Source organism: Chanodichthys erythropterus, chromosome 3 (assembly GCF_024489055.1).
Source record: "Chanodichthys erythropterus isolate Z2021 chromosome 3, ASM2448905v1, whole genome shotgun sequence".
Taxonomy (NCBI): domain Eukaryota; kingdom Metazoa; phylum Chordata; class Actinopteri; order Cypriniformes; family Xenocyprididae; genus Chanodichthys; species Chanodichthys erythropterus.
The window spans coordinates 22,963,453-23,078,937 of NC_090223.1; the positions used below are offsets into that span (position 1 = coordinate 22,963,453).

A 115,485-nucleotide genomic window follows, 5' to 3' on the forward strand; every position below is an offset into this window, starting at 1 on the left:
GGCAGTCAGAAGAGAGAAAGATGTAATTTTTACTGTCACTTTCATTGCTACTGTATTAGAAACACCCTCACAGCAGCATTAACTATTTTTTTGTAATTTGATGCAATGGTAATATAATACTAAGTATAGTGTTATAAATGTACATACATTTTTTTAAAAATGAAAATATAAAAAACTTTGCAGGATTTACAATACCGATGACCATTAAAATGCATCACCACAGTCTGTGAAAAGAGTCTAGTCGGTCCATTTTATCACGAAATTCCATCAAAAAATGCTGTTTTGAGTTTTGACTCTTTTTAATGTGGTGTGACTGATCACTGTATGGCACCTTGATCATCTTGATGAACGCGATCATCTCTTCTAGTTATCTCATCTAGTTACAGAATATGAATGAACATCTGAAGGTATGTTGAGGGATACAGTACAACTCACCGAAACATATAATATCTCGTGTAATCACTCAGTGTTTCTACGGCATAAAGACATAAAACATCTTGTAAACAATATGTCACGTAGCATTTACCTCTGGCATTCAGTCTCAGTCCACAGCTTGTTAGTTCGCCAGAGAAACTTCAAAACAGAGGTATGTATGTACCGAACCCCCAGTTTTGTGTATCGTTACACCTCTACTAAATATATATAATAATATTTGAGTAAATATATCAGTTGTGGCCTAATGGTTAGGGAATCGGACTTGTAACCTGAAGGCTGTGGGTTTGAGGCAAGAATATGTGTTCAATACTTACTGCTGTGTGCAGAGCACAAATTCTGAGTATGGGACACCACACGTCACATCACTTTTCACTTCAATTTAAAAATAGAATCAATGTGTAACTATGCTATGGTCACTGAATGGCTTTCCTGAGGTAAATGTAATGTTACGTTAGACATATTGTTTACAAGCTTTCCACGGTGGAAACATTGATGCACATGATATATTTCAGTAAGTTGTACTGTGTTTTTCAACATACTTTCTAATGTTTATTCATGTTTATTTTGTGCTATAACTACACTCTTAGAAGAGGTCGAACCTTTGGAGTTCAATAAAGAACTTTATAGTGCAAATATGAACTTCTAACTATCAAAAAGGTTCAAAGTTGAACTTACAGGTAAACTGGTTATTTGGAAGTTCTTTTTAGAACCTTTGTTGTGGTAACAGGGTTCATATTAGAACCTGTGTGTAGTTAAGGTTCATTTATGTACCTTTTCTAATATGATTGGATTCTATGGAGTGTACAGTCGATACAGTGTTTCATCTGTACCCCCCGACCTCCCCGCACATTTCTATAAATTGCATCTTAACATTGAAAGACACCATGTTTTTTTTACCATTTTTAAAGCATAAACTAAGAAGACCAAGAATAAAAATTCAGTTTTACATTCATAAATGGACAAGAAGCTGTTCAATGTCAAATGGAGAGGTGACGTGAAATTCTTAGCCCTAAAAATAGACTGTGTTCAATATCTTCCGCTTAGACAAACGTATAAATATTCCCCAATTGAAAAGGACACTATGCAGTTTTGGAGCAAAAATCACGAGTAAGGTGTGATGCACAGGCAATTTATTTTGTGTTTTATCTCTCCTTCTGTTCCAACTTTATCTACTTTGTTATTAGCTCATGTTTTAGAAAACATTTCATAATTGTATTGTGTAAGGTTTCATCAGGAAGATTATTTTATCTTTATTTAGTTTATTATTATTATCATTAGGCTACTAGCCTACTACTACTACTACTACTACTACTATTGCTTTTACTACAACTGTTGTTAATCATTTATGTGCTGAGATTGCTTGTGCCTAAACGTTTTTACAAAATAAGAATACTGACAAATAACTAGCAATTCAAAAGTACATTATTTTCACTAAAAGTAAACGAGATTATTAATATTGTTTCGTTTTTAAGCATGAATGAGCAAATCCTTCAAAATGCTTTAAATGTTTTCATCTGGGCTTTAGTACGCAAAGCAATGCACTGAATCTCCACAAGTCTCTCTCGCGCAATGATGTCAGTGGTCACGTGGAAAAAACCGTTACAAATTTTGAAGCGGCAGCAGCAGGAGTGGGAATGAGCGGAACGACACAAAAATCTGAGGTAAGACAACATAACGTCTCAAATAAACTATTAACTTTTTGAAAAAGCTATGAAACACCTATTTAATGTCATAATAACTTTAAGGTGTGTGATAATGAATAAATGACGATGGGCCTAAGCAGACACGTCGTGTGTTAATGCGGCCACAATATTGTCAATTTAACGGCCTGGAGAAATAATTCCGGGTGTAACTTACCACTTACTACACCTTTTCCACATGTACTATTTCAAGATATTTTCCCGTTTTTATCCTTACTGTGTGTGCGCGTGTTTGCTCCTTGCGCGCCCGAAGAGAGAGAGAGAGAGAATTTAGTAAAAATGAAAAGTTTGTTTTTATTCATATTTTATAACGCATTGTTTTCTAAATTGCAACATTTCTCTGCATATAGAGGCAAGAATGAGCTCAGAGCTGATTCACTGGAAAATCCATGTGGCTGACTGGTTGATGGCAACAGTTTCCAGGTGATCATCCCTACATTTCAAGGTTTATCTCACAAAAATGCACACTCTGTTTAACTTCCCCATTGCAGCAAAACAGACATTTTCACAATTAAGCAGATATGACATTCTCCTAATGAATCCTGTTGTTTTAACAGACAATGGAATTGATGCGGACACTTGAATGAACCTAACTGAAAACTATGATACCTAAAATATTCCTTAAATTGAAGGATCAAGTAAAATTCATAAGATTAGAAGAAAACCTAAAGACTGAGATGCCTACCAAGACCACACACACCATTCATGTGTAAGTTTATTACATATACTCTTAAAGTTTAAAAAACGTTTGTGGACACCTCTATTAATTATTATTAACATTTTTTAATTACTTAATAGGTTGTACTGAAGAATTCAGTGACTAGCATTTTCTCACATGTATGTATTTAGTTGACACTGTTATCCAAAACAACTTGCATTGCTTTAAACTTATATTGCATTCCCGTTTTGGAATGGGATGCCCATCAACTTGTATAGGTGTGATGGTTAGGTTTCCACATACTTTTAGCTAAACTATATTGCTATCGTTACAAATTACTGAGCTGTTAGTAGTACCATTATAACATGCACCTCTCTGCAGTTTTTTTGTTTCTGTAGGACTTGAGTTGGTATTTCACATGGATCAATCTCAACACAATGTACTGCTCAAACAGGGTGACCAGAAATTTATCAGCTACCCCACTAGCAATACAAAAAAACTTGAGGAGAGTGGAGATTTTTTTTCTTTATAAAATGTATTTATTACTCTCTTTTTTTTATCACAAAGCAAATGGAGTTAAAAAATAATCTGTTTGATCAGATGTGCACATATATATGTTAATTCCCACAGTGAAGTACAGGTAAGTGCATAATTTTAAAGAAAGATGGAGGGTAAAATTGCCTTTCTTTAATTTCAGGTAAAGCAAGCAAACAATACAACAAGGTTAGTTTAGCCCTGGTTACCAAAAACCAGTCTTAAGTGACAAGACTGGAAGAGTGTATGTAAGAACGTGTCAAAGAGCCCTGCAGTTTCATAAAGCCTTTGACAGTATTTTAAATAATATTATTTTTAAAGGAGTCATGGTGTCATGGACAGAAGGAGACAACAGAGGTAATACAGTTCACAAAGGTTTATTATTGCAGGTGGCAGAGATGGGGAGAATAAACAGGTTAGTAGATTGAATAATGACAGGTTGAATGAACTTAGCTGGATGATAACAGTCTCTTTGTATTTGTAGATGATGGTGAGCAGATTGGTCTGGACTGAAGACAAAGGACGATGAAGGTGAGGGATCTCAATTATGAGACGAACAGGTAAGGAGCCAGGTAAGTGACACATGGCATGAGATGCTTAAAAACTAATTCAAGAAAGATCACATTTGACTGGTATTGAAAAACTAAATGAAATTCGTAGCAGGTTTAGCAAAGTAAGGAAATGGGTTATTTTACCAAGGGTCCAAGGACTTGTGACACTAAAAATATGGCAAGTATTGTAGATGTAAGTTTGTCAAATGAAATAACACCTTTTCACTTACATAGCTAATACTGAAGGGCTTTTTGACATGTTCTTACATACACTCTTCCAGTCTTGTCTCTTAAGAACTGTGCCCGGTTGCATAAAGCACCTTAAAGGGTTAGTTCAGCCAAAAATGAAAATGTCATTTATTACTTACCCTCATGCCGTTCTACACCTGTAAGACCTTCATTAATCTTCGAAATGCAAATTAAGATATTTTTGTTGAAATCCGATGGCTCAGTGAGGCCTTCATAGCCAGCAATGACATTTCCTCTCTCAAGATCCATTAATGTACTAAAAACATATTTAAATCAGTTCATGTGAGTACAGTGGTTCAATATTAATATTATAAAGCAACAAGAATATTTTTGGTGTGCCAAAAAAAACGAAATAACAACTTATTTAGTGATGGCCGAATTCAAAACACTTACTACAAGCCTGTGTAGTATTTTTGGCACAGAAATACAGTACTCCGTTGTAGGGAAAACACCCTAGGAAGTAAAATTAGCTCAAATGAAATATTTATAGGGAATTATAAAGAGTTGTTTAGATTACGACCGAGCAACTGATTCGTCCAGCGTTCATTTGCTCGAGCCGTAATAAGCTCTTGTAACGGATATAAATATCCAACAATCGTGAAAACACTGATTAGAGCACGGTAACTTGATCACAGTTTAAGACATTAAATCATAAAGCACATAATACAAGACACTTTCCTTTTAAAATCTACAAGAGATTTTATTTATTCTAACACAAACTAATCTAACACAAAGGCACGCACATACACACACACACATTCATACGCGTTGCAGTAAGAAGGAAATGAGAGAGAAAGAGTTTTGAAAGAGAGAGAGAGAGAGAGTGATCTGATTAACCGAATTCCTATCAATGCATTTCAAGGAACAGAACGAACCATGAATCATTCATTTATGCACCAGCTCAGTTTTGGTCTGGAGGTACTTGCTTGCGTTGACTTAAAGGTGAATTTCCCTCGTCGTGCAGAGAGGGGTTTCCCAAGTCGATGATTGGTCCAGATCAGGTCCGTGTGGAACAATGAAGGAAGTCTCTTTGTCGCTGGAGTTGAAGCGGCAAAAGTCGTTGGTTGAACTTTGCGGCGAAACGTAAGACACAAGACTTTCAGCGGTAAAGGAAAATTAAGTAAAGAAAAGAAAAGTGAGTGAAGGTTGGATGGCTTTAATGAGCGGCTGGTCTGTTCTTCTTGTTACTCCATTGTTCTTGGTACTCTGGTCATGGTTTCTCTTACCAGAACTAACCAACTCCAGTTCGTTTACTAACCAACTTCTCCCCTTCACTATCTTGCAATATGATCATTTAAACTGAGTTGTTTGTCACACCTCTGAGGAGTCTTGGCCAATCAGACATTGACCCGTTTCAAGAGGGCCTTCCTCTGCCCCCAATAAAACATAAGTGTCACATCCCGGTCTGTCTCTGCTTTAGCAGAGTGCCAATTTAACATAATTGCTATTAAATGGAATACAATACATTTTAAACAGATTTCATTCAAGTCAGAATATAGGAAAGGGAGAAAGAATCAAATTAAGTCCAAATAAGGCATACTTCCAGTCATTCAGTCAAGAGTTAATGCATTTACACGAATTGTGAGTGTTCTTAAAGCCTAACTGTTTACAGGTAGTACTTGTGGACACATAATGCAAAATGTATGTAGTTAAAAGATGTTTGATAAGTCCGTTAAAATTGTTGGAACAATTTTGAAGCAGATTTATTTGTTCAACAGTCTCTTTGGCTCTCCTGTGAAGTAAGGAAACAAAAGGGTCTGGATTGTCTCTCTGTCTTCTCGGGTGACCCTTTGGTATGTCGCTTCTGCTATCAGGAAGCATGTGTCGTAAAAGTAATCAGCCTGGCTTTATCTGCAGACGGTCCGGGCCGGAACCTCAATTCTGAATTAGAATTATGCTTTGAAAGAATCATCTAAATGATTCATTTGTCTGGTTCGTCCACAGTTCTTACAGCGTCATTCGTCCAACTCGTGTTTTGAAACTTTGGCCACGTTTTAGCATGAGAATCAATTCTTTAACAGTGTGAATAAGTCAGAATATAGCATTATACCCGTGTCGAATCATGATTCGGATTGCGTGTCAAACCACTAAACTGCTGAAATCATGTGACTTTGGCGCTCGAACCGCTGATTCGACACACTCATCATCACTATTTACAGGGTATCCGATGGTCCTTAAAAAGTCTTAAATACATTTTTCCTAATAAAAGGCCTTAAAAAGTCTTAAAATGTCTTAAATTCAGATTCGATAGGTCTTAAATATTTTTCGTTGCATTACCGCAAAAATGTTTTGTTTTCTAATACGGTCCAGCGCCGCGCGGCGCCATCTGCAGGACAAAGGTCAGCAAAGATGTAGGAATATCTGATCAGAGCTGTACACGGATACACATTTTTAAATCTGCTGTGGCAAAGCTACTGCAAGTGATTTTCGGTGCTGGAAATCCATATATCCTTTGCGGAAACAAACTCGTCATGGAAAGCGCAGCTCATGGTTGCTTAGTAACGGCAGACGCCACCGCAGCGTCCGAGCGCTTTGGAAAGGAGAAAGCGGCGCCGACGCGTTTTCCATGCATTTTTAGATGCGACATATGAACGGTCCCTAAAAGAGTTCAAATGGTTCAACGCCCCAAATGCGAGTAGAATCAGCGCTGAAACGTGTTCGGTAACTTTTTATGAATGGTGGTGAGAATTTAATATATAATTTGCAACGGCTGTGATGTAGCCTAGTTATATAAATAATAGTCTGACGCGCTGCATGCTTGCTGTAGCAGTAGTGTTTTCATTTTCGATTAACTGTAAATGCTACTTTGTGACGTTTAAATTTGGATTTGGGAACGCAATATTAGTCATTAGAATCGTTTATAATTTTGTTGTTTACAAAGAGAAGTTTCAGTGTCACATGATTATTCAGAAATGCTGATTTTTATATTATATAATACTATACTATATTATATTATTTATATTATCAATGTTAAAACGCAGTTTTTGCTGCTTAATTTTTGTGGAAATCCAATTTAAACATTTGTGGTAAGATTTAAAAAATAGAAAAATTAATACTTTAATTCATCATACTTTAAAGTGATAAAGTGAGTTTTCCAAACCTTATGTTATACTTAGGGAAATGACAGTTAAGGGGCTTTATGCAACACATCGTTTTTAAAAGGATTACTTAAGGGAAATTCTTAGGGTTTATGATGTTTCACCTAAAGAAACCCTTAAGTAACACTTAAGGGTGTTGCAGAAAATAACCGTTAAGTTTAAGGGAAACATAAGGGCGATCTTATGGGAAAATTACACTTAAGGTGCTTTATGCAACCGGGCACTGGTATTTTGTAACAATGGCTGAATACACCTTGTTGAATTGTTCGCTTGTTAGAGACCTGGTAATATAGAGAACTGTTTTTACTCTCCAGCATTCTCTAAAATTATACGCACTTGCTTAATAATATATTTCTTTTGTTTTTGTAGATGGACAATCTGTCTTACCAAGATGTGTATCAAAAGAGGTCAAGGGCAGTTGGGGTAAGTGTCCCAGACAGAATCAACTTAAGTTTTTTAAGAATAGCAGACATGTTTTTGTGGGTAGATTTATTCAGGAGAAGATCATTAACGCATTGGGATCCACTTGGATAAAATGAAAACCAAATGCTTGGAGATCACCAAATCCTTTTAGAGGACTAAATGACACGGACAAAGAGTGAGAGGACAGACTATATGAAACATCACTCCACAAAGGAAATATTATCATGATATCCAGCCCTTAATGTCCCCTCAGTTGTGAGTAAAATTGTATTTCAAATTATGACTTAAAAGCAAATAATAATGGAAATTATGTATCATTTAATACGTTTATATTGAATACATACATATTATATTGAATATAACATTATTCTCTTCTTGTTTAGGAACCACGTACACCCAACCCTGTGCTGCATATACTGTAAATGGATGTGCCTTGGATGCAGTCTGTTTTAGAAATAATGATGCAAGGGGAGAAGGTCTGTGAAGTAGACGATATGACCAGGTCACCACAATGTACTTCATCTTCAACCTTGAATATGCTTCAAAGCCGAGAAACACTCTAACATTCTTTGAAAAATAAAAATGTCCTGTGTAATGTCCTGTTTAAACATTATCTTAAAAAGTATATATAAATTAAATGATTAAAAATAATATAAAAATTATAGATATTCAGCTACATTCTGTTAAAGGTTGATGGAAATTTATAGATAAATGAATGAAATGATTTATTTGATTATTTATTTATTTCAATGATAAAAAACAATATTCCTTTTTTCTGTCCATTGGTGCCTGTGCTCATTATATTTATGTATTAAACATTTTATAGACAATCATTGTGTTCTGTATTCAATGTTTTGAAATGGGATTAAGATATAGTTATATAAGTTATATATAAGACATATAGTTAATGTATAATTTATATTATATTTTAATAATTATTATGAATATATGTTATTGCTATCTAAAAGGAAAAGGTTCAAAATGGAACCTTAATGAGGCTTTAATGCACCTTTAAGTCAAGGTTCCAATTAGAACCTTTTTAAAAAGGTTCAAAAATGAACCTTTAAGGTTCCCCCACAGTTGCAATCGCCAGGAACCTTAAAAGGTTCATTTTTGAACCTTTTCTTCTTAGAGTGTAGTAGTAAAGAGGAAGAGATTACCAGGTCACGTGCCTGCTGAGGTACAGAGGCTCTGTTTACACCTGGTGTTAAAGGGATAGTTCACCCAAAAATTAAAATTTGATGTTTATCTGCTTACCCCCAGCGCATCCAAGATGTAGGTGATTTTGTTTCTTCAGTAGAACACAAATGATGATTTTTAACTCCGTTACAACGTAACAACCATTGCCGTCTGTCAGTCAAATAATGCTAGTGGATGGGAACTTCTATTATAAGTAAATAAAACTTGCACAGACAAGACCAAATTAAACCCTGAGGCTCGTGACGACACATTGATGTCCTAAGACATGAAACAATCGGTTTGTGCAAGAAACTGAACAGTATTTATATAATTTTTTACCTCTAATATACCACTATGTCCAACTGCATTCAGCATTCGCTTAGTGAGGTCTGATCGTGCTCTGACAACAGCAGTGATGTCTAGCACTCGTTGAAGTATACCCGCGAGAGCGTGATCAGACCTCACAGACCTCACAAAAATTTTCATTTTTGGGTGAACTATCCATTTAAGAAGCGTTTGGGTCGGATCACAAGTAGACAAGGGAGACACATACCCGCTTACACTTTCAACTCTTTTTACCTCTGAAAGTAGTCAAAAGTAGACAAGCTAGCCAGATGGGATTTTAATGTGGTAGGCTGACAATCTCATTTTGGTTTGAAGATTAAAAATGTACCAAGCACAATGTTCTCTCCCCACTAATGATTTCTAGCACATTCACAGCATTCGGCCGGTCTTGCGGTAGTCATAACAGAAACAAAAGCTGCTGATCTCAGTGGGCTTTTTTGTCGTCTCCTTTCGCATTCATATGTAAATTGCACAACCTTATTTCGTCCATTAGCTTGAAAGATCTGAAAAACTCCATACATTTGCCTTACCATAGACCCTCTCCTCAACAAAATCAGGACAGAAGAAGTTGAAAGTGGACAAAAGAGACTGATTAAAGAACCAGGTGTAAACAGGAATGTGTCTCCCTCATCTACTTGTGATCGACCAAAACACATCTTAATACTGGGTGTAAACAGCCTTGGGTTGGGCTAGTGTGCATCTCTACAGCTGGGGATATTAATACATCTGCCTTGCAAGCAGTGTCATGCAATGAATCTATTTGAGTTTGTCCATGGCCATACCAGTGATTTGACTTGGCTTCAATAAATAACAAACTACTTCTGTGGTCCCTAGAGGTTTTCACATTAGGTTTGGGCAAGTCACTGCTGCACAGAACTCATTTGTGTCTGTCAGCTGTAAGCAGATCAGACAAACATACTTAGAGCCAAAGTGTCTTGAGTTATACTGTGTATTTACAAGGGCATTTAGTTTCCATCACCTGTTCTCAGGTCTTGAGAAATGTACAGGATTGTACAAAACAGTGTTATTTTAGTATCATTGAGATACTATTATAGTTTTTTAAAATATTTTGAATGTTTTTCCCTTATACTTTTGTTGTGTTTTTGTCAGTTTGTTGATATAGTTTTATTCATTTTTATTTCTATTTTAGTTTTATGTTTTTTAGTAAATCGAGTTAAACTAAATAAAAAAGATGGATGTAGCTGAAGTTTTTTAAATAAATAGTATTTTTTTAAACTATTTTATTTCAGTTATCATTTAATTTTATTTCTTATTCTCATAATGCTGTTTTTATGCTGTCACAGAATTTAAATTCAAATCATGAAAGTGTTTAGTCCAATGAGAATAAGGTTTTACATGACAAAAATGTACTAAAAACGCTGTATTATTCATGCCAGGCCAGTAGTTGGCGATATCAATTTGTAAAGAAACACTACGCGCCTATAGACTCAAAACATGATACGCATGCGCTTGACATCACAAATTTGCATTTTTGTTGTTTACATGTAGACGATAACGGTATTGTTTTCAAAACGCTGTTGTCGTGTAAATGAACGACCAAATCATATAAAAAAATTTTTAGTTAAAAATGCTGCTTTGTAAACGGCACCTTAGTATATATAGTACACCATATCTTGGTAAAGTATCTTGGAGGTATTATGATCATTATAGGTTTTTTTTAGGTTTATTTCAGAACTGATAGGGTATATGTTGAAAAATAAGTTTAAGCATGCGTTTACCTGTTTAAGTCAGCAAAAAAAAAAAATCTTAAATCTGAAATGGAGGAAAAAATGTGTTGGAGAAAATGTAAGGTTTATTACAGTATAGCCTTCTGTTGATATCGAGCCTAATAGTATATGTAATATATATATATTTATATATATATATATATATATATATATTTATATATATATATATATGATTTTGAGTTGTATTCATTGTAACGTGAAATTAAAAAAATGAAAATTCAAAGAAAAGTATTTTTTTAGGAAATATATTATTTAAGAAAGCTCTGAAATCAGTTTGCAATGCACTGCATACGTGCTCAGATGAAATGAAATGATGTCTCAGATAAGTTTAGCCAGTGTGCAGACAGCCTATATTTGTTTGCCTACTTTAACTGCTGCTTAAATGATCATGGTGTGTGCTGACCGCGCACACAGGGAATCAAACAAGTGCTCAGATTACATTAGACCACAACATTTAGCTTTGCAGCTATACTGTGTACTTGTCTAGGCATAATATTAGAAGAATTGTATACCACTCTTGGTCTGTTTCCACATTTCAAAGCTGATTTAGAACATAAGAAATATACATTTTCAAAACAACATGTTATCATGACACCTTATTTCAATGTTTAGTCTAACGCAGCATCTGTCATGTGAGCTCTACAGTGTAGATCATACCACGGTATGAAATCATGTTAATATTACCCTGGTATTTTTTGACATACCTTGGAATTCCATTCTCTAGAATAGACCTATGTATTACTATTCTTTAGATATCTTTACAAAGCAATTTACTTCAAATCTACTTAAAGTACAGTTATTTCAAGTACAAACCCGATTCCAAAAAAGTTGGGACACTGTGCAAATTGTGAATAAAAACAGAATGCAATGATGTGGAAGTTTCAAATTTCAATATTTTATTCAGAATACAACATAGATGACATATCAAATGTTTAAACTGAGAAAATGTATCATTTTAATGGAAAAATAAGTTGATTTTAAATTTTATGGCATCAACACATCTCAAAAAAGTTGGGACTAGGCCATGTTTACCATTGTGTGGCATCCCCTCTTCTTTTTATAACAATCTGCAAACGTCTGGGGACTGAGGAGACAAGTTGCTCAAGGTTAGGAACAGGAATGTTGTCCCATTCTTGTCTAATACAGGCTTCTAGTTGCTCAACTGTCTTACGTCTTCTTTGTCACATCTTCCTCTTTATGATGCACAAAATGTTTTCTATGGGTGAAAGATCTGGACTGCAGGCTGGCCATTTCAGTACCCGGATCCTCCTTCTACGCAGCCATGATGTTGTAATTGATGCAGTATGTGGTCTGGCATTGTCATGTTGGAAAATGCTAGGTCTTCCCTGAAAGAGACAACATCTGGATGGGAGCATTTGTTGTTCTAGAACTTGGATATACCTTTCAGCATTGATGGTGCCTTTCCAGATGTGTAAGCTGCCCATGCCACACGCACTCATTCAACCCCATATCATCAGAGATGCAGGCTTCTGAACTGAGCGCTGATAACAACTTGGGTTGTCCTTGTCCTCTTTAGTCCAGATGATATGGCGTCCCAGTTTTCCAAAAAGAACTTCAAATTTTGATTTGTCTGACCACAGAACAGTTTTCAACTTTGCCACAGCCATTTTAAATGAGCCTTGGCCCAGAGGAAACACCTGCACTTCTGGATCATGTTTAGATGTGGCTTCTTTTTTGGCCTATAGAGTTTTAGCCGGCAATGGCGAATGGTACGGTGGATTGTGTTCACCGACAATGTTTTCTGGAAGTATTCCTGAGCCCATGTTGTGATTTCCATTACAGTAGCATTCCTGTATGTGATGCAGTGTCATCTAAGGGCCCGAAGATCACGGGACATCCAGTATGGTTTTCCGGCCTTGACCCTTACGCACAGAGATTGTTCCAGATTCTCTGAATCTTTGGATGATATTATGCACTGTAGATTATGATAACTTCAAACTCTTTGCAATTTTTCTCGGAGAAACTCCTTTCTGATATTGCTCCACTATTTTTCGCCGCAGCATTGGGGGAATTGGTGATCTTCTGCCCATCTTGACTTCTGAGAGACACTGCCACTCTGAGAGGCTCTTTTTATACCCAAACATGTTGCCAATTAACCTAATAAGTTGCAAACTGGTCCTCCAGCTTGTTCCTTATATGTACATTTAACTTTTCCAGCCTCTTATTGCTACCTGTCCCAACTTTTTTGGAATGTGTAGCTCTCATGAAATCTAAAATGAGCCAATATTTGGCATGACATTTCAAAATGTCTCACTTTCAACATTTGATATGTTATCTATATTCTATTCTATAAGTTTATGAAATTTGTAAATTATTGCATTCCTTTTTTATTCACAATTTGTACAGTCAACTTTTTTGGAATCAGGTTTTTATAAAAATTGTCATTAATTACTTACACTCATGTTGTTTCAAACCTGAAAACTTTCCTTCATCTTCAAACACAAATGAATGTATTTTTATTAAATTGGACAGATATCTGTCCATAGACAGCTACGCAACTGAAACTTTGACGCTTCAAAAAGGTTATAAAGAGATCTTAAAACTAATCCATATGAATTGAGCGACACATTATTTGTGGTAAACGGAAGCTCAATCAAGTTTACTTGATGCGTGTGAGAACCAATGAGGTTCATTCTCATGAGCTTCTGCAAGAGCCAATGAGGTTCACACTTGATATATGGATTAGTTTTACAATCTCTTTATGAAACTTTGAAGCATCAAAGTTTCAGTTGCATAGGTTGTCTTTCTGTGAAAAGACCGAAAGCTCTCAGATTTCATCAAAAAGATCTGCATTTGTGTTCTGAAAAAGAACGAAAGTCTTACGGGTTTGGAACGACATGAGGCTGAGCAATTAAAGGTGCAATATATAATATTTCTGTCCACTAGAGGTCGCTAGAGACCTATTCAAAACAAAGGCGTAGCTTGATGACGCCAAGTTTGAGTGCGGAATCTTGAGGCATGTGGTCTCCACCTTACAGCCGGTGGAAAATAATTGGGATAGGACTCGAGCAGAAATCATGTTCATGGATGCGATTTTTAAAGTTACTGTAGTATGAAGCAGAGCAGGACCGAGTGTTGTGGGAGCTGAACGAGGAAACTGGAGCGATTGTGCAACACACACTGCGAGCAGCAGAACTTTTATTATGACACAGTTGCCGGTGCTACTTCCGCTTTTCCGAGTATGAGGTAATGCAGCTCTGTTTATCATATTAGATACATTTGAGTGTGTTGAAAATTATGTTATAACGTTACTCTGTGCGTTCACTCTGCGGCTGCTGTGAGACACTGTTGTACACTGTAGTAAGCTAGATCGATAATAGAAAATCATATTAAATGCTGGATGGCTTGTGTTGATAAATGGCATGCAATTAATTTTAAAACGATTGATGGAGAAAATGCTGTATTACTGTTACTAAAAATAAAGCTGCTTCTGATTATGCTATGTTAGCTACTTGACAAAATAGTGTTTTTGGCACGGTAAAGCATGGTACTCGCAAAAAATCAAGAAAATTAGATTTAAACAATAAGACTAAACGTGTTGAGCTATAACAACAATTTTCTGTCTATAAATATATCAAAGCAGTTGTTGCCTTGTCTATTAAAACATGTAAATATTAAAGCGTCTTTGGTGTTTCCATGGTTTCTACAAAATAAAACTGAAAGCGAGGGTAACGCAGGTATGACGCAATTGACAGGTGACTCCTCACACATCCTGGAGCCTTGGTTAAAATTGCAATTTTCTCATGATTTACAAATAGTTGCAAACATTTGGGATATTGCAAGTACTCAAGTGAACAAAATATATAACACTGGCCTAGTGGTTTTTGGATATTTTACTGCAAAATTATTACATATTGTACCTTAAATGAAAGAATTTTTATTTCTGGGTGAACTAACCCTTTAAAAGTATTGACATTATTTACAAAAATGAAAATAACGTAATTTATTACTCACCATCATGTTGTTCCACACCCGTAAGACCTTCCTTCATCTTCAGAACACAAATTAAGATATTTTTGATGAAATCCAATGGCTCAGTGAGGCCTGCATTCAAAGTAATGACATTTTCTCTCTCAATATCCATAAAGATACTAAAAACATATTTAAATCAGTTCATGTGAGTTCAGTGGATCAACATTAATATTATAAAGCGACGAGAATATTTCTTGTGCGGCAAAAAAACAAAATAACGACTTTTCAAGAATATAGTGTTGGGCCAATCTCAAAACACTGCTTTGGAGCTTTACGAATGGAATCAGTGACTCGGAGCGCCATTTCAGCATTTAGCCGTTTGATAGGAGATCCGAATCACTGATTCGATACAAAAGATTCGTAAAGCTCCAAAGCAGTGTTTTGAAATCTGCCCATCATATTGTTGAAAAATGGTTATTTTATTTTTTTGGGTGCACTTGTTGCTTTATAATATTAAGGTAGAACCACTGAATTCACACAAACTGTTTTAAATATGTTTTTAGTACCTTTATAGATCTTGAGAGAGGAAGTGTCATTGCTTTGAATGCATGCCTCACTGAGCCATTGGATTTCAACTAAAGTATCTTAAATTGTGTTCTGAAGATGAAGGAAGGTCTTACGGGTGTGGAACGACATGAGGGTGAGTAATTAACATTATTTTCATTTTTGGGTGAACTAACCCTTTAATATCATTTTTAATGATAGTAATTCTTGATATCAGGAATTTCAAGGTTAGAACTGGAAGGCATCAAGGCACGTCTGAATCCAGTGTTAGCTTCACTTCCCGTCGCCTGGGATGCTTCATCGGATCGGTTTTTGAAGGCAGCGTGGATGTATCCTTTGACAATCCTGTGCTTTCCATTCAGTTGAAAAGAAAGGCTGGTGGTCAACTTGAGTGTAAATAAATATTTATCACGTTTGATGTCTTTTCTAGCGAGAAATTACTATTGTAGTAATTAAATATTCGTTTAGTTATCAGCAAAGCTCTCTCTTTTTTTGCTGTAGTCCTTTACGCTGTCACAACTCTGTCCGAAATCAGTTTCGTGAGGTGCTTTTGTGCACAAAAGCTGCCTGCAAAATCATTGCCTGATATGGCATCGAAGCGACAATTCAGCCGCGGCCGCCTAAAAGCTGAAGCGATCACTTGCAGAAATCTAGTTATTGATATCAAAAATTACATTTCCACATTGTTCATATCAAGTATTTGCGTTTATACTAGTAACTAGTTTATACTAAATGGTTTAAAGTCAAATCAGCATGCCATAACCTTTTTTACTTGCTGTTTTCAAAATAATAGGAACTATATCGTGTGTACTGTATAATATTTAATAACAGTAGTAAGGTAGGATTCAGTACTAGCTTACTGCTGCTCGTCCGTCAGTCGTGTTGCAGTGCGCACTCCTCTCCTCGCGAGGCGCTCGTCCAGTCGCAGCTGCAGCATCTGTGCCGAGCACCGCCGAACAAGACGTTTTCTCGGACTTTCTGCGGACGGCGACGTTGACAAGTTCAATATAGTGTGTGAGCCGGGAACACTGTATGATATTAAAGTTTTATATCGATTAAAGTTAGGACAGTCTCGGGAAAATGGTCACATATTTCGGGCACGCGGCAGAGTGTGTGTGCGATAAATGAGGATTTGAATATATATAACTTGTAGACAGTTTGATGAACTCCATCCGCTCGCTTCATGTTCGATAGGACAGGAGGAGGAGGATCATTCAGAATTTGCCAAATCGTTCGATATTTGGAGGATATATACATATGGAAACAGGTAGTTGAATGATAGAGGAGTTTTAGTCCAGTGTTGTGATGGGTAAAGATTATTACAAGATCCTGGGCATAGCGAAGGGCGCCTCTGATGAGGAGATCAAGAAAGCCTACAGAAAACAAGCTTTAAGATTTCATCCTGACAAAAACAAAGCAGCCGGAGCAGAAGATAAATTCAAAGAGATCGCCGAGGCTTATGATGTCCTGAGTGATGCCAAGAAGAAGGACATCTATGACAGATATGGAGAGGATGGTAAGAGCTGTCATTGTCCCACTATAGACTGATAGACAGACAGACAGTCCTTACAAAGTACTGTGATAATTTTAGATAATAGTACTATGGTACTTTGTTATATATCGATAGATAGATAGATAGACAGACAGACAGAGAGGTCAGGGTTCGAAATGAACATTTTTTTGTTGATAGCAGTGGTGCCCCTAACTTCAAAAAGTTAGGAGCACCAGTAAAAATTTAGAAGCACCCACCGAAAATTAAGGAGCACAACTACAATATATATATATATATATATATATATATATATATATGAATGAAGACTTCAGATGCAAAAGCCTCTAAGTGCCGTCTGAAATTTTTCTTCTAAAATTAGCATTTTTATCAAGCTTGTATGTTTATGTTCAGTTATTTCAGTTTAAAGGCAATGAAAAGGACCTATTAATTGCCATTAAAGTGGAATTACTGAACCTAAACATACGAACTTGATAAAAATGCTCATTTTAGAAGAAAATTTCAGGCAGCACTTAGAGGCTTTTGCATCTAAAGTCTTCATATATATATATATATAATATATATATATATATATTTCATATGCAAATATATATTAGGGCTGCAGGATTATGACAAAATATTATAATTGTCGATTATTCCCTTGAAATTGAAATTGTGATTATTATTTACGATCATCACAATTTACATTGAATGATGTTTTGAGTTGATTTCTAGCATTGTTTTAAGCAATGCATGCCATATTTTTGTTAAAATAAGCAAGCTGAAAACACTCTTCATGAAAAACGTGTTGCTTTTCTATAACATTAAGCCTCAAATGTCAACTATACATTGGCTCGTTTTTTTCTTTAAATAAAAAATTAAAAATATCTATGGTATTATAATGTCATACTACAACTAAAATTAAAACAATGGGGAAAAAAAACCTGTGAAAAAAAAAAAAAAAAACATCTTAAGCATGCAGAATAATTAAGTGGATACATTATTTATTTAAAAACATCACCACATTTTTTTTTTTTTTTAGAGGAATGAGAACAGTAGTGATGCCCCATGATTTTTCATGGCTGATTCCGATTATTTTACAAGCAAATGAGTCGATTCCAAGAGTCATTTTTTTTTCTTTGTTTAAGCATTTTTTATTATTATTTGCTCTTTAACAGGCCAAATTGGCCTTATACAAACAAACAAACAAAAAATCTGTAGCCATTTGAAATTAGAGGCAAACACTGTATTTTAATCAAAATCCAAACAAAGATGCCACACATATGTAACATGAGCAGTTGATTTTTATTTAAATTAGATTTAATTATAGGATTTAAAGTCAAAAAAAAAATTGTCTGACTTCAGATTTATGAAATTATGCTACGTAAGACACACCTGCACAACACAAAAAAACAGCCGACGGACTGAATGAAAATGAAAATTCACTCTCTGACAGTAGGTGGCGCTTATGGAACAGCAGAGGTTTCTTTGGGTACCGCTGCACTTATAAACACTAGTGCTGAGATTTTCTGAATGCATCACGATTCTCTCTTGAATCAATTCTGAGCTTAGTTTTTAACTGCAAATGGCACTGCGTGCTTTAGAAACAGCCTATAAAATAATCATTCATAAAGCTCAAAAAGGTTGAAGGGAATTACAAGGGTGTTTGCAGTGGGCTGTTTACATTCATATCTCATCAAAAAAGCATTCTGAGGTGCAAGAACATTCTTAGACTCAGACAAATGCACGAGCGCTCTTCTTCGTGAGCATTTGAGCATGCAGTTAAAAAATAGCTTAGATTGCCCTAATAAATTCTACTTTATACAGAGGTAAGCGGAAAATAAAATGCCTTTCTGAAGAAAATCAGTTGCCTTCTGAGATAAAATATAAACCACACTTCTAATTCAATATTTATATTTTTCTTCTTATAGTTCATGCATCATGAACAGTGAGCTTGCTGTGCCTTGTGCAGTATTTTCTTTGCTGGCACGTCTCTGTTCTCCTCTTTGTGTCAGTGTTCAGCATGTTCCATCTCTGGCCTATTATTCTGTTACAGAGATCGGCCAAAATAAAACTAAAAAACGTTTGCCGATCGACCTTGTGTTTGGAGCAAAAACCATCCGGTTCTGTTTTATGGCCAGTCAGTGCATCTCTAGAAAACGGGTCACACCACAATTATTTGCTTTCAGATAGATAGATAGATAGATAGACAGACAGACAGTTTGATAGATAGCCCTTAAAAATGTGCTGTGATGGTGCCATGGTACAATGTTTAGTACTTTTTTTCTAAATTAAATTGACAAAGTACATACTGATACACACACACAGATATGCTATTATGCCATTAGGAAAATTGAAGAGCAACAGCAGCACTTACATGTAATTTCATTCATACTTGACACTAGAGGGTGCCCTTGCACAGAAACTCCAGAAGAGAGACTCATGAGTAATAACTTCCTGGAAATCCCTAATTTGGACAAAGACATCCAGCGATCGCTGTAGCTGAATAAAACACAGATAAAGACTTTTTTAATGATTAAACATGAAGAGAATTAACACACCATTGCGACGGTATTATGGTTTATCTGTTCTTCTAAGTCGGGTATTTTCATAAAGGTAATGAATATTTATAATGCAATGCCAGTCAGCATAGCCTTTTCACTGTATATAATACTATAAAATAATAACATTTCTTTTTAATTTCTGTTTGACTAATAGCATTATTTATTTTTAATTTTTTCAAGATTTCTGTAGATATTGCGATATAAGTTATCATAAATTCTTCTGTGTAGTGAAAAATCTGATATCGTGACAGCCCTAATTATAAAAATTTAAAATGATATAACCAACATACATTCACATTCTTGTTTTCGTGTGAAGAAAGCATGCCTACAACTGAAAGAGAACAGCACTCTCATAGAGAGAGTTTTACTGTGGCGTTACATAATGTTAGTGTCATTTCAACATCACTGTACATTTGCAATATTTTGATAATTTTGATATATCGTGCAGCCCTATTCTTGGCCAAAATTAGTTTGAACTGACATCACACATGGTTTTTTGATTTCACGAAAAGTTTATTGGGGCTTAAAAGGATAGATCACACAAAGCTGAAAATTATCCCATGATCTACTCACCTTCAAGCCATCCTAGGTTTATATGACTATCTTCTTTCAGACGAACACAATCAGAGAGATATTTAAAAATATCCTGGCTCTTCCAAGCTTTGTAATTTGGGTGTGCAAAAAGCCCAGAAAATGCATCCATCCATCATAAAAAAATAATCCATATAAAATGTTTAATAAAGGCCTTCTGAAGCGAAGTGATGGGGTTTTGTAAGAAAAAAATATCCGTATTTAAAACTTATCTAAAATAACTAGCTTACGGCGGGCTGTACGCATACTGAGCAAGTCGAGGCCTTCATTAAAGGGTTAGTTCACCCAAAAATGAAAATTCTGTCATTTATTACTCTCCCTCATGTCGTTCCACACCTGTAAGACCTTCGTTAATCTTCAGAACACAAATTAAGATATTTTTGATAAAATCTGATGGCTCCGTGAGGCCTGCATAGGGAGCAATGACATTTCCTCTCTCAAGATCCATTAATGTACTAAAAACATATTTAAATCAGTTCATGTGAGTACAGTGGTTTAATATTAATAGTGTAAAGTGACGAGAATATTTTCGGAAAGAATCAGCATATCAAATCATGATTCGGATCGCTTGTCAAACCGTCAAACTGCTGAAATCACGTGACTTTAGCGCTCCGAACCGCTGATTTGACACGCTGATTCATAATGCTCCGATGCTTCCTGAAGCAGTGTTTTGAAATCGGCCATCACTAAATAAGTCGTTATTTTGTTTTTTTTGGCGCACCAAAAATATTCTCGTAATTTTATAATATTGATATTGAACCACTGTACTCACATGAATTGATTTAAATATGTTTTTAGTACATTAATGGATCTTGAGAGAGGAAATGTCATTGCTGGCTATGGAGGCCACATTGAGTCATCAGATTTCAACAAAAAATATTTTAAATTGTGTTCGGAAGATTAATGAAGGTCTTACGGGTGTGGAACGGCATGAGAGTGAGTAATAAATGAGTTCATTTTTGAGTGAACTAACCCTTTAACCAACTGGAGCCGTATGGATTACTTTTATGATGGATGGATGCCTTTTTTTTTTTTTTGGCTTCAAAATATGGCCCCCCATTCACTACCATTATAAAGCTTGGAAGAGCCAGGATATTTTTAAATATTTCTCTGATTGTGTTTGTCTGAAGGAAGATAGTCATATACACCTAGGATGGCTTGAGGGTGAGTAAATCATGGAATCATTTTCATTTTGGGGTGAACTATCCCTTTAAGTGTGGCATGTATGGACTAAGTGAGCACCCACAGTAGTGCATACAGTTAAGCTTTAGCTTTTTTGAGTGAAGCCTAATGACCTTTGGTGACCGTGTGAGTTTTCTCTGAATGCTACAAACACAGGAGCATGTAGTGTGGAATCGGCGAGGGACTTTATGAAACCCGCTCTGATCTCCAGATTAAGAATTCAAAGTGTACAGTGTGACTGGATCATTCCTGTGAGCTGGTTCTGCTCTTTTTATATATGCTGTTTCTTATATTTCCCTCAATGTTGACTTGCTGTTTTCCCACAAACACCATTTCTTTTTTTCTCTCCGCAGGGCTTAAAGGACATGCCGGAGGAGGCACCAACGGCCCTAGCTATACTTTCCATGGCGATCCTCATGCCATGTTTGCAGAGTTCTTTGGCGGCCGTAGCCCGTTTGATCAGTTTTTTGCATCCGCTGGTGGTGTAGATGATGACATGGACATTGACGACCCCTTTGCGGCCTTCGGAATGGGAGGAATGGGCGGCTTTCCCAGATCCTTCAAGTCTCGGCCAGGCGGTGTGCACAGGGCCCGAGAAAAGAAGAAAGATCCTCCAGTAGTGCACGAGCTCAAGGTGAGTCTGGAAGAAGTGTTCTCTGGTTGCACCAAGAAGATGAAGATCTCTCGCAAGAGGCTGAACCCGGACGGCTGCACCATGCGCAACGAAGACAAGATCCTCACCGTGGACATCAAACGTGGCTGGAAGGAGGGGACCAAAATTACCTTTCCCAAAGAGGGAGACGAGACGCCGACCAACATCCCTGCCGACATAGTGTTTGTGGTTAAGGACAAGATTCACCCTGTTTTCCGGAGAGACGGCTCTGACATTATCTACCCTGCAAAGATATCCCTTCGCGAGGTGAGTGTCTAGTGTCTGCTGCTGAGATAAAGTTACTTAACTTCCAGTAATATACACCAGTGAACTTCTGTTAAGCTTACAAAAAGTGTTTGAGTACAGTAGAGAGATTTATTAACCCATATTTTAAAAGCAGAATTATTTACTAGGCTTCATTTCATAAAGTAAATCTTTATGTAAAAATAAAGTAAAGTTGTGTGTGTGTGGGGGTTAGGGGTTGAAACTTTATCAGATGATAGTAGTCTTGCTCGCTACTCAGATATCTGGACTCGTCCAAATCGGCACTAAAGCGATCAAGAGTTGAGAATCGCTTATAACTCCTAGACCGTTTGTCCTAGTCAAGTGTCTTATATCATTGAAATCCTTGGCTTAAGACAGACAAAACATATATCTTGAATTTTGTGAACTAGTCATAGTTTTTTCGCCCGATCGGAACCGATCCAGTGCAGAAATCTTCTCTAGATTGTGAATATAAATAATTATCAAAAAAAAGTTGAAATTTTTATACAGGGTCATTAAGGGGCGCCAAAATGTATGATGTGGGCGGAGCCACTTTTACCAAACTGGCTATAACTCAAGAACGAAATGAGATATTTGCACCAAACTCTGTACACATCTGTAGGGGCTCAATCTTTGGTCACGATAAAAAAAGATTGTGTCGATTGGACACAAGTTGGCGCTAGGGCTGACCGATATATCGCATGCGATTGTCACGCGCATTTCGTCAGTAAAGCCGGTTCCCTGATTGCCGCTAAATCGCCATCACCTGCTTTCAAATGGAGCGGCATTTAATAGACAGAGCTGTAGTTCACTGATAAGCTACGCAATATCGCGTTCATTATCAAAGGCGATTCATCTGCGATATGAACACGATATTGCGTGTCTATTAAATGCCGCTCCATTTGAAAGCAGGTGTTGGCGATTTAGCGGCAATCAGGGAACCGGCTTTACTGACGAAATGCGTGTGACAATCGCATGCGATATATCGGTCAGCCCTAGTTGGCGCTATAACTTGAAAAAAACTTGAAACTGTCTATAACCACCTGACCGTTAGTCCAACTGAGTTGAAAATTTGGCATGCAGTGTCTTGGTGTCCAAGGTGGCATGATAGTCTATGAGAACATTGGCGTATCTCAAAAAACATGGCCGCCATCGGCCAATGAAGTTTGAGCACCTATTAGACAAGGTTAGCGGAGGCCGATCGGAATGAAACTCGGTGGGCATGTTCAACGCATGGGCCTAGAGGTCTGTAAGAATTTTGAAAGAAATCGGCCACCAGTTGGCACTAATGAGTTTTTACGCCTCTGTAATCACAGATCCACACAATATGCATATCATTTATAGATCTCTTCATGCTGAACAACCAATCAAATCGTCAAATCATGTCAATCAAATCGTTCATTAATTATTCACGAATACGTGAAAAACCTACTTTTGCGAACTAGTCCTAGGTTTTTCGCCTGATCGGAATGAAACCAGTGTAGGACAATTCTCTGGACTCTTTAGATCAAAAATTATCAAAAAAAGTTACCTTTTGGGTCACTATAACAGGGTCATTTAGAAAATGGGCGTGGCAAAATATACTTAAAAACCTGTAATTCCTAAACGAAAACTAAGAACTTCACGAAATTAAGTGAGCACATGCAGCATATGACTCAAAAGAAGCATACCAACTTTTATTGAGATCGTACCATAGGTGGCGCTATAACTGTTAAAAAGCTTTAAAATCCATATATTTTCAGTTGTAAATGGCTGAAAATGGTCAGTTCCTTCTATGATTTAGATGGTTACATGCTTGCTAAATAAAACTTGCTAAATAAAACGCATATGTGCTTAAAGGTGTTAAATGCTTGAACCCCGGTAAATGCTGCTTGCAGCTTTATTTTTATTTTTTTTCCTGGTAAAAATTGTGCTTGAGATTTTTTTATTTATTTTTTTTTTTGGAAAACTCCAGGTTTACTGTGCTTTTTGTGTCCGGCAGTTATACAACCCCGCCCCTACTAATTGTCTCCCTTAACTCACAAAATAAGTAAATTTAAAAGAAGAGAAATTAAGGCAAAAGTTAATCTTTTTGTCTTTTCTTTTCTCCCTCTCTAAAGGCTCTGTGCGGCTGCACCATCAGCGCTCCCACCTTGGACGGCAGAACTGTCACAGTGACATCACGTGATGTCATCAAGCCTGGTATGAAGAAGAGGATAGTGGGAGAAGGACTGCCTCTGTCCAAATTTCCTGAAAAGAGAGGAGACATGGTGCTTGAGTTCTTAGTGAAATTTCCGGACAAGTTGGGACCAAGTGCTCGGGAAGCTCTGGTTCAGATCCTACCTCCTTGATCATTGCAACCTCTGGAGGAGAGACTCCCTGATCAGATCCTGTGATCAGGCCCTTTTGATTTCATAGATATTATTGCACCTGAAAGCATCAGTGATCAGTAATGTACAAATGAGTCAAGTTCAGAGAAACACAATAGCGCTCCAGTATATTATTTATATCCCCTTACTTGTATCGCAATGCACTTTTACAAAACACTGTGAAATGTTTCAGAAGTAATTTAGCGACTTTCACACATTTTGCAGTACCTAAGAGTAAATGCTCCGTCATCCTCCTGTTTACTTCTTCAGGTTTCTTTCCCCTTTGAATCTGTGTTTATATTTTCTTTTATTAAAAATTGATTCCAATTTTAGACTCTGAGCAGTAAACATTTCAATCACCTTTGAACATTAGGGTTTTATACATTTTTAAAGATCTCAAATAGTAATTATAAAACTATGGAAGCTTGTTTCTGCCATGAAATAAAAAAGGTAATTGCAACTTTTTATTTAACAATTCTGACCTTTTTTCCTCGCAACTGAGTTTATATCTCACAATTCTGACTTTTTTTCCCTCTGAATTGCAAAAAAGTCAGAATTGCAGAACTGTGAGTTATAAAGGCACAATTGCATGATATATAGTGCAATTGTGAGGTTCAAGATTCAAAGTTTATTATAAGCCCAAAGGGCGATTTTTGGGAATGTTTTTATTCTCAGAATTCATTGTTTATATCTCACAATTCTGACTTTATTGCATGTTATAAAGTCAGAATTGGTAGATATAAACTCGCAATTACTTTTTTTTTAAATTTAGTGGCAGAAACAAGCTTCCGTATAAAACTGTGTGATTGTGAGTGTGAGATCCCAATGATGGGGCTGTTGGGAGTTTTGAATAGAGTGGGCCCAATAAATTCACAAGGGCTTACGAGCATTTTCACATTGCTTCCAGAGCATGTTAAGGTGTGGTCACTTTTACCGTTGCTTGGCAAAATTTCAGTCATTCTAAAAATTGAAATCCAGTCATTCCAATAAGAATCTGTGCGATTGGGAGTTTTGCGTGAGGCCAAAAAAGTTCCCCATGCAGATTTTGCTCATGTTCATGTTGGTCACACACATTTCTGCTATTGACAATGACCCTTTTTCACATGAAATTTTACTAATGTGACCACACCTTTAAAGTCTAGTCACATTTAGGTGTAATTTTGTGGGGAAAAAAGGTCCATTTTCAGTGTAGTGAGATATGAAGCACATCTCAGACAGAAGTTACTTTTAAACCAAGCAGCTTTCTGTTGGTCAATGCCATAGACTAATAAAAAAAAAAAAAGATGGACACAATGTCTCCCTTAATTTCAATTAACCTGAAATCGCGCTTAACTGTTTGGCTTAGTGCGATTATGAAATCGGTAATGCTGTGATTATTATTTTTTTATTCGCAGCATGTCAGTGAAGCACGGCTCTGTGATCAGTAGTAAATTCTGCTCCATCTGAATGCCCTGTCGACGTGCATTTATAACATGCATTTGAAAAAGCAACACACATTTAACATCTTTCCAAACATGGAAAAACATGTATGAACCTCTTGTCCAACAAAAGATAACATAACATGTTTTTACTCCAAACTCACTTCAGTGTTTGAAATAACATCCTTCTTTGAGATTCCTACACAGAACAAGGCATAAAAGAATATTATTTCATAGTATTCTATACAGTGATAAAGGCCACGTCGATTAGCATTGCATTATACATACACTTTATTATCATGAAAACATCCAAGAAGGCTTGAAGAACTCCGATAAACCATATATTGCCGTAGTCGTGTGTTTATTAGACACGTTTAATTGATCAAAGCATTTCAATCTTCTGTTTATTCAGCTACAGCAATAGTGTGATGCCTATAGGCTCCGAAATCGCGTACTGAGTAGGTACTACATTTGAATTTAAATTTACTTCATGACCATTGAAAAAGTATGTTCTATATAGTACGAATGCATGTATGAATGAAATCCGGACGACGCCATGTTGTTATTGTCACATGACCTACCAGCGTCAGTTATGTCCCTTCAACTTCAACAAATCCTCTCCTGTGGCCTTATGGGATAGAAAAGTGTCCATCGTATGCGCACTTCAGAATCTTACCGGAAGTAGCAAGTCATACTTTTCGCCTACGCTGCGTCCGAAATCGAATACTACTCTACTACATAGTACGCAAAAAACAGTATGCGAACAGAGTAGCTTGTCCGAAATCATAGTAATCGAAAAACAGTAGGCGAAAAGTACCCGGATGACTTACTACTTAGCAGCGAGATTCTGAAGTGTGCATACGATTTGTTTTCAATTAATTGTGAAGCCCTTGGAGCAAGTGTCTTGTAGTGATCGTGAGGTGGAGCCCACACTCCCAACTTCAGGATGTGTGCGGCACACTTGGTCAAAGTAGTGAATTTGCATGACCAACTTGAACCCGTTGTGAAATCTGTGTGGGGAAATCTTTTGCGCTCATGCAATTGTGTGGTTTCCTATTGGAATGTCTCGATTTTGTTTGTAAACATTCGCTGTGACCGCACCTTTATGCTGCTGACAACACTCACTTTCTCCTGCTAGGAGTGACCCATGAGGGGTTACTGTGATCTTCATGTCAACACTGTGACCTTGAGCACTTAATTGTTCCATTGAAAGCGTCTCTTAATTTTTTTTGGTGTATTTGTTTCAAGTACATTTCAGGTTTAAAAAAAGCCTGAATGTAGCATTAATTATCTATAAATGGGTTAATATTTTGGGAAGTGTTGGGTGAATTGTGTATTTTTTGTGACTGGTGGTGCAAAAATGACACTTTAGTTTTCTACATTTTTATTTGCTAACCGGCATTCATTTGTGTGAATTCACAGTTATAAAACACCATAAAACATACATTACAATTTAAACCTTCTGTTGCTTGCAATAAATGTAGCCTGAAAATCATATTCTTTCATGGCCCTGGAAACACAGCATGTGCATATTTTTAGATTCATTTATTTATGCTGTTATTGTAATACACACTTATTATGATGATGTACAGTGGTGGCAATTTTATAGATCATACTGGATATTGCATCTTAGAACTGCCGTTACCACAAGTAATTTTTCAAAGAAATGACAGTATTTGTGCCAAGGCGAAGGCACATATGCACACAGTTCAAAGTACCTCACATTATTTCCGCATCATCAGCATGCTATTTGAAATTCACAATGAATAAATTTAAGAAATGTGTTTTTCTGTAAAAAAAAAAAAAAACTTTATATTGCTGTTTTTTTAGTGGCATGCCTGACAACCCTTTAATAACATGCTTTATGTTTTATTTCATGCAATTAAAGGCTTTACAAGTGGTGTCTTGTAATAAGTCTGTTACTGGACTGTATATGCTCCATGGTCATTTATAAAGGGTTAGTTCACCCAAAATTAAAAATTGTGTCATTAATTACTCACCCTCATGTTGTTCCACACCTTTGTTCATCTTCAGAACACAAATTAAGATATTTTTGATGAAATCCGAGAGGTATATGACCCGTCCATAGACAGCAATATAATAAGCACTTTCAAGGTCCAGAAAGGTACTAAAGACATCGTTAAAATAGTTGACGTGACTGCAGTGGTTCAACCTTAATTTTATGAAGTGACGAGAAAACTTTTTGTGCGCAAAAACAAAACAAAAATAACTTTATTCAACAATCTCTTCTCTACGGAAGAGGATTAGGGCCAAGCAATAATAAAAAATAAAACCATCTCAAGATTAAAGTTGTTAAAATTCGAGAAAAAAGTCTAAATAAAATGTTGAGAATAAAATCATTAAATTACGGGAAAAAACTTGTTAAATTTCAAGAAAAAAGTCTAGATAAAATGTTGAGAATAAAGTCATTAAATTACGAGAAAAAAGTCGTTAAATTATGAAAAAAGAAAGAAACTTTTTTCTCATAACAATGACTTTATTCTCAACATTTTATCTCGACTTTTTTCTCGAAATTTAACAACATTTTTCTCATAATTTAACGAATTTGTTCTCATAATTTCACGCCTCACTGTCAGTGTTAGTTTGGTAAGTGTCGTTATGTTTAGAGGGTGCTAACATGCTACCTCACATTACTGTTAGCTGCTTTAGCTTCAGTCTATAAATAGAAACACAACAGACTGCTTTAATCCTGACACTTAAACGCATGCAAATGATTTTTTTTAATTAACTGAGTTCATTATTTAGTCAGATAACGGTTTGAGGAAACAGGAGAAAACCAGATACTTTCTTCTTGTTTTTGGTTGAATGAATCCTGTGTAGTTTAGACGTAAAATTTCCCCCTAATTAAAATGAAAATTTAAACAAAACTTTTTCTTTTTTTCATTGTATATTAAATTTGCTACAAATATACATTTTTTTAAATCTAAGGTGTGATTAATGTTTTATAAAGACTTTTTTCTCATAACATAATGACTTTATTCTCAACATTTTATCTAGACTTTTTTCTCGAAATTTAACGACATTTTTCTCATAATTTAACGAATTTGTTCTCGTAATTTAATGACTTTTTTCTCGTAATTTAACGTGTTTTTTCTCATGATTTAACAACTTTAATCTCGAGATGGTTTTATTTTTTTTATTGGCCCTAATCCTCTTCCGTACTTCTCTTCCCTGTCATTATCCTTACGCGGATTGACGCAGTAAGCACAGTGAAGGCTTCCGTGTTTACGTCCAAATGTCCAAAATTGCATGCGTGTGATGCTGACGCCAATAATGTGCTGCTGTTGTGACGTAGAACCTGGAAGCGCTGAATGTAAACAACATATGAGAATGACACAGAACAGAAGAGATTGTTGAATAAAGTCCTTATTTTTATTTTGTTTTACGCCCAAAAAGTATTCTCGTTGTTTCATAAAATTAAGGTTGAACCACTGCAGTCATGTCGACTTTTTTAACAATGTCTTTAGTACCTTGTTGATTATATTGTCTATGGATGAGTCAAATTTCGGATTTCATCAAAAATATCTTAATTTGTGTTCTGAAGATTAACGAAGGTCTTACGGGTTTACAACGACATGAGGGTGAGTAATTAATGACAGAATTTTCATTTTTGAGTGAACTAACCCTACAATGTTGTTAACTCTAGAAAGGTTACGAGTAAAAGTATTAAAATTATCGGACAATTTATTTATTATATTTTTTTCCTAGTTCTCCTCTGCTCTAAAGTATTTAAAAGACATATTTACCCCAAAAATGAGGAGTATTAGCATCCACACACAAGCACGCATCCTGTTCATTTTAAATGCCCGCTGCAGTTTTGTTGTCTGTCGTATTAGATGCTCGTGCTCAGTTTAAAGTCAGGTGAATTGTGACTGGTTGTCATGTAGTTATTGTTTATAAGCTGGAAAAATAGTTCTGAAAGCGATTCCAACGTTTTTGTTTTCATTGGAGTGGACTTCCCGTTCTCTTAGAATTTGCACGATTATTAAAGAGTAGCTAATGTGCGGGAACCTTGTTTAAAAAATAAATAAATAAATTGGCATGAAACAGAAGTTGCGATAGTCTTTTCCCCAATAGAGTACCTCAGAGATAACGTGTTTTTGTAGGCCAACCCGGAAGTTAGCGGCGCACGGGTTCCCTCGATCAAAAGCCTATTAATTTTTCCCATAGACCTTTGGAAATCGCAAAAAATAACCCTTTATTAAACACAGAGCTTATGACAATGCTGTCCAAATGTCCCGTTTTTAATGATGACGTTTAAAGTCCCCGCCAAAGGAAGTAATCCCTTTTAACAATTTGTTAGCAACTGCCGTTTTTAAGACACAATAAAGGTTTAATAAAATCACGAGCGGGTTATAACTGGTGTTTTTTTATGTCAAAGATCAAAACGTGAAAATATTTAGAGGCTTTGTTAACCACAGACCTTATTTCAGGCAATTTAGCAAAAACCCATTCAAAAAAACCCATTGACTTCAGGGTGATGGAACCGGAAGTCCTAAAATGCTAACTCGCTTCCGAGTTTTGCCTACAAAAATGAAATGATGACATCTCGAACAAGCAAAACTAAGGCGGGGTTGATTTTGTCCATTGTGAGTTAATTGACCCTTCGCTGGGAGCTTGATTGACAGGCAATCTAACCAATCATAACGTCGAATCCACGGCTTGCTGGAAATAGCAACTAGAGGGGGCGGGTCTTTGCGGATGCTTGTGGTCTGCTATTGGTCTTTCTCATGTGAGCGACAGGTTCTCCCGCCCTTGCGCCAAGTAAACACGTCGTCGGAGAAGAGATGTTGTTGCAAGAGAGGGAAGTTAGTTTGATTAAGATTAGATTATGATGGAACATGAATTTAAAAAATAAATGATTTATACTACAATTGCATAAAAAATAACTGTCAAGTTTCATGGTGACTTTAAACATGAATGAAATTATTAAAGTACTATTTTTATATACCACTTTTATCACAAAACCTTAATCTGCAGGTTTATCCACTTCTCAATCTTGCCATCAAGGGGCGCTGCTGTGCACTGCATATGTGCTCAGGGGTCCATGGGCTTCACTGGGTGTACTTTGGGTACACTAGTGGTCAGATATAGCTTTTATTTCTAAAAAAAAAAAAAGCGGTTGATGTTATAACCGCATCACACCTATAGGTGGCAGCAGCGCGCACGTGTTTGAGCTGTGCTGCTGTTCAGTGTCTCGATAGAGGAAGAACTGCAGGTTCTGTTGAGTGATGTGATATCCGCCTTCCTTTCACATATCAGAACATACTCCCTAAACCCCGCTTTAACCCTCCTCAGCAATCATCTTTTGCAATGAATGTATTATAAGTCCGACGTCCCGGCGGTTCATGGTTGCCTCACTGTCAGTGTTAGTTTGGTAAGTGTCGTTATGTTTAGAGGGTGCTAACATGCTACCTCACATTACTGTTAGCTGCTTTAGCTTCAGTCTATAAATAGAAACACAACAGACTGCTTTAATCCTGACACTTAAACGCATGAAAGTGATTTTTTTTTAATTAACTGAGTTCATTATTTAGTCAGATAACGGTTTGAGGAAACAGGAGAGAACCAGATACTTTCTTCTTGTTTTTGGTTGAATGAATCCTGTGTAGTTTAGACGTATAATTTCCCCCTAATTAAAATGAAAATTTAAACAAAACTTTTTTTTTCTTTTTTTTTTAAATTGTATATTAAATTTGCTACAAATATACATTTTTTAAATCTAAGTTGTGATTAATGTTTTATAAAGACGACCTAGATGTCGTCCATATCGTTTTGGAGAAACGTCTTGATGTATGATTGTATCAGTACAACCCTATTTTGAGTTCCCACAGTCATAGAAAATACCAGGAAATAACAGGGAATTGAGAATTCAAGTAAAAGATATATGAATGCATAACATAGTGTAAAATCTAAATGTATATTGTGAGAATGTTTTGATGTAGGAATTTAAAAATAAAGGATAGAAAATACATTGACATTTATTCATCAAATAATGATAAAATTAGTACTTCCTTTTTTTTTTTTTTACTTTATTAAGTGTTACTTGCATTTAGTTGTATGAAACCAGTGTATTATATATCATTTCCCCCCAAACTAAGTCTTAAATTAAATTACATTTACTTCTTTTTTTTTTTTTTTGCTTGTATATTCAAATTTCCTGATAATTTACTCACCCCCTTGTTGTCCAAGATGTTAATATCTTTCTTTCTTCGGTCGGAAAGAAATGAAGGTTTTCGAGGAAAACATTCCAGGATTAGTCTCCTTATAGTGGACTTCAATGGGGATCAATGGGTTGAAGGTTCAGTGCAGTTTCAAAGGGCTCTACATGATCCCAGACAAGGAATAAGGGTCTTATCTAGTGAAACGATTGGTCATTTTCTAAGAAAAAATAAATATTTATATACAGTAACGGTCAAAAGTTTGGAAACATTTTTTAATGTTATCTTATGCTCATTTAGGCTGCATTTATTTCATAATAAAAACAGAAAAAACAATATTGTGAAATATTATTACAACTTAAAATTATGATTTTCTGTTTTGATATTAAAATATATCAAATGTAATTTATTCCTGTGATCAAAGCTGAATGTTCAGCATCATTACTCCGTCTTCAATGTCACATGATCCTTCAGAAATCATTCTGATATGAAGATTTATAATCAATGTTGGAAACAGTTGTGCTGCTTAACATTTTTTTTTAAACCTGTGATACTTTTTCAGGATTCTTTGATGAATTAAAAATCTGCATTTATTTAAAATAGAGATATTTTGTAACAATATACACTACCGTTCAAAAGTTTGGGCTCAGTAATTTTCTTTCTTTTTCTTTTTTAAAAAAATAAATTAATACTTTAATTCAGCACAGATGTGTTAAATTGATAAAAAGTGGTAGTAAAGATTTATATTGTTAGAAAAGATTTATATTTTGAATAAATGCTGTTCTTTTGAACTTTTTATTCATCAATGAATCCTGAAAAAAGTATCACCGGTTCCAAAAAAATTTAAGCAGTTTCCAACATTGATAATAACTATCAAATCCTCATATTAGAATGATTTCTGAAGGATCATGTGACACGTGAGACTGGAGTAATGATGCTGAAAATTCAGAAATAAATTATATTTTAAACTATATTAAAATAGAAAACCATAATTTTAAATTGTAATAATATTTCACAATATTATTGTTTTTTCTGTATTTATTATGAAATAAAGCCTTAATGAGCATAAGAGACTTTGTTCAAAAACATTAAAACTTGTAATGTTTCCAAACTTTTGACCGGTAGTGTACTTTTTAACCACAAATGCTCGTCGGTACTTCCACCTACATTTCACATGACCTTTCCAACATGAATACGTCATGTGTGGTACGTCGAAGAGCAGTGCAAGATGAGCATTTCTGGTTAAAAAGTATATTCTTTTTATTTTTTTATAAGAAAATGACCGATCGTTTCACTAGATAAGACCCTTATTCCTCGTCTGGGATCGCATTAGAGCTCTTTGAAGCTGCACTGAAACTAATTTTGACCTTCAACACGTTGAACCCCAGTGAAGTCCACTATAAGGAGAATAATCCTGGAATGTTTTCCTCGAAAACCTTAATTTCTTTCTGACTGAAGAAAAAGACAATCATTTTAAATGACATGGGGGTGAGTAAATTATCAGGAAATTTTAATTCTGAAGTGATTGAATCCTTTAAATTTGTTACAAATGTATCTTTTCTCCATCTCAGTTTGTTTCTCTTTGCGTCACAGGTCTGGAGATTTCCTTTGAATGGGTCGAGAGACTTTCTCCTTTGATTTGGGCACATAACGAACTTCATTAAAGGAGGTGCAAAGACCCCTTTGTATTAAAACTTTGTGCCTGTACAATAAACAAAGGCAGCAGCACCCAAAATGCCACTTGGATTGGGACGCAGAAAGAAAGCGTCTCCGCTGGTGGAGAACGAGGAGGCCGAGCCGATCCGGGCTGGACTGAACGTCCCAGGGTTGGATGGCCTGGATGGAGGCAGGGTCAGCCTGGGTGAAGGAGCTGCCCATGAGGGCTTACCACCTCCACCCACCAGCTTGCGACCTCGCCTGATCTTCCACACCCAGCTGGCTCACGGCAGCCCCACGGGTCGCATTGAGGGCTTCAGCAATGTACGTGAGCTCTATGCCAAGATAGGAGAGGCCTTTGGGATTCTTCCAACAGAGGTGAGGGGCATTTCTCTTTGCTTTGTAAGCAAGCCTTGTTGATTATGCTGACTAAATGCCTACTTCATTTCCCAGGTGATGTTTTGCACACTGAATACTCACAAAGTGGATATGGACAAACTTTTGGGTGGCCAGATCGGGCTGGAGGACTTTATATTCGCTCATGTGAAGGGTCAGAGGAAAGAAGTGGATGTCTTTAAAGGAGAGGATGCACTGGGGCTCACCATCACTGATAATGGAGCTGGCTATGCTTTCATTAAGGTGAGAGAAATGATAAAGGATTTTAAAGGGGGACTATTATTCTCCTTTTCACAACATGTAATATAAGTCTCTGGTGTCCCTAGAATGTATCTCAAGTTTCAGCTCAAAATACCCCACAGATCATTTATTATAGCTTGTCAAATTTGCCCCTATTTGGGTGTGAGCCCCTATTTTGTGTCCCTTTAAATGCAAATGAGCTGCTGCTTCCTGCCTGCTTTCCAGAATAGGGTGGAGATTTAACAGCTCACGCTTCGATTGCTCAACAACAACAAAGCTGGACAATCTCACGCAGCCAAAATGAAGATTCTCAGTAACGGTGTTCAGCCTTATATTGTTCAAACCGGAGTCAACGTTGATGGAGAGACTCAAGAAGAAGTTACAACTTTTAGAATGAAACTGGACATTTCTGAATGATTACTTGATAAATTTATGTAGTTGCCGTGTTGATTAAACTCATCGACTAGCATGTGCCGTCATGTTAATCTTTTGTGCAAATCCAGCGTTAAATTGACCCTCATTTGTGAAGCAGTCAAAATGACGGCATGTCAACAACACTCTACTACAACAACTCTTCCTCTTCTCTAAAGCAGCCCAACATGGCCTCATCCCCTTTGTTGAGTGTTCCCAGGGGCAGGGTTTACGTAAATTTAAAAAAAAAAAAATAATAATTTTATGTCACTAAGAAGGCCGGGAAGAAGCTCATTGTAGTCCTTAAAAAGCAATTTCTGTAAAAGAAAATATCTCACTTTGCTTTGAACTTTGAGCGTCATAACTTTGCAGATGTTGTTTTTGCTTAAATGGCAACATTACACACTAACTAAAGTTAAAAAAAGTGAAATCAAAATCAAGGACCCCTTTAAAGATGCGAGTAAGTTCATGTTTTTGATATCTAAAACTAAAGTGGTTTTCACACTTGAAATAGTTTACATTGGGTCAAACCCCAGGTAAACAGAGTCTTTCAAACACTTTCATAGACGATCTAGGACGTCGGGGAAGGTCTCATTTTTTTAAGTTTCTCTACAAGCTGTTCACACATTGGCAATAAAAAGTCATTAATGCATGAAAATTCTTCATATCACCCTTTTAAAACATATTATCCAGAATAACGCTATATAAATGTAGCTTATTATATATATTTTTTTAAATAGATATTTTAAATTGTAATATTTATTACTGTTTCTTTACTGCCTTTTCATCCAAAACATTCAGTCTTGGTGAACATAAGAGATTTCTTTCAAAAACATAAAAGAATCAGTAATTGTAAAACAGTATTGTATATCACAACATACTTATTCAAATCATCTGTTTCCTTTGCAGAGAATAAGAGAAGGCAGTATTATTCATCAGATCCAGGTCATCAATGTGGGCGACATGATCGAGTCGATCAACGGGCAGATCCTCATTGGCTGTCGCCATTATGAGGTTGCCAAAATGCTGAAGGAACTGCCTAAAGGGAAAACCTTTGTCCTGAAGCTGGTGGAGCCTATGAAGGCATTTGGTAAGAGATTTTGAACATACTGTGTAGCTGACATTGATGGCCACAGTGAATTTGATATGATGATTTTGACCTTCTTTTTTTTTTAGACATGATCAGTCAGCGGTCAGGAAGCAGGTCGGGCTCTGCACAGTTAGGAACAGGCAGAGGAACCCTGCGCCTGAGATCTAAAGGCCCAGCCACCGTAGAGGAACTGGTATGACTGCTGGGTTAAATGCCTTGCTCAGGGGTATAATGATCTCAGATCAGTTCAGTTCATGGGTCACTAAACAGTGAGTCAGCAAATATGAGTTTGCTTTTGTCTGCTTGGAGAAAGGTTTTGCAGTATGATACACACTGCAGTTTAATATATTGCAAAGCATAACATAATTATCAATCAATAATATAATTATCAACGACCTAGATTTCATTAAATCTTCCTAATTGAGAAATGACAATTTCACAGTTTGCACTTATTTAGAAGGCTTTTTCACAGGGTCTTAAAGTATTAATTTGCCCTTCCACAAATTAAAGTCTTGAATCAAAGCATAAAGTCTATAAATTCATAAAGTCATGGCATTAAATGTTGCATGCACTGCAATAAAAAAAAAAAAAAAAAATTCCTCCGTATTTTTGTCTTGTTTTTCAATTCAAATATCTCAATGTTCTTAAATCAATACACAATACATGCAAAATGATATGAAGTCTTGTTTTCGGAGAAACCGGACAATATTAAGTGAGTTTACACCTGAAACAAAAACAAATATCTGTCAGTGGTGCATGAAAACTTGTTTTCCCTCTGAATTATGATGACTTTTCTGAGCCCTTTGGAAGATATTTGTTCATGTCTTAATCATAAAGTCACTTGATAATGGTCTGTTTCATTTTATCTTGTCATTTTGCTTTTTGAGTATCTTGATTTTTAGACATTTGCACTGCAAAAATAACTAATCAATGTTAGCTTTTCAGGTAAGCAAGGTAATCTTTTTATTCATTCTTTCTTTGTGTTGCAGCCGTCGGCATTTGAAGAAAAAGCTATTGAGAAAGTGGATGATCTGTTGGAGAGCTACATGGGTATTAGAGACAGTGAACTCGGTATGTTATCTTGCGTATTCCATTTTTTTTTTTTTTTTTTGTAAGTGGCGTTTCTAACTCCCACACTCATTCACAGCTGCCACAATGGTTGAGCTCGGCAAGGACAAGAAGAACCCGGATGAGTTTGCTGAAGCTTTGGATGAGAATCTGGGCGATTTTGCATTTCCAGATGAGTTTGTGTTTGATGTGTGGGGTGCCATAGGCGATGCAAAGGTCGGTCGTGTGTAATTCTAGAAAAGGCTAAAATGGTAATTCTAGAAAACAGTCCTTTAGGAACACTATTTTAATTTTGTTCTTTTTGGGAGCAAATGCTGGGATGATTTTTAAGAACGCTGGAAACACTTGTATGTAGGCCTCTAACTCCACTTTTTTTTAAGATGCAGATGTTATCAGGACACTATATTGAATGCATTTTTAAAAGATTTAAAATTGTATTCAGATTTGACTAGGTTGAGCCTAATCACTTATATGTCTTATTTAGTCGGATATCAAGCAAAAGATGCTGAGACTCATTGAATTTGCAAGGCGTTTACTCCAGGAACCATGTCTGGTATCCCTGTGAGGTTTCTCTGTTACATACTGTGACTTTCACTTGCACTGTGTTGCCCGACGCTGTATAAATTGCACGGCACAGATCACAGGACATACAGTGCAGAGATCAAGGCAATGATGGTCTGCACTGGTGTGGATCTGACCCGTCCCGTGGCAGAATCATGGAGCATTTGTCTTATCAACACTATAATGATTCCCTAAAGCATGTGCTGTCTTGTTATGTACTCTTGTCCTCTCTTATATTAAGGATTTCAAGTGGCTTAGAAGTTGTTGCAATTAACTATTTCCGAATGACCTCTAGTGCTTTACATTTCCAGTTCTGTGGCTTAGCTCTTATTTTAAAAGAGTAAAAGAAACAGGGAAGAAATAAAACATCGGTTTTCATTTTAGTAGTGTGGTCAACTACCACCTAATGCCAAACATAAGGAGATCTTTTTTTTAAAAAATCAGTATTAGCAAGTATCATAAAGTATTATAAAATATCCTTTTCAGGATTGATAGAGGAATTATGAAGGGATTAAAAGTTGGGCTGGGCGATATGACAAATTTCACACCAACCGTCATAGTAGCCAAACAGATTTAAAATGTTTATGCATAAAGAATCAATCAAGTTGTCCAGACTGATTTGAACAAAATGAACATAATGAAGATTCATTTTCATCTTCATGCACAAATATAACCAGTACATAGTAATAAACAACTATATTTACCTACATATATTTTATGTCACGAGGATGTAAGTGAATTTTTTTATTGATTTATGTAAATTAATAGTTTTGGATCTTCTAAAGGGACATGGGATGGGAGGAAAAAATTATTTTTCAATTCGCAATGCTTTTGTGTTCGCTTGGAAAAGCTATTGCATTCTCCTGAGAAACGTTTTTCTCGCAAAACGTTTGTGATGGAAATAATATGAGATGGGAGGAAGTCAACAAAAGTCAGTGCTTTTGCAAGCAAACATAAAGTTTCTTAGGGGAACACAGTACTATTTCGAGAGAAAGCAAAAGTTTTGAGAGTGAACATAACACAAAAGCATTGAAATAAAAATCTCATATTTTTTCCCTCACAAAAGTTTTGCGAGCCAATGCCAAGTTTAATGACTCATAAACTCTGTATGTTGCTTAATTTTATACTGCCTGCCAGCAGAATTATTGTGAGTATATTGTGAATATTTGCTATATATCGCCCAGCCCTACTTGTAAGTGAATATTAAAGCACTGATTGGAAGGTAGAGGCTGTGGATGGCATTGATTTAAGTGTTATATAGTGTTGATGTGTTTACGGAAATTACACTACAGTAGCATTCCCAAGATACTGACAGTAGTACTGCACATATGACCAAACACGGACGTCAGACACTGAGCACATGATGATTTCTAGAGTTAGTGGAACTCAGAGATGATTATTACTCTTAACCAGGCTGTTCAACACTGTAGTATTTCTACATCTGTACCATCAGAGCATGTTTAAAATGTAAAGTACTGATCATGTGATGGTTACAACTTTAAACTTTATATTTCTTTTTGTATTATTATTTAGCCAGTCGCCATTTCTTAAAGGGGGATATAAGGTAATGTTTAAAGGACCAGAGCAAAAATGTATAAAAAGAAGAAAAAAAAAATAAAATAAATGTTTAGGTGTTACTTTTTACATACTGTAAAGCTATATCAGTGTAGCTTGAACACAGCGCTCTTGTGGTTGATTTACTTTGGACACTTTTTTTTCCATTCAGTTCTTTTTGAACATATTTAGATATGTTGTCTTTAAAAATGAATAGTTTACACTGATGATGTAATGGTTTTGGTGGATTCATGTGACACTCAGACTACCTTCAAATGGCAATAATCATATAAGTCTTATATATGTTACATTTTTTTTTTTTTCCATTGACAGAAATGCTATTGCACCAAATTGTTATTTGTTAGAATTATTTCTCAACAGTATTAAAATAAACAAAATGATTTGTGTGATTGTTTTTGTGTTCTGGAAGCAGGAGGTGTTTTTGTGTCTTACGGTTGTTCATTGAAACACTGGGTTCGTTCTCCTTGGCTGAACAACCTCACCAAGGGCATATTTCCATTCTTTACGTTTGCATTACCAATGCAGCCATATAGGGAAATTAGTGACCTGCACTGAAAATATAATACAAGACTTGTTAGTATAGTATTCTTAAAGTTGGGTAAAGTTGGTTTTATATTCGCACATTTGGACTTCTGATAAATTCAGACTTTCCAATAAATGTACAATAAATTAATGTTTGCGAATTTTAAGCAGTGACATGATATTGACAAAGAACGATTGTCAACTTACAACATTTTTCACAGTCGATCAAAATAGGCAAGTATTGTTTTAATGGCATATTTACTTGTGAATGTCCACTGAATGTCCAATGTAGTGTGATTAACAAGGTTATTGAATACGGATGTCCGAATGTGCCACAAAATATAAAACCAACTTTACCCAAGTTATACTTAATGGGTTAGTTCACCCAAAAATGAAAATTCTGTCATTAATTACTCACCCTCATGTTGTTCCACACCTGTAAGACCTTCATTCATCTTCAGAACACAAATTAAGATATTTTTAAAGAAATCCAAGAGCTCTCCAACTCGTCCATAGACCGCAATTTAACCACCACTTACAAGATCAAGAAAGGTAATAAAGACATCATTAAAATAGTCGATGTGACTACAGTGGTTCAACCTTAATGTTGTGAAGTGACGAGAATACTTTTTGTGCGCAAAAACAAAACAAAAATAACAGCCTGGTCTCATTGTTAATATGTCGTAATACGTAACTTTCAAAGACACAAAACGTAAATTTTTGTACGTTTAGAAAGGTGCTAAAACGTTCAATTTTGACGTAATTATCGCACTAAAACATAAAAATACGTATGTTTTTACAAGGAAAAAACTTAAAATATTTACAAATCTTTCATGTCATAAAAATATATGTATATTTTCCCTTTTATCATTTTGTAGATAAATGTAAGATCATTAAACCCCACCCCGAACCTAAACATACCCATTTTATACAGAATGTTAAAAGAATAAAACATAATGGACAGAAATGTGTATGAAAATATCAATTTTACTAAAAAATATAACATTAAAACGATATTTTGAGCCACTAATCATACACCTACCCCTAAACCTACCCATAACAATTTCTTAAAACGTCAAAAGTGGTACCAAAAGTAGTTCAAATGATGATGACTGTCCTCTCTGGCAGTATTAGTTTTTATAGTCTACAGAGCAGAATTTGATTTATTAATCCGTGAAATTATGAATCTGTCTTCTCTCCATGAACGCGCGATACTCGTTTAAAATTTCAGTCCACTGAAAAACGGCATGCCGCAATCTGTCACGAAGCAGATGAGAACCAATGAGCGATCGATATCAGTGCCGTAAACAATGTCGTAACGCTTCTCGAAGGTGGCGCTACTTTCAAATTTGAATCATAACGAGCGCGGGCTTTGACTCTGCCGGTCGCTGCTGCTTAGAATGAAGATGAAGATCGATGGATAAAGGGCTGAATTTGGATCTGTTCCTTACAAACATGGATTCTAAAGATATGGAGTACAGCAATCAAATAAAATGGATGTGATTTGTAAATTGATGTTGTGTTTTGGTTTATCTTATGGTTGTATTGTCAGTCACTGCATAGGAGAAAATCGCACAGCAAACAAACTAAATATTAAAAAATGGTTAAACAATTACAGAAATTGTATTCATTTTAAGGTTTCAAATTGTAGTCTCGTTTAACATTATGTAATCCTCCGAAAAGAGTTTGCAGCACAAGTCACGAACAGAAATGTTATTTCATATTAAGAAGATGAGTAAACCGCTTTCAATAAATTGGACTTCAATAATTTAGACGATTTTAATATGGGAATTCATATGCATGCACACTTTACGTTACATTATTTAGGGTTTTTTTTGCTGTTAATAGCCTATGTGAGTATTTTTACATTTTAGTGCTATAAATATGTCAATGCTGTACGTTTTTGTGTGTATGAAAATGTAAGTAAATGTACGTGTGGTAGAACCACAATTTACGTAAAAATACACACGTATTCTCATGAGATCACGTTGAAAATAACAACTTTACTCAACAAATTTGCCAACTCGTTATTGGCCGGCTTTGTTTTTGTGCACAAAGTATTCTCGTCGCTTCATAAAATTAAGGTTGAACCACTGCAGTCACGTTGACTGTTTTAACAATGTCTTTATTCCCTATCTGGACCTTGAAAGTGGCGGTTAAATTGCTATGGACGAGTTAGCCACCTCTCGGATTTCATCAAAAAGATCTTAATTTGTGTTCTGAAGATGAACAAAGGTCTTACGGGTGTGGAACGGCATGAGGGTGAGTAATGACAGAATTTTTATTTTTGGGTGGACTAACCCTTTAAGTTATCCCCATAAAAAAAAAAGATTTCCACATAAGCTACTTTGCGTAAATGTCCCTGCAGCCTTTGCAAAGTGTTTGCTCTCGTGCAACCTCTCACACTGCCTCTGAGTTCCCAAAACAATAATGCTTACACCAAACATTTCATGGATCAGTGGTTGTTTTCCCCTTGAGCACCAGTTGATCCAGTAATGAACCAAGACCAAATATTAGCCTACTGTAAAAACAAAAGGCGGAAAAAAATAAAGTGGACAAGGTGTGGTCAAAGACTGACTTCTGAGAATTTTATGATGGCAATTTAAGGATTGTCACAGTACTATAAAAGGTCATTATTTGGCGAAGGACGGCCTTGCTCTTGAGACGTGTGGGTGCTTGTTGGGAGTTTTGTGACCTTGCTGAAAGAGTGGCAACAAACACTGCAGGTGTAGCTTGGGCTCATCAAGTTTTCACATCAAAAGCGAGTGGACTTCACTTCAGCAACTCCAGACAGCCATGCCCTTACGACCGAGGGCTTCCTCTCAACCTGGAAGAGCGAACACCCTTCCATCCCTTAAAAACATCACAGTTCTTCGCCCCAGAGCTTCGTCGTCTCAATCGAAGTCGCCTTTGGAGGATGAGCTCTCTTGTCCGGTCTGCTGCGAGATCTTCACCGACCCCGTGGTCCTGAAGTGCAGCCACAGTTTCTGCCGTGCCTGCCTTCAGCAGTTCTGGAACAGAAAGGCGGCCAAGAGGGAATGTCCAGTTTGCAGGAGGAAGAGCTCTCTGACGGAGCCCACCGTGAGTCTGGCTCTGAAGAACGTGTGCGATGCCATCTTACAGGAGCAGAAAAGACAAGGGTCTGCGAGAGCCGGCTCAGTTTTAGCCAACGGGACGTCCAAACCGGAGGCTCTTTGTGCTACTCACGGGGAGGGACTCAAATTGTTCTGCCAAAATGATGAAGAAGTTCTCTGCTGTGTTTGTCAAACGTCTAAGAAACATCAAGGCCACAGTGTGTGTCCTTTGGAAGAGGCAGCAAACGATCTCAAGGTGATAATATTTCTAAGAATATTTCTTAGGTTTAAGCATTTGTTTTACTTGTTTTTTTTGGGTTTTTTTGTCAGAGTTTAGAAAAACTTTTATCAATTTTTTTTTTTTTTTTTTTGAGGTTTTTGTAATGGTCATTCTCAATTCTAATTACTGAAATACAATTAAAGGCAGCACAATCAGAATTTATGAATGTAATTTAATATATCTTAATATAATAATAAATAATAATATAGTTTTCACATTATATAATGAGAATTTTGGGGAAAATGTGCTTAATTGTTAATAGTTTTTTTGGAAACACTACTTAAAAAGTGACGTAGTTACACATTACTACATGTACTTCCTAACAGTAAATTCTGCATAATTACAAGTAACTAACCCTAACCGTTAATCTATAGTAAGTACATGTTAAATGTCAATGGTAGGTTCAGATTACCTTGCCTTAATTGAAAATATATTAAAGAGTTAGTTGAAAATTCTGTCATTAAAGGGTTAGTTTACCCAAAAATGAAAATAATATCATTAATTACTCACCCTCATGTCGTTCTTAACCTGTAAGACTTTTGTTCATCTTCAGAACACAAATTAAGATATTTTTGATAAAATCTGATGGCTCAGTGAAGCCTCTATGGACAGCAAGATAATTTACACTTTCAGATGCCCAGAAAGCTACTAAAAAAACAGTGGATCAACCTTAATATTATAAAGCGACGAGAATACTTTTTGTTGCCAAAAAAAACCCCAAAATAGCAAGTTTTCAACAATATCTAGTGATGGCCGATTTCAAAACACTGCTTTGAAGCTTTACGAATCTTTTGTTTCGAATCAGTGGTTCGGAGCGCCAAAGTCACGTGATTTCAGTAAATAAGGTTTCGTTACGTCATAAGAGTTTCGATATTTCAGTAGTTCATGTGATTTTGGCAGTTTGATACACGCTCCGAACCGCTGATTCGAAACAAAAGATTCGTAAAGCTTCATGAAGCAGTGTTTTGAAATCACCCATCTAGATATTGTTGAAAAGTCATTATTTTGTTTTGCAAAAATACAAAAAGTATTCTCGTCACTTAATAATAAAGTTGAACCACTGTAGTCACATAAACTGTTTTAAATATGTCTTTAGTACCTTTCTGTCCATCTGAAAGTGTTAATTATCTTGCTGGCAATGAAGGCCTCACTGAGCCAACGGATTTTATCAAAAATATCTAAATTTGAGTTCTGAAGATGAACGAAAGTCTTACGGGTGTGGAGCAACATGAGGGTGAGTAATAAATTAAATAATTTTCATTTTTGGGTGAACTAACCCTTTAATTACTCTCCCTCATGTTGTTCCATATCGGTAAATCCTTTGTTCATCTATGGAGCACAAATTAAGATCTTTTTGATGAGGTTTCTGTCCCTCCATAGAGCTCCAATGCAACTACTACTTTCAAGGTCCAGAAAGGTAGGAAAGACATCATTAAAGTAATCCATGTGACTCCAGTGGTTTAACCTCAATTTTATGAAGCAAAGCAAGGGCTTTGTTTGAGCAACAACCAAAAAAAACCCCATAATTTGCCACTTTATTTACAAAATAATATCCAAAGCATGTTCACGCAACAATGTAAGTTCTCGCGTGAACACAAAACGCATGATGCTCTCATGAACACTTGCGCATATGTTGTTGACGAACACAACGTATGCGTTATGATGCTTTTTTTTTTTTTGAGAAAATGTGAGTAATTTTTCACAATCAGAGAAAACTTGATAATATCCAGGAATTTTAAAAGTGAAGTCATTACAGTTTTGAGCAGTAAAATGACAAATAGTGAATATGCGTTTTTCTTGAATATTTAATCAGTTTAAAAAAAAAAAGTTAACAAACTGTCCTAGTACCTGCTTATACCTTTTATTAAGATGCGTATTGGTCGATTTGATCATGACAGATGATGTAAATACAGGTGTAAACAGGGTCTAAAACATTTTCAACTTGTCCTTTTTCAACCACTTCCAGAGGTAGTCGAAAATGCATTCGACCAGATAGCTTTTGTAATGTAAACACTTGTGTGGTCCAATGCAATTTGAACAGCCGCAAAAGATCGCCTAATGCGGAAACATTATCGGAAGCGTGCTAGCCAGATGGGATTTAAACATGTTGGCTGTGTAGACCGAAGTTTGGTTTGAAGGTAAAAAATGTACCAAGCACAATGTTCTCTCACCATTCCTGATTTCAAACCCAATGACAGCGTTTGGCTGGTCTTGCAGCTGTCAGACAAAAGCGTCTGCTCTCTGTATGTTTTTCCTTCATCTCCAGTTGCGTTCATATGTAAATTGCGTGAGCTTATTTCGTCCATTACATTGAAAGATCATTTACAAGTGAGATGGATTACAACACCAGGTGTAGACAAGTATGCGTCTCCCTCGTCTACTTGTAAACCGATCTACCAAAACACATTTTAATACCGGGTGTAAACCGGGGCATAAAGAGATACTGTAAATTAGAGTGAAATGTACATTTCTCTTCTCCAGGAGGAAATGCGGCAGATTGTCATCCCACTTAAGAGAAGTCTTAGATGCCTCTATGAGGCCAAACAAGAATGTGATGACATAACCGTCCACATCAAGGTATCAGCAGAGCACGTTCCAGACTTACAAACATCATATGATACACATCAACAGATACCTGCATTACTCATTGCATTACCTTTTAATGTTCTCATAGAACCAAAGACAACAGACAGAGAAACAAATTCACGAGGAGTTTGCAGAGCTTCAACAATTTCTTTTGAAGGAGGAAGCTGCTAGGATTGCTCTTCTGGGAGAAGAAGAAGAGGCAAAGAAACAGACGATGAAGAAAAAAACTGACATAATCACTCGTGATATACTCACGTTTTCTCAGGCTGTCATGGCCATTGAAAATGAGATTGCTAGTGACGACAGCCTCTTTTTACAGGTAACCTGCTGTATTTGGATTGTTAACTAATCTTATCAATTTTGCACAAACATTAGCACAAGTAACTGGTTTTACTTTTTCCCACAGAACTACAAGAATGTCAAGATGAGGTAATTCTGCACTGCACATTTGAAAGTATTTGATTGATTTGTTTGCATATAATCCATCACAACTAACCTGACTTAATGTTATTACAGAGCTCAGATAACGTTTCACGAGCCAGAAGCCGTCCCTGAATCTCTAATCGATGTTGCGGAGCACATCACCTCCCTGAAGTTCAGAGTGTGGGAAAAAATGCAGAGTCTGGTGGAATGCAGTGAGTGTTCAGTTACTATAGAGCTGGATGAGTTTGTGTAAACATTCAGGATTTCAGAATAGGTTTCCTTTATATTCATGAGTTGGAATTTGAATTGAACAGCTCAGGTTCAAAAGGAAGGGCAGGAAGAGAAAATTACTGCAGTTCAAAGAAAGTCAAAGGGAGAAAAACATGTTTTCCATCTAGTAAATCTGCTTCATGTTGTTTGACTCCACTTTGAACTAAATTAGAGCATTCTGGGAAATATGGAACAAAAAACAAATACAAAACTCATGCCATTTGTTAAGCCAATATTACTGTGTGAGGATGTTCAAACAAATGCCAAAAAACTACAAATGGCTAGTTGCAGATAGTATTTGGGTCACTGATGAATAAGATTTGTTTAAATGTTTAAAAAAACATAATGGGGATTAATACATTTTGAAGTTTTATTAAATGTTAACAATAAAATTATGTGGTTTTTATAATCAATTAACACCTCTTTTGTCATTTTTTACAATATGGACAAAATTTGTCACCAAAAAAGTCATTTGGTTTAAAGAAAGTCACTTTTGTTATAATGAATAACGATATTTTCAAACAATGCTAACAGGCTGATATATAGCTAGTTAGCTAACTAGCTAGCAAAAGGAAAATCAAACATTTTATATTTAGTAAAATATTACAAAATTTTCCATGATTTATAGCGGTTGTACCGAATGACCTGATGTTTCGTGTAACGTGTATGAGCAAGTGAAATCATGAATTTTTCAAATAGTTAAAAGGGAGTTAGTTACTTTGCTTCATGACCATGTGGTCCTTTGCAGGTGTCTGAGTGATGTCACATCCTGTCACATGATACTGACCGCATGACTTGATCCAAAATGTTCCCTTTATATTGGTTACTCCGAATGACATCAATTAAATTCATTTTTAACGCTCATTCTTTCTCATTACAAAGCAACAACTTCTACACATAATTTTAATACCATTTTGCACTATGTTGATATATGATGTTATAAAATCATGCCAGAATAAAAATATATATACATTTAATACAGTTTAAGATATTTTAATCACAAATGAAATGGCTGTATTGGCATTTGGACGGTTAAACCGAATGACCTTTTGACACTTCAAAATCTTTAAAAAACCTTTATATGTAGCAAAATATAATTAAAACCTTTTGGATTCAATAAAAGAGATCTAGTTGTACTACCTTACATACTTTGGATGTCATATCTTTGTTTTTTATTATTATTAAGGCCAAAAAAATGACCCGTCACTTCATTGACCCATTTAAAAAAAAAAAAAAAGTTACACACTTGAATGACATTGAATTCAACTCTTTTTTTAAACACTTTGTTATAATGTCTTCCCACTTTTTCCACCCCTTAGCTCCAGTGACGCTGGACCCCAACACAGCCTACCCCTGTTTGTCTCTAAGCAAGAATCTAACAAGTGTGTCCAACACGGGGGTGATAAAAGAGCTGCCTGATAACCCTGAGCGCTTCGACCACTTTGTTTTTGTACTGGGCTCCAAGGGTTTCACCTCCGGATGCCATTCCTGGGAGGTGGAGGTGGGCCAAAATAATGACTGGGTAATAGGTGTGGTTAAAGAATCCATAGCCAGGAAGGGCAAAATCTCTGGCTGTCCAGAAGGAGGATTCTGGACCATCGCTCTCTCTGATGGGAAGTACACGGCCATGACCACCCCCCACACACCGCTCAAGCTGAAGGGACACCTGGAAAGGGTCCGAGTGAAGATCGACTATGATGCTGGAGAGGTCAGCTTCTTTGACTCAGTGGACGTCACACCCATCTACACATTTAATGACCACTTTACTGAGAGGATGTTCCCTTTTTTCTGTCCGGGGGCAAATATAAATGGAAACAATCCAGGGCCGTTGAAGATCTGCCCTGTGAGAGTGGCAGTATGGAACAGTGCCTCCTGGTGACAGTTAGCTGTACGGCAGCTTTATTTGTGTATTTGTACTCCAGTTATACAGCACCAGTCAAAGGTTTGGAAACATTTACTATTTAATCTAATATTTTTCAGATTTTGGAATAAAATTAAATCATAAAATAACACCAATCTTTTTATTTGACTTTGCATGGACCTTCTCAGTGAACTCAGTGAAGTTCATGAGGTGCGTTCTGGGATGCATATTCACATGTATGCTTGAAACCAACTAATCCAAATTGTCCATTTTGGGAATCAAAATGCATTTTTAATTTGAACCATTTGCACAGTTTATATTTGTCAGTCATGTCATTTTCTTTTGCGTCAGAGCTGTCCAATAAATTACCTGGTGAGACTCATTTTCTGATGTAATAGAATCTCTTATCTACACTCTTAAAAACAAAGGTTCTTTATTGGCATTGATGCTTCCATGAAGAATCTTTAAATTCCATGGAATTCTTCCATTGCACAAAAGGTTATATGTAGTGGAAAAAAAAAAGGTGTCAGGGTTGGGTGAAGGGATGAGATGAGGACTCGATGCAGAGAACAGGCTTTTTATTTGTTAATAAAAACAAAAACAAACAATGGCGACAGGACAAGGCTTAGCAGGGATAGACATGATTGGTATGTACTATGATGACGCACTGGCACAGGACTGCAAACACAAATAAATAGGAGAGCAAATAAAGCAGGTAACGAGAGAGGACAGACAGGGCAAATGAACCAATAATCAGATAACAAGAAGGGCGGGGTTAGACAATAAACGAATGACAAGCCATGTGCTCACACCAAACATAAAAACAAGAGCACATGGTCAACAAACACAATCAAAAACCATGTGCTCAAACAAAACAAGACGCAAACATGCAGCCAATGCAAGCTCTCACCGACTGCGTGTCTACATAGCACGAGACAAGAAGAAAGCAGACGGCCAATATAAGCATGAACTGTGTGCTAACCCAAACACAACACGCAAACACACACACAGAAGAGTGAACGGCCAAAGTTAGGTCGAAACGACACACTTAACGATTAGCTAAATCATTCTAAGACTGATTTGAACACACTATATGATTTTGACTGTAAACGCCGACTAAACGCAACTGGCTCTGCCTCCAAACAAGAATAAACCAGACCAAAATGACAAAATTTTCTTTAGGTTTGTAAAATGTTGCACAAAAACATGGTTCTTTTAAGAATTGTTCACTGGAAAATTCTTTGGGGAACCAAAATGATTATTTATTTTGGAACCTTATTTTTAAGAGTGTATTATCCTCACTGAGGCGAATCATGATGATTTTCCTCCAGTTTAGGCTTTTACCCTTGAATGCTGCAGCAGTAAAGACAGACTCTTCAAAATTTCTTGGAGAGACCGAGCAAAAATAAGCATGCCCACTCTTCATATAGTAGTTGTCAACCCATGTTGATTACGTTCATGGCACAAACTAACCAAAACTGATTTATCAGTTACTTCTCAGAACTGAAGTCCCCATTATCAGTGTCCACTCAACAACGGCTAGCCTCATATTCTTAGGCAGAACACATAACTTCTTTTTCTTCTAAAGTGTCTCTGCCACATATACCCACAATTCCCAAACATGTCGTCATAAAAGCAAAACAGAGTAAAAAAAGTAAAATACAAAAATTCCTGACCTGCAAAACTAATTTTAAGCATAAGACTTTAGATAACAGGTTTTGAAGCTCATGAGAAATGTAGTCAAATGTGTGCAAACCATTGATTGGTAGTTTTATGTATTATATGTTTGTATAATTTACTGATATTTACATTTACCTCATATATAAATGTCACTATGTAAAAAAAAGTCAAATCAGAAAAGTCAGTTGTATTCATTGTGCTTTTCACAATGCTACGTTTAGTTCAAGTCTTATATAAGCTTGGTAAACCCAGTAGATGTATGTAATAATTTATGAAATTGAAATTTTTTTTGTTTTGTTTTTTTATCAAAATGTAAAATAAATTATTGTGTCTATAAGGTAGATCCCATATTGTTTGCTGAGGTGCATGTAGTAGCATAGAGATGCTACCAGAAAATACAACATTAAATACTAAATATGTGAAGCATTGGTGTTTTTTTCCAAAATGGTGAATGACAAATTATAAAGTTTGGAAAAAATGACAATATTGCAGTATTGTTTGTTTAGTTAGTTTTATTGTAATGGACACACTAGAAAATGAAGTTTTCATTTGTCTGTCGTAAAAGTTAATGGCAGTGCTTATCACATTATTTATGATAGGTAATACAGCGTATCTGGATTAGCCCTTTGGTGACCTTCCTCTGCTTTGTGCTTCTGGTTTACCAGGGCACCGTTTCTCCAGTGTAGTCCAAGAATCCACCATGCTGCTTCTCAGTAAGGCTGCCAATGACACTCAGTATCCCCTCCACACTTTGTCTGGTGTTGATAGGGGCCTGGTGGACAAGCAGAGAATAACAAGCAATTAAAATAGTGCAATGCTGTCAAACAGAGACCATCTGTGTGCTTTTGTAATCTTTAAGCCTCGTGTTGTTTGGTTTCTGAGAGACTCTAGGATCATTTTAATGATGAATATTAACGTTGAAGAATTATACTGGTTTTTAAATTCCTTATAAGAGCTGATTATGAACAAAATTTCAATTTTAACACTTCATGGCCTGGTTTCACAGACAGGGCTTACATTAGATCTTAGTTCAATTAGGACATTTAAGTAACTTTTATAAACGTGATTTAGAAAAAAAGCATCTTGAGACAAAACAATGGCACAGATATATTTTAAGATATGTCAGTACAAGTTGCTTTCAGTTAAAACAGCTCAAACATACATCTTAGGGTGTACTTACAGGCATGTTTGCCTTGAACCGAGCCCGAGCGTAACTGTCCCCCCTCCCCACTCCCCCGGTGGCCTGCACTCACACTGCACTTAACGTTCCAGGCCGGAGCACGCTTACGTCATATACGATGCAACTTTTTGAATGGAAGAAAACAGGAAGAAATGCACAGATACTGCTTAATATATTTATCATTTATGCCGCGCAGCGATTTTGACTTGTACGTATCAGAGGATTATTACAGCAGCTGGCGTTAATGGAGGAATTTGCAGCTTTACTCGCAAACTACAATTTCTGTTCAATAAGATGAGAATCAGACACGATATTAACTGAAATACACTCAAATTAATTACATGAATTGATAAGTGTACTATCAGAGTAGTAATAAAGATGTTTGCCGTCGAAACGAACCGCACCAGGACACACTTGTCAAAAGAACCGGGCTTTGAGGGTCAAACACACTTGGGCACAGTTCAGAGCACCTAGTGTGAGTACACCCTTAGTCTGGGACTAGTTTAAGCCTTGTCTGTGAAACTGGGGGCAAATGTACTTCTGAGACACCTCAATCTACTTACTAGGTTTTGATTCAAGAGGAACATATTAATATTTAAATGGAATATTAGTTAATTTCAAAGTTTAATTTGAAAAAACAAAAAAACAAAACCTGTTCCAGCGAATCTAGGAAAGTGAATTATTACTGAATCCAGATCTACCTGATCTCCCCCCATGTCTGTGTTCACCCATCCTGGGTGAAGGGAAATGCAGAGGATCTCATCTGCCTTTAAGTCCCTAGCAGTGTACACGGTCAACATGTTAAGACCTGCCTGAAAGAAAATAGATGCATGACAAATTTTATTCACACTTAAGTTTGTTCACACTGCAACCACTTCTAATTTGATTTCAGATTCAAATCAGTTGAGACAGTGTTTGTACCAGTGTCATAACAAACACAGGACAGTGTACTGTTCAGACAGTACAGTAGTCAGTTATGAATTTGCACAATTACTATTCATTATTGTATTATTATGTATATTTAGTTTCCTGAATGGACAAAAGAGAAAAAAACACATTTCGAAATAGATCTGATTTCAGACCACATTTCCTGCCTGTCTCAAGAGAGAATACCTTGCTGATTGCTTGCTGCATACCTTGCTGATACTGTATGGGAAAAGTGGGAATGGCTCTGGCGATGATAGCATGATGCCCATAGATGATGAATCTGTGAAGATGTTGATCACAGCTGCTTTATCACAGGACATCCCTGGTTTGCCACTAGCTTTAGCTGCTGCTTGCAGATACGGCAGGTACTCCTGATTAAAGACGTTCACCACCAAGTGTTTAGATATTGCAAGAATTCAAGTCTTGTTTTGAATTCGTCTTGCTCCCAAAAACACTTTCATTACCCTAATGACAAATAAAGGTCCTATCACGTTGGTGTTGAAGGCGTGGATCATGTCCTCAACAGTGGTGGTCCACATGGTTTTTTGTGGCAACACTGCAGCATTATTTATGATCAGGTTCAAACCATTCTTACCCAGTAGAGAACCCACTTTCTTGGCAGATTCTTTGATACTGTTTGGATCAGCAACATCTAATATTGGCAGAAAAAATATAGCAGTTGTTAAATTCTAACCTCAAAATACAACTTATTTTGAAATGTAAAACGTAGTCTAAAAGAAGAATGCACATTTACCAAGCTGCACAAGGGTGATGACACCAGGATGCTCTTTGGCCAGTTGTCTCAGTGCCTGAATCAGAAAAATATTACAAATGATAAATTACAGATATCTTTAGCTGTCTTCTGTCTTGAGCTCTTGAATACTCACCTCAGAATTTGTCCCATCTGGGTCACGACATGCAGCAAAAATTTTGGAGCAATGGGCCTCCAGGAGTTGCTTGACCATTTCTAGACCCAAGCCTCGGTTGGCCCCGGTCACGAGAGCGCTGCAAGCCTTTAATGTCGCCATGTCCAAAGACGATCAGTCTGGTTCTATCATCCAATCTGCCTTATTGGGCTTTTTATATGGGATGCAGAGTGGATGGCACACCCCATTTTGCACTGGTCTGTTGTCCTATTGTTGTAAAGAGAGCCATGATAAGTCAATATGACATTACAAAGCATAAACTTATCGGCACTAATAGTTAGTAGAGTAATAAAACTGCTTTACAACGAGCACATGTCAGGAGTGAGTGTAGAGATTAAAGATCTGGTGCCGTATTCACAATACATTTTATCTTACCACTAAGAGTTCTCATAAATGTCAGTAAAAGTTCTTAGTTAAGATTTTTATCTTAAAACCTTTTCACAAAGCTGCTGAGGACAATGTTTACTAAGGAATAGAGAGAAGTCTTAAGCTAGGAATAAGGGCGGGGTTGACCTTGTTTCTGTGGATGACGTCAACATGCTTACTAACTATGACCACAGTGATTGGCTGATGGGGGAGGAGTCTCTGTCAGCGATTTAATCATAGAAATATTCTAGAATGAGGTATCATGTTGCCATCTTCAAATAAAGGTTTTAAAATGTAGGCTGAATGTCACTAATTAAACTAGTATATTAGCTAGAAAACAACAGTCCTATAGAAAAAAAAACTGCACTGAAATAAATTACTTTAGTTGTGTCAAAACAGCAAGTATGACCCATAAACTGAAGAGCTGATTATTAGCTCCATTATCGCCAATGTGACTTTGAGTAAGGCATTTATCTATAGGTTGTTCAAGAGAATCATTCCCTGTAATAATTTAACTTCAGGATACTTTAGATAAAAAATAATGTTAAATGAACCACACTGAATAAACAGAACAAATAATGTGTTGATAAAGATCAGAGCCTTCACAACTTGTGCTGCTTGGTTGAAGAATAGTCATATTTCAGAGAGGACAGATAGGGCAAATGAACCAATAATCAGATAACAAGAAGGGCGGGGTTAGACAATAAACAGGAGAGCACATGGCACATAGAATCGAATATGACAAGCCATGTGCTCACACCAAACATATAAACAAGAACACATGGTCAACGAACACATCAAAAACCATGTGCTCAAACAAAACAAGACACAAACATGCACCAATGCAAGACAAGAAGAAAGCAGACGGCCAATATAAACATGAATTGTGTGCTAACCCAAACACAACACACACACACACACACACACATGCACAGAAGAGTTAACGGCCAAAGTTAGGTTGAAACCGCACAACAAGACAGAACACATGGAGAATGAGGGAATGCTCATCCCGTGCTCACAACATAAGACAAACACAGTGAGCATGACTGCCCAAACCCAGACACAGAACCAAAACCAAACTAGACTAAAGTGCTGGGATCTCAACACCACACTCCAGACACAACACAACTCTCCATGCAAAGGAACCACATTAGGCCCAAGTGAACTCAGAACTGCATGCCCACAATGACAAGACTGAAGGAGTGTTAAGCCGGGACACACTTAAGCCGCGCACACACTTAACGATTGTAAGGCCGATTATGAATGAAAATGGATACTTATGACTGGTCACGCTCAAACGTGTACAGTCAGAGCCAGTTGCGTTCAGTCTGTGATCACGGTCAGTGTTCAAATTCCATGTGTAAGTATTTAAATCTGCTTCAGTCGCAGGAAACAATCGCTGTATGTTGAGCACAGTCTTAGAATGTTTTAGCCAGTCATTAAATGTGTGCATGGCTTTAACGGCTAGATGAAACATTCCAAGACTGATTTGAACACACTATATGATTTTGACTGTAAACACTGACTAAACGCAACTGGCACTGACTGTGCGTTTGGGCATAATCAGTTGTAAGTATAAAATTGCATTTAAAATTAAAATTACAATTGTAAAGTGTGTCCCTGGCTTCAGGGCTCTGCCTCCAAACAAGAATAAACCAGACCAAAGTTTACTTTAGGTTTGTAAAATGTTGCAAAAAAACATGGTTCTTTTAAGAACTGTTCACTAAAACATTCTTTGGGAACCAAAATGATTATTTCTTAGCCAAAACACATCACTTGTTTTTCTTCTAAAGTGCCACATATACCCACAATTCCCAAACATGTCTTCATAAAAGCAAAAATTCCTGACCTGCAAAACTAATTTTAAGCATAAGACTTTAGATCAACAGGTTTTGAAGCTTATGAGAAATGTAGTGAAATGTGTGCAGACCTTTGGTTGTGTCACGGAGTCACTTCCCACCACCAATTCACAACACACATCATCACCGGATTTCCATGCTCCGCCCACTCATTCCCAATCATCCGAATACTAATCAGCAGCACTTACATCTCATCACATCAGCAATATAAGAACACTCACTTCCCGCACTTCAGTGTCTGGTCTCGTTTGTACGTACCTGGACTCCTTACCTCTCCTCCCATGTCTCCGTGTCTCCACTCCTTTGTCAAGTCTTGTCTTCCCTCGTCGATTCATCTACAAAAGAGAAAGGACTCTATTACTGTACAGCTAAGTGACTATACTCAACGTGCTTATATCTGCAAACTACTTACCAGTGTTATTCCTGTGTTCGTACCTCTGTCTCAAAATAAACAACCTGTGTTATGTTTACCCTTTTCTCCCTGTCTGTGTCTGACAGAAGACCAGACCGTATGCAGAGCTCCACGAACACAGGCGAGGATCGTACCCCGGAACAGTTTGCCTCTCTGGTGAACGCGGTACGATCCTCTCTCACTACATCCACCATGAGCACGTCACCTGCAGTCACTCTCAAATTAGTATACGCCGTTCACCAAGCACTCCTTCACCCAGCACCCACTGCAACAACTTCTTCAGCTGCCTCTGCCAGTCCCATGGCCCGATCAGCATCATTCACAGGCACGGCGGAGGACTGCAGCGGGTTTCTACTCCAATGCTCGCTATATCTAGAAGCACAGTCTCATTTCTTCGCTACGGAACATGCCAGGGTGGCGGTTATCATCTCTCTGCTGTCTGGACGAGTTTTATAATGGGTGCAACCCCTCTGGGAATCCAACGCTCCGGTAACAGCCATGATTAACAACTTCTTCAGCCATTTCAGAGAGGTTTTCGGACAAAGCCCAGCTGACCTGTCCGTACATGACCAACTGTTCAATCTACGCCGTGAGTATGTATGCACTTCGATTCTGCACTTTGGCGGCTGCCAGTGGATGGAATGAAACGGCACTAATTACAGCTTTCCATCAAGGACTCACTCCTAAAGTGAAACAGTTAATGGTCATGTACGATAATTCTATGGGTCTAGAAAACCTTATTCAAAAGACTAATACGAGTGGCTCAACACTTCTCTGCATGTGCTGTGCTTTCATCCGCTGCCAGTTCTCTGCCTGCCTCACCATCTGTCGCCCCATCAGCACCTGAACAAATGCAGGTAGATTCCTTCCATCTCACCTGAGCGGAGCATCAGAGAAGAATTCAACTATGTGTGTGTCTCTACTGGGGGAGAAGGACATGTCATTGCCGTGTGTCCCATCCGACCACCCCACCCAGCGGTGAGTACTATTCAAGTTCCAGCTCATATTGCACCTCTTACAAGAACTAAAGTCCAACTGTTAAACTCTCACGTTTGTGTTTCAGTGCAAGCCCTCCTAGACTCTGGATCAGCAGGAAACTTCATCATCACCTAAGTTCTTCAGAAACTCAATGTACGCCATAAACGATGTCAACAAGATCTACGGATTCAAATGATTCAAGGAAAAACGCTGGGCTGTGGTCGCATCACACACTTCTCTCCCACACTGATGCTCCGAATCTACTGCCTGCATTCAGAGGAGATCATGTTCATGGTGCTGGAGGGATCCATGGCTGACATCATCCTGGGACGCCCCTGGTTAACACAACATCAACCTCAGGTACAATGGAACACCGGGGAAATCCTGAAATGGGATGACAGCTGTTTCTAATCCTGCTTATCTCCGATCCTGCAGCCACCTGTGAAGTCCCAGTCTAACTCCTTCCATTCCAAATATGTTCCTCTTCTCTCTACTTCCACTGAAAGTCCAGAAATGGATCAGAAAATGGAAATTCCTCCAGAATACTGGGCGTTCCAGGATGTATTCAGTAAGCGATTTGCAACTCAACTTCCACCTCACCATGGGACAGTGCCATTGACCTGCTACCTGGGGCTACTTTACCCAAGGATAGTTTATCCATTGTCCATCCTGGAGCAAAAGGCCATGGAGGAGTACGTCAAAGAAGCCCTCAATCAACGATTCATCCATCCATCGACTTCCCCTGCCGCTTCAAACTTCTTCTTTGTGGCCAAGAAGGACGGAGGCTTGAGGCCGTGCACTGATTACCATCACCTCTCCCAGACAGTCAAATTCAGTTATCCCCTTCCTCTGGTCCCAGCGGCTCTTGAACAGCTCAGGGGAGCTTGTATCTTCTCCAAGCTGGACCTGAGGAGTGCGTATAAACTCATTCGTATCTGCCGGGTGGATGAGTGGAAGCCTTTTTAACAACATCTGGCCACTATAAGTACCGGGTTATGCTGTACGGCCTGTCCAATTCTCCCTCTTTGTTCCAGAACTATATGAATGAGGTGTTCCAGGAGTTCCTCCACCAGTTTGTCATATATTGTACATCGATGACATCCTCATCTACTCCCGGAAACAGGCAGAACATCGCCAACATGTCTCCCAGGTCATAGAGAAGCTATGTGAACACCATCTATACCTCAAGCTGGAGAAGTGCGAGTTCCATACCATCTTTGTTCACTTCCTTGGTTACATCATCAACCAACATGGCATACAGATGGACCAGAGGAAGGTGGACACCGTCCGCAACTGGCCCCTTCCGTCTACCGTCAAGGAGTTATAACACTTCCTAGGATTTTCAAACTTCTATAGACGCTTCATTCACAACTACAGTCTTCTCAGTGCACTCCTCACATCTCTTCTCAAGGGCCAGCCCAAGTCTCTGTCCTGAAACCCATCTGCCTGAGAAGTATCCACCAGCTCCAAGATGCTGTATGGGAAAAGTGGGAATAGTTCTGGCAATGATGGCATGATGCCCATAGATGCTGCATCTGTGGAGATGTTGATCACAGCTGCTTTATCACAGGACAATCTCTGGTTTGCCACTAGCTTTAGCTGCTGCTTGCAGATACGGCAGGTACTCCTGATTAAAGACGTTCACCACCAAGTGTTTAGATATTGCAAGAATTCAAGTCTTGTTTTAGATTTGTCTTGTTCTTAAAAACACTTTCATTACCCTAATGACAAATAAAGGTCCTATCACGTTGGTGTTGAAGGCGTGGATCATGTCCTCAACAGTGGTGGTCCACATGGTTTTTTGTGGCAACACTGCAGCATTATTTATGATCAGGTTCAAACCATTCTTGCCCAGTAGAGAACCCACTTTCTTGGCAGATTCTTTGATACTGTTTGGATCAGCAACATCTAATATTGGCAGAAAAAATATAGCAGTTGTTAAATTCTAACCTCAAAATACAACTTATTTTGAAATGTAAAACGTAGTCTAAAAGAAGAATGCACATTTACCAAGCTGCACAAGGGTGATGACACCAGGATGCTCTTTGGCCAGTTGTCTCGGTGACTGAATCAGAAAAATAATACAAATGATAAATTACAGATATCTTTAGCTGTCTTCTGTCTTGAGCTCTTGAATACTTACCTCAGAATTTGTCCCATCTGGGTCACAACATGAAGCAAAAATTTTGGAGCAATGGGCCTCCAGGAGTTGCTTGACCATTTCTAGACCCAAGCCTTGGTTGGCCCCGGTCACGAGAGCGCTGCAAGCCTTTAATGTCGCCATGTCCAAAGACGATTAGTCTGGTTCTATCATCCAATCTGCCTTATTGGGTTTTTTATATGGGATGCAGAGTGGATGGCACACCACATATTGTTGTAGAAATAGATGGAGAGAGCACCATGATAAGTCAATATGACATTACAAAGTGACTAAGCATAAACTTATCGGCACAATTTTTTTTTTTTTTTTTTTGAGTAATAAAACTTCTTGGACACTTTCCAAAAAGCTTTATAACTATCACGTCAGGAGTGAGAGTAGAGATTAAAGATCTGGTGCCGTATTCACAATACATTTTATCTTACCTTCTAAATGGCAGTAAAAGTTCTTAGTTAAGATTTTTCTCTTAAGACCTTTTCACAAAGCTGCTGAGAACAATGTTTACTAAGGAATAGAGAGAAGTCTTAAGCTAGGAATAAGGGCGGGGTTGACCTCGTTTCTGTGGATGACGTCAACATGCTTACTAACTATGACCACAGTGATTGGCTGATGGGGGAGGAGTCTCTGTCAGCGATTTAATCATAGAAATATTCTAGAATGAGGTATCATGTTGCTATATTCAAATAAAAGTTTTAAAATACAAATGTTGCATTTTGGCTCAACTCAATATTTTCATTGTGAAAGAACATGATTCAGTCAAAAATAACATTTGGTGCTTGTTCAATTTATTTAAGTAAATTAAGCTAATCCAACATATTACATACATTTTCAACCACTTTTTTAATCCATTTGAGTTGAGATAAATTATTTGAATTGTGTTAAAATAGCATTACAGAAACTAGCAACATGATTTCCCCTTCCCATCATGCTTTGCACAAGACTGAATATGATGTTGAAATGTTGAAATAAAATTTTATTTTATGCATTTTCTTTTTATAAACATGAAAAAATTGGGAGGCTTGTTAATGTTTAATGTTCTTTTATGTTTATTTTTAAAAGAGTTTCTGGTATAGTTTTTGGAGGTTACCATTGTTGTGAAGCGTAGAGCATGTGCTGCTAACAACAATTACAGTTTTTTTTTTATTGATAAAAAACAACTACTTTGGGTACTTTGTAACAAAACAAAACAAAACAATCTTTGCAGAATAAAGATTTTGTAAAGGTTTTCTTGTTATATAACATTTGTAAAGGTTGCAAAAATATGTTCTTGAATATGTTCACTAAATTTACTGGTTTTAATTTTTGTTTGATGTGAATTTTAAGATAATTAAACTTAACAGTTTTGGATAAAATTAAGAATGCTAACTAAATGGCACTGAATTAACCTTATGTAAAAAAAAAACCGTAGGCTTACTGAAATAACCATTGTTAATTAAATGCAACATAAACCAGTTACATGGAACCCGCTGACATAAAAAAAGTTATGTAAATCCAACGTGTAATTTTTTTTTGCTTGTGGAAGGTATGACCCATAAAATGAAGAGCTGATTATTAGCTCCATTATCGCCAGTGTGACCTTGAGTAAGGTATTTATCTATAGCTTGTTCAAGAGAATCATTCCACGTAATAATTTAACTGTTCAGGATACTTTAGATAATAATAATAATAATAATAAAAACATGTTAAATGAACTGCACTGAATAAACAGAACAAAGAATGTGTTGATAAAGATCAGAGCCTTCTGGCTGTTTGGTTGAAGACAAGTCAGTAACTAATATATCATTTCACACATAGTTTTTAAACTTGAATGGTTTGAAGCAACTGTCTTTCCTTAGTTAACTTCCATATTACCCCCAAATAAACGCCCAAACTTACCTTCGAGCCAGGCGCATAACCGTGGCACTTTTATGTTAGATGTGATTAATGTATTTGACAGCACAAGTTAAAGATATTTAGTAGTAAAATAGTAAAAAAAAAAAAAAAAAAAAAATAATGAAACCATCTATTTTCCTGTACTATTTTCGTTCTGTGACCTGAGTCTTGTTATAACCATTTAACTGTTCATTAAGATGAATGTCCATTTATTTATTTGACAAGTAGCCATTGGGCTTTATTGTGTGATAATGATTGGCTGACACATTATCCCCTGACACATATATATTTTTACATCATTCTTATGTATATGATTGCTTCTTTTAACTTTTTTTTCCCCCTACATGAGAAATCACACAGTAAAATCCCCAGAGTTAAATCAACTCTGCTCAGAGTACATATGGTCCCTCTCTAAATACTGTTAAAGTAACACTGAAGCAGAGTTAAAATTAATGAGATAATTAAGCATTTAATAAGGCTTTGACTGAAGTCAGTTGTAGTTCTTGTGTTTCTCTTTTCTTCAGTGATTCTGCTTGTTAACAGCAGGTGTTCATCACTAATGCTCAATTATCACTTAATTAATTGTTTAATTGTCTCATTAACTTTAACTCTGCTTTAGTGTTATTTTAACACTATTTAGAGAGGGACCATATGTACTCTGAGCAGAGTTGATTTAACTCTGGAGATTTTGCTGTGCACACAGCCAGGGGAATAACGTCAAAGTGGTGGATCCTGTTGCTAACCCTAAATATGAAAGAACAAAGCGGCAGGACCATTAATTATTAACTTTTCTCCCTAATTCAACTGTGTGTGTAACTGATAAGCACAGTCATTGCAGAATACAGTAAATAAACAGAGACAGTACTGCTTTATTGATCAGAATGAATTATTGTATGAAATTTACAATTGGTCTGTCGTAAACATTGGCCTGCAGTTAATTGCTTCTGATTACACGTGGCCTTATTTTGTTAACAGATTAAATAGGGCAGTTTGGAACAGGACCAGCTCTTTGGTGACCTCTCATATTGTTCTTCTAGTTTACCAGGGCACTGTTTCTCCAGTGTAGTCCATGAATCCACCATGCTGCATCTCAGTAAGGCTGCCGATGACGCGCAACATCCCTTCCACACTTTCTTTTGGTTCAAGTGGTGCCTGGTGAAAATAAAAATATGTTGTTCACTAACATCCATCAATCCATTTCCAAATTGCTTGTCCTATGTAGGCTTGGGGGGATGCCGGAACCTAATCCCAGCGTCTCTGGCAGGAAAATGAAAGTGAAAGGTGAAAGGGAATGCCAAGTCTATAACCCATACTAGGAATTTGTAAAATTGCAATTTTCTCACAATTTACAAATAGTTGGAAACATTTGGGATATTGTAAGTACTCAAGAGAACAAAATATATAACACTGGCCTAGTGGTTATTACATATTGCACCTTTAAAGTCCAATTTTTTGAACTTCCCTCCACTCGAGTGTACATCATTGCTTATGTTCGCATCATTCCTAGGCCTCTATGTGTGCTTGGGCGATTGGAGAAAATATGAAAAAATTACAAAAACAAAAATTATAAACTATAATAGTCAGCTTAAGGTAGATATGAGTATTATGCAGTTAATGCCAAAAATGTCAAAATAACTCCAATATCATAGACTAGCATTTTTTGTGAGGGGTGGTGGTAAATTAAGCACAGTCTGCTCCATTTTTCATGGCATTTTGACCAGTATGCAGTTCTATCACTGACTCGTTTCCCGATTACATACAAAATGTTTTTAATATTTTGACTGTCATAGTCACAATATAATTAGACCAAAACTTGATAAAGAAAAAAAGGAAAGCTCCAAAAAAAGTATGTTGAACAGAAAAATCCATTGACTCATCAGCACTCACCTTTTCTCCACCCATTTCAGTCTTCACCCATCCCGGATGAAGGGCCATGCAGAGGATCTCATCTGCCTTTATCTCCTCAGCAGCCAACACAGTCAGCATGTTCAAACCTGCCTGATAGGTAAAAAAACTTTGAGTTATATCAGTTCATGCCATCAGTTCTTCATGAGGACTGCGTTTAACCCTTTCAAGAGTGAGTTTGCGTGTCACGTACGCTGAACGCAGCCACAAAATGACAGATCTCTATTATTTTGTTTTTCTTTTTTTATTTAAAATATTCACAAACTTGCTTACCATGTCATCAACTATCTGATATTCCGATCATCAAATATGTGTAAGTGAGTGTGTTTTGTTGTTTAAAACCCTTTATAAATGATCTTTATCCTTTAACCTTTATAAATGATCTTGATCTATAACGCAAGAGAGGCGCCGCCATCTTAGTTTGCGCTGCAGTTCACAGAGTCCTGTCAGTCGGATTTACAGCAGGTGAATTTATCAGTTTCTCCCAAAATATGCAAGTAAGTGGCTGGTGAACTGGAAGAATAACAGAGTAAACTTTATAGTTACTTAGGCCCATTATGTTTGTCTGATATGAATAAATGTCGTTGATTTTATTTGAATGGAGTGTTATTGCTGCTTCCACTGATGTCTGACATCTGTGTGTATTTTATAAACTCTAAATGTATTGTTTTACTGGTGCTTATGCATATTTAAATGTATGAAACCTTAAAAAACTCTATGTGTGTGGCTAAAACACTAAAGTAACTAAAGTAAACACACTGATATATGACAAGAGCTGAGTGCGTCTTGTCTCGCAGCCAAAGTGCGAAAACACAGTTTGAATCTGCCAGATATGTGACCGTACACCCAGGGGAACAGAAATAAAAATCCCATATGTGGGACCGTAAAGCTCAAAGGGTTTATCTAGTGTCTAAGCAGGATTTTGGTGTACCTTGCTCACGCAATATGGCAACACTGGGAACTGTTCGTACACGGAAGGCATTCTGCTAATAGATCCTCCAAGAGTGGAAATGTTGATGACAGCTGCTTTATTACAGGACATGCCTGGTGTCCCGCTGGCTTTGGCTGCTGTTCGTAGATATGGTAGGAACTCCTATGTAAAGGAAAGAGAAAGAATTACATATCTCTGTATTTGGCACATATTCAATGAAGGTAGCATTATTAATAATATCGACATTAAGTCTATTGTATACTGTAGCTTATTCTATAAACTCATTTTTACTAGTTGACTAGTCATCTAGAAAAGTGGTCAACTGATTGTCAGGTCAATGTTGTGATCTATTATTACTAGTCAACACAGACCGAACGCATTGACTGTCAGAAAAACAGACTAAACAGTGCAACCTGCAGCAAGCTCAAACAACAAACTACTGATAAACAAAGTGGTAGCTCACTTAAATAATGGTGCAGCAGTGTCATTGGGACTAGCTGGTCTGATCAGGCTAAGAGACCAGCTAAGACTGGTTTAAATTTATTTTGGTACACTGGCATTAACCTTGCAAACTCTGGTACATCCAGAGACTACTTCTTCCCCAGAAGCACCCAATTTAATAGTATAGTCACAAATTTAAATCCGAGTGGCATAGTGCAAGCCCTAGCCTAGATGTTTTGCCAGCAGGCCAACATATTATTTCATAATTTCATGACTTTCAAAGGACAAATTGTTGTTTCAGAGCTCTTAACATTGATTTTTACATTACCCTAGTGATTAGTAAGGGTCCTATCACGTTGGTGTTGAAGGTGTTCTTCATGTCCTCAACACTGCTGGTCTGAACGGTGCCATTTGCCACAATTGCAGCATTGTTCACTAGAAGGTTCAAACCGTTCTTTCCCACGAGAGAACCCACTTTCTTTGCAGACTCTTTGATACTGCTTGGATCATCAGCATCTAAAAGTAACAGAAAAAATATCAGTGCTAAAGTATTAAGCCAGAGGTGTTTAATCCTGCTCTTGATAGGCCACTTTCCTACAGAGTTTAGCTCCAACACACCTGCCTGGAACTTTCTAGACTGCATCTGAAAACTGAAAAATGCTGCCTTCGGAGGATGCATTCCAAGGTAGGAAGGCATCAAGGCACGTTCAAATCCAATGTTAGCTTCACTTCCTGTCTCACGAGGTATCTTCATCTGATCAATTTTGATATCCCACAATATGCATTCTATTTAATGACAGTTGAGCTAGAAAAAAAATGATAAGTGAAAGTTGCGATTTCTGGTCAGTGTAAATGTAATTTTTTGACCAACGTTTTCCATTTCCGATGTCATTTCTAGTGAGAAATTACTACTGTAGTAATTGAAACATTTTAGTTCTCACCGAAGCTCACTCTATTTTTCTGTATATCATTAAACTGTAATGCTACATTGGAAGTCTGTCTGAAACCAGTTTCAGGAGGTACCTTTGTGCGCAAACACTGCCTGTAAAGTCACTGCCTATAAGGCAGCGAGGCAACAAGTCAGTTTTTGGATGCAGCCTAGTGTTCCTTAAGACCCTGATTAGCTGGCTCAGGTGCATTCAATTAGGGCTTGAGCTAAACAATGCTGGACACCCCTGTATTAAGCAGGGAAATTGTGTAAAAAAATAAAACATTTACAGTGAATATTTCAAATGCACCAAGAAGGAGACATGCACATTTACCAAGACGTATGATTGTAATCACACTTGGATGCTTTTTCGCCAGTTCTCTCAATGCCTTAAGAAAGATAATACATATAATTAAACAAGGTAAATTTCTTGTGGTGTTTTCTATTTGTGTTAGTTCTTTATAACTCACCTCAGACTTTGGCGCATCTGGGTCACGGCAGGTAGCATAAATATGTTGTTTTTGACAAGAATCCTCAGAAAGTTGCTTAACAATTTCTAAGCCCAAGCCCCTGTTGGCTCCTGTGATCAAGATGTTACACGCTTTCACTGCTGACATGTTCTTAAAGTTATCAAGCTGCTTCTGGTACCCAGTCTGCCCGTGCCTGTGTTTTTATGTGAACTCAATGGATCTCCACACCCATTTTGCACAGCTGTATTGTGCTGTGTCATACTGTATGTGTTATTAAGGTTAAGAGGAAAAGATAAATTATATGAACAGTCAAAGAGAGAATGACTAAAAAAAGCAAGCTAGGATAACATATTTCAGCTTTATCTAAGCACCTGAAATACTAACAGTGACTGCTTGTCACTGCTTGTTAATGAACTATAATAAACCTGGGTGTAACAGTACCAACTCATTCAAATAAAGGGGCAGTCTCTGTGAAAGATTGTAAAGAAAACAAAAGTGCATTTTTAACTCGTGCATAGTAGTGGAACTGAAATTTTCCACAAAATCTTGATTTTTAGTGTACATTATGCATCAAGCAGTTCATAAGCTATCCAGTATGCTTTTTTGTTTCTTTCCAGGGAACACAAAGGGAGATGTTTAGCAGTGCTCAAGCTCCTCGCATAACTTCTTGGGTACTTTCCAGAAGGCCAAAGCTCTGGAAGATATGGTGGAACATTGCATCCACAGTATCAAGGGCAGTAGGCAGACCCTTCGAAGGAACAAGTTGATAGGCCTTGGAAAATGTCAGTGGCAACTAGCATGCAGGTATAGCCACTGGATGGAGGGAGATCCGTGATGATGGCATTAAAAATCTATTGTCCGGATTTACCTGATTGAAGCAGGTAAAGAATTTTGCCGACTGGGTCTTGCGAGGGTTCAAATGTTGAGCATCCCTGAGGTATTTGAGGTTAAGATGATCAGTGATAACTTGGAATGGTTGCCGTAAACCCTTGAGTCACTCTTCCTGCACCAGCTTGATGATACGAAGCACCTGGTTTCTAATGTAGTAGTTCTGTTCTGCTGGGCATAGCCTTTTAGAGAAGACGACACATGGACCTGAGCATGGTAAAAGTGTGTGGGGAAAAAAGAGGGTATGAAAGGCTTGGGAGATCCGGAGGATCAGTAATCTGCTAGAACAGTGGTTTCCAACCCTGTTGGAATGAAATGAAAATTAAAGATTGGAGAAAATGATAGAGAATAGAGAATTTGGATTTAGCATGAAATGTCTAATCCCATTAATTTTAAAAATGTTATTTAGAGTATAGAAATCAAGGAAGTTCAACCCATCGGATTCATAATTATTATAGATTTTCTAATATGATGTGTTTTGTTTCTCTAAAGAAAATGAAACAAAGCAGTATCAATAGCTTTCAACATCAAGTGAAGTGGCAGCATAGACTAATCTTTACACAAAAAAAACTCTACCTTTTAGGGATAAATCCCTCAAAAGCCATTGATTTAACTTTGCCTTCTGAAGAATGGGATCAAAATTTATCTTACATCTAGATTTTTGATCTTTCGAGATAACAATCCCCAAATATGTCACTGATTCCTTTACTGGGATATTAGCAATATGTTGTAACTGACAGTCTTTAATAGATAACAGTTCACATTTGCTGATGTTTAAACTAAGGCCTGGAGCTTTAGAAAAGGCATCTACTACTTTAAGAGCAGCAGGGACCTGGTGATGATCTTTCAGGAACAGTGCAGTATCATCTGCTAATTGGGATATGATAATATCCCTGCCAACAACAGAAATACCTTTTAAGTGGCTTGATTTAACATTAATATTCATAAGCTGAGTACAGAACAAAAACGGCAGATGGGACAACCTTGTCTAATACCATGTTTTAAATGAAAGGATGGATGAACCACATTTAAGTTTAACACAGCATTTTGTGTTCCTTTACATGTTTTTATAGCTTTACAGAAAAAGTCTCCAAAACCACATTTTTATAATGACCTAAAAATAAAAGCATTCTCCACCATGTTGAATGCTTTATAGAAATCTAAGAAGAAAAAAAAATCCATTATTAATACTTAAATGTGAGTAGTCCAACAAGTCTAAGACTAATCTTATATGATTTGAGATATGTCTTTTCTTTAAGAAGACAGATTGGGCCTCATCTATAACTGACTTGATTCTATTTGCAAAAAAATAAGGCAAAGATCAAAGATTAAGAACAAAAATGCAATCATTCAACTGCAAGAAGAGTTGTGGGAAAGCAGTAGGCTATTGCTACATTTCCTCATCCATCATGTTGGGATCATTTCAGTTCAGGCAACAAAAGGACATCCTTATTTCAAATAAGTTAACAAAAAAACTTTCAAGACAAAAAGGTGTTCATTTAAAATCTAATATGTCTACAAATCCCACATTGGCTCATAAGTTAAAAGGTAACCATCCAACACTAGCACGGTTGCACTCAAGCAAAATTGCTACATTTCCACATCCCCCATGATGGGTTAATTTCGGTCATGGCAACAAAGGCATGTCCGCCAACAAAGTAAGCAGATTTCCCCTGGAGATGGGCTTCGTTTACTGCAGGACACAGCTGGAAACGTCATGCCCTGTCCATCTCCGAGAGATCTTCTGCAAAACGCAGACCATGACATCTCAGATACTCTGACTTTTTTGCAGCTTTCCACAGTTGTGAATCACCCTGGATGTAAACTGAACAATTATTCCTTTAGATTTATCGCATGTCTTGTTTATCGGCCTCAGGCACTCTGAATATATGGAGATTCCATCTTCTTTAATAACTCAGCTGAGCCCAGGCACGCCCCATCATTAGAAATGCACTTCTCATGAACTACAGAGTTCTCCTTTATGTCCTTTATCTCAGCACATGCAAAGTCAGTAGTTTTCTTGAGTCCCTCAATTCGCATGGTATTATCAGAGATCGGTTTATCCAATGCATCAGACCTGCTAAAGTTGTAGGACTACATTACATTGCCAAAAGTTTTGGGACGCCTGCCTTTACGTGCACATGAACTTTAATGACATCCCATTCTTAATCCGTAGGGTTTAATATAGAGTTGGCCCACCCTTTGCAGCTATAACAGATTCTACTTTTATGGGAAGGCTTTCCCCAAGGTTTAGGAGTGTGATTATGGGAATTTTTGAACATTCTTCTAGAAGGGCATTTGTGAGGTCAGGCATTTGTGTTGGTGAGAAGGCCTGGCTCACAGTTTCCGCTCTAATTCATCCCAAAGGTGTTCCATCGGGTTGAGGTCAGGACTCTGTGCAGGCCAGTCAAGTTCCTCCACACCAAACTCGCTCATCCATGTCTTTATGAACCTTTCTTGGTGCACTGGTGTAGTCATGTTAGAACAGGAAGGGGCCATCCCCAAACTGTTCCCACAAAATTGGGAGCATGAAATTGTCCAAAATGGTATGCTGAAGCATTAAGAGTTCCTTTCAGTGGAACTAAGGGTCCAAGCCCAACCCCTGAAAAACAACCCCACACCATAATCCCCCCTCCACCAAACATTACACTTGGCACAATGCAGTCAGGGAAGTACCGTTCTCCTGGCAACCACCAAACCCAGACTCATCCATTGGATTGCCAGACAGAGAAGCGTGATTAGTGTTTCACCATATTAAGATATCTTTAATATGTCTTTGAGTTTCAGACATGCAACAACATTTGCTAAAGTATGTCTATATATATATATATATATATATATATATATATATATATACACACACACAATTTATATTATGACACAGAATGACCTATTATTCTAGTATTGTATAGAATTAATAACCAAACATGAATAACATTAAAGAAGCTACTGAATAATAATTCAAAAGTAACAACAGCATTATTAGAATATCTTAAGTAAACAAGATTAATTAGAAGAATTTAGTTTTTGTTTTGTTTTTTCTACATCAATGCTTTACACTCCACCCCAGTAGGTGGCAGAAATGCACCAAAGCTGGTTTGGTCTGCAACTGCCAGAAAAAGAAAAAGAAAATTTATGAAATGCAGCTCATTAGAAATGCATGGAGATCACTCATAGATGGAACCATGCAGTCATAGAGTTAAAACAGAGTGTTAAAAGGCAGTTTCAATGTAAATTTAGGACATTTGTTTGCTGTTTGTTGTTTTATTTTTGTATTATTTTTGTCTTTGGCTATTTTAGTACATGTTTGAAAATAAGGTATGTATATTTAAGCATTTATATATGGCATAATTTGTTTTTATGCTAATTTTTATGCTTATTTGTGTTTGGATAATTAACTTGAAGTTTTTTATCATTAATGTTAGTCTTCATTTTTGTTAAATTATTCTTATAGTCAATTGTTTCTTTTCATTTCTGTGAATTCCTTGCAAATACTGATGTTTTGTTTGTTTGTTGCAGCTCTTACAGTGTTGTGGAATAAGGTGTATTGTGGAGTTAAACAAGGATAATAAATGGAAAAAGGGACAACAGCATGTCATGATGAATCACAGGAAGCAATTGCAAGTTACAAGCTTTATTGTAGAGAGAAAACAGAGATGGACACAAACAGTCGATGAATGGTGCAGGCTTCCAGTGACGCAGGGACTGAGATGATCCGTTGGTGGTGAGTGAAGGTGACGAGAAGTGACGTGAAGATAAATCCAGGGTCCAGACATAGAACGAGCAACGTAGACAACCAACTGGACTGAAGACGAGATGAACAGGAACTCCGGTCAGGAACAGACGAAACACTCACGACACAGGACACCAAACAACGATCTGACAATGGAGATGAGAATGAGGTGAGTATATATAGGGGAGTGAATGAGCAGCAGGTGATGGGATGATGAGCGGCAGCTGGATCCGCTGATGAGCCGCGTGGCCTGGACACGCCCACAAACACACTCGCACACACACAAGCACAAACACACCCACAGCTGTCAAAACACAGAGCACGCGACAAGAAGGAAACAATGTATCTGTGAACCGTGACAGTACCCCTCCTCCTAGGGACGCCTCCTGGCGTTCCCCGACTCCCCTTACCTGTCGATTGAAATCATCGATAAGGGTGTGATCCAGGATGTCTCTGGCAGGAACCCAACTTCTCTCCTCCGGTCCGTAACCTTCCCAGTCCACCAAGTACTGAAATCCACGTCCCCTCCGCCTCGAGTCCAGAATACGGTTGACCGAATAGGAAGGTTCCCCATCTACGAGTCGCGGCGGTGGGGGAACCGGAGCAGGCGGATTAATATTGGAATGAAAAACGGGTTTGATCTTGGATACATGGAAGGCGGGATGAACTCTCCTGTACGCTGGAGGAAGTTTGGAGGCGGACTGCCACCGGACTAATGATCTTGGTGACAGTAAACGGACCAATAAATTTGGGAGCAAGCTTATTAGAGACGGATCGGAGAGGAATGTTCTTAGTTGAAAGCCACACTTTTTGACCAACGACGTATACGGGAGGCCTTGACCGGTGGCGATCGGCCTTGGCCTTGGTGCGCTCCTCACTTGGAGAAGAGTCTCTCGGGCTCTCGTCCAAGTGCGGTGACACCTCTGGACAAAGGCGTGAGCAGAGGGGACCGCGACTTCGGATTCCAGACTAGGAAAAATAGGTGGCTGGTAACCTACGCTACACTCAAACGGAGATAGGCCCGTGGACGACACTGGTAAAGTATTGTGCGCGTACTCCACCATCGAAAGTTGCTGACTCCAGGAGGAAGGATTCTTAGAGACCAGACATCGCAACGTTCGCTCCAAATCTTGATTGGCTCTCTCAGTCTGGCCATTGCTCTGGGGGTGAAACCCTGAGGACAAACTAACCGTCGCCCCAAGCAATCTACAAAACTCCTGCCAAAATCTGGACACAAACTGGGGACCTCTGTCAGAAACCACGTCTATCGGGAGGCCATGAAGCCGAAAGACGTGGTCAATGACTGTAACCGCTGTCTCCTTGGCTGATGGTAATTTGGGCAAGGGAATGAAATGAGCCGCCTTCGAGAATCGGTCCACTACGGTCAAAACAACCGTGTACCCTTGGGAGGGTGGGAGGGCGGTGATAAAATCTAGCGAAATATGTGACCAGGGTCTCGAAGGGACTGACAGCGGTTGAAGCAACCCATCCGGGGAACGATTGGAAGTCTTGCCAACGGCACAAGCTGAGCAAGCCAATACAAAATCGCGGACGTCCCGAGCCATGAGAGGCCACCAGAATCGTTGCTTGACTAAAAATTTAGTTCGACTGACTCCTGGATGACACGCTACGTTGGAGCAATGACCCCATTGAATGACCACGGACCGTAGTTGCTCCGGCACGAATAAGCGGTTCGGTGGACACTGGCGGAGGCGTTACCCCTTCTAGAGCCAACTTGACTCTCGATTCGACCTCCCATGTGGAGTGGAGACCACTAACGTCTCAGGTAAAATGCACTCGGGAGTAGACGGGCGTTCGGAACGATCAAAAATACGAGACAAAGAGTCGGGTTTGATGTTCTTAGAACCCGGGCGGTACGAGAGAGTAAAATCAAAACGTCCGAAAAAAAGTGCCCACCGAGCCTGCCTGGAGTTCAACCTTTTGGCAGTTCTGATATATTCTAAATTCTTGTGGTCGGTCCATACAATGAAAGGCACCCCAGAACCCTCCAACCAATGGCGCCATTCCTCCAAAGCCAACTTGACTGCCAGCAACTCCCTATTACCAATGTCGTAGTTGCGTTCGGCGGGAGACAATCGATGAGAAAAAAACGCGCACGGGTGCATCTTATCGTCTGCGGAAGAACGCTGGGATAACACTGCTCCTACCCCCACCTCTGATGCGTCGACCTCTACCACAAACTGCCGTGATGGATTAGGGGCAACAAGAATGGGGGCTGAAACGAAGCAGGCCTTCAGTTTGGCAAACGCAGCCTTGGCTGCGTCTGACCACCTGAACGTAGTTTTGGGAGAGGTCAAGGCAATCAGAGGCGAGGCTAGTTGGCTGAAGTTGCGAATGAACCGCCGGTAAAAATTGGCGAACCCCAGAAACCTCTGTAGGGCCTTACGGGAATCTGGACTTGGCCAATCCACCACAGCCTTAACCTTCTCAGGATCCATGCGCACTCCCTCAGTCGACACGATGTACCCTAGGAAAGGAACAGACTGTGCATGAAAAACGCATTTCTCCGCCTTGACAAAAAGCCCATTCACTAACAACCTCTGAAGCACTCGTCGAACGTGCTGAACATGCTCCTGGAGAGATGAGGAAAAAATCAATATGTCGTCCAGGTAGACATATATGAACTGATCAACCATATCTCTCAGCACGTCATTGACGAGTGCCTGGAAGACCGCTGGGGAGTTGGAAAGCCCGAACGGCATAACCAAGTATTCAAAGTGCCCCCTGGGGGTGTTAAAAGCGGTCTTCCATTCATCCCCCTTCCTGATGCGAACCAAATGATAAGCATTTCTTAAATCCAATTTTGTGAAAATGGACGCTCCCTGCAACCTCTCGAAAGCTGAAGACATTAACGGCAAAGGATAGGTATTCTTTACCGTAATGTTGTTCAGCCCCCGGTAGTCAATACAAGGTCGCAGGGACCCGTCCTTCTTCCCCACAAAAAAGAACCCCGCCCCCGCTGGAGAAGAGGAAGGGCGGATGAACCCGGCTGCCAGTGAATCAGAAATATATTTCTCCATGGCCTCCCTTTCAGGAACCGAAAGGGAATATAACTTGCCTTTAGGCGGAGACTTTCCTGGCAATAAGTCTATAGCACAGTCGTAGGGACGGTGTGGAGGAAGAGAAGCAGCCCTAGACTTACTGAACACCTCCTTCAGGTCGAGGTACTCAACGGGCACGTTAGACAGATCCACTGCTTCCTCCTGTAAAACAGAAACAGAAACGGACGAACAGGCAGAGACAAGACAAGACTTATGACACTGCTCGCTCCAGGCCACGATGGAGTTCTGGATCCAGTCTACCCGGGGGTTGTGTCGGATCAGCCACGGATGACCAAGGACAACGGGGGTCTGTGGAGAATCAAAAATGAAAAAGGTAGTCTGTTCTGTGTGATTTCCGGCGGTGATCAGGGTGACGTTCTCGGTGCTGTGAAAAATAGTGGGGAGACTCTGTCCATTGAGTGCGTGCACGGCGATACTGTTGGTGAGAGGTCTGAAGGGAATGTGAAGTCTTATGGCAAGAGATTTGTCCAAAAAGTTACCTTCAGCACCGGAATCCAGTAGTGCACTGCAGTCGTGAAGATGATTGGACCATCCCAGTCTCACCGGGAGGAGGGTGGATGTGGTTGAGGGCTTTTCCGGCGGAGATCCCACCCGACAGTAGCCTCAAACTTACTGCCGGGCTTGCCCTTTTAACGGGCAGTTGTAGGCGAAATGACCGGCTCCACCACAGTATAAACACAGTCCCTGGGACCTCCGCCTCTCCCGCTCCTCCCGGGAAAGCCGAGCTCGACCCACCTGCATGGGCTCATGGTCTTGAACGGGGCTGACCGTGTCCACGCTGCTGGAGCGAATCCCCTCCGCGCTCCTCTGGCTGGAATCCTCCGCTCGACCCTGGTCAGCCGAGCGTCCACCCTGAGCGCCAAGTCAATAAGTTCATTAAACGTGGTCGGAAGGTCCAGCGTGTAGATCTCCCGCTGAACACGGTCAGCCAGCCCATGCAGGAACATGTCCCACTGCGCCTCCTCGTTCCAGTGGCACTCAGCCGCTAGTGTACGAAATTCGATGGAATAATCAGACACCGACTTCTCTCCTTGGCGAAGTTCAGCCAACTGCCTGGCGGCTTCTTCTCCCAGCGACCGACCGGTCGAACACTCTCTTCATCTCCGCGGCGAGTGACTGGAACGAGGCGCAGCATGGGTCTTGATTCTCCCACACCGCCGTCCCCCAAAGAGAAGCCTTCCCCGTAAGGAGAGTGAGCACAAAAGCCACCTTACTCTGCTCCGTATTAAATGTCCGGGGCTGTAGAGCGAAATGCATAGAACAACGTGTCAAAAATGCTCTACAGAAATTAGGTTCACCTGAGTAGGCTTCTGGCACCGGAAGACGAGGTTCAGGACTGGCGGCGTTCTCTGGTGTGGGTGGGAGGACGGCCGGTGTGGGCGGCGCAGCGGGACCGCGGAGAAGCTGGAGCTGTTGGGTGAGCTCGGACACCTGCGTCACTAAAGCCTGCACAGCTCGCCCGGTTTCATTAAGATTTCTCTCCTGGGAATCCATACGACGCATGTTGCTGTTGATAAACTCCTCTAGGGTAGTATGCCGGGCGCTTGCTGCTTCCGTAGCTTGGTCAGATCGTTCTGTCATGATGAATCACAGGAAGCAATTGCAAGTTACAAGGTTTATTGTAGAGAGAAAACAGAGATGGACACAAACAGTCGATGAATGGTGCAGGCTTCCAGTGACGCAGGGACTGAGATGATCCGTTGGTGGTGAGTGAAGGTGACGAGAAGTGACGTGAAGATAAATCCAGGGTCCAGACATAGAACGAGCAACGTAGACAACCAACTGGACTGAAGACGAGATGAACAGGAACTCCGGTCAGGAACAGACGAAACACTCACGACACAGGACACCAAACAACGATCTGACAATGGAGATGAGAATGAGGTGAGTATATATAGGGGAGTGAATGAGCAGCAGGTGATGGGATGATGAGCGGCAGCTGGATCCGCTGATGAGCCGCGTGGCCTGGACACGCCCACAAACACACTCGCACACACACAAGCACAAACACACCCACAGCTGTCAAAACACAGAGCACGCGACAAGAAGGAAACAATGTATCTGTGAACCGTGACACAGCATGCTTTCATGTTGTCTATGTTCTGTGTAGCATGTGGCTGGTGTTTTTCATCGCAGCCAATGAGAGTTCTCATTGGCTGCGTGTTCTTGTCTCATACTCTGTGAGCACCAGTCCAGCCACTGATTGGACTGTGTTTTCCTTTGTTTTTATTTTTGAAGTGTAATAAAAAGCCCTTTAATCTCTGGATCATTGAGTCCTTCTTCATCCCTTGCCTCACCTGATAATAAGTAATATATATGTCAAAATATGTATTATACATACATGAACATATATAATATATGGGATTGTTCCAATTTCTAATAGATTTCATATATAGCTGTGCATATGTGTATTTATGTTTTTACTCTACATGAGCATATTAAGACATTTCATATATGAGACATATGTCAAAAATGTATTATACATACATGAGCATACTGTATATAATATATGGGATTGTTCCAATTTCTAATAGGTTTCATGTATGTTTTTACTTTATATCAGCATATATTACATATACTGATATTCCATATATGCACATATATTACATTTCCGTATGGGTCCAGAGAACACGTCTCCACTGATCTAGAGCCCAGTGGCGAGTGCTTTACACCACTGCATCCGACGCTTTGCATTGCACTTGGTGATGTAAGGCTTGGATGCAGCTGCCCGGCCATGGAAATCCAATCCATGAAGCTCTACGCACTGTTCTTGAGCTAATCTGAAGGCCACACAAAGTTTGGAGGTCTATAGATATTGACTCTGCAGAAAGTTGGCGACTTCTGCGCACTGTGCGCCTCAGCATGTGCTGACCCCGCTCTGTGATTTTACGTGGCCTACCACGTGGCTGAGTTGATGTTGTTCCCAATTGCTTCACCTTTGTTATGATACCACTAACCGTGGAATATTTAGTAGTGAAGAAATTTATTGCACAGGTGGCAACCTATCACGGTACCATGCTTGAATTCACTGAGCTCCAAAAAGTGACCCATTCTTTCACAGTTATTTGTAGAAGCAGTCTGCATGCCCAGGTGCTTGATTTTATACACCTTTGTCCATGTAAGTGATTGGAACACTTGAATTCAATGATTTGAAGGGGTGTCCCAATACTTCTGGCAATACAGTGTATGTCAGAGGTCTCCATTATAGTTGCTGAATTAGGTAACTGCTCCAGTTTACCTTTCTATGACGCAGGGGGTAAAGTCTTCATCAGCTGATATATAATCATGGAAATTGTAGGCTTTTGCTATCTGATGTGTCATAGACTTCGATTTTGTCTGATTTCTATCCCTTTTTCTATCAGAAGTCAAACTCAGATGTTGTTTAAACAACTTATAGCCAACACTGTTTATCAATAGTTATTATAATTAGATGATCGCTTTACTTAAGATAAACAATTTAGATTCTGCGGTTCTCCTTACTCCATGTGCTTAGGGTGCCATCTTGAGCTCCTCCGGTTCACTCATCCAGAGACGAGACTGCTCACCTCAACACAACCAACACCACTCCACGCAACCCACTAAGGGCAGAGCTAATTGTTCAATTTTATTATTTTTTTTTTTTTTAAGTTTGTGACTTTACTGTTATTTTTATTTCTTCAGCAATTTTTTTTTTTTTTACACATTAAAATCCTTCTTTTTTTTTTTTTTTTTTTTTTTTAACAAGTACTGATATGGGCTTTAGTAACCTAGGTTACATATTAAGATCACAAGACCTTCTTTAACACCCGCATACAGACACACTCCCAGCTCTGCAACTGGGAGTGTCGCTGCAACTCACACAGAGTTTGGATGTTTTTGAAATATTTTTGTTGCTTTTTTGATGCACTAAATGCATTTTATATATCACCCAAGTACATAAATAGGCTATATAGTAATGATAGATCTACTCCTACAAGTTCAGACATTTGTTGATGTATTTAATATGCCATTTCATTTAAAACAGTATGATGATTACTTTGTGGTCTCTCTGAGGAAATACAACTATTTGAATATTCAAAAGACACAGATGTGTATGTCAAGAACTATGAATGGAGACTTATGGGACTTACTTGCTTTGGTGTTTCCACCCCGTTGTCACCATATTATGTTTTATTAACAAAAATCGGGAGGAGCAACGTTTAAATAATCGGACTAATCAACACATCATTTCAGCCAGCTGTTAGCATTATAGCAATCAGTAATCAACATATCTTCCCAATCAGCATGAGTGAAAGCATATAGACACAGTCGACTCACCCATATCCCTCGACAGTTTTACAGCATCCCTCCACCACCCCGTCTCCTCACACTTGCCTGGTTACTTTTCGAACTCTGGGTTTGGGCCAAAATACAGAGCTTGGAGCACTCTCCTCGGACAGCACGCCAAATACGCATACTACTACGCATACTATTTACTATCTGATTATACTATTTACTATCTGTAAGTGTGAACTCGTGAAATAATTTTATAGAGCCACCCTCGTGTGTAACTGATAAGATTTGCATACAGTATATGATAAAAATGACTATGTCTATAATTACGAGTGCCTTTCAAACACATAAGCAATATACTATGAATATATTATTTTACAGGTAATAGTATATGTATGCTCAGTACTTTTGGCTTATTCCAAATACTAATACACTAATACAAATACTAATACTAATACTTACACATTTTGCAGTCAATAACAATACACTTTGTTATTATTTATACTTTGTATAATATAGTCAACATTTGAAGCGGATCAAAACTTTTAATTAAAGTTGTCCTAAAACCTTTTTCTTATGACAACTTTGATGAGCTTTTTGATCCACTTCAAATGTTGACTACTGTACACTGAATTACATAATCTCACACAATACAGTACTATAATTGTGCTACTATTTAAATACGGTTTAACAAATTACTTAGGTGACATTTTGCCAAAGTTGAATGCAAATTTGAAGCCATATCTAAACATGATCCAGAAGCGCAGGCATTTTCTTTCGGCCAAGGCTCATTTAAAATGGACTGTGGCAAAGTGGAAAACTGTTCTGTGGTCAGATGAATCAAAATTTGAAGTTATTTTTGGAAAACTGGGACGCCATGTCATCCGGACTAAAGAGGACAAGGACAACCCAAGTTGTTATCAGCGTTCAGTTCAGAAGCCTGCATCTCTGATTACACATCTGGAAAGGCACCATCAATGCTGAAAGGTATATCCAAGTTCTAGAACAAAATATGCTCCCATCCAGATGTCGTCTCTTTCAGGGAAGACCTTGCATTTTCCAACATGACAATGCCAGACCACATACTGCATCAATTACAACATCATGGCTGCGTAGAAGGAGGATCCGGGTACTGAAATGGCCAGCCTGCAGTCCAGATCTTTCATCCATAGAAAACATTTGGAGCATCATAAAGAGGAAGATGAGACAAAGAAGACCTAAGACAGTTGAGCAACTAGAAGCCTGTATTAGACAAGAATGGGACAACATTCCTATTCCTAATCTTGAGCAACTTGTCTCCTCAGTCCCCAGACATTTGCAGACTGTTATAAAAAGAAGAAGGGATGCCACACAGTGGTAAACATGGCCTTGTTCCAACTTTTTTGAGAAAGCCATGAAATTGTTAATGCCATGAAATTTAAAATCAACTTATTTTCCCCTTAAAATGATACATTTTCTCAGTTTAAACATTTGATATGTCATCTATGTTGTATTCTGAATAAAATATTGAAATTTGAAACTTCCACATCATTGCATTCTGTTTTTATTCACAATTTGTACAGTGTCCCAACTTGGGTGTTTTTTGCTGGTCCTGTCTCTCTCTCTCTCGCTCTCTTTCTCTTGGCCTGTCCTTTCTTTCACTTGATTTGGACCCTACCAAAATGGCACTCTTGGCATTGCTCATGGATTTTGTGGGAGAGCGTTATGTTTGCTGAGAGTGATTAAAGAAAAGGGTGTGCGGAAAGCCCTTATATGGACATGGTGTGGGTGTGTTTTATGTAAATTACTTACCTCGGACAAGCGGTCACTCATTTAGAATACTCTGAATTGATCAACATTAGAAGGTTAAGAACAAATCCATATATGTACATGTGTTGTGAATTAGGCTGAAAGTTTTTCTGATAAGTTCAAATGTGCATATAAATGCGAATAGTGCACGCAATAGGTTGTGAATGAGACCCATTATTTTGAGGCAATTTAACACTGAACTAGACCAGTGTCAAGACCCAGACTCCATGCTCCAGACACAACAAAACTGGGGAGCGCACAAGGGAATAACCCCAAAGTGGTGCGCTCATCCAGGCATGTAACATCTTGTGTCAGGAGGATCCTATTGCCAACCCTAAACATGACAAAACAAAGTGACAGGACCATGCCAGTTATACTTGTATAGTTGTTTCACTACAGGTACTATTAATTATTAATTTCTCTTCCTGATTCAATTCTGTGTGTAATTGATAAGCACAGTCATTTCAGCATATACAGTAAAAAAAGAAAGAGACAGTACTGCTTTATAGATCAGAGTGATTTATTATATGAAATATGAAATTGTCATATGTCTGTCAAACATTTGTGGTCTGAAATTAAGTGTTTCTGTTTAGGTGTGGCCTTATATGGCTAATAGGGCAGTTTGGACCAGGACCAGCTCGTTGGTGACCTCTCATATTGTTCTTCTAGTTTACCAGGGCACTGTTTCTCCAGTGTAGTCCATGAATCCACCATGCTGCATCTCAGTAAGGCTGCCGATGACGCGCAACATCCCTTCCACACTTTCTTTTGGTTCAAGTGGTGCCTGGTAAAAATAAAAATATGTTGCTGACTAACATCCATTTATCCTGTATCGGACCTGATACAAATACTGAGCAAAATCCCCAGAGTTAAATCAACTCTGCTCAGAATACATATGGTCCCTCTCTAAATAGTGTTAAAATAACACTGAAGCAGAGTTAAAGTTAATGAGATAATTAAGTAATTAATTAAGTGATGATTGAGCATTAGTGATGAACACCTGTTGTTAACAAGCAGAATCAATGAAGAAAACAGAAACACAAGAACTACAACTGACTTTAACTCTGTTTCAGTGTTCATTTAACACTATTTTTAGAGGGACCATATGTACTCTAAGCAGAGTTGATTTAACTAATCAAGCCATCCCTAATTTGGATGCATTAACCATGAGATATGCTCAAACTATTCTGAAGTTGTAAGTTCTTCTTTCCATTTTTTTTCCCCTGACATTTTGGCCAGTATGTAGTTCTGTCACGACTCATTTTCTGACTACAAATTATTTGGTATATTTGTTTTTAATATCTTGACCAGTATAGCCACAATATAATTTGACCAAAACTTGATAAAGAAACAATTAAGCTGTGGTCCAAAAAGTATGTTTGACAGAAAATAGTGAAAATCGAAAGCACCTGATGCATTACACTTAGCATGGACTCATCAGCACTATGCAGTATTATGCAGTTTAATGTCAAAATAACTCCAATATCATACACTAGGGTTGTGTGGGGTGGGGGTAAATTAAGCACAGTCTGCTGCATTTTTTCATTTTGACCAGTATGTAGTTCTGTCACTGACTCGTTTCCTGATTATTTTGTATAGTAAAATGTTTTTAACATCTTGACTGTCATAGTCACAATATAATTAGACAATAACTTGATAAAGAAAAAAGGAAAGCTCAAAAAAAAAAAAAAAGTATGTTGAACAGAAAAATCCAAAGCACTTGGTGCAATACACTTAACATGGAGTCATCAGCACTCACCTTTTCTCCACCCATTTCAGTCTTCACCCATCCTGGATGAAGGGCCATGCAGAGGATCTCATCCGCCTTTAACTCCTCAGCAGCCAACACAGTCAGCATGTTCAAAGCTGCCTGATAGATAAACAGCATTTGAGATATACATCAACTCATCAGTCAATCCATTAGTACTTCATAGGCAATGAATTTAATCCAGTTTATCTAAGTGTCTAAGCAGGACTTCTGTGTACCTTGCTCACGGCATATGGCAAATTTGGGAATTGGGTGTACAAGGGAGGTATACTGCTAATAGATCCTCCAAGAGTGGAGATGTTAATGAAAGCTGCTTTACTACAGGACATGCCTGGTGTCCCGCTGGCTTTGGCCGCTGTTTGTAGACATGATAGGAACTCCTAAAAAAAATAAAAAATAAAAAAGGAGAGAAAGAACTACGTAATACTCTGTATTAAAAGTTTATTTGACACATATTCAATGAAGGTAGCGTTAAAATAATATCAACATGAAGTCTATTGCATACTGTAGCTTATTCTGTAAACATTTTTTACTAGTTGACTAGTCATCTAGAAAAGTCAACTGATTGTCAGGTCAATGTTATGATCTATTTCTAGTCAACACAGAACAAATGCATAGAATAGTGTCAAAAAAACAGTCAGTACAAACTGTAGAAACTCAAACAACAAAATTCTGATAAATAAAGTGGTAGCTCACTTAAAATATATGCAGCACTGTCTTTGGGACTAGCTGGCCTGGGGTGTGTTTCCCAAAGTGAACTATGGTTGCAAGTTCCCTTGTTAACAATAGAGTTCAATGGGACTTACGACCATAGTTGGCTAACGATGCTTTCGGGAAACGCACCCCTGATCAGTCTAAGGGTGTACTCACACTAGGCACTGTTTTCTCGTACCATGCCCTGGCGTGATTGTCCCAAATACACTCGAATTAGCTGAATTAATTGGAACGTGTACTGTCCAAGTAGTAATAGAAGATATTTGCTGTCGTACACAAGAGTAGTAGCTGTTCTGTGCTCTGGCAATTGGTGATCAACTGCGTTCGAGTCCACCTCTTTAACTGGGCCAGGTTCAGCAAACCACGCCCGGGCATGGTACAGAGCTATCACACTACTTAAATGAACCAGAATTTGGGGGTCAAATGTTATCGGGCACGTTCAGATCGCATGGTGTGAGTACACCCTAAGAGACCGGCTAGGGCTAGTTTAAGTTTGTTAATTTATTTTGTTACAATAGACCCTTTTCACATTTCCGGGTTTCTCAGAAGCGGAAGTCGTCATAGTTGGGTAAAATTCTATAGTGGAGAATGAGAGAATACATTAAATATATTTGTGTTTCCATTTGCTGAAATAGAAAAAGAAAAAGTCCACAATATTGTTTTCACAACTTTCAAAAAGAGGAAAAAGAAAGAAAGAATGTTTTACCATCACTCCCACAGCCGTTGTATTAGAAACACCCTCACAGCAGCGTTAACTAGTTTTTTGTACTTTGATGCAAAGGTAATATAATACTATAATACTATAAGTATAGTGTTATAAATGTACATACGTTTAAAAAAAAAAAAAAACATGAAAAACATTGCAGGATTTACAATACTGATGATCATTAACCCTCTACCGCATAGTGTTGCCATATGGCAACATACTCTTTGTGTTCATTTCCTTGCCACTGTCTCTTTAAAACATGTCACAGTCTGTGGAAAGGGTCTATGGCATGAACCTAGCAAACTCTGGAACATCCAGTGGCTACTTCATGCCCAGAAGCACTCATGATTTTCAAAGGACAAAGTGTTGTTTCAGAGCTCTTTGACATTGATTTTTACATTACCCTAGTGATTAGTAAGGGTCCTATCACGTTGGTGTTGAAGGTGTTCTTCATGTCCTCAACACTGCTGGTCTGAACGGTGCCACTTGCCAAGATTGCAGCATTGTTCACTAGCAGGTTCAAACCGTTCTTTCCCACGAGAGAACCCACTTTCTTGGCAGACTCTTTGACACTGCATGGATCATCAGCATCTAAAAGTTACAGAAAAAATATCAGTGCTAAAGTATTAAGCCAGAGGTGTTTAATCCTGCTCTTGGAGGGCCACTTTCCTGCACAGTTTAGCTCCAACACACCTGCCTGGAACTTTCTAGTGTTCCTAAAGATATTGATTAGCTGGCTCAAGTGAGTTCAATTAGGGCTAGAGCTAAACTCTGCTGGATAGCAGAGTAGGATTGGACACCCCTGTATTAAGGCTGGTTCACACTGTGCGATTTTGGCCACGATTTGGTCGTCTGAGACAAATTTTGCAAAATCATAAAAGATTTCCTTGAATCCTATCCTAAAGTCTTTAGTCTTTGATCACTAGTTTGACATCCGGTTAATGACCGTTGCGATCAGATTTTACCTCCGATTAAATTCTGGCAGTGTCAGATTTGGCACACAATCCTCCAGTGTGACTTCTCCTACGACGAATGTCAAATTGTCTTCATTTTTCAAGACAAGCCGTGATCAAAATTAACGCTAGAGATGTCTTTGTTAGCCACCATTTCAGACCCGTACAGTCTGACAAGCAACCATCGTAAAGGACTATTATAAATTGCATAGTGTGCACCCGGCTTTAAGCAGTGAAATGGTATTAAAAAAAAAATTCCAGTGAAAATTTCAAATGCACCAAGAAGTACACGTGCACATTTACCAAGACGTATGATTGTAATCACACTTGGATGCTTTTTCGCCAGTTCTCTCAGTGCCTTAAGAAAGATAATGTGCATAATTAAACAAGGCACATTAGGATTTTGGTATTGTCTATTTGTGTTAGTTCTTTATAACTCACCTCAGACTTTGGCCCATCTGGATCACGACAGGTAGCAAAAATATGTCGTTTTTGACAAGAATCCTCAGAGAGTTGCTTAACAAGTTCTAAGCCCAAGCCCCTGTTGGCTCCTGTGATCAAGATATTGCATGCTTTCACTGCCATGTTCTTAAGGTTATCAGGCTGCTTCTGTCACAAAATCTGCATCTAGCCGTGCTTTTTATGTTAACTCAAGTGAACTACACACCCATTTTGCACTCGTGTATTGTGCTGTGTCATACTGTATGTGTTATTGAGGTTAAAAGGAAAAGATAAATGACAAACTTTATCTATGCTATCAAATGAAAAACTAACAGTGTACTTGTTAATGAATGACTATAATAAACCTGGGTGTAACAGTGGCAGCTCGTTTAGTCCCTGTGAAAGACTGTACAGAAAACACAATAAATGAGTAAAGTGTTTTCAAAAATGTGTTGCCTGGTGTATTTATTAAAATTTACATTTTTCACAAGCTCTTGATTTTTAGTGTTCAATGTGCATCAAGCAGTTCATAAACTATCCAGTATTTCTTTTTTTCTTTTTTTTTCTTTCTTTTTTTTGCTTTCCAGGGAACACAAAGGGAAATTTTTAGTGCTTTCAGTGCAAGTTGATATAAATAAAAACATTTAACTTCAAACCAGACTTCAGACGGATTCTGCAGTCAGGAGCAAACTATTATTTACAGTACAAGCCTTGTAAGTGACCTGAGGGCAAAAAAAACAGAAACAAAATAATCGTTAATTGTAATCGAGGTAAAAAGTTCAGTTAATCGAGATTTTGATTTTAGGACATAATTGCCCAGCCCTGCTCTCCACCAAACATTGAGTTATATTGAACTTCTACCTATGCATTCATGTATAAGTTTGTATATTTTGCATGTACACAAACAACACTCATTAAGTATATACAGATCTGTTAATAGAAATGTGGAAGATTTGCTCCATTTTGTCCATTGTATGTCCATTTTGTGGTTTCAAGCCACATGGCAAACCTGTTTGGTGTCAGTTCATAGTTGGAGTCAGTTCACACCTCAGGTCTTAAGCCCGGAACACACCAAGCCGACGTTGACGAACTAGTGGCGACGAACCAGACTGCGGGGTTGCATGTCCTGCACTCCTGCACGTCCGTTCTGCGCCTGTGTAAGATGAAATGCCATTCTGTACCAGCAGGTGGCAGTAGCAACTAGGATAGGAGGACAGTCACATACTTAAGAAATACCTTAAGCTTTTCCTCCCGTCATACACGCGATGGGCCCAGTCTATCTCAATATCACGACTCCTCAGTGAAGGAATCCACTTGGAAAGATTAGCTCTGAGGAAGCCAGCTGCATCAGAGCCTTTCTCCCCCTCCGGCAAACCCACCAGCCATACGTTATTTATCCTGCAGTCTTCAATGTCCGTCATTTTTTCGGTGAGTTGTTCCAGCTGATTTCTTAAATTTGAGATTGTGAACGCAACTGCTTGAACGGAGCGTCGAGATCCTCTCTGGAGATGGTGGTGTATTTGATTTTTTTCTTTATTGCCAATTGTTCAGCCTCTCTTTTCCGGCTGTCCTACTCGTAGTGGGCTAGTGAAGATTGGTTCAGAATTTACTGACAGGATATATACAATTTTTGGCAAAGTGAGATGAGCAAAGGACTACGCATACATTGCCGCCGAAGGGTCACGTGATCTACTTAGTTACTTGTTATGGAAAGTAATGCTTTATGTTACTTTTGTGTTACTTTTTTTCACCTGGACTGGGCTCGCATGTTTGTTTTTTAATTAAAAAAAATAAAAAATAATTTTTTTGTCAAATGTAAAGGTCCTTTTATACCAAAAGTGAAATTAATAATCCTCAGGCTTAAGTAAATGTAAACTCACTCCAGTACAGTAGAGGGCGCTGCTCAAACAAACCTTTCAGCTGTGCTGCCATTCAGGATTGCAGAATATAGGATGCAGGAGAAGACAGTTCAACACTCTTCAGCAATAAAAAAGAAACACAAAACTGATGGTTTATCTCAAGTAATTTATGCTCATTATTATAGTTGAATTGGATCACTAAAGGTCAGCATCAAAGACGTTGGTTAATAAAGTGAGATTAAATACATAAAGGCCCGGTTTCAGAGACAGGGCTTAGATTGATCCAGGATTAGTGCAGTGGTGTGTTAGAGTAGTTTGTGTTCACTACTCACTACTCCTAATGTGTGTGCACTAACTTGGATGGGTTAAATTCATCGGACATATTCCGAGTATGGGTTATATACTTGGCCTTCACATGTCACTTTCACTTGTCCATATCCGTAGATACCATCAGGGACTGAAAAGACATGACCTGAGTTTTCTGAAGTACTATTTGCCATATGTTACGATCTCATCTAAATACAATTCGTGGTGGTTCTATACAAAAATGACCCATGGCAGGATCTAACTTAATATGTGTCAGTGTTTTCGTACTCTTTGTTCAAACTGTTTTCTTAAGGCTGGATAACACAAGACAACCAATCATTGACAGATTCCAGACATGTTGTATCAAAACATACTTTCTGATCTACATTTATGAATCATTTAGCAGCCTCTTTAATTCAATTTTCAGCTTTCATGAAACCTTTGATTTAAATGCTTACATTGCTTCTCACACATTATTGTACATGAATTCTCTTAAATTGACTATTCAGAAGATTTTTCTTTAAATGTAGGATGAAAACTTTGACCATTTCTGTCCGTAGGTTTTCTATACAGATCTGTAACCAATTTATCATTTAAGATGTTCACTACTATGATTTAAAAAAAAATGTTGGAACTCAAATAGTGCATTTTCAGAGCCACACCATATAAGAAAAATGTCATCAATATAGCAATGCCATTATAGAAATGTACTTTTTTTTCATCTGCCCATTGCTGTTCCTTTAATTTCATAAGCTAATTTATACAATCAATAGCATAAAACAATCACGTAAAAAGGCATTAGTAGCCTGTATACCACCATCATGTGGAATATTAGTGTGTAATGATTCCACATCTAGTGTAAGACATTATTATAAGGCAATTTAACACCGAAGTATCAAGACCCAGACCCTATGCTCTAGACACAACAAAAACTGGAGAACACACAGCAAAGGGAATAACATCAAAGTGATGCGCTAACACACCAGCATGTCGCCAGCCCTAAACATGAGTCATGACAGAACAAATTGACAGGACCATGATACGTGTAAACTTGCTGCACTTCAGGCACTATTAATTATTAATTTCTCTCCCTGATTCAACTCTCTGTGTAATTGATAAGCACCATCATTGCAGCATATAGAGTAAAAGAGGGGGGAAAGATAGTACTGCTTTATTGCTTTTTATTAGTAGTGTTTTATTATATGAAATATAAAATTATCATGTGTCTGTCATAAACATTATTGATATGATATTAAGTGCTTCTGATCAGGTATGGTTGATAGGGCAGGATCAGCTCTTTGGTGACCTCTCATTTTGTTCTTCTGGTTTACCAGGGCATCGTCTCTCCAGTGTAGTCCAAGAATCCACCATGCTGCTTCTCAGTAGGGCTGCCAATGACACGCAACATTCAAGTAGTGCCTGGTGAAAATAAAAATATGTTGCTGACATCCATAAGGATACTTTTTTGCAATACTGGCAAAAAAAAAAGGGTCTGTATTGGACCTGATACCAATACTGAGTATCCCTGATCAAGCCATCCCTAATTTGGATGCATTTGGAGTTTAGGTCAAACTATTTTGAAGTTGTCATTTTTGTCCTTTTTTAATGGCATTTTGGCCAGTATGTAGTTCTGTCACTGACTCATTTCCTGATTACACACAAATTATTCGATATAGCAAAATGTTTTTAATATCTTGACTGGTATAGTCACAATATAATATAACCAAAACTTGATAAAGAAACAACGAAAGCTGTGATCCAAAAAAGTAAGTTTGACAGAAAACAGTGAAAATCGAAGACACCTGGTTCATAACACTTAGCATATGGACTCAAAGAATCAAAATTCATCTTTTCTCCACCCAGTTCAATCTTCACCCATCCTGATGAAGGGCCATGCAGAGGATCTCATCTGCCTTTATCTCCTCAGCAGCCAACACAGTCAGCATGTTCAAACCTGTCTGGTAGGTAAACAGCATTTGAGTTATACATCAACTCATCAATACTTCATGAGCAATGAATTTTATACATCTTAATAATCTTGTGCCTAAGCAAGACTTCTATGTACCTTGCTCACGGCATATGGCAACACTGGGAACTGGGTGTGAATGGAGGGCATTCTGGTGATATATCCTGCCACAGTGGAAATGTTGATGACAGCTGCTTTATTACAGGACATGCCTGGTGTCCCGCTAGCTTTGGCCACTATTTATGGTCCTACATAAAAGAAAGAGAAAAATTACATATCCCTGTATTAAGTTTATTTGACACATACTCAGTGAGGGTAGTGTTAAAATAACTATGGGTATGAAGTCAATTGCATACTATAGCTTATTCTGGGGACTCATTTTTACTAGTTGACTAATCGTCAAAAAAAGTAGTCAAATGATTGCGTGGTCAATTTTGTCATCTATTAGTAGTCAACACTAACAAAACAAAAAAACATAGTCTCGGATCGTTGGTTGAACATCTGATGCATATGGCACACTTAACTGGAAACAATTTAGGATTTTCGAAGCCGTCATTTGGTTGGTTGAATTCTATAGGATGTCCAGGAGATGTGTGTGTCTCGTCTTTAATGGTCTGCATGAAAACAAATGTTGTGACGACAAAATCCCCTCGCAGAAGAAGAATGCCATCATGCAAAGATACCAGTCCCAAGCAAGATCTCTGAGGGGGTAATTGAGATTCTGATTGAGGGCTGAAAACAGAAGGAAAGGTAAGACTGAAGTCACTCAGGTGGAAGTCACTTCAATGGAAGTCACACAAAGCTGAGAAAGGTGAATCTCCCAGGACATGCTATGGAATTGTTAAATTTACCACTTTTTAATATAAAAGTAATAAAAACATATTAAAAAGTTGAATTAAAACAAACTTAAATGGGAATGATTTATGCATTTAGCAGGCACTTTTATCCAATAAGAGAGGAACAAACTCAAATGTAATACCTACTCAGATAGTATGCAATTTCGGACACACCACACTCTTCTCCTATTTATTTTAACCTCTATTAAGTACCATAAATACCATTTTCTTGTGGCATGCAGATTCTCCAACTGTCCGCCCCACTTTTTAATTATTTCACTATTTAAAAAATAATAATAAAATAAATAAAAATAATAATAATATCAAGTTACTTAATATCATCATATCAGTTCATTATATCATAGACCTTAATTCAGGGTAATACTTTTTTTTATCATTTGTTATTTTATTTTTTTTTACTGTGCATGCATGAAATGTATTCAGATCATAAGTCCTTCTGTAACACCCGCATACAGACACTCCCAGCTCTGTTAATAACTGCAACTCACACAGAGTTTGGAAGGTTTTTTATTCCTATTTTAATGCATTAAAAAGTGTTTAATAATATATCACCCAAGTATATAAATAGGCTATATAGTAATGATAGATCTACTCCTACAAGCTCCTACAAGCTCAGACATTTGTTGATGTATTTAATATGCCATTTCATTTTAAATAGTAAGATGGTTACTTTGTGGTCCCTCCGAGGAAATACAACTATTTGCATATTCAAAAGACACAAATGTGTATGTCAAGAACTATGAATGGACACTTGCTTTGGTGTTGCCACCTCATGCAACCCCTTTGCCACCCTATAAATAATTTATAGAACAGACCTCTGTGTGTAATTGATAAGCAAAGTATTTGCAAATTGCAACATTTATGATAAAAATGACAGTACGGCTTTATTGCTTCAGTAAGGGTTTTATTATACGAAATACTATGTTGTTATGTATGTGTCATAAACATTTGTGTCCTGAAATGAAGTGCTGATGATTAGGTGTGCCCTTTTATGATAAGTGAAGTTCACAATGTAATTTCGGGAGGAGTGAACCCATCTAATCTTTCAATTAGAGAAATTCAAACATAATCTCAAGTGGAGGGAACCCTAATCTTTCAATTACATCCAGAGCATATAAGCAGCTACTCACGCTGCTCTTGCATCAGTTGTTTCGATATCCCTCCACCTCCCCAACTCCACCACATAATTTAGGCATCTCATCTATCGTACTCCTCTTCCAGGCATTAATAGTCCCTGGGGGGTATATCCAAGCTCGAGTTGAAGATGCTTCCTCGAGCCCCTCCACAGAGGACAGCAAGCCAAATACGCTTAACCTTATTAGCTTAAAGATTTTATGAGGAAACGAACCCGTGAAACAGATGAAAAAAGGTCAGTTTGGACCTGGATCGTGACCTCTGATATGGGAGGTTTACCAGGGCACCGTTTCTCCAGTGTAGTCCAAGAATCCACCGCTCTGCTTCTCAGTAAGTCTGCCAATGACACGCAGCATCCCTTCCACACTTTCTTTTGGTTCAAGTGGTGCCTGGTGAAAACATAAATGTAGCTCAGTAACTTGCAAAATAAAAATAATATAGTGTAAGCAGCAATTACAGGCCAAACATAACAATAATAATTAAATCATAATTCATTTTATTCATGGGCACCTTTCACAACACTCACCTTACAAATAATAAGATACATGAATATACACAAGTAATACACAAAGCTATATCAAACAGAATAAGCTAATCTAAAAGAGTATTAATACATGATTAAAACATTGAAAGACTAGAACTATTACGCGTATCTTGAGATAAGGTATTCCAAGGAGTCGGAGCAGTACAACTAAAAGCTCTACATCCCATGGTAGTCAAACGTACAGATGGTATAACTAGAGACATAGAAGCTGAAGATATACCAATGTGACACACTTTGTAACACTGAATGGATTTGTGTGGTCAGAGCACTCTCAGTGGTGAAATAAGGAAAACAAGTTCAAAAGCTTTGAGTAGATTTACTATTATTTACAATTTATTTACAGATAAAAAAGTTATTTATTCTGGAAAATGGTGCTAAACACCAAAAATCCAATAAAAATCAAGTCTTTTTGTAAGGCTTTCTGAAGATGATCTGAGCCATATTTGGTAAACTTTTACGAAGAGAAGTAAAAAAAAAAAAGAAAAGAAAAAAAAGGAATGCAAATCTCTTCAAAATGGCCCATGTCAAGCATGAGTTTAGATATAATTAAAGATCAAAATTTGGAATATATAAAGTGCTATCACCAAACTGTTCATGTACATTGTGAACACAGCCTCATTTCTTGATTGGTGTGCTCATCATCAAACTAGCTGATGAAAAATATAAGATAAATTTGCACAGTTTATACAAACATGATCAAAATAACATCTAATGAAGTTACAATAGCAAACAATGGCAGACGGAACGATAATAACTGACATGATTCATGATTACATGATATTTTTAGTGATATTTGTAAACTGACTTTCTAAATGTTTCATTAAAGTTAAAGTTACCATCGTTTCTTACTGTATTCACGGAGACAAGAGCCGTCACTACTTTCATTTTTTAAACACTTGCAGTCTGTATAATTCATAAACACAACTTCATTCTTTATAAATCTCTCCAACAGTGTAGCATTAGCCGTTAGCCACAGATCACAGCCTCAAATTAATTCAGAATCAAATGTAAACAATATAACAGTATACAATACTCACATAATCCGACGCATGCATACAGTATGCTTGACGAACACTTTGTAAAGATCCATTTGAGGGTTATATTAGCTGTGTGAACTTTGTTTAGGCACTGTTTAAGACAAGCGCGAGGTCCGTAGGCGGAGAGCACGAGATTTAAAGGGGCCACACAGCATAAATTGGCTCATATTTAATGATGCCCCAAAATAGGCAGTTTTAAATATTATAAAAAAAAATCTATGGGGTATTTTGAGCTGAAACTTCTCAGACACATTCAGGGGACACCTTAGACTTATATTACATCTTGTAAAAAAACGTTCGATGGCACTTTTAACAAAATTCAGGAGGAGCACGTTCAGGTTATCAACCAATCTGTGCAAGAGGAAGCCGGTATATAAAGCCATCTCTCACCTAGCCTGCGACAAGTTTCACAGCATCCCTTCACCACCCCATCACCTCACACTTAGCTGGTTTCTATCCCAGTCAAGAAGGGGGGAGTACTCTGGATTCAAATTCTGAGCTCAGAGGCAGAGCCCTCCCCCGGACAGCATGCCAAATATGCATAAATTACTATAAAAATTTATCTGATTTCATGTATGTGTAAACTCGTGAATCTTAGATTGAAAGCCAGAGCATCAAGCATTAATTCACAAGTTGTAATTTAAAATCTGTAATCAAAAAAAAAAGTATGTTTCACAGAATTCAAAATGGTAGAAATCAAATGCTCCAGGCGCATTAAAATCAGCATGACTCAATCAGAGGAAAACATGAAGTAAAAGTTCAAAAGTTAACATCTACGTCATACATTAAAAAATAAAAATAATTATTTCAGCAATAATTATGGGAAGTCAAGGGCAATAACCTCATAAAACAATGTTCACCCCTTTCCCACCATACTTGGTATCTCCAATTTCCCATGATGCAACATATCAAAGTATAAAAAGCATGATGAAAATTCTTTCAGGTCTTTTACTCAATTCAAGATGGCTGCCCCCATGTATGCTGATCCAGGTAATAATAAACAGTTTATGAGAGAAGTTTAAATGTCCACGGGTTTAGTGCTCAGGTGGCCAGTCTGAAATACAACAATCTAGTTACAGGTGTATGTAGATGTGTGTATGATCCATCTCTCCACCTCGCTGACACATCAAGGTAAATAAAGAGTTTTAAAAAAAATAAATAAAATGGTCCATGGTGGGAACCCCTAGAAGGTTATATACAGAACCTTTTCTTCTAAGAGTGTAGACACCAGAAATGTTCATCATCCTCTATTTGTAAGCTCACTTTGAAAATCATTTTGCCATGTTTCCTGCATTTGTGCTCAAAATTGACACTGTTAATACATATACACTGACCTTTTCTCCACCGAGTTCAGTCTTCACCCATCCTGGATGAAGGGCCATGCAGAGGATCTCATTCGCTTTTAACTCCTCAGCAGTCAGCGCAGTCAGCATGTTCAAACCTGCCTGATTGATATATATATATATATATATATATATATATATATATATATATATATATATATATATATATATATATCAGCTCATGCCATTAATTCTTCATGGAGAATTAATTTAATCCAGTTTATCTAGTGTCTAAGCAGGATTTTGGTGTACCTTGCTCACGCAATATGGCAACACTGGGAACTGTTCGTACATGGAAGGCATTCTGCTAATAGATCCTCCAAGAGTGGAAATGTTGATGACAGCTGCTTTATTGCAGGACATGCCTGGTGTCCCGCTGGCTTTGGCTGCTGTTTGTAGATATGGTAGGTACTCCTACATAAAGGAAAGAGAAAGAATTGCATATCATACTCAATGAGGGTAGCGGATTGCCAGGTCAATGTTGTGATCCATTACTAGTGTCAGAACAAATGACTAGTCAGTGCAACCTGCAGAAACCACAATAACAAGATATCAGGCAACAAATTGGTAGCTTGTTTAAACAAAGGTACAGCAGTTAGTGATGGCCGATTTCGAAACACTGCTTCATGAAGCTCCGAAGCTTCATGAATCTTTTGTTTCGAATCAGTGATTCAGAGCGTGTATCGAACTGCTAAAGTCACGTGATTTTAGTAAACGAGGCTTCGTTACGTCATCACTGTTTCGAAACAGTTTGAAATTTCAATGGTTCACCAATAGAGGGCGATGATAAAGTGAACCCATGAATCACCTGATCTTTGATCAGTTTTATACATTTGTAGATGTTTTAATTATACATTAGAATAATTAAAATTAATAATGGTAGTTATTAATCTCTTATTGGCCTGTTTAGCTTGAGCCATGGAACAAAGAAACAAGCCTTTAAGATTGATAAAAGAACACATATTATACAGACACTCTATATTAAATCTTATTAGATGATTAGTTAGTTCCATTTGATTGATTTTACTTTCAATAAAACTTTTGCAATACATTGGTTAAAGGGTATTTTTAATGCATGTTTGCATTTCCACTGTTCTGACCACTAGGGGTCACCGTGGAGACAGGTGTCAGATTGTTTCGAAGCCTTGAATCATTACGGCACATTTGATTCAACTGCTTCAGTGTTTCACGAAGCCTCGATCTGCCCATCACTAACAGCAGTGTCTTTTATGGCTTTTATTTTGGTACAATGCCATGAACCTGACAAACTCTGGCACATCCAGTGACTAGTTCTTTCCCAGAAGCACTTATTTAAGTAACCTATGTCCCAGTGGCAAACAGTGAAAGCCTCAGCCTAAAGGTTTGCACCAACATAATTTTCAATGGACAAACTGTGTTTCACATCTCATAATCTTTTGTACATTACCCTAGTGATTAGTAAGGGTCCTATAACGTTGGTGTTGAAGGTGTTCTTCATGTCCTCAACACTGCAGGTCTGAATGGTGCCATTTGCCACAATTGCAGCATTATTCACTAGCAGGTTCAAACCGTTCTTTCCCAGTAGAGAACCCACTTTCTTGGCAGACTCTTTGATACTGCTTGGATCATCAGCATCTAAAAGTAACAAGAAAACAGCAGTGTTATTCTGCCATAAAAATACGAATCTCAAAATTAATTTCCACTGAAAATATCAAATGCACTAAGGACACATGAACATTTACCAAGACGTATGATTGTAATCACACTTGGATGTTTTTTTGCCAGCTCTCTCAATTCCTTAAAAAAGATCATATGCATAATTAAACAATTAATGCACATTTGGATTTCTCCTGGTATTTATATTCATGTTAGCTATATTTAAAACTCACCTCAGACTTTGGCCCATCTGGATCACGACAGGTAGCAAAAATATGACGTTTTGGACAAGAATCCTCAGAGAGTTGCTTAACAGTTTCTAAGCCCAAGCCCCTGTTGGCTCCTGTGATCAAGATATTGCATGCTTTCACTGCTGCCATATTCAATCAGTCTGCTTTCTGTCTGCCTTTAAGAGGTGTTTTATATGTGAAACCAAGAGAACTCGATGCCCCTACATTATGTAATATATGCTGTGTCATAGTGAGATTGAGGACAGAAAGGTCGCCTCCCCCATATTCTAGAGCCACCCCGTCCCTTTAATGACAGCCCTTTGCCAGGCTTCTTGTGTGAGAGGGGAGGGGCGCTGAAACCAATTCAGATCCCAGAAGAGATTAGCATGCCGCTCTCAGCCGACAGTTGAATAGGCTATATGCACAGTTACTTCCTGGTTGTGGTTAAGCCAGAACTGTTTGCTATTCATTCTGTAACCGCTGTACATCGACACAAAACCATCAATGGTTGACTTTTTAATGTTGTATTCGTATTTTAATGCAGTTATCACATTTACCTAATTTGATTTTAAACCTAGTTTTATTGACTGCAATATTGGGACCGTTTAAAAATGCAGTGTCTGTAATTAGACACGCACATGCATTTTTTCCCTCAGCTCTTCAAATGTTATTTTTAATGTGATGACCACAAACATTATTTGTTCATCCTTCTGAGATTGTCCCCATTGTAAAAGCGAATGTTTAATAATGTAGAAAATTCAACATTTGATAGAAAACACTTATTTAAAAAAAAAAAAAAGAGAATAATTACTACTTTAACCAGCAGGTGGCGGCAAAGTAGCATTTATTTGTGTATATATTAGCCATTTCCTCTAATAGTTTTTCACTTCATTTTTGACTAAATATTAAACATTATAATATGAAGTACTCACAAAATCTTAAGAAAAACAATAACTTTTCTTGTGAAATACACAGAAAGCGAGCACCGGGCTCTCCCTTTGTAATCACAGCAGCTGTCAGTCAGTGCATTTGATTTCAGCACACTTGTGAAAACACACATTTTATTTAATTTATTCTAACTAGGGCACAATAAATATTTAATTTTTGACGCTTTTTTTCACTTGAAACTGATGGTCGAATTGAATTTATCCGAGGAGGAACACTGAGGTACGTCTTTATTTATTTATTTTTTTAATGCTGTCTTACATTTGAATAACTAAATTAATGCTATGCCTTACTATTTAAGTGACTATATTCTGATTATAATCTAAGTATTACCAAAGAGCTTAGAACCCAAGAGGCGACACTTTGACACTTTTCGGGTAACAGCCACTAGATGGCTCTCCGGTAGCGCGGCGGCCACTATGGGGTGAAAATAGTACCATAGAATTTTTTTAAATTAAGTCACCAGTAAATTGTATGGCTCCTACAGAAAATTTTGTATTGTCTTATATATGTTTTATTTTACCAATTATGGAATCCAACCATTCACCCATCTGAGGTAACGTAGTTAGCCTACTTTATTGAGTATTTCCATTTTATGCAACTTTACACATTTATTAATAGTAAATTAATAATTAATACATTTAAGATCACCATGTTTAAAGCGAACAATATATTTTAGACCTAGAGTAGGCTAATAGTAATAATTTCTAGGTCTGAATTGAAATAGTCTATATTGTACGTTTTAATGGATCATGCTGCAAACATAATGATCTTATAATACATGATGCATCGCTGTGTCCGTTATCGCATAATTCACACTTTTGGACACTTTTGCTTTAACAGACATTAGACAACACTGCAAAATCAAGCTGCTATATGGATTTATTGTCCTACATTCCCAATTTTTCTGATGCATGTCTTTAATTTAATTTCATATGTTGGTAATAATTCAGCGTTTATAAGCCTTTTAAAGAATTTTAACCCAAACTGACTGTGTTTCTAGAGAGCAAAGGTTTTGTGAAAAAAAAGTGTAAGATCTAAACACAAAGTGTGTAAAATAAACTGTTAAAAGGATTTGATGATCACTAGTGATAGTATTTTATTCTATGTTGTCATCATTCAAATTGGATTTCAGCTTTAATGTATGTTTTGTTTTAACAAAGCAGCTGATATTGCCATTCAAACTATGGATCCAGTGCCGACTCGCTTTCACCCCAAAATGGCGGAAACGCAGGGTCGCTGCTAGGCGCCGGTGTTCCAATGGAACGTTCTATTGACTGTCGCTTCTTGTTAGTGTATATTCTTTGATATTACACTACTGATACTCAACACACCAGCAAATGACATCTCACCAGAAGTTTTCGAGCTGGCTTATATTAATGCTGAAGTTATAAAGAACGCTCCGTGCATATAGCCATTCCGTGTAGTCCTCCGACACGCTGCTGTCCGAGTGAGAGAGAGATGAGTCGATCATGAACTATTCAAATTTTTTATATGACTTGAGAATTGTCTCAGAGTGATTAGTTAATTTTTTAATCCAAGTATGCACAGCATTCTTTCGTTTATGTGCGAAATTCAGGTGAGCTAATCAATTCTGTTTACGTGACAAAACAACGAACGTCTTGGACACGAGGACCCAGTCGAAGTAGTCATAGCCTAATTGCTCATATTCGTCTCGTATTTTGGCTGCATTATTATTTCCTTATTAGGTAGTTTATATATCCAAAGTTAGACGTATTTGGGATATTTGGCTATTGAAAATGTAACAATAATATAAACACATCATGACTCTTGAGATAAGGGACAACATTTGTCCTAAACACAAAAGCCCTCTTTATGTTAAAAATAAACAAATTCATCAAAATAAGAATACTTAAAAAGTTACATCTACAGGAAATCTGGATACTCAAATTTTGTTAGTATTATTTAAATACATACCCTATACTTTAAGGTGACAAGATTTCTGAAATGGAAACCGGGGACATTTCCTATTTGAGTGGTCAAAATACCACCAAAATCTCATTTATTATTATCTATTAATTAAGAAAGGGGTATACAATACATTTTGAATATTTTTGTTTTTTAATTGTTTAATTGTTGGGTTCCTTATTAGCCTACATTAAAAAATTATTATGATTTAGCTTTATTATTAGGATTTTTGAAAAAAAAAAAAAAAACATTACACTATTAATAACCATTGTAAAAGCAGCTCAAAACAATATGCATAACATTTACTATTAAATTCAAAAATGTTATTTTCACAAGCTGTTTTTGCTGTATACTGAAATTATAACTTTTTTAACTTTTACATTTTTATTCATCACGTGATATAACGTAAGTTAACGGCTCTGGATTAGACATAACAATCCTGCACCCTGTTGAGGCCCTGTTATAAAACGCATACAAACATTATTACTTTAATTTAACATGAATAGTTAGTATTACAACCTTGAAACCGATAACGATGTTTATTTTGATTTGACGATAATGGCGCTCTGGTTCAACAAGTGTAGCACTTTGGCTGCACAGCCCCCTCTGTTGGTGAACATCACTACATGATTGCTCCGAAAACCAACAGGCTGCTGTATGCTAGCCGGGCTTTTTTGCAATGCATTTGCGGGTTGTTTGAGTATCCTCTGCGGAACAAACGTGGACGTTTCTGTATTTGAGGGTATTTTCAAACTTGTGGGTGTTTATATATCATGCAATGAAAATGATCCCCTTCACCCGACCCCACCCCTAAACCCTAACCACACTCTGACGGTGGCAAAATTCAGGTAACGCTGTCAAAAACGCCCCTCCGTTTATGGCCTCGTACATTACTGTCCTGCAGAGACCTGTGGGTTGTTTTGAACGAGCTGTAAAACGGGGACATTTCCAGGGACCTCTCCCTATGGGGTCAGATTCCCGCCAATTGTATTGCAGTCACGGATCAAAAAATAATAAACGTGAATCACAAATTTAAAAACACATGTAAAAATATATAGCACAAACTTAAAAAAATAATGCAAAATGATCGGAATGGCAAAGAACATGGTCACGGATCAAAATATAATAAGCGTAAATCGAAAAATCAAAAGCACATTTAAAAAAATAACAAGCATGAATCAAAACTTTAAACACATTAAAAATGATATTGCACAAATCTTAAACTTGTGTTTATGCGTTCTTAAAAGTTGTTTTCCTTGCTTTTATTACTCTTTTCTTTCTGCTCTCTTTACATTTTCTGCTTATATTTTACTCTTTTGTGCGCTTGTGCAGTTTTTCTCTTTGCTCTTCTTTCTACGTTCTGCTCTTGCTTTTCCAAATGTTGCAGTTCGAGTTTCATGTAAATTAGGCTGGGCTTAAGCGCCACCATTGGTCCACTAGTTCTAGATTGACAGCTCCTCCTCTAGCCAATCAATCGAAGGGAGGGAGATGACATCACTTCAATGCGACTCATGGCTACTGATGCTCACACTCATACAGGAGAAGATAACCATCACAGCTGGCAATTTCCGAGCTGGGGTAAACTCTTTCTGTTGCAGGACACTGTTATAATGTATATATATGCATTATAACATATGTACATATGTACCTTCATACATATGTACCTGCAACTCGACCTGTCACCGGTATATAGGCTACTTCTACCTGGACAATCTTTTATTGTTAAATTTACCATCCTAACGACAACCTGTCACAGTTGTGCCTGTCTGACGATCTATCATTGTTATATTAATCTTTAATGCACCTATCACTGGACTTGGCACCGTGAAACGCAGCGTCCACCATGCAGCAGCCTCACAACATCACTCTTATGTGTGCCTGGCTCGTCTATACCTGTTATGTTACTGTTAGATATTTTTAGTATTCATACAATAATATTAATAATAATATGCTTGCTTGTTGTCTCTTTTATTCCTGTCTTTTGCACAAGAGAATATAACATATGAAACCTACCTTACTAGGCTTATATATTTGCTTGTGAATTACATTTAAAGTAAGATATGCCATGGCAATTGTTTAGATCAGTAGTTCCCAAACTGGGGTACGTGAGGTGACAGAGGGGGTAACGTTACGCGAACAAAATGCAGAATTTTGCCATTCATTTAATTCTTCTCTACATTAAAATAACATTAAAACTGATCATGTATTTTCTAACAGGTACAATATGCCATATGACATCCAATCAAAATACCACATCTTTTGCGGTCAAATCTGACCGAGTCCATTTCCACATGCAGCGCACATATGGGTGCATAGCCAGTATAGGTTGCGTGGGGAGTCTGCAGCCTGAGCAAAACGCGCAACATACTGCCATTCTGTACCTGCAGATTTAGCACTTACTAGCACGAAGAACAATAGCCTGGCACAAAACGGGCTTAAATATCAATTTAAGATTCAAACTCTTGATACAAAACATAGCCTACCTTTTGTGAGTTCTTGTTTTTAATGCTGATAATATTATATGAGCAAGAATGCAAATCCAAATATCCACACAACAGTTCAACAAACAAAGGGGTAATATTAAGTGTTATTCTTCACAGTATTGTCAGTATTTGCTCTATTTTGCAACGAAAACAACAGCAGGATTACAACACAGCAGTGCTTCGAGAACGAATCTGCAACTTTGAATGAATTGTTCGTGAAAGTCATGATTCATTCATAAATACAGCCACTTGCTTCTTTGAATGAATGACTCGATGACTCAGGCATTAAGACAGTGACTTACCGCCATCTACTGGCGGTTTTAGTATTTAAAATAATCACTTTTCACGTTTTTAGCATTGCATATTTCTCTATTGAACATTTTTTAATTTAAAACATTATTATTGTTGTAAAGGTATTCATAAAGATCAAAAACTGCACTAGAAAGTCAATTTAGGGGGCAAATATTGTCCCTTAATGGAAAATTTACAATCTAAGTGGAAGAGAGGGGGTACTCCACTCTGAAAAGTTTGGGAACCACTGGTTTAGATCATTGTGTGTTGCTCGTAATAGTAAACTGTGCATATTTTGTCATGTATTGTTTTCCTGTAAACAGATTTATAGATTTTGTCTTCCATGTACAGTATGTCATTGACACGGGTGTTGGTTTATGAATTTGATCACATTTTAACACTGAGATTATAAAATTATAAAGTTAAGCAATAGCCTTCACATCAGTGTTTTCCCCAATATTAGAGCAATTGCAAATGTTTATTGAGCTGTTGTATAAATCAATATAGCTATAAGTTAATTTTGAATGTGTTTTTGCACTATTTTAATGAAAGGAGTATCAAACAAAGTCACAGCAGAACAGCTTCGCTCGTCTCTGAGCAACACAGCAGTGTTTCATTAATGAATTCCTGATTTGAACGAGAAGTTTGAATGAACTCTCCGCCACCTACATATCTGTATCTGTAATTTTGTTTTTATTTAAAACATTAATCTTATAGTATTGTGCAATTATGTAGTTATGTAATTAAACACAATAAATGTGTGAATAAATCACTGCATATCAAATCCACCTGGTTTCTGTAACTATCTTCTCTGTAACACTATCGTAGTCAATGCAGAGATGATACATTCAGTCTTAGAATTAATTTACCTATGATCGTTTAACAACAATTAAGAAATATATTAGCTACAGTAGCCTTAGCATATTAGCACCATGAGCCAAGTAATATTTTAACACCAAATACCATATATTATGAACATAAAGATTAACAATCATAAGTAGACTGCACAATAAAAAGAGTATCTCAAAAAGAGGAATTATTTGTCCATAGTTCAGATAACTTTACAGATTGAAAGTCCTTGTAAAGTTTCAGATTAAACTGTTATCTTCTCCTGTATGAGTGTGAGCATCAGTAGCCATGAGTCGCATTGAAGTGATGTCATCTCCCTCCCTTCGATTGATTGGCTAGAGGAGGAGCTGTCAATCTAGAACTAGTGGACCAATGGTGGCGCTTAAGCCCAGCCTAATTTACATGAAACTCGAACTGCAACATTTGGAAAAGCAAGAGCAGAACGTAGAAAGAAGAGCAAAGAGAAAAACTGCACAAGCGCACAAAAGAGTAAAATATAAGCAGAAAATGTAAAGAGAGCAGAAAGAAAAGAGTAATAAAAGCAAGGAAAACAACTTTTAAGAACGCATAAACACAAGTTTAAGATTTGTGCAATATCATTTTTAATGTGTTTAAAGTTTTGATTCATGCTTGTTATTTTTTTAAATGTGCTTTTGATTTTTCGTTTTACGCTTATTATATTTTGATCCGTGACCATGTTCTTTGCCATTCCGATCATTTTGCATTATTTTTTTAAGTTTGTGCTATATATTTTTACATGTGTTATACATGTGGTATTATTTTTTGATCCGTGACCGCAATACTATTGGCGGGAATCTGATCCCATACTCTCCAGTCGGGAACAGAACACCAAAAATCCGGAGACAAAAGACTGTAAAGCTTCGAAGCTTCATGAAGCAGTGTTTTGAAATCACCCATCACTAGATGTTGAATAAAGTCGTTATTTTGGTTTTTTTTGGTGCACAAAAATTATTCTTGTTGTCACTTCATAACATTTAGGTTGAACCACTGTAGTCACATGAACTGTTTTAAATGTGTTTTTAGTCCTAAAAGAATAAGACTGATGGGTCTTATTTCAATTCATTATGTTAAAATATTAAAACGTCAACTGAACTACATGCTATCATGTCTAATTTACCTAAGAACATTGGTTATATATGTTTAATATTAAAAAGGAGTTTAGAAAATTAAGGAATTTAGGAACTGGATTGTTCATAATAATCCTAACCCATGAAAATGTTTTGTTTTTTTTCTCTTTTACTAAACACCATTATTACATAATTGAAGATTTCACACTGTTGTTGGATGGATCAAATTAAAATATCATGCTTTTCAATGCGTTTGACAGACTTGACACAAATTAATTTCCGAAGTGAATAAATGTACATTTTTAGAAAAAAACATTTTCAGAAAAACCTATTCCCTTGGTTCATTAACTGAGAACTTTGTCTACAAATATATCAGTTTAAAAATAATGTATTATTAAATAATAATAACTAACTTCTAAAACATGTTTTGTCCCTTATCTAAAGAATAACTTACAGTGATTCGTAGTTTTCTGAAGAGAGGTTTGATATCCTAGTAAAATGATCCCATCTTCCCAGCACTATAAGGGCTGCTTTTATATCCCCACCACCCACTTGCCCATCACCAAGTTGTTCTTCATATCCTTGCATTCACTCCCTGAGACCCATTTTACCGTGAGGACACAGTGCCCCACTTATATTTTGGACACTATCCTCCATTTGATTCCTTTTTTTTGCACTATTTATGTTTATATTATGGTAACTAAATGTCTTTTTGATGCCTGACACCACACTCTAACCATGGAAAGATAACTGACATGAACAGACGCTGAGAAGAGTGAAGCTATGGATGCATGTTATCTTGACCTATGCTATCGACTCAAATATCAATAGTGACTGCCTGTAAAGTTGTATAAAGCTACAGCAGTCAGTGTGAAAGGTGCAGAAAATGAAATAAATTAGTATACTTGCATTCAAATTTTGTTGAGTGGGATACTTATAAAAACATCCCCACAACTCTTGTGTAGTAGTGTATCTGCAATTCTAAGACAATAATTCTTGGGGACCTGTTCAGACAGGGGACCCAGCTATTTCTATGGGTAAAAGAGCTCAACAGTTGCAGAAGACAAAACCCATATTTCCTTCATAGAGAAATTATTTTAGCGATTATGTAACCCTTTCAAGACATTTTGTAGTGGTGTCCGAAAACATATACCACTTTTCCACCAGCATGAACCGGGTGCTGTTCAGAGATACTGCTATTGCAGCATTAGTTAGTGGAGATTATCTAGTGCGCTCATTCAATCCCAGAATGCACTGCAAGAAGAAGTGTACAACCCATGTACATCTACTATAGGGAACTGGCGATTTCAGATACAGCTCTGGAAAGAAGGAAACACAAGAAATTCAGGTTGCATTATTGAATTTCTGTTTATCCCTGTAAAGCTGCTTTAAAACATATGTATTGTATAAAGCACAAAATAAAAAAAGGTGATTTGACTTGTCTTGAAACACAAGAAACTGCCAAACAAGACATCAAAATAAAATTTAAATAACATGCGATTTAAATTTAAACGTATGTTGAGGCACTAAAATGTAAATGACTAAAATTCACAGCTGTGAGTCAGAAATATGCAACCAAACGTTAAAACCACACTTTAAAGATCTACTTGAAATAGTAGACCATCCAGGGACTTTTGGCATACTCTTTTCAATGTACTATGCTTTGGGACACACATTATAATCTCACATACTATTTAGGATGGATAGTATCCACATTGGGTCCCTCATAACACACCCGATTCAACTCATCAGTTCATTAGTAGAGACTGCAAGACCTGAAGTGGGTTAGTTAAGCAAGACATACAAAATGTGCAACGCTGTGGGTCCTCCAAGATGGGTCTGAAAACCATTAGTTTAGAGATGTTGACAACATGTTGACTCTAAACAACTCTGCTGTGGTTCATGTCAGAGTGAATGTGTCAAGAATAAACAAGGCTGAACTGGTGCAGTCAGTGATGGTTTGACCTACAACAAAAGCAGAGGCCATGAGAACAGCAGTACCATTACCAGCCTCATGGTGGTGACCTTCACCAAGTGAAGGGCTATGTTGCTTGAAGTTCTGGACAGGGCTTTATTGTGGACTAGGACCCACCAAATCGCCAGGCCACATGGCTCACAACAGCAGAGGCTGACTACTAAGACTCAAAAACTCTTAAACTTGACAGTTGTAAGTAAATATGTGAGATACTTCTTGATCTCAAACATGCATTACTTTTAAAGGATTTTTTCCTCTAAATGAACAGTGTATATAGAGTCTAACCAAATACCAATATTTATTTGATTTACTGATTGCCATTTTAATCTACCTATTTCTATTTTGCAGAACCGGTCAAAAGTTTGGAAACATTACTATTTTGAATGTTTTTGAAAGAAGTCTCTGATGCTCACCAAGCCTGCGTTTTTTTTATTTTTTATCAAAAATACAAAAAACAACAACAAAAAAACAGTAAAATTGTGAAATATTGTTACAATTTAAAATAATGTTTTTCCATTTTAATATACTTTAACATATAATTAATTTCTGTGATCAAAGCTGAATTTTCAGCATCATTACTCAGTCTTCAGTGTCACATGATCCTTCGGAAATCATTCTGATATGAAGATTTATTATCAGTGTTGTAAAGAATTGTGCTGCTTAACATTTTTTTTATAGCGTAATACTTTTTCAGGATTCTTTGATGAATAATAATAATAAAAAAACAGCATTTATTTAAAATAGAAATCTTTTGTGACAGTATACACTTACTATTCAAAAGTATGGGGTCAGTAATTTTTTTCTTTATTTATTTTTTTTGAAAGAAATTAATACTTTTATTCAGCAAGGATGTGCTAAATTGATAAAAAAGTGATATTAAATATTTATATTGTTAGAAAAGATTTCTAATTTGAATAAATGCTGTTCTTATATCATTCGAGAATATGTAACAAAATGTCAAATCAGAATAGTAAAAAATGCTGCAATAAAACAGGTTAAATACTGTGGTGTCATGGTATTATTTAAAATGACAAATGGTAAATTTCATGAAACCAAAAATGTTTATGCACTCAGAAGAATTGCACAATGTTGCTGGATTGCTTGATTAGTGGGTTTTATTGTTACAAACACTTGGGGAATTAAGTTGTCATGTAGTTTTTTAAGTTTCATTTAAAAAAGGGGGTAAAATATACCATCTGGATCAGACTTTTGCTGACCTTCCTAATTAGAGAGATTTTGTTCCTCTGTTTTACCAGGGCAATGTTTTCCCAGTGTAGTCCATGAATAGACCGTGCTTCTTCTCGGTAAGGCTGTTAATGACACGCAGCATTCCCTCCACACTTTCTCTGGCGTCGATAGGGGCCTGTTGGACAAAAAGGGGACAAAAACATACAGTTAAATTAGTGTTGTAAGTTGTCAAACAGAGACTATCAGTGTGCATTTGTGATATTAGCCTTAGTTTGTGTTTGTGTTCTCAGAGACTCCAGAGTCATTTGAATGAAAAACACTGATACTTTATGACTTTTCATTATGAGAACTGATTATAAACTAAAATTCAACCTAGCACACATTTTAAATGTCCTCCATATTTAACATACTTGTGTATTCTCTTTAGGGTTCTCATAGACCCCATAATGAATTGATGCAATTCATTTTCACAAGCTAAGATGCTTTGATTGGTGTACCCGAGTGTTTTATGTTTATGTTATGTTTGATTTTTCTCCAGTGTGTTTTGTGGAGGTTAAATTTACCCCAAACAAAAGTAAAATAACTAATGGACAAGTCAAACTGCATGGTGAAAGGATAAAAAATAACAACAACTGACTATTGGGGTTTGATTAAGTAAGAGGAACAGATAGAAAAGGGACAAATTTGTTTTTAAGGCAAAACAGTGAGTCTGCTTTATTACTGAATCCAGATTTACCTGATCTCCCCCATGTTCGTCCTCACCCATCCTGGGTGAATGGAAATGCAGAGGATCTCATCTGCTTTTAAGTCCCTAGCATTCACGGTCAACATGTTAAGACTTGCCTGAAAGGAAAACAGATGCAGAAAGTTAATGGAATCATTTTGTTCACACTGAACCTAATTCTAATTTGTTTTTCAGTTTTAGATATACCAAAACATTCAGATTTTTGCTGCCCTTGCATACCTTGCTGATACTGTATGGGAAGAACGGGAATGGCACTGGAAGTGAAGGAAAGATGCCCATAGATGCTGCATCTGTGGAGATGTTGATCACAGCTGCTTTATCACATGACATCCCTGGTTTGCCACTGCTTGCAGATATGGCAGGTACTCCTGATTAAAGACATTCACAACCAAGTGTTTAGATATTTTAGATATATCAAGTCTTGCTTTATCTCCAAAAAGCTCTTTCCATTACCCTAATGACAAATAAAGGTCCTAACATGTTGGTGTTGAAGGCGTGGATCATGTCCTCAACAGTGGTGGTCCACATTGATTTTGAAGGCAACACTGCAGCATTATTTATGATCAGGTTCAAACCATTCTTGCCAAGTAGAGAACCCACTTTCTTGGCAGATTCTTTGATACTGTGTGGATCAGCAACATCTAATAGAAGCAATCATTGCAGAAAAATTGCAGTCCTAAAGTAATGTGTTATTTAAAATATCAAAAAACAACTGCCATTTTAAAACATAAATGCACATTTACCAAGGTGCTCAAGGGTGATGGCACCAGGATGCTTTTTGACCAGTTGCCTCAGTGCCTGAATTAGAAAAATAATATGGATGAATACAGATTTCTTTAGCTGTCTTCTGTCCTGAGCTCTTGAATACTCACCTCGGAATTTGTCCCATCTGGGTCAAGACATCCAGCAAAAACTTTTGAGCAATGGGCCTCCAGGAGTTGCTTGACCATTTCTAGACCCAAGCCTCGGTTGGCCCCGGTCACGAGAACACTGCAAGCCTTTAATGTCGCCATGTTCAAAGACGATCAGTCTGATCTCCCAACCTGCCTCTTTATAGAGCTGTTTATATGGAGCAGAGTTGACTCCACACCCGATTTCAAACACATTTATATGAGGAATATACTTGGATGCTTTCCAAATAGCTTAATATTTAATATCAAGGAGTGAGATTATAGGTTAAAGATCCACAACGCCTATACTGCAGCTGGATTGAAGCAAAGTTCTTTTAAGAAAAGTCTGTGCCTGTCTTGGTAACGTCCTATTATGTTATAGGCAATAAGCATGCAAGTACAGTACATCTACTTAAGTGGGGAAAAACCAAAATCACCAAGATAGGCTAAGATAAAAGGATCACAAATGACCTCAAGATCACCAGAGAAAGAGATTGAAGAACATTATATTGTGTCTGGTTTTTGAGTGTATTTAATTTACTAATATAACTACTTTAATATAACATTACTTGTGATCTATAAATACTAATATGTTGTTATGAATAATTTAGAATTTATTTAATTTTCAGAAAGAAACAACAAATCATAAATGAACATCCCACAATATTATTACCCCAATCAACCCCTACTCCCTCAAACAGCTTAAACAAATTCCAATTAAAGAAAAAAATTCAGCCAACACATTAACCAAGAAGGGATGCCATAGTTTGTCAAAGAACACCAAAGTGTGTGATTATTATTATTTTATTTTTTTTCCAGTTTAATGCAAGTGAACCCTTCTTTGATCCACATTTCAAAGGAAGGGAGTGAGACATGTTTCCATTTCAAAAGGATGACATGTCTCCCTAGTAAGGTTGTAAAGGCTAGAGCCTTTTGGACTGGCAATGAAAGGTCAGCAACAAGTGATATGCTAATTATAGCTGAAAGTTTATTTAGGTCGAGACTTCTGCAAGGCATCCTGCAAAGTTTTAAATATTTGATGTCCCATAATCAAATAATTTCGGACATTCTCACAACATATGATTGAGATCCACCAGTGAATGTTTGCACCGATGCAGCATTGACAGAATAGTATATTGACATTAGCATTGTATCAGGCCATGTATTGTACATATTGATGATGTATTAACAAAGTTGAAGAATTGAACTTGCACAAATTGCACAGTGACCACAATCCAACTTGGGGGAGAGGTTAGTAGACTCACACCAAAGACTTCTAACCAAATCTCAGAGATGAAGGTTTATGGATGAGGACATTCGACCATCTCTGTTAGCCGAAGATATGTTATTCCTATGGCTCTGTCCCTCTAGACCAGGAATGGGCAAACTTGGTCCTGGAGGGCCACTGCCCTGCAGAATATAGCTCAAACCCTAATCAAACTCACCTGAACCAGCTAATCAATGCCTTCATGATTACTAGAATACTACAGGCAGGTGAGTTTTATCAGGGGTGGAGCTGAACTCTGCTGGGCAGTGGCCCTCCAGGACCGAGTTTGCCCATCCCTGCTCTAGACCCAAAACTTTGACATGGCCATCAACTAAACTTGCTCACTTGCCTTTAGAGCATCAAGACTTAGGCCACTCATGTCTGCGTCAAGTTGCTGTTTGTGGTAGTTCACCATTGTATGTAATGATTTCAACCTTGCCTTAAAGGTCAAAAATGCAGATTTAAACACTCTTTAAGCAATGTCATCAGAGTGGGAATATCTGCTAATGCTTGTGCATTGTCCTTAATGTCTTCTTTCTTGGCTTGTTTAAATTTCAAGGCCATTTTTTTCATTAAAAATAGCTAAACTAGAGTGCTAAAGTGTTGATGGGCTAAAACGACTTTATGGCGAAGACTGCGCTCAGTGTTACTATTCCATATACAAGCATGCAAACCAGAATTCCTGCATAATTTATATTATATCACTTTATATGATAATTTTGTAATATGTTTTTTTGTGCAATACTTTTCTAAAGACTCTTACTGTGAAATTGACTTGATTCCACTGTGTCTGTATTCATAGTTTCTATTTCTGTTACTTCCTGGTTTGATCAGTTTCCTTGTTTGGTATGGAAATATGTTCTTGTTTTTTTCCATGGTTACTTGTAATGCACATCTTTTAGTTCATTTGCTTGATGGTCTGTTTGTTGCTTGAAACAGATTTGTCTGTTATTACCTTCTGTGATTATGTGGAGTGGTTGCTTCAATGTGGATCCCCCTTCTCAGTGGGTGAGTTGAAGGAGGATCTCGACTATCCCATGTCCGCACCAGCCCCAGAGCTCCCCCCGAGCCACCCCTGCCTGTCATCACACCTGCCCTGGATCCTGAGCAAACACACTGCTACGTATGGACCCTGAGTCAGTGCACAAGTCCGCCACGGACCCTGAGTCAACATTCCCGCTCATTACAAACAATCATCCAGAGGCCTTGTTCATTTTGGAGCCAGCACCCACCGCTTTTTCTACCCTGGAACCAGTGCTCACCATCTTATCTGTCCTAGAGCCAGTGTTTATTGACCTGTCCATCCTGTATTTAATTCCGACCCTTATTGCAATTCCTCCTTTGCTGGACCTGTTTGGATGAAGTCTCTTGTTCCATTCAGATTCCTTTCCTTTCCTCTGCCCCTGGTTCTTTCCAGCCCAGTGATCTCCCTTGTTTCGCCCAGGTAAGCATTTCCAAAAAGCCTCGTAAGCCTAAGTTGATCATACCTCCATTGGTTTCAATGGAGCTACGATCAACTTAGGCTTGCAATGCTTTTGGGAAATACTGCCCAGGTACGTAGCCCTTCCTCTTCCACTGGTCCTGTCCAGCCCAGTAAACTACCTGGTTCTGCTCAGATCCCTAGCCCTTCCTCCTCTACTGATCCCGGTCCAACCCTGTGAACTCCCAGCCTCTCAGCTTAGACAGTTCAACCCTCCAACTCCACCTTGTCCCTCTGAACAAATTACTCCACCTGGGCCCCATGACCCTTTGGCTTCACCATGGATCTCTGATGCCTTGGGTATACAGTACATTGGCCCTTCACCACTATGGTTCCACTTGGTTCCTCCATTCTTCCAGCTTCTCTGTTGCCCTTGGTCCCATTGACTCCACCTCAGTGCTCTGATCCCCTGGCACCACCTTGGTCCTCCAAGCTTCCGACATCATCCAGGTCCTCCATCCCTCCGGCTTTGCCTTGGTCTCCATCTCCTCCTGCTCCACCTTGGTCTTCTGATTCTTTTGGCTCAGGCTTCACTGTGGATTTCCATCCCTTTGGCTCTGCCACACTCTTCCTCTCAGCTGATTGACTTGTGGGCATCACTGTGGTCCTCTCTTCTGCCATGGTCTCCTCCTCTGCTGGCTCCACCACTGAGGTCTCCTCCTCCGCTACAGCCATCAGCTCTGCCAGTCCTGCCATACCATGCAATTGCTCCTCCTTCCGTTCCGCAAAAGTATACCATGACCTCCACCTACCTGCACTTTTTTGTTTACTAGTTTAGTAGGGATAATATTACGTGCTTCTGTTTCTGTTCCATTTTGTTACAAAAACTCTTATTTTGAAGTTTATTTAATGAGTTGGTATTCATAATTAGTTTACTGCCTAGTTTGATCGGTTTCCTTGTTTAAGTATGCTATTGTTTGGTTCCATCCTTACTTATTATGCACACCTGCTTCCTGTTAAGTTGCCTGATTTCCTCTGTATACAATCCACTGTGTTTCTTTAGTTCTCTGGTGGTTGTTGAAAAGCTTTTGCATGTATGTTATATTCTTCAACTTCCTGGATATCTTTGAGGATTACTTAAAGCATTAATTCAAACTGCAGTTAGGTCATCAACTTCTTCCTTTTATGCATGTCATGATCCCTGCCTGTGTCCCCTGTCTTCATTGTTGGGTTCACCTTTTGTTTCCCTGCTGCTGTTCCCTTGTTTGTTAACATGGACACTTATTGAACCACACCCCCTTATTACCTTGTTAAGCACGTTTGTTCCTGTGTATAAGTAGTGTTGGTGTCTCACTTGTGGTTTGTCAGTTGTTGAATGTAATCCTGTGTTCTTGGATTCCTGGTGTTTTCCCTCGTGTTTGCTGAAACCTGTGTTTGCTGATACCTGTGTTTTTCTATTTTATGGATTACTGGAATAAATTGTAAACTGCACATGGATCCTCTTCTCTGCCTGCTTCCTTGTACCCCTGCAAAACGTTACAGAACGACTGACCACTATGGATCCAGCAGTAATGAGTCCGGGAAGTGTGTGATGGGAAATGGAGTCCGTGATAGTGACAATAGTCCGGGGTGGAGTGCCCTCTAGTGGCTGTCAAGGGCACTCCAGCAGGTGATCATGACAATGCACAACACACTATTATATTATTTCCTCTCTATAGGGATCTAAATGGAGTTTCATGACATTGCCACTTCAAGAGCTCTTATCTTAAAGCTCTTAACAAATCTGGACTGCAGTTCCATTATCATATACTTTATGTTTAGAATGTTTATTCTGATAGTTCCATCATTTAGTTCTATATTCAAAACTATATTTATCAACAGCTGAATATTTTTTTTTTAATTTCTGTTTCTATTTTGTGCTTTATTGCACAGCTGTTCTGATTATTTTATTTTGATTGATTCATCATGACATTCTGCAGACAAATATATGAAGAGTTCAGATGCAAAAGCCGCTAAACGCCATCTCTGTCAAAAATGAGATAATGACATTGAACGAATGCTTACGTCACATAGTACACGTTCAACAAATCACGTGCTTCAAATCCTCTAAATCGCAGCGTCAGCCCATTCAGAAATATCGGTTTGTTGGCAAAAGCCTCTAGACGCCACTTCCCTTTGGCAGCAAAAGCCGCTATATTCCGAGAACCAATCAGAAGGCGCGAATCGAATCATATGATTTCGAGCGGTTTCAATATAGCGGCGCGCTGAGGAGATTTTTTTAGATTCAGATTCAGATTCAGATTTTTAAAATAAAAGATGGAGTACGATGAAATGGATCAGCCTGTCCTACTAACATTGAATGGCAGAAGAAAACGTTATTTACCTCAAAACTCCGCCTGTCATAAGGCCTTGGTCGCAATTGTATCATGCACTCATAACAGTTCTTCGTGCAGTGCCGTTACTTTGAAGGAATTGGATTTATTATACATCAAACAACAGCTCTATTTCGCCAAAGACAAAGTCAAACAAGATGCTATTCTTCTGTCTCATACGGAAGCTGTGCCATATAAACGGAGGAGGCAAAAAGTGGAGGCTGAATAGAAGAGACGTGTTAGATCCCTGTGTAAAGAGGTTTGTCTACTGTTTAGTTTTGAAATGATTGTGCTATCATCTTTTTCAGGGTTTCTAGTTGCATCTTTAGTCATTTTTCAACTATTTACCATGACTTGCCACAAATAGGTGGATTTCTAGGTTTTTGCAAAATAAGCACAAGTGGATTTAGCTGGTTTTGACGCAAAAGAAAATCGAACTTGTTAAAAACCAATAAATTGTCTAGAGTGACATTTTTGAAGAAAAAAAAAAAAAAAATTCACTAGCTAATAACCTTATCATTACCTTTAAAATGAAACTGATGGATTTAGAGGGTTTTGCATCTGAACTCATATTTGTATAAAGAGTACTAAGGGTATGATGGTTAACTCCGGTAACTGATTTCCTAGCTGATGCTAAGCTGTAGGTTTTACCTGTTAAATTGTTCTACTAGTATACTGCACTACAGAGAGTATTTTGTTTATTAACTTCTCTCCCTGATTCAACAGTGCATTTAGTTGATAGTACAGTCATTTCAGCATACATAGCATATACATAAAAAAGGGACAGTGCTTTTTGGAACAGTGTGTTTTATTGATATTTAGATATAAAGTTGTCATGTGTCTGTCATAAACGTCAAATGTGTGTCCTGAAATTAAGTGCTAATGATTAGGTGTGCCCTTTTATGACAAATAGATAAAATAGGGCAGTTTGGACCTGGATCTTGACCTCTCATATGGCAGTGAATTTGTTCTTCTGGTTTACCAGGTGACTGTTTCTCCAGTGTAGTCCAAGAATCCACCATGCTGCTTTTCAGTAAGGCTGCCAATGACACGCAACATCCCTTCCACACTTTCTTTCGGTTCAATAGTTGCCTGTTGAAAAACAAACATGCATGAGACTCATAATATGCAATATTAAAAATAAATATAGCTTCGATCTGCAATTAATTACAGCATAAACACACCAATGTGATGCAATGGATTTGTGTAATCATATTACTCTTAGTGAATAAAGGAAAAATAGTTTAATGGCAATAGTAGATTATAAGCAGATTTTTTAAAATTAAAATGTCTGTAATTAAAAGCAACATTAAATAGAACATGTAGGCCTACTTAAGGAATCTACACTCACATCATCTCCACCCAGTTCAGTCTTCACCCATCCTGGATGAAGGGCCATGCAGAGGATCTCATCTGCCTTTATCTCCTCAGCAGCCAACACAGTCAGCATGTTAAATCCTGCCTGTTAGGTAAACAGCATTTGAGATATCCATCAACTCATACCATTAATACTTCACGGGCAATGAATTACACCCAGTTTAAATAGAGCCTAAGCAGGACTTCAGTGTACCTTGCTCACGGCATATGGCAATGTTGGGAACTGGTTGTATATGGAAGGTATTCTGGTCATGGAACCTGCAATAGTGGAGATGTTGATGAAAGCTGCTTTATTACAGGACATTCCTGGTGTCCCACTGGCTTTGGCCGCTATTTGTAGATATGGTAGGTACTCCTACATAAAAGAGAAAGAGTTATTAAAAGTTTATTTGACACATACTCAATGAGAGTAGTATTAAAAAGACTCAAAAACTATTGGCACAAAGTGTTGCATACAGTAGATTATTCTGAAAAATAGGCTAATTCATTTTACTATAGTAAAACTATAGTCTAGAAAAGAAGTTTACTTATTGATAGGGCAATATCATGATTCATTACTAGATACAGACCCAACGCATCAACTATTAGTAATCTGTAGCAACTATAATCCACTGATCAACCAAGTGGTAGCTCACTTAAATAATGGTGCAGCAGTGTCTTTGGGACTAGATGGTCTGATTAAGCTGAAAGACCAGCTAAGGCTTGTTTCACATGTTTATTTTGGTACAGTGCCATAGACTTTACAAACTCTGGCACATCCAGTTACTAGTTCTTCCCCAGAAACACTCATTTTAACAGCCAATGTTCTGGTGGCACAAAAGTGAAAGCCCCAGCCTAAAGATTTAGCCAGCAAGCCACTGCACTAACACATTGCATAATTTCATGACTTTCATTAGAGAAATTGTTGTGTTTGAGCTTCAAATAATCCTTTTTACATTACCCTAATGATTAGTAAGGGTCCTATAACGTTGGTGTTGAAGGTGTTCTTCATGTCCTCAACACTGCTGGTCTGAATGGTGCCATTTGCCACGATTGCAGCATTATTCACAAGAAGGTTCAAACCGTTCTTTCCCACGAGAGAACCCACTTTCTTGGCAGACTCTTTGATACTGCATGGATCATCAGCATCTAATAGTAACAGAACAAATAGAAGTGCTAAAATAAATCAATGCAATGAAGTGGTAAATCTCAAAATCCATTAACAGCAGAAATTTAAAATGCATCAAGAAGGACACGTGCACATTTACCAAGACGTATGATTGTAATCACATTTGGATGCTTTTTTGCCAGCTCTCTCAATGCCTTAAGAAAGATAATATGCAAAGTTAAACAAGGTACAATTGGATTTCTCCTAGTATTTTCTAATTGTGTTGGTTCTTTATAACTCACCTCAGACTTTGACCCATCTGGATCACGGCAGGTAGCAAAAATATGTTTTTGATGAGAATCCTCAGAGAGTTGCTTAACAATTTCTAAGCCCAAGCCCCGGTTAGCTCCTGTGATCAGGATTTTGTATGCTTTCAATGCTGCCATGTTCTTAAAGTTATCAGGCTGCTTCTGTCACCAAATCTGCCTCTACCTGAGCTTTTTATATGAACTCAAGTGAACTCCACGCCCATTTTGTATTGCGCTGTGTCATACTGTATGTGTTATTGAGGTTAAGGGGAAACGATAAACATAGATGGAGAAATGAATGAAAAAAAAAAATCATGATGACATTTTTCATTTTGACTGTTGATATCAATTCAAATATTAACAATGACTGCTCGTTTCTGCTTGTTAATGCAACAATAATACACCTGGGTGGAATATAGTGGTTGCTTATTCAAATAAGGGTGCAGTCTCTACAAACATAAAAACATCTGTAAAACTCTATGTAGTAGTAGAACTGGAATTTTTCACCATTGCATTTTTCATGTTAACGAGCATCAGAATGGAGAAGAAAGGCGATTTAAATGATTAGTTCACTTTCAAATAAAATTTTCCTGATAATTTACTCACCCCCATGTCATCCAAGATGTTCTAGTGAAACGATCGGTCATTTTGAAGAATATGAAATTGCGGTTTTGCCGGAACCACTTGGAAGGCAATTATTTGTTTATATAAAGCATATACATTTACTTTTTTTTTTTCTAAAATGACCAAACGTTTCACTAGATAGGACCCTTATTCCTCGTCTGGTATCATTTAAAGCCCTTTGAAGCTGCACTGAAACTGTCATTTTGACCTTCAACCGTTTGAAGGCCATTGAAGTCCACTATAAGGAGAATAATCCTG

The 115,485-nt window shown here is 37.7% G+C and overlaps 8 protein-coding genes and 2 pseudogenes across 11 annotated transcripts; 3 read left to right on the forward strand and 7 right to left on the reverse strand.

The window, feature by feature from the left end:
* Positions 1-16,403: 16,403 nt before the first annotated feature.
* On the forward strand, positions 16,404-27,914 carry dnajb1a (DnaJ heat shock protein family (Hsp40) member B1a). Its single transcript, XM_067381408.1, has 3 exons — positions 16,404-16,933; positions 21,597-22,162; positions 24,259-27,914. Exons 1-3 carry the CDS (start codon positions 16,723-16,725, stop codon positions 24,487-24,489), a joined length of 1,008 nt encoding a protein of 335 aa, XP_067237509.1. The 5' UTR covers positions 16,404-16,722; the 3' UTR covers positions 24,490-27,914.
* Positions 27,915-31,161: 3,247 nt separating this feature from the next.
* On the forward strand, positions 31,162-39,426 carry gipc1 (GIPC PDZ domain containing family, member 1). Its single transcript, XM_067372021.1, has 7 exons — positions 31,162-31,323; positions 33,701-34,141; positions 34,217-34,402; positions 35,720-35,900; positions 35,987-36,093; positions 36,890-36,971; positions 37,048-39,426. The coding sequence occupies exons 2-7, from the start codon at positions 33,842-33,844 to the stop codon at positions 37,197-37,199; spliced, it is 1,008 nt and encodes a 335-aa protein (XP_067228122.1). The 5' UTR covers positions 31,162-31,323; positions 33,701-33,841; the 3' UTR covers positions 37,200-39,426.
* A 2,996-nt stretch (positions 39,427-42,422) lies between these two features.
* Positions 42,423-48,333, forward strand: trim35-12 (tripartite motif containing 35-12). Its single transcript, XM_067372032.1, has 6 exons — positions 42,423-42,956; positions 45,462-45,557; positions 45,655-45,885; positions 45,973-45,995; positions 46,083-46,201; positions 47,579-48,333. Exons 1-6 carry the CDS (start codon positions 42,423-42,425, stop codon positions 48,136-48,138), a joined length of 1,563 nt encoding a protein of 520 aa, XP_067228133.1. The 3' UTR covers positions 48,139-48,333.
* A 2,046-nt stretch (positions 48,334-50,379) lies between these two features.
* LOC137009663 (C-signal-like) lies at positions 50,380-52,935 on the reverse strand. The gene is made up of 6 exons (XM_067372073.1): positions 52,795-52,935; positions 52,662-52,716; positions 52,372-52,559; positions 52,117-52,278; positions 51,682-51,792; positions 50,380-50,572 (listed from the first exon to the last, which is right to left on the reverse strand). Exons 1-6 carry the CDS (start codon positions 52,933-52,935, stop codon positions 50,459-50,461), a joined length of 771 nt encoding a protein of 256 aa, XP_067228174.1. The 3' UTR covers positions 50,380-50,458.
* Positions 52,936-57,156: 4,221 nt separating this feature from the next.
* Positions 57,157-58,732, reverse strand: LOC137009654 (uncharacterized oxidoreductase TM_0019-like; annotated as a pseudogene).
* Positions 58,733-61,495: 2,763 nt separating this feature from the next.
* LOC137009659 (C-signal-like) lies at positions 61,496-65,300 on the reverse strand. Its single transcript, XM_067372057.1, has 6 exons — positions 65,154-65,300; positions 65,018-65,072; positions 64,084-64,271; positions 63,315-63,476; positions 62,366-62,476; positions 61,496-61,630 (listed from the first exon to the last, which is right to left on the reverse strand). The coding sequence occupies exons 1-6, from the start codon at positions 65,298-65,300 to the stop codon at positions 61,517-61,519; spliced, it is 777 nt and encodes a 258-aa protein (XP_067228158.1). The 3' UTR covers positions 61,496-61,516.
* Positions 65,301-79,410: 14,110 nt separating this feature from the next.
* Positions 79,411-83,674, reverse strand: LOC137009667 (C-signal-like). Its single transcript, XM_067372083.1, has 6 exons — positions 83,479-83,674; positions 83,341-83,395; positions 82,488-82,675; positions 80,883-81,044; positions 80,656-80,766; positions 79,411-79,680 (listed from the first exon to the last, which is right to left on the reverse strand). The coding sequence occupies exons 1-6, from the start codon at positions 83,620-83,622 to the stop codon at positions 79,567-79,569; spliced, it is 774 nt and encodes a 257-aa protein (XP_067228184.1). The 5' UTR covers positions 83,623-83,674; the 3' UTR covers positions 79,411-79,566.
* A 3,246-nt stretch (positions 83,675-86,920) lies between these two features.
* On the reverse strand, positions 86,921-94,590 carry LOC137009675 (C-signal-like). Of its 4 annotated transcripts, none has more exons than XR_010892940.1 (9): positions 94,393-94,590; positions 94,246-94,300; positions 93,951-94,138; positions 92,777-92,938; positions 92,516-92,626; positions 89,888-89,989; positions 88,134-88,341; positions 87,709-87,857; positions 86,921-87,601 (listed from the first exon to the last, which is right to left on the reverse strand). XR_010892940.1 is itself a non-coding variant. In XM_067372106.1 (6 exons), exons 1-6 carry the CDS (start codon positions 94,537-94,539, stop codon positions 89,876-89,878), a joined length of 777 nt encoding a protein of 258 aa, XP_067228207.1. In that variant the 5' UTR covers positions 94,540-94,590; the 3' UTR covers positions 89,049-89,875. The 4 variants fall into 4 exon arrangements, 1 of the variants encoding a protein (XP_067228207.1); XR_010892942.1 differs by having other exon boundaries at positions 89,860-89,989; XR_010892941.1 differs by having other exon boundaries at positions 89,815-89,989.
* Positions 94,591-104,965: 10,375 nt separating this feature from the next.
* LOC137009689 (C-signal-like) lies at positions 104,966-106,895 on the reverse strand (annotated as a pseudogene).
* Positions 106,896-112,642: 5,747 nt separating this feature from the next.
* On the reverse strand, positions 112,643-114,805 carry LOC137009682 (C-signal-like). Its single transcript, XM_067372121.1, has 6 exons — positions 114,598-114,805; positions 114,456-114,510; positions 114,149-114,336; positions 113,402-113,563; positions 113,183-113,293; positions 112,643-112,923 (listed from the first exon to the last, which is right to left on the reverse strand). Exons 1-6 carry the CDS (start codon positions 114,739-114,741, stop codon positions 112,810-112,812), a joined length of 774 nt encoding a protein of 257 aa, XP_067228222.1. The 5' UTR covers positions 114,742-114,805; the 3' UTR covers positions 112,643-112,809.
* Positions 114,806-115,485: the final 680 nt, after the last annotated feature.

Bases quoted from the DNA above. Each gene is read 5' to 3' on its own strand.
- LOC137009667 (XM_067372083.1), bottom strand. From the start codon at position 83,622: ATGGCAGTGAAAGCATGCAATATCTTGATCACAGGAGCCAACAGGGGC. The intron at 80,767-80,882 runs GTACACAGAAGT...TTTATCTATCAG, and splicing joins TGCCATATGCCGTGAGCAAG to GCAGCTTTGAACATGCTGAC. The intron at 79,681-80,655 runs GTGAGTGCTGAT...TATTTTTACCAG, and splicing joins CTGAAATGGGTGGAGAAAAG to GCACCACTTGAACCAAAAGA.
- LOC137009659 (XM_067372057.1), bottom strand. From the start codon at position 65,300: ATGTCAGCAGTGAAAGCGTGTAACATCTTGATCACAGGAGCCAACAGG. The intron at 64,272-65,017 runs GTAAATGTGCAT...TGTTACTTTTAG, and splicing joins GATTACAATCATACGTCTTG to ATGCTGATGATCCAAGCAGT. The intron at 62,477-63,314 runs GTACACCAAAAT...TTTACCTATCAG, and splicing joins TGCCATATTGCGTGAGCAAG to GCAGGTTTGAACATGCTGAC.
- trim35-12 (XM_067372032.1), top strand. From the start codon at position 42,423: ATGCCCTTACGACCGAGGGCTTCCTCTCAACCTGGAAGAGCGAACACC. The intron at 45,558-45,654 runs GTATCAGCAGAG...ATGTTCTCATAG, and splicing joins ACATAACCGTCCACATCAAG to AACCAAAGACAACAGACAGA. The intron at 45,886-45,972 runs GTAACCTGCTGT...TTTTTCCCACAG, and splicing joins ACGACAGCCTCTTTTTACAG to AACTACAAGAATGTCAAGAT.
- dnajb1a (XM_067381408.1), top strand. From the start codon at position 16,723: ATGGGTAAAGATTATTACAAGATCCTGGGCATAGCGAAGGGCGCCTCT. The intron at 16,934-21,596 runs GTAAGAGCTGTC...TTCTCTCCGCAG, and splicing joins TGACAGATATGGAGAGGATG to GGCTTAAAGGACATGCCGGA. The intron at 22,163-24,258 runs GTGAGTGTCTAG...CCCTCTCTAAAG, and splicing joins CAAAGATATCCCTTCGCGAG to GCTCTGTGCGGCTGCACCAT.
- LOC137009675 (XM_067372106.1), bottom strand. From the start codon at position 94,539: ATGGCAGCAGTGAAAGCATGCAATATCTTGATCACAGGAGCCAACAGG. The intron at 92,627-92,776 runs GTACACCAAAAT...TATATCAATCAG, and splicing joins TGCCATATTGCGTGAGCAAG to GCAGGTTTGAACATGCTGAC. The intron at 89,990-92,515 runs GTCAGTGTATAT...TGTTTTCACCAG, and splicing joins CTGAACTCGGTGGAGAAAAG to GCACCACTTGAACCAAAAGA.
- LOC137009663 (XM_067372073.1), bottom strand. From the start codon at position 52,935: ATGGCGACATTAAAGGCTTGCAGCGCTCTCGTGACCGGGGCCAACCGA. The intron at 52,279-52,371 runs GTAATGAAAGTG...GTCTTTAATCAG, and splicing joins GACCTTTATTTGTCATTAGG to GAGTACCTGCCGTATCTGCA. The intron at 50,573-51,681 runs GTAGATCTGGAT...CTTGTCCACCAG, and splicing joins CAGACATGGGGGGAGATCAG to GCCCCTATCAACACCAGACA.
- LOC137009682 (XM_067372121.1), bottom strand. From the start codon at position 114,741: ATGGCAGCATTGAAAGCATACAAAATCCTGATCACAGGAGCTAACCGG. The intron at 114,511-114,597 runs GTGAGTTATAAA...ATCTTTCTTAAG, and splicing joins CAGATGGGTCAAAGTCTGAG to GCATTGAGAGAGCTGGCAAA. The intron at 113,564-114,148 runs GTAATGTAAAAA...TCTTTTATGTAG, and splicing joins GACCCTTACTAATCATTAGG to GAGTACCTACCATATCTACA.
- gipc1 (XM_067372021.1), top strand. From the start codon at position 33,842: ATGCCACTTGGATTGGGACGCAGAAAGAAAGCGTCTCCGCTGGTGGAG. The intron at 34,142-34,216 runs GTGAGGGGCATT...TTCATTTCCCAG, and splicing joins TTGGGATTCTTCCAACAGAG to GTGATGTTTTGCACACTGAA. The intron at 35,901-35,986 runs GTAAGAGATTTT...TTTTTTTTTTAG, and splicing joins GGAGCCTATGAAGGCATTTG to ACATGATCAGTCAGCGGTCA.